The sequence below is a fragment of the Rattus rattus genome, chromosome 3 (assembly GCF_011064425.1).
Source record: "Rattus rattus isolate New Zealand chromosome 3, Rrattus_CSIRO_v1, whole genome shotgun sequence".
NCBI classification, from domain to species: Eukaryota; Metazoa; Chordata; class Mammalia; order Rodentia; family Muridae; genus Rattus; species Rattus rattus.
This window is the reverse complement of record NC_046156.1, coordinates 4953309-5097487: the sequence shown is the minus strand read 5'-3', so window position 1 is coordinate 5097487 and position 144179 is coordinate 4953309. Positions and strand designations below refer to the sequence as shown.

General features: G+C 39.1%; 1 long non-coding RNA gene across 5 annotated transcripts; it reads right to left on the bottom strand.

Moving 5' to 3' along the window:
- Positions 1-28429: 28429 nt before the first annotated feature.
- LOC116896134 lies at positions 28430-96603 on the bottom strand. 5 transcript variants are annotated; one of them, XR_004387312.1, is made up of 5 exons: positions 96326-96603; positions 85420-85490; positions 47324-47398; positions 29969-30095; positions 28430-28481 (listed from the first exon to the last, which is right to left on the bottom strand). It is a non-coding gene; the product is annotated as an uncharacterized LOC116896134 (long non-coding RNA). The 5 variants fall into 5 exon arrangements; XR_004387313.1 differs by having other exon boundaries at positions 96330-96603; XR_004387314.1 differs by lacking the exon at positions 85420-85490.
- Positions 96604-144179: the final 47576 nt, after the last annotated feature.

The following is a 144179-nucleotide window of genomic DNA, read 5'->3' as shown; positions in this document are numbered from 1 at the left end:
ATATATTCATTTAAAAATAAAATCATTGGAAATAAGTCAAGCAAATGTTCTTTGATCTAGTAAAATTAAACTCTGTCTTTCTGACTCTTTCTCTCCGTGTGTGTGTGTGTGTGTGTGTGTGTGTGTGTACACACAACATATAGGCCACCACAATCATCCTTTTTGTGTAAATGTACTATTCCCTTGAATCAGACTATGACCTTATTTTCAAGCAGAGACTTTTTACAACTAACATGTTAAAGACCCAGAAATGAACTTATGGTGGATCCTAGGATTTAGGAGATGCCAGCAAGAAGACCTGAGGTTTTTAGGAGACACCCAGAGAAAGACAAACAAAAGATTCTACATGATAAGAAGGAAAGAAAAGGATGCATGCATTCATAAGTCACCAGTTGAAGTAAGCTAGGAGCCATCTTTCCTCAGCCCTCTAAGGAAACATAACCCTGACAGTCCTTGGTCATGAGCCTCTATCTCCTTGCTGTGGTGAAACAGGATTATACTCCTTTAATCCAGCAATTTGACCACAAATTTGTGCATCTGCCTGGGGAGACTAAGGCACCATGTATCTGACTTCCCGTCTGTCTGGGTCTTGTGCTCTGTTTTATTTTTCTAGAATGTTCCTCTCACATGCACTATAGAAGTCTCAGGGAAAAGACACTTTAATAAAATTAACATAAATAACATTTAATGCAAAACAAGTATCTTTAGGCTCCTTCACATTTATAAATAAAAACCTTGTAAGTAAAGATGCATTGTGGTTCAGTTTGTTGGGGGTATGCCTGAAATCCCAACAGCCGGCATGTAGAGGCAGGAGGAATGCAAGCTCAACCTGTGAGCAGTCTATGTGAGTAGATTAGGAACCTGGGCAAGTTATCTGTAATAAAAAATGCTAAGAAGATATCTTACATACTGAGACAATTTTGGAGGCCTTGGAGATTTTTGATGCATGACACCTTGTTGTAAGCAATCCTGTCTCTCTGTGTGTAATGCAAATTCCTGCCACACCTTCTGTTTCCTTCAATGAGAAATCATTCCTGTGTTTCATAAACAGGGGTCTAAGAAGCTTACTTTCCAAAATGAGAGTTTGTCTATACAAAGCTCTCTCATCTGAATGCAGGTCACCCTGATTCTCATTAAAGTCAATGAAACCCAAGGAAGACAACTGTGCTCCCCAGGCAGTGTACAAACCCAGGTCCATTTATTTGTTTCTTAACTCTCGCCTCCCTCCTTTGTAGTTGAGAGGAAAGCAATGCCACATGGGAAGTTCCTCTGTATGGCTCTTTGGTTTCTGTCTTCTTGTAGCGATAGTGAAGCTTGTAAGGACATAGCATGCACCGGAACCCATGTGGGTGTTTCTACAAGTGACAAGGGGCAGGTAAGTTACCAATGCAAAGTGGGAGCTTTGTCTCCAAGCTTCTTCTGGGAAACAACCTGGGCATCAGCCATCACTGAGCTCATCCATGGAACATGACCCTGTCTAATAGTCAGAGCTCAGACGGAAATGAGGGTGTCTGGTATGCACTCCTGTGCTGCCACAACTTAGTAGACAGACTCTGGACACTTCCTACTAGGGACCTGTTGTGAAAGATGTTATGGGGAGAGCTGAACTTGTTTAAAGACTCCGCACTCAAGTTGTTTGCTATAAGTCTTAGGCTACATGAAGATATTCATGCCGATTTTGAAAGATGTTATATTTTAAATGGGAAAACATATCATCCTGACCTTGAGAGTTGGACATCTGCCTAAAATCTATCAGCTAAGAATACATTTCATTTACAATTGACAGTGCTGGAGTCTTGTGCCTAACAAATAAATTAATACTCTAATATTTTATAAAACTGTGTCATTCTTATTTACACACATACGAGAGAGAGAGAGAGAGAGAGAAAGAGAGAGAGAGAGAGAGAGAGAGAGAGAGAGAAATTAAAATTATTTAGTTATAAAGATACACAGTTCACCTAAGCCTGCCAACTTCCAGACTTGGCATAGTAACAACAATGAGGAAGATGGGTTAAATAAAAGTGCAGAAGTTTTAAATGATGTGAAGATAATTGCTCCACTACATAAATATTACTTTTAACAAGGAGCTGTTTTGCTATTCACATTTTATTGGCATGGTTAAGAAGTGTGTTTTCTTAGGGGGAAAGGAATTTGTGTATGCTGGTAAAGTGAGGTCTTTAGTACAGGAAAACGAGTTCCAAGCAGGAAAGGTCTCTGGTTGGTCGACTCTGCTCACCTCTATGCCCATACACCTGAGCAGAGTTTCTTTGCTCACCATCTCTCTGTTGACAGTTTCTCTTATTAGTACTTTGCCTGGCATAAAGCAATCTCAGCCTGTCCCTGCTGGCCCATGCTGAGGTCACAAATCATTCCTTTTTACAGAGTGTCTGTGATCAAACCAGATCAACTGCCATTCCTTCAAGTGTTCATGAAAACTCTACTTCACATTTAAAAATAAATGGCTCCAATTGCCACAGACAGCAATGACGGCTACCCAGATATGCCCACAAGGACCCACGGAGCTCTCATTTAAGGGAGAACATGAAAGTTGTCTACTTACTAAAGAAAGGACTGAACAAGGTGACTGAAACCTGTATTGACAACAGAGCAGGAGGAGGCAGGAGGATCAGGAGTTCAACGTCATCCTTGGCTACAGAACAAGTTCAAAGCCAGATTGAAATGTGCCTACCAGACAGTGTCTCACTAAAAAGGAGAAGCATAAAAAATGAGAAAGAAGTGGAAACCATACCTGATGAGTTTAATAAGATCTGTAATCAGTACAAATCTACTCATGAAATTATGAAGAGAAGAAGAAACTTAGGCAAACAGCATTTATAGGTAACTTCAGATAGCAGGAGGCTCAGTCATTCTGTATGATGAGGGTCTGGTTGAGAAAGACACTAAATTATAGGGTCAGGGTTGTATGTGGCTTGGGGTGTTGAGGTGTAATACTTGAAACTCAGAGAGGAAGCACTGCTTAGCTAATTTTGGTCAATATCTAGTAAAAATGGCCAAATTTTCATTTTTCTGCATGGTTCTCAAACACACTAATTTCCTTTGACAAATGTCTTTTACTAATCAAAACCATGTCTCAAAACATGCAGGATCTGTCTTTGAGGCTATTCTCATAACAGATATTCTCTAGCTTCTTTCTAGTCTTGAATGAATTTGCCACTTAGATGGAAGTATAGTGAAGATTCAACAAAGGACAGAATAATTGATGAATTAGAACTGCAAGGCATTAAATACAGGGACAGTGTAAGAGAGAAGGAGAAAAAGAAAGTTCTCTAATGGATCAATCGGAGTAAATTTTGATCTTTTATTGAATTGTTAGCTCATGCTACAAATGCAGATCAATAATTCCTTAGTGACATTTCTAGACATACATGTATCATACTTTAATTTTGACTCATCAATTTCTTTCTTGCTTGCTTGCTTTCTTCATGTTTCCCTTTTTCTTTTTCTTTTCTTTTCTTTCTTTTTTTTTTTTTTTTCTAGCACATATAAGTGAATATGTGGTAAATGTCTTTCTAAGGTTTAGCATATTTTCCTCAACAGGATGACCTATAATTCCATGTATTCACCAGAAAGTGATATTATTCCATTCTGTATGGCTGATAGTATGCCATCATGCTGCATGTGTATATTTATATACACACGTATTTTATAATTCATGGATCAGTTGACATCCCTCTAGAACACAGCATGTAGGCACCTATTTTCTATACATACTCTATTTTCTTTAGTTGTATACCCAAATGTTATAGATAGATCAGCCGGTACATTTATAGTCTGGGGTAGGTCATCAATACCCCTATTGTGATTACTGATTTTATTCTCAGCAATATTGTGCATGAGTTTCCTAAGGGGATGATGACTTTAGCAGCTGGGGTGTGAGCTGCAGGAAGATGTTGTGGGGTGTCAATTCCCAACACATAGTAGAGTTTGTTTTACTATCTCTCAAACCTTTGAAATCCAGAAACACAAGATTGTTCATCCTCCAGCATCTGCAGTCCCATCTCTTAAAATGAAAGTGACCTCCGTTATCTCACATCATACTGCTTTCTTCTAACACCAGAGACTCTGACACTTTCGTTTTAAAATCTCTCTCCAGGGCTGCAGGAGCTCTTTGAGCAGATAACTGCTGGCTCACTGATATTTAATTCACTGTTATTTGCTAAACATTCCTGAGACATAAAGTGCTGGGACCTTAGAGTTTAATGCCATCAATTCCAGACAAAACTACTCAAGATGTTCCCAAATCCCCACATACCTGCAACAGAGAATGTGGGGGCTTCCTGGTATATCAGTGAGCAGAACCCAGCTCTATATCCTGAACACAGTTCTGCACATGGTCCATGATCCTTGTAGTCACTGTATTTTTTTCCATTCACCTCTTTCTCCAACTGTTTTACCTCTGTTCTCTCAAGCTTCTCAAAAGGACCTTCAGCACTGCCCTGCAGTCACCCACCTCTGTGTGCTACTGATCTCAATTAACTGCAGTTCTTGATTGTGCCTGTGTCTGACAGTGATGTTTTTTATACGAACACCTGCAATTTCGAGCAGTCTGTCTTACTCTTGTTATTTGTAAAATGTGCTCGTGAGAAATGGTGGCACCGTAGACGTATTTGTCCAAGGCAAGGTGATGCTGAGTCTAACTTGCATTTCACCTTCCTAGGGCATTATTGTAATTATTTTTAAAATGATGTTCACCCTGGAGTCTAACTCTGACTCCATGTTGGAGAGTGCTGCAAGAACTGTGTCAAAAAAAAAAAAAAAAAATCCAGGCTCTCCCACAAGCTATGTGTGAAAGCACGATACTTCTATAAATGCCTGCCAGGAACGTAGTAAGCAAGCCTGGAACACAAACTTCACACAGTTGCTAAATTTATACCAGTGTCTAAAAGTACACACGGCCTGAAAACTCTGTGGTTCTATAATGAGCTCTACAGAACTTAAAAGGACAGCAGATACCACTGTTCGAGAGATACGGGGGGGGGGTGTCTCTGGGGGACACATCTCTAAGGTAACTGAAATTTGCTGAAGTAAAATAAAATTAATAAAGTTTAGAAAGTAAAGAAAAACACCTACCACAGGTTTCAATCTATAATAGGTGTGAGCATAGTGGGAGGCCTGATAGGTGAACTACAACAGAAGAAAGTGCTTGTGGGCCTGTGGAAACGTCTGCTCTTGAACCGGAGTGACAGTCACCTGTTTGAAAGTAAAGCTTGCTATGAGTTTGTCCACGTTCCATTCCGTCTCCAGACAGAAGAGGAAGCCGAATGCAGTGATTTGGGTCAACAAGATTTCAAGAGTTTGAGACCAACCAGTAATATCACGAGAAAAAACATCGTGCATATGGGAGGAGGGTGTTTGAAGAGAGGGAGAAATAAGAAAAAATAAATAATAGTATCATTGAATAAGCTTATCAACCCAGGCCAGAAAAAACTAGAAGTGCTGAAGGCCACTGCTGCTTCAGGCTGGAGCGTTATGCAGGTGAACAATGTGCACTGTTCTTCATATCTACAGATAAGTGTTGATATATTACAATTATAAGCATATAACATTTCGCAACATAAGTCAAAAATATTTTCCTGCATGATGGCTGATAGGAGTGCTTTCTACTCTGGTTCTTATCATAATGACCCTTTTACCTGTTTTGTTCTTTGTTTCGTTTTTTATTTTTTGTTTACGTACACACGCAGTTTGTTAAGGGAAAACTATGATGGATAACTAAAACCAATGGACAAATAGAATTAAAATTCAATTTTCAGTGCCACACTCTGTTGATCTATTCTGTCAATGCTACACCGGTTTGTAAAGGAACAGCATATGTCATGTGGCTCTACTGTCCCTTGAGCAGCAATCAGTAGACCCCGACCCAGGTCAGCCATGCTGCCTTTTGACAGTAATTCTAGACCACTCATCTTCTTAAATCACAAACTTTTTTCTAAGAGCACATTGTAGTTCAAGTGTGAAATGTTCGAACACTGGGCCTCTAGTGTACGGTACAGTCTGGAGAGATAAGGGGACCTGGAGCATCTCGAGCCCAGCCAGGGAGGGGCTCCTGGGAGTGAGTTTGAAGATTGTGTTCTCTTCTATCTGGAACGGGAGATCATTGTCACTGTCTCCAGGGACTCCTTCCATCATCTCCTCGCCATGAGTCAACATAAAGGCTACCTCCCTTAAGCTGCTACCATTTGGTGTTTTGTGGAAGTAACAAGAAAATTTTTAATATGGATCATGAATTCGTATGTGTCATACGTGTGTGTGTTTTGAACTTTAAATAAGCGTGTGTATCTGTGTCTGTGAGACAATACTCTCTAATCCTCATGGTCTTCCAGTTCAGGCACCTCTTTGGCTTGACTTTACTCCTTTGGGAATCTTTTATTTCATATCATCTAGACTGTCAGTATTTGTGCAATGTCAGTTCACCCCCCCCATTTGAAATTAATCAAATATTTTATTTAAATAAAGACAGATGACAAGCCACAGATTTGTTCTCAGATGTGCTGGGCCTCCTCTCCCCTTCTCAGCCAGTGCTGCTCCTGATTTTCCTCTGGTATCAGTACCAACTGTCCACCGCTTTCCTTTAGTTCGAACTTGAGAACATGGTAAATGTAAAATGATTGTCATGGTTTTCAGCTTGCCCTGAATCTTCTCCCGATGATAAACCTGCTGGACCTGATCACCATGCACATCCTAGACCACACACTCCTCTGCCAATCTATATTCTACTGGAGAGCTGGGATCCTGGATTTGTTGATCTTGCATTCAAAGTGTGCACTACAATGTCTCATAGTCAGGAAGTGTTCATTGGATAGGAGAATGATTGCTTTTTGCTTTTAAAGGGCCCCAGTGCTCTCATGTCTCGGTCAAGCTGAACATTGAGATAACTGCTGACAAGCAATGATCTTTCCTCTCTCTTCCTTCCAGGTTTGCTTTAAATTCTTGCTACTTGAAATATATTCTTCACAACAGTGTTTGCCTTGTTACAGATGAAGAGCATCCAGACTTCTTCAAGATGGGTGTCATCGTAGCACATGACTCACACACACGTTCATCACTAAAAAGAAATTATTGCTCAGGAAATATTGGAAAATTGAGTTCTTTTAGTGGGAAGGTTTTGATGGAGCCGAGTGAAAAATTCCAGAAGCACTGTTCTACAGCAGAATTCCTTAAATTATTTAGGCAACAAATATTTTTTTTCCAGAACCAACTATGTGCTGGAAAAATGTTCTGTTAATCAACACAAATTAGAGGAGAGTCAGCATGACTCTGCAGGAACCTGCAGTTGGGGACTGGGGATGTTTTCAATTGAAGTTCTCTGCCTGAACAAGACTATTCTATTATGGAAGTGGGAGATTTCATGGGTCCCAACCCTAGACAAAGCAGCTAAGGGATGCCAAGAATAGGAGAAATAACCTTCCACAGAGAAGGTAAATAATACCTACTGGGTAAACAATACCAAGTGGTCAGCACTGCATTCATAGACATATAATTAACAGTAATGGGTCTGAGCAGGCTGTGCTTATGTATTTAGACACACATAACAATAGCAATGAGGAAAAGAAGGCTACGGTTTAAAAAAGGAGCAAACAGGGAAGGTCCATGTGAAGGGATGGAGGTAGGAAAGGGAAGGGGTAAAATTAAGTATTTAGATTTTAATCCCAAAACAATTTAAGAAAAAAAAAGAATAGCAGAAGAGTGCTGGTGAAATTTAACTGTTTTAATAGAAGTTTAACTGGTTGAAATAGGATATTTTAGCTTGAATAGTAACCATAGTAGATGGCAGAGACAGTTATAAATGCATACATGTAACTGTGTGATGTCAGGTGAGCACTGTGTGGACTCGGTTATGAGGTATCCACATCTTCGGAAACATGCTTTCCTTTAGCCTGTGAGGCCGTTACCAGGTGACACACATCGACATGTCTCTGCGTTTCCATTCATCAAAGCCTTGAGAGTCTGATTAAAACAACAAAAGCTTAATGGGGAAGATGTGCTCTGCCTTTCCAGCCCTATTCTGCCTGGGACTTTGGTCTTCTCCCTCAGGACTCAGCATCAACCGGACATACACCCTTAGCAATCTTGTTTCTCAGGTCCACACATTTGACTGAGTCAGCAAACCATTGAGTAAAGTTGAAATTTGGGGGTCATTGCCTTGACTCCTTTCCAACAAGTCTTGAAGCATCGACACAAAGGAATCCTGAAGACCAGCTGGAAGTAGACACCATGCGGAAGACTTCACCTTGACCACAGGTCTGTAAACATCCTAAGTCTCCTCTACTTAATACTGGACCCATTGCATGTAGGAGACACTTAACATTCATGCTCATTTTTAATTTTTAAAAATTATCTTATGAATGGTATTTTGTACGCATGAATATCTTTGGACCCTATGTGTTCTTGGGGCCCATTAAGACAGGAAAGGACAACTTTGGAACTAGGGTTACAGATGGTTATGAGCTTCTGTGTAGGTGCTTGGAATCAAATCCAGGTTCTGTAAGAGCATCAAGTAATCTTAACCACTGAGCCATTGCTCCAGCCCAACATTCATATTTATACTAAATAAGATCAATAAAACTGAAGTCCACACCCTGGGCACCTACCACAAGTGCTCAGTAACTGTGGGCAGCCATTGTCACGGTGAAAATGCTGGACTCATCAACCATGAGGAAAGTCTGTGAGGTAGGGCTGCTCTCAAGCGTAACTGGGCATTCTGGGCACTGCGTTTTTAAGAGACTGTGACTGAAGATCGAGAATAAACAATAACAAACGTGTTCCTAAATAGTTACGGCTCTTTAGGAAAAAATGAAGTTTCTCCAGGCACTTCTTTTAAATTTGAAGTTTCAACCACAGCCCAAAGGTGTACTTTACGTCAGGTTGTTTTCTGATATGCACTTTTATGCACTTTCGGTGTGTTAATGTTTCCTCTAGCATAATTTTTAGGAAAGTTGGGATGACTTCATGGCTAAGAGCACTCCCTGCTCTTCCAGAGAACCCAGGTTCCGTTCTCAGCTTCTACCTGAGACAGCTCCCGACCACGGGTACCTCTAGGTCCAGGTGATCTTCCGCCCTCTTATGTCCACCAAGGGAAACTGCACACGCACACACAGGAAGTGAATAAAACGTAAACAACTGCTTTCGTCAGACTTGAAGAGACGTGTATTGAAGTGCGACTTCTTTCATCAATGGTCTTCGATAATTAGGAGCCTTTGTCGCAGTGACCAATGTATGATGCCTCTTCCTCTTCATCTCTTACTCTATCGGTGTAGGCGGCAGATGAGTATTGGCTGTAATATTAATGAACTGGAAGTAGATTATGTTACCAGACACACAAGACAACAAAAGCCGACTTCATAATTACTTCAGAATTCATACTACTTAATGAATTTGTAATTACTGAAGAACGGAGATTTCAGAAGGTTTTTCTAACCGTACTGTAACGTAAAACAACACACAGGGTACACGAGAAAAAAAAATCATATTTGCAGTACTAAAATAAGCCCCCCACACACAGTGATATTTTAGAACAAGTTTTGATTTCTATATTCAAAAGGACTAAATGGTAACAGGAGACAAAATGCTTTCAAATTGAAAGCTACTTTATTAGCGGGCACATTAAATTTTAAAAAGCATGCCATTAATTAAATAGAAATCCATTTCCCTCTTGATCTTGAGGAAGAATACTCAGAGAACAACTGTCAAATTCCTTACATTTCTGATACAGAATGCGTGCCATGCACTTGCTGAGTTTTCTTACCAGTTTCCTACTCTGCAGCCACGCTTCCTAATGCGGCTTATCAGAATTCTTCCCTGTCAATTTAAGAGAACAGGCTTTTGCTCTTATCTATTATGCAAAACACGGTTGTAATTCTTAAAAGCTGTTCATTATAGATTTATCACCACTGGCTTCTATTTGTCTAGACGACTATTTAAATACCCACTCCTTCCACTCCAGTTTTCAGGAACTCTTTATATTTATTTGTTTGGCACAGAGATTTTAGCTCTAGCTTCTCTTCCAGGCCTGACTTCAATGCCCAGTCTCAGGCAACCGTCGACAGCCACCATAAACAGCGTCTATGCAGTAGACAGGCACTTCTGGGGGTTCAGCTTTGGTAAAACGGCTCTGTATAGTATTTAATGAACCGCTGACGATGGAAGGCCAATTAAAAACTAAGTTTGGCTGTCCTTAGAGACAAGCAAGGTGATCATGCCTTCCATTAAAATTGTCGAAGAACCCACATGAACAGCCAGACCCGGAGAAACGGGTAGACTGGGTATAACCAGGCTCTTCATCCCCTCCCCCCTCACAGCGGAGCATCTGCTCTTTCCATACAGAACTCGCACAAGGCAAAGGTAAATCGCGTCATAAAGACCTGATTAGACAATGAATGTTTCATCGCAATACTAGAGGGAAAGTAGGCTAAGAAATTAGAGACAGCAAAACGATGGTAGCTGCCAGTCATCTAAATATTATTCACTAGTGCCACGAAAAGAGATAGGCAGCCTGCCTATGCCTGCCGTTAGGTTCCACACAATTTGGCAAGCAGCAGACAGACGCTCCTGTTTGGTTGGTAAACACGACCAAACCGCTGCATCGTACCTAGGTAATGATGAAACTTAACCTCTCCTCTTGATTTATTCTTCTTCTTAGGTCAGGCATTCAGAGTTTTAAAGAAAACATAAAATAATATTAAAAGAGTGGTCATGCTTGCTCCTGATCTACTAGATGCACCCTTACCCCGAGAGGCTTCGCTCCTCCGAATCTCTTCCGTTTTGTTCATCTCGTCTTAATGTCAACATAGAGTCTGGGAACTTTCTTACATAATAAATCAAATGAAGATTTGATATCTATTCCCTTTCCTAAGCACAGATGTTTAACTAGATAAACCGAGGATTTCGCAGTGTCCACAGTGCAGTAGAAATCGCCATTCTCGCTTAACGGAGAATCCAGTATAAACAATGGGTTTTCAGAAGCCAACTGGGAAAATTGTTACTTTTAGGTGCTGAAGCTCATTAGGTTAGCTGTTTTTACATCAGGATACTTGACAGAATTTGAATTTCTGTCAGAAAAGAATAGGAGAAATTTTTTTAAGAATGCAAATCTACTGAGGCTATTGAAGTAGGATGGAAGCCTGGTAACACTGGCTTTCAAGGAGAGGGCCTGGGAGCTGCATGCGTGACCCAAGTTACCCAAGCTAGACCTGCAGGCCTGGGGAAGGGGAAGGAGCCTGAGAGGTAGGTTCCATAGGGCCAGCACAGCCCCTGTGGACCTGATACCCACAGAATACGGGACACTCAGGCTACACCGGTCTCAGAAAACAGATATTCAAACTTGTTTCCAGCCCTCAGGGGTGGGGATATAAGTAGGAGGAACACTTGAGCAGACAGGAAGCCTTGTGGCATTAACTGTTTAAACTCTGTTGAGTGTGCCTCACAGCAGACTATGTGGGTACTGGTTCTTTCCCTGGGATGCTGTTTTTCCCCTACCGAGACAATTTTAAGAGCAGTTCAGCGCTCATTGGAATTCCCAAAGACAGAGTGCGTTATCTGAAGAGTATGCAAGACGCTCCTGTTTACAACGAGTTCTCAGAACGACTGCCTTCACGTCAATCACGCCTGTGAAAGATTTTAATTATCTTCTTTAGGAAGAAAGGTCCGTGAGTCTCCAGTGAAAAGCGTCTCTGTGTGCTGCATATCTGATATGTGCTAGGGACTTCTAAGATGGAGGGTCACTCATCACCTTAAAAATGAAAACTCTATATTGAATTTGCATCGCCAGATAGCTAGAGAGGTTGAACACTCTTTACCAATATTTATTGATGTTGCAAGCATTATTTACTGTTTTTTTTTTCTTTTGAAAACATCTACTCAGTTCTTCAACCTACTTGGGATTGGTGGTTTTCCTCTTTTTTTATGGTTAATTTTTACAGTTCTGTGGAGACTGCAGATTTTTTACCTCCTGCCATGGTACCCGCACTGACCTCCCCCCACCCCCACTCCGCGCATGCGCTGTCTCTTCTCTCTAGTCATACTTTCCCTGTTTGTGCTGAGAACTTTTATCTCGTGTGATCATGCTTGTAGATATTTGTGGTTAGTTTCTGTGCTTTGGGAACACTATTGCCTGTGCTTGTGTCTTGAACTGTTTCAAAAATTCAGGATGTACGTTTGGTCTTTGATCCATTTTGAACTGATTTTTGAGCTAGGTTAGAGATAAAGATTTAGTTTCTTTCTACTTGTGGATACAGAGTCTTTTTGGATTGTGGGTGATGCTGTCATTGTTTCCGTGTGTGTGTGTGTGTGTGTGTGTGTGTGTGTGTGTGTGTGTGTGTGTGTGTGTGTCACAGCCTGGAACGTCCATCTTACTTCAGGTAGACTCAATTCAAGAAAACAAAGGGTGAGAAATGCTGGTGAAGAGTTGGGCAGGGAGGATCCTTGTTTGCTGCTGGTGAAAATGTTAACTGAGCAGTCACTGAGGAAAGCCAATAAGGAGCTTCAGGAAATGCTACAAATAAAACTACAGTATGATTGTGGATGTAATGCACTAGATGCTGCTTAAAAACTGTAACTCTGTGGCCACGATCTTCATTTATACATTGAAGTCCATGGCTTCTGACAATAGCTAGGAAATACAGGTGGTCTGATATCTATCACTGAAACCGTGGTGTATAGAAAATGGAATTTTATACATCTGCAAAGAAAAATGAAATAACGGAATTTACGGTAATATGTGAGGAACTTGGGATCATTAAATTAAGTGGATTGGGCTGGATACGGAAAGACAACACTACATGGTTTCGCTTACATGAAGAGCCTCACTGAGTAATGTTTACATGCAAGTATATGAGTCAGGAGGTGTGGTCGCAGCACCACCAGAGTAAAGCACAGGTCTTACTTAAGGGTAAGGGATGAGATAGTTTGAATGAAGAGAAATAAACCCCACGGACTCTTGATTCTCGGTTATTAGTGATGTTTAGGGGACATCATGGAACCCTTGGTTGGTGGAGGCTGGCAGGGAGATGCATCACTGGTGTGGGAGGGAGGAAGTTCATCACTTAGGGGTGGTCTGTGAGGATTTGTAGCCTTCTTAACTTCCTGTTCAATGTTTGGTCACTGGATCCTGCTACCTACCAGTGCTGAATCCATCCCTCTGACACCTTAATGTAGAATAAAGCTTTCTTTTGGCCATGGCATTTTATCCTAGCACCAGAAGGTAAGTAACTCAAGGGAAAAAGGATGGTGGTTATTTGTGTAACAGGAACTACCAGGGTACGGATGGTAGCATAAGCAGACGGGGTTGGGGTATGGACAAAGTCATGAAGAGACAAATGAGCAAGAGCAGACTATGAGGAAATGAGACCAACTACTCTTTTGCTAATTTTAAAAAGTCAATTTAAAACTGAAAATAGAAGTACATTTTGTAGGATTATGGATCATGTCACTGACCTTTCAGATATATTTCCAGATATTTTTGTAGTTTGTGTTGTTTGTGGAAGAAGTCTATTAAAACAAAATGTCTATCTGACACTTAGAAAGAAGAATAATAGTAATAAAACGTGACCCAAAATCTACATGCCTGTTTAGATATGTACTGTCCTTAGAATATCCCCTTAGCTGTGGATTTGAATAACTAAAATATTTCGTTGGCCTCTAGCCATATATATGTAGTCAATATCATTTGCCTTTTAAAATTCTTAACAAGGAAGCAATTCATCTAATTTACACAGAAGCGTTCGACAACAGCTCCAGTGTATAATCACCCACTATCAGTACAGCAAAGAGCCACTATGTATTCATCAGACACCATTATTAATCATGACCGGCTTATAATGGCTATGCTTACATCTCCCTAACAGCTTCACTCTGTCAAAGAAGTCATTGTAGCCTGAGCTAAGAATTTCATTAAGTGCCTATTTTTCAGAGGCAACCCTTGTGAAGAACATGGAAATACATGCACGCAAGCAGTATATAATTGCTCGATTATTTCACCACCACCAATTCTGTTGAGAGCTGGCTTTAGCTATCCATCTTTACAGCCGGAAACACAGGAGAACTCTTCATATTTACTTCATTTTAAAGTGTATCAAAATATCATAAACTAGAAAGAGCTTTAAGAGAGGAGCACTAATCCAGTCTTAATGCGGGTCTAAACCTTCATCCCTTTAGAAGGATCCATCCAAGTAGCCAAATTGAAGTGACAATCATAACTATCAAGCAATGTATCTTAGTTGAGTGCATCTATAGATTTAATATAAATATGACATTTTTAATTTTAGGAGAATGGCTGATTCAAGTTGTAAGTTTGGGTTTAGAGTCCATCAGTTAATGTTATCTTCCAAACATTCCATTTGTGTACATGCACCTAGGAAAATATGTCTATATCCATCTAGCATATTCATTTGAATATGAACAACCCTGCCGAGAATACATCATCAGTTTGTCTTCATGGTAAGGATACAAGTATGGTACATCGATGATAGATGATAAATAGAAGATTGATATAGAGAAGATGGTAGAAGTAGATACAGAGATGATAAGGAAGTAGATTATAAAGGATAGACAGACAGACAGATAGACAGATGATAATGTGAAGATTGATATAGTAAGATGGTAAAAATAGAAACATGATGATAGATGATAGATAGATATTGATAGATGATAAATGTTGATGCATGATAGATAAGTAGAAGACAGATGATAAGTTAATGATAAATGGATAACATATTGGTGATAAATGGCAGAGAAATTGATAGGTAATGATTAAAATGGATTATAGACATAAATATATTGATGATAGACAATAGGTTATGGATATAAATAGATTGACAAATGACAGAGGTAGTAGATAGGATATAGTCATGGATAGATACAAATGACCCATAGTTTCTATAGGTATCTAAGTTTACTAAATAGATCCAATTTTTAAATGCTTAAAGAAGGAGTTGATTAATTCTGTCTAGAATTAAGAGGTGGGAAGCAAACTGAGCTGGACAGTGCCAAGATGTAGACCTAGAAGGTTGGTGTGGATCCGTGGATCGGTGCTATGAGTAATAAGAGTGTAACCAGCAACATTAGCTGACTATGGTTGGACCACACAGGAAAGGTGTGAGAAAGATGACAAGCCACACCATCCACATGTTCAGCCTGAACGGAACAATGCATTGCAATTCACAATACAATGAAGCCTTGCTGAAGAAATGTGAAGATTGTGGATGATTCAAAGAGTGCTCTCCTCCAGCACTGAGTGACTGCGCTCTTCTGTGAACTGACCCAGTGCTGGTGACTTAAGTTCCTGCTCAGCCTCTGCTGGACGCATGATTACATAAACAGGTCACCGTAAAGCACTGTCCCAGAGAAGTTATTGGTAGTGAACTGCTATTGAACACAAAATAGGATAACATGTTTAATTTAAAGTACTTACATCAGTGAAGTCCAATCGGTAACCCATGATAGACTTAGCCCTAACCCTAACAAGTATAACAAATCTTAATCCTAGATAAAACAGGTAAAACGCACACTGTTTTTAACAAATTTTTGTCACAAAAAATGTTTGTTTGTTTTTTTTAACTTTAGAGAAACACTTTTATGTTCAAATATTAGGGGACATGACACTAAATTCCCAGTTTCAAAATATAAAGGACCAAATCCTGTGACAACTAGGGATCACTTCAAGGTGGTTAAGTTGCAGCTTTAATTAATGTCAATAGTTAGTTTGCTTCCCCAAATCTGCTTTCCAATTTATGTGCTGTTTAACACCAAAACCTCCTGGTCTTAACTTTCATTCAAACGCTTTCACCCTACTTTCACTCTTTCTTAATTGTAATATTACAAATTATAACCTTTTATCAATAACATTTGCATTTTACTACCGTTTTCATGAGAGGAATTGCTTCTTTTATTATGATCAGTTATCTAAAATGTAATCAAAATGGAAGCACTTAGAAAAATAACGTATTAATAAATTTCATAAAAATAGTTTTGCATTTAAGAGGAAATAAAAAGCTTATAAATTTTCTTTCTCTCTGTTTTTTTGCTGTCAATAAATCCAAATAGATGATATCATTATAAAAAAAGCATTTTCTGTAGAGCTTAAAAGTGATAGAATTTTGTGGAAGTTCCTCAGAATTTGGAGAGATTTGAAGAAACAAAATGTGTTATAAGAGCTAAGTGTGGCATACACCTCTGAAGTTCTCAAAAGCAAGGCTATTGGTCTGTTTAATTCAAATGTATAATAATAATAAGAATAAAGCTTTCATTTTTCTCAAGGGAAAAGGTTGGAATGTTTGAAAAGAATACACTAACCTCAGAATGTGCTACTGTTGGGATTGTTTGTAAGATCAGAGGAGACATGTTAGGACAAAGAGTCGTGCTAACACCAACCACAGGTTTCCACAGTGACATGGTTCAGCCACACTGTGGAAGCAGGTGGCCTTTCCCGGGTCCCACATATCATTACGTTAGGAAAAGCAGGTTTACTTCACACATTAGCATGTAATTACCATGAGGTGCTGTGAGGAGATGTTGTTAGGAAAACCAATAAATCGACCACAGGAAATTTCAACCCTGATGAAATCTGCAAACTTCACAGCAAGATGGACGTGGAGAATAAAAGGTGTCATAAAAGGACTGCAGTCATACCAAACAAAACCATGGGTATCTAGTTGATGGGTTTGTTGAGTACTGTGTGTGTGTGTGTGTGTGTGTGTGTGTGTGTGTTGTGTGTGTGTTGTGTGTGTGTGTGTGTGTGTGTGTGTGTGTGTGTGTGTGTGTGTGTGTGTGTGTGTGTGTGTGTGTGTTGGGGGGGGTGAGTGTGTTCCAACAAAGCAACTGTGTGTATCCTTTCCAGATGAAACAGTAATTACCAGTCCGATGAAGCAAGGGTATAGGCATCAGACTCAGACTAAGGGAATATTTATTATTTTAAAAAGGTTTACCATTTACACACCATAAACATCTACCCATGTACAATGTGGTGAAAGAATGTAGCTTTTTGTTAATTCATTATTCTTTCAGTACTTTACATATTTTGATAGGAATGGAGCGTGCAGAATTTCCTTAGGTCACATGACATTTGCAGATCCACTGCCATAACGTATCTTACCGAATTTTGTATCTGCTCTTAGGTTTTGCACTTATGAGTAATCTGTCATATTATGTTCCCACAAATCTTAACATCTCAATCATAATGTTCTGTAGAAACAAACTATTAATTACTGGCAGCCAGAATAATTATTTTTTATCATTTTTCTTCCTGTCTTGCCCATGGCAGAGGAACACAGTGGTAAACTCTGTGTGTGTGTGTGTGTGTGTGTGTGTGTGTGTGTGTGTGTGTGTGTGTGTGTACAGATGCCGCCAGATGCCAGAAATTAGAGAGCTGAAGGTGAGGATAATAGCAGTTGTGAGCCACCCAGTAGATGCTGGAAACTGAACTCAGGTTGTCCTCTGCAAAAGCAAGAACACTTACCTACTGGGCCATCTCTTGAGACATAGCTTGTCTGTGTTACAGCACCTAGAATGACAGGTTATAAAACAAGCAAGTATTTAGGAAGCAATGTGTATGCAATACATCTATAATTAAACTATAATACAATATATTCTAGCTAACAGTACATGGAAATTAAAGTACAATACAGTATATTCCAGTAATATAGAACACTTGTTTGTATTTAATCAGGTATTTTAACTTATATGGGCATATGTGTTTGTCATAGTTTACTGCTGTGAGTAAAATTATGTGCAAAACTTGTTTTATAATTCTTAACTGACTCTCAGGTTTATAACCCAACCCTTTTCCTTTCTAATTTACAACTTTTTAATGATACTTTTATTGATTATATGGGAACTTCCTTCCTTGAACCCTAAGCACCTTTATTTTCCAGTCCTCCCAGGTCCACCTCCCCACCCTTTAGAGCACCCAAACCGGTTAAAAAGGAAGAGGAAAATAAATTCCAATTTGTGTTGTCCACATACTCACTCCGGTGGGTCAAACTCTCAGTGGCCAGACCCTTAAAGAAACCAAGTCTTTCCTCGCCTGCCCTCTGCCAGAAGCCGCCAGTTGTGAAGAGCTACACGTCAGCATCTTGTCACAATCATTAAGAATTTCCTTCAATGGCTTTCTGTCTAGGCTGTTGCTTTTGGAGAAGGGGGTTGTGGTTGTCATGAAGTCCCTCTGTCTCAACAGTGAGTCTGTAGTCATCAGCACCACAGCAGAAGTAGCTTCCTTGACCTTTACCATCTGTGGAAGGAGCATGCACATGGACTTACACATGGTTTCTGGTGACAGTTCGGGACCACATACATCTACATGGTCTCCAGGTATCAGCCCGTGCCACAGACCTCAGCACGGTCTCCAGGGGCAGTACAAACCATGGACATCAACCAACCCCTTCTGCCTCTGCATGGGCCATGGACACCATCACAGCATAGGCCAGAGACATCTCCGTGGCCTCAGGTGCCAAAACAGGCTACTCACATGAAACCAACCAACCAACCATCCCCAGTACTCCCAGCAGCATAGCCACAGACACTAGTTTTAAACTGCAACACAGACTACAGATATCAACATGACCTTCAACACAGGTCCCAAATGTCAACATAGATCCAGACATGCCCTTAGCAGCAGCAAGGACCTGGGCATCACCAAGACCACTCACATCAACATGGCCGCTGGTGGAAGCATGGTTTTCTACAGTCATCAGGATGGCCTCGGGTGGAAGAATAGACCAGGGTTATCCACATGGCCTTTAGAGGTAACTCTATCAACATGGCTCCTAGGGCTGAGACTAGGGATATCCACCAGTCCCTCCAGCTTCAACATGGCCTGGAACAGCTGAACATGGAGAACAAAGTTGCCTTCAGAGCAACATGGATTAAGAGGTTTTTTTGAGGAGGTCCAATCCAGAACATAAGCTATTCTTCATCTTGCCCATCCTGTCATTGCTCAGAATGAGGGCGATCACACAGCCGGGAAGTATGTTCAGGGGCTGTGTCTGAGCATTAGCTCCAGGCTGCTGCACACCACCCTCTGTGTAAAGCGGATACTCCACCCCCATTCACTGCTCCATTCCTCTAGTTTCCCCGCCTCTCCGTCTCATATTTGTTCCTCACAGTGGCATTTGTAAACTTCAGATTGTCACTCAGCATATTTTTGTTGTCAGTGTTCAAAAAGCTTTACATGCAAATATTAATTACGAGTCTTTGGTCTAGTTCAAATTTTCTGGTTTCTGTCACACCATAAATTCTGGACCACTGTGGAGACTCCTCTCTCAGGTCTTCAGAATCAGGGTGATCCTGTGGCTAGGCAGGGCTTCTGGGGGTGAGCTCCAGGGGAGCCCCAGACTTCCCTCTCTGTCAGCCACCCAGACTGCCCTGTGCTCTCTGTCTCCCAACAGGGCAAATGGCTCAGGCTGCAGCCACAGTGGCTCCATGCTAGACCAGCCTGTGAGCCTTGGAGTGGCCCTATGCAGTAAAGACATCTGGTGCTCCAGGACCTCCTCCTCTACTACTCCAGCAGCTCTGAGATGAAGTGAATGTGTCAGATCTAAGCCTGGATGTCAACTGAGTCGGTCAGCGACAAGATGTCTTCCCGGCACTGTGCAAGGGTCTGTCTTCCCGGTATACACCTTTGATGACTTCTTTCCATTAAATGTTGTCAGTTTATTATCAAGAGCACTGGCACTACCACATTCAAATCTTAAAAGGTCAACTGCTAGATATGAGTTTCCGGTCATTAGAGAATTAGAAAAGATGTAGCTTTGCAAGATTTTCGTAGCATAGAAGAAGCCGATTCTCAAAAAGGAAAGAAGAAAGAAAAAAAAGAATGAAACGGAGGATAGTTAGAATGAGAGAACTCTCAAAGCCAGAACCAGAGGAGAGGTCAGTACCACCAAACCACTGTTGAGATTCTATAATAGAGGAAATACACAGGGAATGCAGTGGCTTTCCCATGACATCCTGTGACCAATATATAAACAAGATGCTGTACCTTCCCATGTAAGAAGTTGATGTGTGTTATTTTACATGAAACATGCCTTTGGGGGAAAAAAAATCTCTTCCTAAGTAGAAACACCTGAGCATTAAAATTTTCTCCTAATTTTCAGGAAATATATGTTATATAACTGATCAGTTACTCATGGGAACTGGATATTCAAAAATTTTAAGTGAAGTTAAATATCCTAAAGACTGTTATATACTCCATGTTCAAAGAGTAGAGAGGGATGATTAAATATTAAATGCAAGCCCTATTAATAGCAGATGTCAGTTTGCTTCAGTGTAGCCCTTCTTAATTACATCACTAAATTATTATTTTATGAGTTTCAGTTTGTAACCTGTTGACTTCGATAAACAGCCTGCACATCTACAGTGGACGTTGATTGCCATTGTGAACTTGACTCGATTTGTAATCACAAGAGAACTGACCTCTAGGTGGGTGTGTCTGAAGCTGTTTCTTTTCTTTTCTTTTTTTTCTCTCTTTTTTTTTTTAATTAACTTGAGTATTTCTTATATACATTTCGAGTGTTATTCCCTTTCCTGGTTTCCGGCAAACATCCCCCCCCCCCCTTCCTTATGGGTGTTCCCACCCCACCTCCCCCATTGCCGCCCTCCCCCAACAGTCTAGTTCACTGGGGTTCAGTCTTATGGACCCAGGGCTTCCTTCCACTGGTGATCTTACTAGATATTCTATTGTGAAGCTGATTCTATAGTGGTGTAAAGGACTGTAAATGACTGGGAAGACTCATTCTGAAGGCAGCTTTACCATCCCAAGGCCAGGGCCCTGGACTGAATCAAAATATGATTAGCACGATTAAGGAAAGACTTGACATCTGGGTCCTGGGAGAAGAGAAACCTTTCTGAGAAGAAGGTGTTTGGAGAGACCTGAGCTCTAAATTTATCTGATGAGTGACTCTGCTTGAAAACAGCTGCTAAGAATCATAGTTTTCCAGGTCCAGCAGGAAAAGCACAGAGGCTGCAGCATCTGTCCTAGTCGGGGAACAGGCCCTTGACTTGCAGTCAAGTTTGCAGCAGCAGCAAAGGAATTGCTTTGTAAAATGCTAGAGCAAAGAGGCCAGGGAATTTTGCACAGGTTCCTGAGTCTCCTAATGGCCATGTTAGGTTCCCTGCCAGGAGCCCTGAGGCCATCACATGATACTGGGAAAAGATCTAAAGCTAGACTTCCCTTAATTCTGTCAGTCAGAAGGCAAAGGCAGGAGGATCTCTGAGTGAGACAAGTGAGACTCTGTCTCAAAACCAAACAAAAATAAGGCACCCAACTGCCTTGAACACAATACTTTCTTAACAACTGATATAGGTAGTCAATTGTAAAAATACATCTGTAAATATATCTTGTCAATTATCAAAATTCCATTTTCTCAGAGACTGATATGGTTTGCTGACCTAAAATATTAAAAATGTTTTCCATTAAAACTGCATTGCTAGTCTTTTAAATTGCATAACCCAGGAAAGAAATTAGAATCATTTATGAATCTTAGTATGAATTTAAATTTTGGCATTTAAAAATGATAGTTATTAAATAGACATAAATATTCAAAATAAATTAAGTATGAGATAGTCTGGGATTTGTAAAAATAAAATAAGAGTATTCATGATATGGCTTATGCTAGGAATCATGAGTATCTAGGAACTAAAGAAGGAAAATTATACATTAGTTATGTAAATCTCACATGTAGTTACATATGAAATAATAAAATAGAGTTAAACATTAGTAAATTTAAATGAGTGTAAATTCAAGTGAAAATATTTGAAAACAAGTAAAATACATGATTTTTTTTTAGTTTTTTTAGTCTTGTGTTAAAAATAATTTAGAAGTAGCTATGCTTACTAAAAATACACTTCTGTTTATATGATAAAATAATTACATATTTAGAACTTAAAATATGAGAGTGCAATATTCATCCTTTAATGTAATATATGTTTAAATATTAAAATGTAAAATACATAAATACCCAAGTTTTTAATAGGTAAAAGAAAAGTTTTAGAAATACAGACTTTTAGGTTTGGCATCTAACAAACTAGGAAAAGCTAGGGCAATACGATGATTAAAAAAGAAAGATAACAGTAACCTTCTGAAACACAGAGGACAGTCGAAGCAACAGAGATAGGGTTGGGTCCCAACAGTTAGTCAATGTGACCACTATGTTCTCTCAAAAAGAGAATCAAAAGAGGCAGAATGTAAATTAATCATAATTCAATTAATTTCTGGAAAATGATTAAGGAATCTGAGTCCATATTTCACTTAAAGGATGAGATAAGACAAGTCAGCCTGGAGTTTTGTTTACTTATTTATTTTTCAAAATGATCCTGTAAGACTTATTCTTTATATCAATACTATTCCACAGTGTTCGGGCTTACAAAGGAATTGCATTGACTGGGTGCCTTAGGGTCTTGGGCTTAAGTTAGCTATCCTGACATACAGAAACAACACTCAACGGTACAACTGGAAACCGAATAACTGCTGTGGCTTTATACTCCTTGGAGTTGGACAACATGGAGAAAGGGCAATTGACCTTAGGAAAAACAAATTCTCTGTGCATCATCTGTAGAGGACATGGATGCTACTAAGATCAAGGCCACGAGACAATTAGATTTATGACTCGTTGGACATAGCATATGCTCTCTGCTTCATTTTATCTTCCAAACAAAGATGATAATGATATCTTTCCTACAAAGTCCCCCAAAATCTCTGAATTTACACTTGTAAAGTACATAGACTTGTACATGGTGAACAGTGAGGTTTTATAAAAGATAAGTTGGTGGCTATTGCCTCATATATAAATTACTACCTAATTTTAAGCTTAAAATTTTAATGAATATCTCGCTTAATGATAATTTCACATGGGCATACAATTTACCCTTCTTCCTTCTCACTTTGAAGAGTTTAATGATAAAGTTAACTATAAGTAATAAATATTTATATATAGTTTTTTCAATTTATTATTTGTAGAAAACTAGTTTGTATTCTCATTGTCTCTGTCTGTCTCTGTCTCTGTCTGTCTCTGTCTCTGTCTCTGTCTCTGTCTCTGTCTCTCTCTCTCTCTCTCTCTCTCTCTCTCTTACTTCTCTCTTTTTGCAATTGGAAATAGTTCACTATCTGGATCATGGAAACTATTTTCTTTCTGCAATCTTCTCAACCAAATCCTATTCTCAGCACACTTAAAAGGAAACATAGCCAGGGCATATTAATGATCTAAATTGTTGTGCTGTGGTACAAGTTGAGACTGCTTCCGTCATTTCTTCCATTTGAAACCAATCAATCATGCTCAGTATTATTTCCACTTGTAAAAAAAAAAAATAGAAGGGAACAGAGCAGTCACACTGTATTTAACTGGATTAAATGATATGTTATTTGGCAGATGTCAGCAGGTTAAATCTGAAGGATGGTAGGTTAGCTTTTCTCACTGCTGTGCTTGGCCATTTATAACTGATGCACATGACACATTAGATGAGCCTGTCGTCTCTGACACTAAAGACAGGCTTTCACCAGAGTGGCCAGCGAATGAACTCTTGTCAAAATTTGATGTAATCTGCAGTTTAACACTGTTACTCCAGGTCTGCTACTTGTGCCTTGTACTAGAGTGTTTTGCATCTATATTTATTAATATCAAATAATAAATAATTAATTCTGCTGATTGGAACTGATACCTCTGTATTTTCAGCATGTCAGTGTTGGGTAAATACTTCCTGAGTGATATCGGAGGCAGTGAGGTAATGCTCTTCTGGGCTGAACTTCTATGTTTTGAACTTGAAGGAAGAAAGGATATATTTAATTTCTGATCCCTATGCCTCATACACAGCGGGTGCACAGCAAGTACATTTTGCAGAATAAATAAATACCTCAAAATAAGAAAAAGTCAGGAACTATTGAAAATGTCATGCAAGATTAATTTTGTTAGAGTTTGTGCTTTCAGGGACTTTTTAAATGATGTCATATAACAAAAAGTATTAGAACCTTGGACTTTTATAAAGTAACTAATCCCTTGTTAAGTACTTTGTGTATATAATGAAATAACAACCTTTGGAGACACATCTGTTTCCATTAACATGAGGAAAAACAGTAACCTATCTGGCCCTTGGCCTCTGGTGTAAATGCAAGGAGTTGCTTCTTATCTGTTCTTCTACATGCTGACCTTCAGATGACCATTTCCTTGTTTGGGGCACTTGGCAGGAGCCAGCAATACCCTTAGCATGCACATCTTGACCTCCTGACTTGACTGATTTGATCCAGTGCGACCTATGTAAGGATAAAACAGTAAGGCACACATAGCATGAGAGCATGGCTGTCAACAGGTTTTGAACTCTTCTAAGTACGAGCTAGCACTGCTGTGAAAAGGGTGAAACCATAAGTAATGGCCAGGATGTGGCCTAAACGCAGTAAAAGAAAGCATTGCTAGGGACATGCTATGCCTTGCTCTTGTCAGACTAGGCAGAGAAACCAGCCCTCTGAGTCCATGTCTGTCATCATCAGAACACATGGGATATGCTAGAGTCACTTATTCAAGAGCTGAGCAGTCGAATCTGCATATTGGAAACAATATTCCTATTCATAGTGGGCCCCATAGTTTTCTTCCAAATTACCAATTCCTTTTCCCAAAACTCATTTTTTATTTACTAATAACTTACAAAGTACATTCTAGAAGTCCACCTCATGTCACTAAAATTCTTCTGATATTGCTAAACTTCAAAAACCCCCAGAAAATATTCCTGTCTTTCTTTTGTGTTTTCCCAAGCTTTTTGGGAGCGTGGAGAATAGTCTTTCCCTTGCTGTCTGTCAGAAAACTGGATCCACAGCCCAGCCATCTCTTTTCCATAGGCTGTGAGCAAACACGTTACCTTTGTCACTGAGCTCCCAGCTCACAGGTGTCAGCAAGGGACAGTCAGTTCTAGACAGTGCCAATATATCTAACACGAATCTAGAATCCACATTCTTATTGGATTAGCTGATCATGGCGATCTCTGCAGGAGGTCTGAGCTGGGGTGTTGGAGGAGATAGTAAAACAGGAGAAAAGGAAGCATGAGATCAGAGAACACCATCTGTTCTAAGGTGTGGTGTGTGTGTGTGTGTGTGTGTGTGTGTGTGTGTGTGTGTGTGTGTGCCTCCCAAGCTCTGTGTAGCTGAGTCTGCTCTTCCCTTTACCACTTCACAATGGGGCAGCACGGTGTACGTCCAATTTTATGGCTCAGTGGATCAGGTCACATACAATCCATGAGTCACAACACAAGGTGTACAGTTGTGATGTCCCAAAAAGGTGTTCACTGGGTTCCCCAACCCCCAGTAACAAGACATGTGACTACACTTCAAATGGCAAATGCTTATTCTCAAACTTTGTGACTACATTCTTTCTCCCTGTACCATGGAATCTCCTGGATTCTCTGCATTAATCATGGGCCCAGCCTCTGAGAGGAGTGGAGATAAGATCATTAAAAGAGCAGGGTACTTGTTAACTTGGGTGTTTATTTCTGTCATTCTCCCATCAGTCCATGGACAAAGAATTCTATCATCAAAGGTTCTACAAGTGATAGAGACTGCTTTAAAGACTCCTTGTTGGCTCTTTCTAGCATGAAAGTCCTCACACTTGTAGGAAACACATGTGCTTTCTTTCTCTGTCATATTCCTGATCTGAATACAGGGACTGAAGACATGACAAGGCTGATGTGCAGCACCAAGTCCGTGGCAGGGCTGATGTGAGCTGCATTTCTGATGATCTCCTGACTCCGCCGTTCACAGACTTCTCTTCATCTCTACAGAGAAATACGTAAATGTGACATTATTTAGTAAATTCTGAATGTTGTGAGTAGCAGTTGTCTATCATAGAATGACTGTTAAATGGCTACAGGCCTCTCAGAGAAACTACAGAGAAAATTCACAAGCTAATGTAGATGGGGTTATGTTTTTATTACATTTGCATTTTTCATACAAATGTAAAGTTGTCTTCCTGACTATAAGATTTTGATGGATTTTAATGGAACTCACATGTCTATACATGATATAACCTACTCTGTTTACAATCAATGGGATCTATAACGATGTCACCAATCTCATTTCTTTCCTTTCATGAATAGATTTTTTTTGTGAATAGTCTTGATAAAATTTATTTTGAATTAGTATATGAAACATAAAAATATCCACATGAGTTGGATCACACGTGACATGAACATTCTATAATATCTAAAGAGTATGCATCCTCAAATGTTTATGATTTCTTTATAGTGAGACATTCTAAATTCTTTCTCCATGTCATTCGGAATGCATGGTGCATAATTATAAAGTAAAGTTCTTCCATTGAGCAACCTCATTCCACAAACAGATGTCACCTCTGTTTGTAACTTAGAAAACAGTGCATAGTCATTCACCATTCTTTTGTTGGCCATTTGTTTCTTCTCACTTTTGATTCCTCTAGATGTTTATAAATTTAAGTATCACTTCAATAAAAGTGATTTTATCTTATAGATTTTTTGATTTATGTCTAATGTGTTTTAACTCATCATAACTTATCCTTCCTTCTCCTTTAGACAAGATTGAGCACATCCAAGGTAGTATGACCACTTTCCTTCTCCTTTATGTTAATATGATATTTTCTGTATTTTATTTGATTGCTTGTTGATTTTGTTCTGGTATGCTGAGGATTGTCTCATATTTCATTTTGCCCCATGTATAGTTATTTAAGGATACGATCTGTTCACTTTGTGAAACCGTGGCACCATACTGATTTTGACACAGTATTTTCATTTTCCTCTTGATCCTTTATTGATTCTTGATAGTCTAGAAGTGTACTTTCTAGTCCCTAAGTATGTGGAAACTTCTCACAGATGTTTATTTGTATTATTGCTTTTTCCCTTTCAGTAACATGATGGAGGACCAGGAAACAGAATGAGTGGATCTAGGAATAATTTTTAAAGCCTGGCCCTAAATCCTGCTTCTATAGACAGTACTCACATCTTCTGAAAGACATCACTGCCATAACCTGAGAAAACAGGGTGATATGTGGTCAATAAAGATGGCAACTGCAACTGAGGAAGGAGGCAATGAAAAAGTTCTATGTGTAGTTCAATGTTGACTTAAAAAATTCTAAACTCTAAGCAGGTCCTGTCATCTCAGCTCATTGCTAAGGGTCATGTGTATGAAAGCTGTGCAACATACCCCCTTGTTCTAAAGATGATATTCGGTTCTCCGATGTGCTCTACAAAGTCCTTCATTTGATGATTTTCTCTTCATTTACTCTATTCTCTTCAAATTGTGCCTTTCCTCTACCGGAAATTGTTGTAATTCCATTAACACAGCACAACTGATCACATATTTCTTTGCTTAGATTGTTCCACATCTGACTTTGCTGGTATTTATCCTCATCCTTTAGCAAAGAGAACTTCCTTACTTTTAGTTCTGTGAGACTTCCCCATTGGCTGTTCTCATTGACAATCCTACCTTTTGACTACATCCTCACCAGCACTCAACTACCTACTTCTCCTTCTCCTTCTCCTTCTCCTTCTCCTTCTCCTTCTCCTTCTCCTTCTCCTTCTCCTTCTCCTTCTCCTTCTCCTTCTCCTTCTCCTTCTCCTCCTCCTCCTTCCTCCTCCTCCTTCCTCCTCCTCCTCCTCTCTCCTCCTCCTTCCTCCTCCTCCTTCTCCTCCTCCTCCTTCTCCTCCTCCTCCTTCCTCCTCCTCCTCCTCCTCCTTCTTCTCCTCCTCCTCCTTCCTTTCTCCTCTCCTTCCTTCTTTTTGATTTGTTGATGGTAACAACTTTGATTCTCAGAACACTTTGGATTTCCTTTCTGATGAATCCTGATGGATCCTGATTAAGAATGCTCATCTAAGCTATAATATTAGAAGTTTATATCAGCCCAGAAATGAGACACCCATACAACACAGTAGAATACAGCACACTCCAGGACAGGCAGATGATGGGGTCAACCTAGGTGTCTATCAAAATGAATAGATAAAGGAAGCTTGGCTTAGATACATAATTCAGCCATTAACAATCAATACCAGGAAAGTGGATGTAAATAAAGATCATCATGATAAGTGAAATAAGCCAGGCTGATATATGAAATCTATACTTAAGGGAAAAGCAATATTTGAGAAGAGAGCATGGAGGAGTGTTTGAAATGAAAATGCAGAATAGTGGGAGGGCAGAATGATATAGCAAAGAGTCACTGTAATATAAATAAATAGACTTCAAGCACTTGATATGCATGCAATGAGGCACCGTAAAATCTACCATGGTTCACAATGAAATCTTTTCTGAGAAACCATTGCTCCCTGATCATCAGTATCCACAAGTGATGCAGTCTATCAACTTATAGGTTATGTCATATAAAAGTACAATGCTATTATCATCTACGTCTAGAGAGTTCAGGGCAACTTACCATGGTGTGAAGCAAATAGTTCAAGTTTGTCTTGAACTGCTTGTCATCACTCTTAGTTTGCTTTCTACTGCTATGCTACAGACCATAGCCAAAAGCAACCTGGGGAGGAAAAGGTCTTTTTCAGCTTATACATCTTTCTGCAGAGAAGTCAGGGAAGTGCTCCAGGTGGGAACCTGGAGGAAGATACTGAAATAAAAACTAGGGTGGGGTGGAATGCTGCTTACTGGCTTGTTTACTGTGGCATGCTGAACTTGCTTTCTTATATGTCCCAGAACTACCAACCCAAGGATGGCAATGCCAATGTGAAGCCATCCCATATCAATCATCAATCAATCACATGCCCTACAGACTTCTCTATAGGTCAACCTCATGAGGATAATACCTCTTCCCATACATATCTAGGTGTGTGGTTCAAATTGGTTAAACTAACCAGCACACTATCCTCCTTACCTCTGATGTTAGTCTGAGAAGTTTCACCCAACATATCAATATTACAGTGTTTGAATTACATTCCATCATTACTTACGCTCCTATCACTAACTAAACAAAATAAAATAAAGGTCTAGAAACAAATAAAAGAATCTACAAACAGTTAACTTGTTAAGGGAATGAAATAGTTCCTGATATTTTAATTAGTGTGTCTTCTTCAGATAAAAGGTGATGTACTAAAATACAAAGTATAGATTATAACAAGACAGCATTTAATGAAACCAGTGAGGACCTCCCATTTGGCTTCTTCTTATTGGGTTAATCAGTGTCCCAGAAAGCAGCATGCATCTCAGGCATCATTGCTGTCACTCAGGCCCAGAGGTTTGTAACACTAATGAGCATGGATAACATGGATGTGTGACACACAAAGAAGCTGTTAATATAAACCCTAAATCTAGGAAGAAGAAATCAATGTGATTAGCAAAGATAAAATTAACTTGTCAATGTCTCTGCCATCTTAAATGCCCTCCTGCCCAAGTCTGAAAAAGCCCCAAGATTTTATACACCTTTAATTCTTTGTTACTATTACTAAGAAGTAATGGAGGTCTTAGGCAACCTTAGGAGTGAATGGTGTGTGTGTGGAGGGGGAGGGGTTCATGAAAATGCTACTGGTCTCCAAGAATCCCTAAACCATGTACTTGGAATAAATGACAATATTGCCCACCTACATTTGACTAGGGTCCCAGCACTACAAAGACACTGATGTATGGAAGTCAACTCAATGGAAAATCTCATTGAAAACAGATCTTCAATTCATTGTTTGGGGGATACAAGACTGATGGAGATTAAAATGATTATTTTAAATCAGTTTGTAGGTATGCTTTTCCTAAATTAAAAAAAAAAGATTTATAAACTAACAGCCATACTGAGAAAATCCTAGGCCCAGCCTTGCATACTCCAGCCATTCAAGTTTCCTTCCTCTTTTGGTCTGACCTTCCTCCTCTCTCATCCCTCCTTTCTCTCTTACTTCTCACTTTCCTTTCCTCTTTCTTCCCATTTTGTTCTCCCTTTCCCTTCCTCCCTCTATCCGTCCCCCTCTTCTATCCTTTCACCTCTCTCTTTCCCTCTGCCCCAGGCCCTCGAGCCTAATATCTTACCTGAAGTTTTCTGGGTTTCTCCAGCATCTCCAAAACAAAATATTTTCAAAATGAAGATAATGAGTATTGACCTCTAAACATCAAACTTCAGTTTTATGATTGTGTCAAAATGGCTGAGTTCCAGCATCTGGAAAATAAAAGCAGTTTGCTAGATCCTGAAGGCTTACAAACTATTTTTATTATGATATTTCTGGAAGTACATGCTGCATGCATATTCATGGCTTTGAAAATGCTTCCTATTTCTATAGATTCCCTCCTCATTTGCAGGTGTTATTATGGATTCATGAATACAGCTAATCACTCCTAATGTATCCCATACTCTAGCCACTGCATGGAAATTTTACTTAATTTTTTGTGATAAAATGGAGTCCTGAATGAAGCTCACAGCCTTATGTAATCTAGAATAGCCTGCAGAAATAGTGGGGGCTGTAAAGAAAGTTAGAGTGGTTTGACATTCATACTTAAGGAGGATTGGGGGGAACCTTCATGTCTATTCTCATGATCCCAATATACACAGTATCCTGCATGACACGTGAGCAGTGAAGTTTTCAGCTACACTCTCACATTTCCTCTTAATATTTTTTAAAAGATGCAGTCCTATGCTCATAGTCTGAAATTAATATTATTGGTGTTAATACATAGAACATGTTTAACTTTACTGGGCATAATAAGATTCTTACACCTTTTCTATGAATTTCAATCAAAGACATTGTGCAAAATTTCTACCCTTTTCATATATCAGGAGTTTGTTATTGAGTTTTTTTTCAAGGAGAAAAGAAATTTACTATTCTTGTCATTTGTTGGTTGTATGTATCTCAGCTAAGAGATAGATCATAGATCAAAGCTCCTCCCTGTTCGTGTCTCACAATAAGTCTCAAAATCTTCAGTACCCTAGAAATGTCCCAAAGTATAGAAATTGGTCTATCAATTGGAAAGGAAAATGAAAAGAATTTCTGTGATTTTTGTGACTTTCTCTAAATCTAAGATTTTGGCACACTGTCTTTGTATGGTGCAAGAGATCACCTGTAGTAGGGTCCTGACAAAGAATTCAAAGCCCTAGTCTCCAGGCTTATTAAACAGAGCTCTAGTCAAAGCTGTCAGCCAGCATCAGCAGTGGCTCCAACTATCCCTTACTCAGCTTGCCTGCTTTTGGTAACTGAACTTCCAACTCTGCCCCTTTTGCTAACAAATATCTTTATCACATCACAGTTATCCACATTTTCCCTCTCATTGCTCTTTTACTTCCAACATCCACTGCCCTCTTCTCTGTCTTGTGTGATTGAACATCTTTTTGGATCCTGGATCAGCCTGACAAGGAACCACTGTTGCCAGATCTCAACACCCCCTGACACACACACAGAGAACATGTGTGCATATGTAGAACATCTGAACCTTTATAAGATCATATATCTGCCTCGTATAGAACCCTGATTTCCTTATTCTCCTCTTGTTAGTATATTGTTATTGTTGTATTCATACAGATGAACAAACTGGAACACAAGTTTAATAACTGTCTGTGCCACACAGCTCACAAACCATGAGTCAACACTTGTCTCCAGAGAGAGCAATTGCTGTCACTTTACTCAGTGAATCTTGGTTGCATTGAATTCAGTTGTACTTGTCAGAGGATGAACAAACACTTCTAAGTGCAAGGGTTGTGTTGTGGAATATCTCATGGCTTCAGAAGCGTTTCTACATCTTGGTATATACCAAAGCTTTGGAGTAGATTTCTTTTTTATTTTCCCATTCAGATCTAGGAGGAACTAGTAAGAATGAGACCTTAGTTTGAAAAACCAAGGGTTGGAACTAATTACTATCAACAAATCATGCTATGAAGAGATTCTCATCATAGCAGACTTGCAGGCATGGATCCTCCTTCCAGAAGAAGAAAAACCAAAGGGAGTCCCTCCTTTACTGTTAACAATTCAGCTCTGAGACCTTGGGTAGACTACAACAGCTATGGTCTTGGCATATGGTGTTGCCATATTTACTTTAAAATTTGGGAAACTTCTAGGTACATCTTAATCTCTTAGTACCTCTGTGTTGAGAAGTGATCATTTCAGAGTTTGAGAATTAGATAGTCTGGTGAGGTATGTCACTGTGATGTCCAACTGACAGAACAGAAGAAGGAAAGTTCAAGTATGGCCATTGATAAAGAGAGAGTTACAGAGCAGATGTGAGTTTGGATGTGAAAAACTGGCTCCACACCACCCTTCTATAATTATAGGAGAGTAATGTGATTTTTAAGAAAGTTTCTTGAGTTATATTACCCTGACTTTCTAAAAATTTAAAGAGAGGGAAGGAAAAGTCTATCTTGTGTGTTTTCTTTGAAGCTTGAAAGGAAAGAGCTTTCTAAATATTATGGTCTGACATGTAGAGAGAACTTTTTTGCCTCATGTCATTGACAAAATAGCTGTCTGCTTATTTGCTCTGTTTTTTTTTATGTAGAGATGTGATGTATACACAGTCTATGTATTTGGAAAATGCAACTATACATAGTTGAACATTGTCTTGTATCACTCATCACCCAGCATAATTGTCATTGTTTGTACTGTGGGCAGAACATGATAGAAGTGAAGTATAAAATTTTAATCATCATTGAGGTTGATAAAGACTCACGTTTGTCTGCTTTATGAGGAACAAAGCAATCCCTATGTTAAACTAACTGTGCATGGTTGTAGACCAACAACACATCCAAGTGGGTGAAAACTCTCTCCTTCATAAAAAGTCATGGCCTGTGCCCAGAGTTGACCCTAGGACACAGCTCTCTGTACCCAGATCCCACAGGTAGAGAGCTGGATTCTCAGAAGTGCAGACAATCCTGAGACCATCTCTTCTGTTCACATTCCTGGACTAAGAGGAATCCCTTAAGAGCCCTCTGGACACAGGAACCAAGGACAGGTATGGGACAGGATGCTTCCGGTTTCTGCCTGCATCCAGAGCTGACCCTGTGACACAACTCTCTGTGGCCAGATCCAGCTGGGAGAAAGCCAGTCTCCAGAGATGCTGACACACAGGCTTACAGGACAGTCAAGCCACTGTCAGAGAGAGCAATACCAGCTAACACCAGAGATAAAAGATGGTGAGACACAAGGGAAGAACCTGAGAAACAGAAACCAAGGCCTCTTGGCATCATTAGAACCCAATTCCCCATGACAGCAGGCCATGGATACCCCAACACACCAAAAAAGCAAGATTTTGATCAAAAATCACAACTCACAAAGAAGTTAGAGTAATTTAAGAAGGACATAAATAACTCCCTTAAAGAAATACAGGACAACCCAGGTAAACAGGTAGAAGACCTTAAAGAGAAAATACAAAAATACCTTAAAGAATTATAGGAAAACACAACAAAAAAAGGTGAACAAATTGAGTAAAACCACCCAGGATCTAAAAATGGAAATAGAAAAAATAAAGAAATCACAAAAGGAGAGAAGCTTAGAGATAGAAAACCAAGGAAAGGGATCAGGAATCATACACAGAAGCATTACCAATAGAATGTAAAAGATAGAAAATAGAATCTTGGCCAGAAGATTCCATAGAAAACACTGACATGGGGGCTGGACAGATGGCTCAGTGCTTAAGAGCACTGACTGCTCTTCCAGAGGTACTGAGTTCAAATCCCAGCAACCACATGGTGGCTCACAACCATCTGTAATAACATCTTATGCCCTCTTATGGTGTGTCTGAAGACAGCTACAGTGTACTCACATACATAAAATAAATAAATCTTAAAAAAAAAGAAAACACTGACACAACAGTCAAAGAAAACGTAAAAGAAAAGGAAAAAAAAAAACTCCTAACATAAAACATCCAGAAAATCCAGGACACAATGACAATATCAAACCTAAGGATAATAGATATGGAAGAGAAAGAAGATTCCCAACTTAAAGGTTCAGTAAATATCTTCAACAAAATTATAGAAGAAAACTTCCCTATCTGAAAGAAAGAGATGCCCATAAACACACAGGAAGCCTACAGAACTCCAAATAGATTGGACCAGAAAAGAAATTCCTCCCATAGCATAATAGTCAAAACACTAAATGCACAAAACAAAGAAAGAATATTAAAAGCAGTAAGGGAAATAGGTCAAGTATCAGAATCACACAAGACTTCTCACCAGAGACTATAAAAGCCAGAAGATCCTAGACAGATGTCATACAGACACTAAGAAAACACAAATGCCAACCCAGGCTATTATATCCAGCAAAACTCTCAATTAACTAAGATAGAGAAAACAAGATATTCCATAACAAAACCAAATTTACACAATATCTTTCCACAAATCCAGCCCTATGAAGGATAATAGATGGGCAACTCTAACACAAGGAGGGAAACTAGACCCTGGGAAAAGGAAGAAAGTAATCAAATTTCAACTAAATCAAAAGAAGATAGCACACAAACATAATTTCACCTCTAACAGCAAAAATAACAGGAAACAACAGTCATTGGTTCCTAATACATTGGTTCTAAACACCAATGGACTCAATTCCCCAATAAAAAGATGTAAACTAGCAAACTGTATATGTAAAGAGGACTCAGCATGTAAGAAACACACCTCAGTGACAATGACAGGTGCTACTGCAGAGTAAAAGTTTGGAAAAGAATTTCCAAGAAAATGGTCCAAAGAAACAAGGCAAAGTAGGCTATTCTAATATCAAAGAAAAAACTTTCAACCAAAAGTTATCAAAAAAGATTAAAAAGGACATTTCATATTCATCAAAGTAAAAATCCACCAAGATGAATTCTCAATGCTGAATATCTATGCTTCAAATGCAAGGGCACCTATATTCATAAAAGAAACCTTACTAAAGCTTAAAGCAAACATTGTACCTCACACAATAGTAGTGGGAGACATCAACCCCAATTTCATCAATGGACATATCATGGAAAGAAAAACTAAACAGAGACACAGAGAAACTAACAAAAATTAAACCAAAATGATTTAACAGATATCTATAGAACATTTTATCCTAAAACAAACAAAAAATCTTCTTCTCAGCACCTCATGGTACCTTCTCAAAAACTGACCATATAATCTATCACAAAATAGGCCTCAACAGATACAAGAATATTAAAATAATCCCATGCATCCTATCAGATCACCATGGACTAAGGCTGGTCTTCAATAACAACAAAAACTACAGAAAGCTGACATACATGTGGAAGGTGAACAACACTCTACACCAATGATAACCTCATCAAGTAAGAAATAAAGAAAGAAATTAAAGAGTTTTTAGGATTTAATGAAAATGAAGGCATACCTAAACGTATGGGACACAATGAAAGCAGTGCTAAGAGCTCTGAGTACCTCCAAAAAGAAACCCGACAGAGCATACACTAACAGATTTATAGCACACCTGAAAGTTCTAGAACAAAAAGAAGCACATACACCCAAGAGGAGCACAAAGCAGGAAATAATCAAAATCAGGTCTAAAATCAACCAAGTAGAAACAAAAAGTACTATACCAAGAATCAACAAAACCAAGAACTGATTCTTTGAGAAAATCAACAAGATAGATAAACCCTTAGGCAGACTAACCAGAGGCAACAGAGAGAGTAACCAAATTAACAACATCAGAAATGAAAAGGGAGCTATAACAACAAAATCTGAGGAAATTTTTTAAAAAATCATCAGATCCTACTAAGCCTATATTCAACAAAATGGGAAAATCTGGGTGAAATGGCCAATTTTCTAGACAAATACCAGGTACTAGAGAAAAATCAGGACCATACAAACCATTTAAACAGTCCCATAACTCCTGAAGAAATAGAAGCAGTCATTAAAAGTCTCCCAACCAAAAAAAAAAAAAAATTCCAGGACCAGATGAGTTTAGTGCAGATGTCTATTAAACCTTTATATAATACCTAATGCCAATACTGTTCAAACTGTTCCACAAAATAGAAACAGAAGGAACACTACCCAATTCCTTCTATTAAGCCATAATTATGCTTATACCTAAACCACACAAGGACCAACAAAGAAAGAGAACTTCTGACCAAGTTCCTTTATGAATTTTGATGCAAAAATACTCAAAAATTCTTCCAAACCGAATCCAAGAACATAGCAAACCAATCATCCATCCTAATGAAGTACGCTTCTTTCTAGGGATGCAGGGATGGTTAAATATGCAGAAATCCATCAATGTAATCCAATGAATAAACAAACTCAAAGAAAAGAAACCTCATGATGTAGGAGTTCAAACAGGTGAAGGCAGGTACAAGATAGAACGAGGCTTGCCATTGGCTGAGAAGGAAGGATAGGCAGGAAAAAATTGTTTTAGAGGGGGGAGAAGACTGGAGCAAGGCAGAAGAGGCAGTAGAGAGAACATGGAGGCTAATATTAAGATTTCACTCTGCACATTTGCAGGTTGTTATGAATATTCTTAAGGTATGGATGTATACAGGGCTTTGTATGTCTAGGTGGGCAATTATATCTTATCAATTGGATCAGAGTTTATTGTGTTGTGTGTCCTTTCATGTGGTGATTTAAGTTCAAGAGAATATGTGGTGGCTGGAGACATGAGGCCACCATAGAATATAGATGTATATTTCTGGCATGGTGGCAACCTGCCTTGGAACTAGATGGGTAGAGAGATGTTGCCAGGCTCAGAGAGAAGCCATTGACAGTATGATATTGGATGAAGCAGAGCAGGTGAGATGCTTTACTGACTGAGATGAAGATATCTACCAGATATCTTGGGGCACTAACAAACCTAGTGAAGGTAAAAGACAGAATTTTTCTTATAATTTTACAGCAACAACATGATCATTTCATTAGATGCTGAGAAAGCATTTGAAAAAAATTCAACACCTCTTCATGTTAAAAGTCTTGGAAAGGTCAGGAATTCAAGGCCCATACCTAAACACAGGAAAGCAATGTATAGCAAACCAGTAGCCAACATCAAACTAAATGGAGAAAAACTTGAAGCAATCCCACTAAAATCAGGGACTAGACAAGACTGCCTACTCTCTCTCTACTTATTCAATATAGTACTTGAAGTCCCAGCCAAAGCAATCAGACAACAAAAGGAGGTCAAAGGGAAATAAATTGGAAAGGAAGAAGTAAAAATATCTCTACTGGCAGATGATATGATAATACATTTAAGTGATCCCAAAAATTACTCCCAAGAACTCCTAAACTTGACAAACAACTTCAGAAATGTGGCTGGATGTAACACTAACTCAAACAAATCAGTAGCCTTCCTCTACTCAAAGGATAAATGGGCTGAGAAAAACATTAGTGAAATGACACCCTTTACAACAGTCACAAATAATATAAAATATCTTGGTGTGACTCTTACCAAGCAAGTGAAAGATCTATATGACAAGAACTTCAAGTCTCTGAAGAAAGAAATTGAAGATTTCAGAAGATGGAAGGATCTCCCATGCTCATGGATTGGCAGGATTAATATTGTAAAAATGGCCATCTTGCCAAAAGCAATCTATAGAGTCAACGCAATTCCCATCAAAATTTCTAACCCAATTCTTCATAGAGTTAGAAAGAGCAATTTGCAAATTCATTTGAAATAACAAAAAACCCAGGATAGCAAAAACTATCCTCAACAATAAAAGAACTTCTGGGGAAATCACCATCCCTGACCTCAAGTTGTATTACAGAGCAATAGTGATACTGTATGGTATTAGTACAGAGACAGGTAGATAGACCAGTGGAATAGAATTGAAGACCCAGAAATTAAACCACACACCTATGGTTACTAGATCTTTGACAAAGGAGCTAAAACCATCCAGCAGAAAAAAGATAGTATTTTCAACAAATGGTGCTGGTTCAACTGGAGATCAGCATGTAGAAGAATGCAAGTCAGTCTATTCTTATTGTCCTGTACAAAGCTTAGTCCGAGTGGATCAAGGATTTCCATATAAAACCAGATACACTGATACACTGAAACTAATAGAAGAAAAATTGGGGAAGAACCTTGAACACATGGGTACAGGGGAAAATTCATGAACAGAACAACAATGGCTTATGCTCTAAGATCAACAATCAACAAATGGGACTTCATAAAATTGCAAAGATTCTGTAAGGAAAAGGAAACTGTGATTAGCACAAAACAGTTACCAACAGATTGGGAAAAGATCTTTACCAATCCTACAACAGATAGAGGACTTATATCCAAAATATACAAAGAACTCAAGAAGTTAGACCACAAGGAGACAAATAACCCTATTAAAAATGGGGTTCAGAGTTAAACAAATAATTCACAGCTGAGGAATGCCAAATGGCTGAGAAACACCTAAAGAAATGTTCAACATCTTTAGTCATAAGGGAAATGCAAATCAAAACAACCCTGAGATTTCACCTCACACCAGTGAGAATGGCTAAGATCAAAAACTCAGGTGACAGCAAATGCTGGTGAGGATGTCCACTGCTCCATTGTTGGTGGGATTGCAGACTGGAACAACCATTCTGGAAATCAGTCTGGAGGTTCCTCTGAAAATTGGACACAGTATTACCTGAGGATCTAGCTATACCACTGCTGGGCATATACCCAAAAGATGCTCCAACATGTAATAAGGACACATGCTCCACCATGTTCATAGCAGCCTTATTTATAATAGCCAGAAGCTGGAAAGAACCCAGATATCCCTCAACAGAGAAATGGATACAGAAAATATGGTACATGTACACAGTGGAATATTACTCAACTACTAAACACAATGACTTCATGAAATTCATAGGCAAATGGATAGAACTAGAAAATATCATCCTAAGTGAAGTAACTCAATCGCAAAATGCAACATATGGTATGTGCTCACAAGTGAATGGATATTAGTCCAAAACTCAGATTACACAAGATATAATCCACAGACTTCATTAAGCTCAAGAAACAGGAAGACCAAAATATGGGTGCTTCAGTCCTTCTTATAAGGGTGAACAAAAATATTCATAGGAGGAGATATTTGAGACAAAGTTTGGAGCAGACTTAAGGAATGGCCATTGAGAGACTTCCCACCTCCCTGGGATGCAGCATATACATACATCCTCCAATCCCAGTCACTACTGAAGATGCTAAGAGGTGCATGCTGATAGGAGCTTGATATAGCTGTCCTCTGAGAGGCTTTGCTCAGAGCATGAAAAATACAGAGGCAGATGCTCACAGCCAACCAGTGAACTGTCAATGGGGTCCCAATTGGAAGAGTTAGAGAAAGGATTGAAGGATTGAAGGAGCTGAAATGGTTTGTAACCTCATAAGAACAATACCAAGCCAACCAGAGATCCTAGGCACTAAACCACCATACAAAGAATACACATGGACAGACCCATGGCTCCAGCTGCATATGTAGCAGAGGATGGACTTTTTGGGCACCAGTGGGAGGAGAAGCCCCTGGTTCTGCCAAGGCTTGACACCCCAGTGTAGAGGAATGTCAGGGTGGCAGGTAGGCAGGAAGGGGTGGGTGGATGGAAACACTCTTGTAGAAAAAGGGGGAGGAAAGAGATAGGGAGTTTATGGATGGGAAACCAGAAAGGGCATAACATTTGAAATGTAAATAAATAAAAAAATCCAATAAAAAATAACTAAAAACAAAACAAAAACAAAAAAATAAAACCAGGAGTTCTGCCTAGTTTCCAGTCTTGGAACCGGCCTGGGGTGAATTTGTAGCTGTCTGTGTGGAGCTGAAAAAAAGCCATGACTTTAAAAACAAGAGTTTATCACCTCAAAGAAATTTATAATAAAATATGTGAAAGCTCCATGATTAGCATTTCCTATACAAGTTTTCCAAAGACTGTGAAAATGAAGTGGAATAGTGTTAATCTCCAAAATGTTCATAGTTAACTTTTATCTAAATCTTTTATACTTCTTACTAAATTTGTTGTGCCCTTCCACCAAACATCAACAAATGTCAAGTTGTTGAGAAAATCAACAAAAATAAGAAAGAAAGAAATGTATGAAATATAAGAACAAGATTGTGAGCCACGAAACGGAAACATTTCAAAATTCATACTATAATCTTCTTTATATAGTGGAAATACAGATCTATATATCAACTCATGAGCTGTTGACTTCTTTCATTAGGGCCTTATCTCAGCACCTAACTTTCTGGATTAGGTACAATAATGGATCCAATAGATGTAGACATCCTGTTGAAACCTGCATATAACTTAGCTTCTTAGCTATGGGAGTCTGCTTATGTGATTCATTGGAGGCTCTCCTGGCTCTCAACTGTAAGCTGTGTGGGCCTAGAGTAACTACAGAAGAGTCAGGAGAGCCAGTGAGGAGAGCTGTGACCAGAAAAGGAAAAAGCCTGAGTGACAATGGCTGGATGGTTCAAGAACAGACACAAGATCTGCAAATCACTGATCAATCTGATTATCTTTGCTGCCTCCAGAAAAGGTAACCTGAAGACTGGGAAGCAGTGAACATTGGGTCTTCTATTTCATATTACAGCATTTAGCAAGGAGGTGATTTAAACCATAATAGAATAAGGAAATCTAAAGGTAATTAAGAATAAATGTGTAGATATAAGAGAATGTCTATCAGAGAGTCTCTTGTAAACTAGAAATTTCTATACCATCCAGGGTCAGCAGCATGAAATGAGTTCCAACCTTCCCAAAAAGATCTTATCAGACCATAATGATTAGTAACTGTGATGTTAATATTTTCACAAAACAGTCCTGATGAACAAGCATCATATTTTTATGATGATGTTTTTATTATTTATGTGGGTGTGTGTCTATGCAAGTATATAGACAATATATATTCAATGCTGAGAAGGTAAAAGCAGGTGCATCAGAAGTTCAAGATCGATCTTGATTATATAGCAGTGTTGAACCCCATCTATAAATTAATTAGCTATAATCAAGCCATACTCCCTATATAAACTGCAAGGATATTTGAGGTATACAAAGTAGAAGACACAGACTAATTCACATGAAGCCTCTATGCCGTATACATACATTGTAATTATGTCTTTCTGAACCACGATAAGCTTCCTAAACTGCTAAGTTGTCTGTCAGTGTATTCATTGTCAAAGTGCACAGCAAACAGGTCCAGAAGACAGTACAGACCCAGCCCCAAAGTTAAAAGAACTAAATTTCAAGCAAAGGACTTAGAGTCACAAAATCCCCAAGACACTTTCTGAGTCTCCTATGTGTGACTTTGGATGATTTTACCTGTACCGAAGGGCTGTTAAGATTTCCAGGGCCACTTACTTCTCTAGGAGTATATGAATGGATGAGGGTTTCAATGATTTCAACCCACAGGCACATGCCATTTGGGCTTTGCTTGGAATTGAACTCAAGTCTTCCTGCACAGGAATTAGGCACTCTGTTAGAGCTACAGCCCAACACTTGTTACTGTTTTCCAACTTGCTGTAAAATCTCGGCTATTCTCAAAACAGAAAATTCTCCTGCCTCGAGTCCTGAATGAAGAGATTGTGTGTGTATACACACATCCACCAGGTTTTGGCTTTCAAATAATTCTTCACAGACATTTGTGGATTTCAAACGCTCTGTAAATATCTGGAGTGCATTTGGAAAGACCTTCACCATGCTTCAATGATTTTGGTGTTTTAATATCCTGTGCCCTGGAGAGGAGCATGATAAACACACGGATTGTGAACTATTTGCATGACATTTATCATGTTCCACTTATTTCAATATATGAGGGCACAAAATTGGTAGAAAAATATATCATATTTATGTAGACAAGAATGCAATTTAACATGTGAACGCAAGAAATACAAATTAAGATTTGAGTTCCAAGATTCCCTGAATACATTACATTGTCCTTTTTTAATTATTTATTAGAGATATTTCTTTACTTACATTTCAAATGTTATTCCCCTTCCCAGTTTCCTGTCCATAAGCCTCCATCCCCTCCCCTCTCCCATATGGGTATTCCCCCCATACATCCCCCTGTTACTGCCCCCCCATATTCCCCTGCACGGGGGTCCAACCTTGGCAGGACTAAGAGCTTCCCCTACCACTGGTGCCCCAACAAGGCTATTCTCTGCTACATATGCAGTTGGAGCCCTGGGTCAGTCCATGTATAGTCTTTAAGGCAAACACATTAACGCAGCCCATTCAAAGGGAAGAGGATGGGTCATTAAGGCCCTCCAGATCTGCACATTCATAGACAGTTGTCTGCTCTAATTCATTCAGCTTGGTGTTTCCCCTCCTTGTGTAAATACAGAGGGCTTACATTGTTCTCAACAATGAAATACATTTTGTTTTGGTTTCCTGATTGTACATTATACTCCGAAATTTTCTGTTTGGTCCTTTGGGTGATAATTGGCATTCATCCTCTCTGTGCTGTCTGTTTGTGTCCCTTTCTCTCTTGTACTACATTTGGTTATGCAAAGCACAATTGGCTTAGTAATCAATATTCATAGTTTTGGTTGATAAATATGGAGGACCATTAATTTGCACATAATATGTAGATCTGTTATTAAAAATAACAATTCTTTCTTTTTTTTTTTTTTTTTGTCTCAAGTACGAGCACAAATGTCTTTCCAACATTTCCTGGAATAAAATGTGGTAACTGTGGCTACAGTAACAGGAAAGGCAGGTGCCATCTAAATCTGGAAAAAGAACAGAATGAAATCTTTATCTTTAGCTGCTGTAGAATTTGCCAACAAGACCATTTTCTCCTTGCCCAGATGGCATACCTCCGCACTGGAAATCAGCAGACTTTAGTTACGAGATTAGAAGTATGTATTTTACTGTATTGAAGATGGCAATTATAGTATCCAGTAGAAACCATTAGTAAGAGTCTAATTGTCAAGTAAGATACATTATACATGATATATTTTAAAACTGAAATAATTATTTCTCAGAATTTAGTGTTTTTCTATATGTAAGGCTGAAGATACAAGGGACAATAGTAAGCATTCAAAAAACCACAATAATAACAGAAATGCAAGTTATAACTGAAAGTATTGACTTATTAGAGATTATCAAACTGTACACAATATTATCAGCAGGGGTTTCAGCAAAATCCAAATTACACAGAGAAACATAGTTGCATAATCAAAATTTAAAACTCCCTGTTTCACAGGCTTAAATCAGTTATATTCAATTTTTTTGTTATATAAAACTTAAGACATATAAATTTGAAATTTTGAATTGCATATGTGTGAGAGACTTAGTACAGTCCTCATTAAAATTTTTACACAATTTTTCACTGAAGTTGAACAGCAATTTTCACTTCCTATGGATACACAAGAAAACCAGTATAAGTAAAACAGTCCTGAATAGCAAACCAGGATAACTAAAACAGTCCTCCGGAACTGCTGGGGGTCTAACCACATTGTACTAATTTCAAGTTGTACTACAGAGCTATAAAGAAACAAACAGCATGGTATTGGCATACAATGATGCATATTGATCCAGGGAATGGAAATGATGAGGCAGACATAAATCCAAATACCTTTGAACACCTGATAAAAAGCCAGAATTACATACTGGGGAAAAAAAAGACAGCAGCATCAAAAATGGTGCTTTTCAAACTGGGCGGCTATTTGGACAAAATAGAAAAAGGAAAATAGATCTATACTTACTGCCCTGCACAAATCTCTTGGTCTATTCTATGCCATGTCAAGTTTGATGTAAACATAAAGAAGAAATATTCATGAGGCTTGGGGGGGTGTCTCAGTGCTGATTCTATGAATCATGAAGACCTGAGCCCATAACTCCAGTGCCTGTGTAAAACCTGTGCATGGTGGCAAGCATCTGTAAGACCAGCAGTGGCATATACATATATGCATAAAACACAGGATCATACTTCCAGTATGTACAATGTAATGTTAACTATGGTATGTGATTGCTGTGTCTCCAAGATGTGTTATTATATTAATTACTATGTGGTAAAGAAGAGGTAAGTTCCTTGGTTCCTCCTAACACTTCCCAACTAGCCTACTGCCAATCAATCTTTAAAAGAGGTGCTGCAGGGGGCAGGTGAGCAAGGCCAGGGTAATTGCTTGTAAAAGATGCTGCGCCCTCCACATAGCCATTTGGATGAAATGGTTTCACAGCGAAATAAAGGAGAAAGTTTATGTCAGAATATAGAGAAAATCCAGTTGTAGGTTTAAAAGGTGTTTGACAAAACAGGAGTGCCTCTTTGATACTTGATTTAGTCCGATGGCTAGAGTTACACTTTTTAAAAAACCATTTTGCCCTACTGTTATTTAATAACCAAATATTGTAAGCGATAGGGGAGAACTATTCAGATACAAATTGGTTTGCTTCATATTTCCCACAGTTTGCCCGGATTTAGATTATACTCGGCACTCCAAATTTTATCATTTTCTTGTTTAACGACGTGTATGTCTGGGGTGATGTTCATACTCTCTCCATTTACAGCATGTGCTTCGGGAGTGGTACAGCCATTAACAATCCATCTCGGGAGACAGAAAAAACAGGGTAAGAAGAACTCAGATGCCGAATCTGCCAGGGTTCACCTTCCAATCTACTAACACAGGAAACGTACCGAACTTTGACCTGCGGCTCTGTATATCTGGCTGGCATATTTGGAATAGCTTGTGAGTGTAATTGCAAACTATAAGGTCATACTTTTAAAAAATCCATCTCGATCATAAAACTACTTTTTAAACTTCCTTTGAGAAGTAAAGTTTATTCAAAAGCTTGGCAGGATCCTCCTGGCGTTTTAAATTAACAGATGCGAGGGCACCTTACAAAGTATTTCCTGCCCAAATAGGCTACACGATGTTATGTGTTGTATAAATACTTTATAAAACGCGAACGCTTGGGAATGGTAGCTTTTTAAATGAAGGCCGTGCGATAATTTCCAAGGAAATTTTTATTTTACTTTTATATAAAATGTTGCATTTGTTAGGCAAAATTAACTGAATTCGCAGTGACTTAGACTGTGAAATGTTTCAGAGTCTGATTATAATAATTAGGTGACAGTTAATTAAAACACCTCTCAGGAAGTTTCACTGCTTCACAGTGACTGGCTCCTTTGTACTGCATATCGTCCCAGCTATGACCTCGGGCACAGGAGCAGCAGCTCTGGGTTCTGAATTTTAATATAGACCGCATAGCTTCCCATTCCCACCTGTTAACTGATGAAGTCACAGTAGCTAACATGTTTCTACATACAATACTAGGCTCCAGTCCCGAGTTTTCTTTTCCAAAATTGTATGAACTCAAGCTTTGAAGTCCCCTCAAATGCACTAAACGTTACAACGAAAGTGTATTTCTGTTATGAGTTTCTTTGTGGACTGGCATATCTACAGTTACTGTTGCATTTCTTTTCCTTGGTGCAATCATTCTGTATCAAAAGTAAAGTCTGGAAAGTGTTTGGTTCATTGTTTTTCTAGAGACATGGGTCTTTCTTCTTTTGTGACCTCTGAATTTCTATATATGTATATATACATATATATATATGTATATATACATATATATGTGTGTGTGTGTGTCTGTGTGTCTGTGTGTCTGTGTGTCTGTGTGTGTATACACATACATATATACATGCACAAACTTCTGACAAAGTAGTTTACACTGATTGTATCTATCATTGTGGATAATTAGTGAAAAAATCTTTTTAGATGTGGGACAAAGTCCCTCACATCTTCCTCCTATCGAGTACAAACAAATGTCATCAAATCTATTTATGGCACATATACCCCCCAAGTATGAGTTTTTTTAAGAAAACCAGGGAAGGTTCTTTGTACAAAATATCACTCTGTGTCAAATATCTAATTACAGAGATAGGAGATCACCAAATGATATAAGGCATATGGGGAGAGAAAGAAGAAAGGCAGAAACAGCAGTTTCCCAATGCAAGAGTATAATAGAATCCATCTGTTTGCAAAGACTTCTTTGACATAATGTGAAGAGAAAGGGAAAAGGAGAAGGAGAAGAATGTGCTGGTCATCACCCAGGGCAAAATAATGACAAGAGAAGCCATATGGGATTATGCTTGAGGTCACATTCACATGTTTTCTCTGGTGACCTCAACAAGACTGGTCGAAACAGAATACTACTGGGCATGCTGGAGCAGCTGAGAGAAACGGCAGCACAGTGGAGTCACTTGTAACTGTAGATGAAATCAAGAAGCCAGTGCACTTCACAGACAGTGGTGTGGTTAGGTTCAGGACAGACTACCACCATGTTGTTGGTTTCACTTTATGTTTTATATTTGAGTCTATTTATTTAATCTTCCCTCTGCATTTGCCTTTGGTTAAAGGTTTTCAGCCTAAGTTAAAAAAAATCTCAGTGATTACTTCTAATGTACATCACCGAAAAATACTGATAAGAAGGAACAAATATTATTTATTAACTTCCAGCAGTCAAACAAATAATTAAAATTTCAATACTTTTACTCTATAGTATGGATTTATGCATAGCTAAGTATAGATTGGTATACTCGGTTCATAAAATTTGAGTGCGAAACAAGAGTATACTTTTTCAATTGCGTTAACTGAAATCATAAGTGAAGAAAGAAGTTTGCAAAATCCTCCCAGCAACTGACACTGCTTTATGGATAGAACCTCAAGAAGAGACTGAGAAGATTTCAAACATAACTTAAAATAGTGGCATATATTATAGTTATTCCTCTTAACCTAATTTCTCACAGATACATGTCATCATCTTTCCATATCAAATACCTTGTCATTTTTATTTTATTAATATTATTAAACTCATCAAGTACATGTTCCCTACATACTTTTTGATATGGAGCCTTCCACTGAAGTTTGGTAGAATTACTAGCACCCATATTCTTTAAAATAACTGACTCTTCATCTCCCAGAAGCTGTCAGTGACCAATAGTTCTTCTGCTGGAGGTGTAACTTTATACCCCAGTCCCCTTTTCATGCTAGTATTTGTCTGTTTTGAGCTCACGCAGGTCTTGTCCATGGTGTCACTACCACTGTGGATTAATATGTAATCCTGCTGTGTCTAGAAAGTTCTGTTTCATTGTGGTCATCTACAGCTTTTTGCTCTTATAATAAACTTTTAACCTCCTCTTCTTCATTGATGTTTGAGATTTGAAATGATGGTTTATACAAACTCATAATGGGCCAAAGGATATTCTTATTCAACTAATTTTAAATCAGTGACTGAAGACTTATTCAAAATAATGCCATTAACCATGTTACATTCTAAATAGATAAATACAAAGGAAAATGCATGTGGGATAGCAACACCAAAAAACTCTGGATTTGATAAACATTATTTGTTCATATATAATGTACTCAAAAGATTTAAGAAGAATTTTTATTCAAGAAAACCATATTTCTGTGGAAAATACTACAGCAAATGATCAATTTATTTTAAAGATCCAAAACGAAAATTTCCCTATTACTTGGTTCCATTGGCAATTTCCTTATTGGCAATCTCATCCATTTGATTAACTGTAAATACTTAACCTTCTCTTGAAGACACTGCTTAAAGACAGGATGCAAAGACAGCAGTGTAGGGAGTTAATGGCTGTCACGGTGTATCTGCAGAATAATTACAACATGCTAAGTGCTCTAAAGATGGAGCATCAGTTGATGCTGGCATAAGCCCAGACTGAAGCTGAATGGTGCCTAACATTCTGGGCTGGGTGCTATGTTTAAGACAAGAGAGCACTCATGGGGGGTGGGTGGATGGGGAATGCTGCTGCAATAGAGATTGCACAGGACAAGTTTCTATGCTAGAGTTTCAGGAACCATGACTGTAACTGAACACAGAAGAGTCCAGGCACATTCTTTGAAAGAAAAGCAAGACACAATTTAAAAATGTATGATGTAATAAATATGGAGAGTAGTCAGATGCGATAGAAGAGATGAATGATACCAGCGGAGAGGAGAAAGCATTTCTAGAAGACGGGCTATTAGTTTTCACTGGTCTAGACACCCAGAAGGCAAGGAATGTTTCTTATTTTCTTACCAATAAACCTTACAAAAATAAAATTGTTACGAAGTACTGGTTTGCGTTTTGTACTTTAGTACGCGACACCTAACTCATATTGTTGTTTGAATTATCAACATAATGATAATGGTCTTAATTAGCCCTGATTTATAATGGTTGGAGCAGCTAATGGATAGATGGAGTTCGAAGGAGAATAGAAAGAAACAATGGAGAAGCTGCACTAAGAGCAAGGCCACTGAGAAGAGTAAGACAGGAAGAGGCAATGGGTAGAAAGGCCTTGATTCTGAAGGCTGAGTCCAAACACAGTGAGGAGACTAAGTGTAGAGCACTGGGGATGATGGAGAGGTGTTCTAAGGAAGTATCACCAATTCTAACCAAGTATATTTTGGAGCCCATGTAAACAACTTGAGAGGGAAGACCGTTGGTAGGTAAAAGCAGGAAGTGAATATTCATTGGGTGAGAATAGACATCTAGGAAAATTTAATTGGAAATTAAAAAGTTCTGACAGTCTAATTTTCTTGCATGTTGTAGATGATACTGTCAGTCAAGGTAGGGTAAGATATGGAAACACAGAAATCATTTGAAATTCATTTTGGGAAGGAAAACCAGGAATTTAATCAGAAGCGATCTCTACACAGATACATGATGCAGAAAAGCAGGAAGCATAAAAATCCAAGATGGGATCAACTCTTCGAAATTTTCTAGTGCACTAATGTTGATGAGTGACAAAGAATGATATCTAGATGAAATCCCAGATAAAGAATTCAAAATAATGATCACAAGAAAGCTAAACAAAATTGAAGTAGGCACAAACTCCTGAATGAACTCAAAAGAAATAGATACAAACATCTAAGTGAAAAAAGGAAGCTGATATAGGGTATAGGAAAGGAATTTTAAAAATAATAATAATGTAAAATTTTTTTAAAATTGAATGTTCATTCTCATTTTGTCAAATAAAAAAAAACACCTTCACTGAAAAACATCACCCATTATACTAATCAAGCAGAATTTATAAAGCCAAGGTCTGTTGATAGGCTAAATGAATTATTATTTTAGAGAAATCTTATCTAATTTTTAAAAATAAACCTTGCTCTAAAATTCTTGCAAATAAAAATAGCACACATTGAAATTCACTAGACCCAAAATTTATGCTTCTCCATGAACTTATATACAGTTACAATGCCTGGTATGACACTGTATACTGTACACTTTCACTATCAAGTACATATTTTTATGTTTGATACACATTTTTATTTATATATTTGATATATTTGAAATACATAACATATTACATATCTTTTATATTTTAAAATTATATTTATATATTATGTTACATATATTTATCCACCACCAAAAATGATAAATGTATCACAGAGATAAACAGTTACCTTTTTTGTACATTAGCTGCATTTTGTTCTCTCCATAGCATTTAGCCATTCTTGATTGCTTATCTACATGTTATATCAAGTCCACATGTTTAACTGTTTGCAGATGTACATGTATCAGTGGTTAGGTGTTTCCTATAATGAAGGTCATTTTCCTTTCTTTCTGAGTTTGTATAACTTCTCTTAATTTTACGCATCCTAAATCCATCAATATTCTGCAAATTTTGTATTCATGAATATCAATGTTCATATACATTATCATTATCTATTCATTATTAATATATAATGTGCATTATTATATGCATATTTTCATTATTCATTTATCTGCTGATGAATACTACATTGATTCTAATTCTCTGATACAATGAATTCAGCAGGCCTATACATTGGGATACAAATATCTCTGTGGTAGTGTGGGGAGTTCTCTAAGTGTATGCTCAGCAGTGGAACAGCTTGGCCATTGATACTTGTATCTTGCTAATTTTAAAGAAATATCCAAATTGATTTTAATAAGCATAAATATAAAATACTACTACTACTACTACCAAAATGTGCAAGATCTATGAGGATTTATTTAGGATGTAAGTTTATGAATATGGGCAGAGAGGTCAACCAGTACTTGATGTACATACAGTAAGGGGAGCTTTCAAAATCCTAATCTGGGTTCTGCATTGTGTGTCAAGCTATGCTCTGTTATTAAACTGGAGGTCATACACACTTTCTTTAGAATTATTTCACTACCTGCCTATAAACAATCATAGCTACTAATGGGCCACAATATCACAATCATCTTTACAGAAATTGATATAACAATCTAACAATTAGATACATTCATTGAAGTGACAAATTAATTTCTTCCATGGTAAACTCAGTACCACAGTAGAAGAAATCACGCACAGTGCACATACTATTCTTAGTAAACTCTCACTCTGTTTTAGAATTAGTTATTTTATGTATATAAGTACACTGCAGCTGTCTTCAGACACCAGAGGAGGACATGGGATCCCATTACAGATGGTTGTGAGCCACTGTGTGTTTGATGGGAAAACTCAGGACCTTTGGAAGAGCAGTCAGTGCTCTTAACCACTGAGCTATCTCTCCAGCCCCAACTCTCACTCTTTCAGTGTCCACAATTATTTAAAACTATGACAAGTGAGGTCTCCTTTACTTACCATCCTGTTTTGTGTATTTAATAGTTTGTGACGCTCTCCACATTTTCCCCAGCCATGTTAAATTCAGGAATCTTGCTTTCTGTCAGAATCTCATGAGCCATATGTAAGCTATTCTCTACTGATGATCTAATGAGACTTCAGTGATGAAATTAGTTAAGAGGCCATAGGTAACAACAATGGAGTCAGGAGTAATAGTTGAAATTGATTTTGTTTTGCTAAACAGATATATTTCCAAACTGTTTCTTAAATATTTAATTTTTTTATTTTTTTATCTTTATTAACTTGAGTATTTCTTATTTACATTTCAATTGTTATTCCCCTTCCCGGTTTCCGGGCCAACATCCTCCTAACCCCTTCCCCTCCCCTTCTACATGGGTTTCCCATCCCCATCCTCCCTCCATTACCACCCTCTCCCCAACAATCACATTCACTGGGGGTTCAGTCTTGGCAGGATCAAGGGCTTCCCCTTCCACTGGTGCTCTTACTAGGCTATTCATTGCTACATATGAGGTAGGAGCCCAGGGTCAGTCCATGTATAGTCTTTGGGTAGTGGCTTAGTCCCTGGAAGCTCTGGTTGGTTGGCATTGTTGTTCTATGGGGTCTCAAGCCCCTTCAAGCTCTTCCAGTCTTTTCTCTGATTCCTTCAACAGGGATTCAGTTCTCAGTTCAGTGGATTGCTGCTGGCATTCGCCTATGTATTTGCTGTATTCTGGGTGTGTCTCTCAGGAGAGATCTACATCCAGTTCCTGTCGGCCTGCACTTCTTTGCTTCATCCATCTTATCTAGTTTGGTGGCTGTATATGCATGGGCCACATGTGGGGCAGGCTCTGAATGGGTGTCCTAAACTTTGCCTCCCTATTCCCTGCCAAGGGTATTCTTGTTCCCCTTTTAAAGAAGGAGAGAAGCATCTTTAGTCATAAGGGAAATGCAAATCAAAACAACCCTGAGATTTCACCTCACACCAGTGAGAATGGCTAAGATCAAAAACTCAGGTGACAGCAAATGCTGGCAAGGATGTGGAGAAAGAGGAACACTCCTCCATTGTTGGTGGGATTGCAGACTGGTACAACCATTCTGGAAATCAGTCTGGAGGTTCCTCAGAAAGTTGGACATTGAACTACCTGAGGACCCAGCTATACCTCTCTTGGGCATATACCCAAAAGATGCCCCAACATATAACAAAGACACGTGCTCCTCTATGTTCATAGCAGCCTAATTTATAATAGCCAGAAGCTGGAAAGAACCCAGATGGCCTTCAACAGAGAAATGGATACAGAAAATGTGGTACATCTACACAATGGAATATTACTCAGCTATCAAAAACAATGACTTTATGAAATTCATAGGCGAATGGATGGAACTGGAAAATATCTTCCTGAGTGAGGTAACCCAGTCACAGAAAAACACACATGGTATGCACTCATTGATAAGTGGCTATTAGCCCAAATGCTTGAATTACCCTAGATGCACAGAACACATGAAACTCAAGAATGATGACCAAAATATTTATGTTTTTATACACACACTATCATTGCCCTCTGCCTTGATCAAGGAAATTTCTTTTCGAAGTGATCAGGGATTGCCACAGAGACTCATGACTGGCTAAGGTGCTGAGAGAAAGTGACTGTTGAATGATTAACTCCACAAAGGTCAGAGAACTCTATAGACGATAAAATTAAAAAAAATATATGTATATGCACACACACACACACACACACACACACACACACACACATACACACAATGGGGAAAAGGGCCGTAAAACTCTGTCTTTTGTATGTAGCATGCCTATGACAGTCGTGTTCTCACCCGTGTGCAGCGTGCTGCAATATGGCACTGTATAAGACTGGATCCAAAAGATTTAGTCATAGATGGAGAAGGCTTCATAAAGCTTCATTCTTCCTGGAGCAGAGTAGATATAAGAAAAAAGGCTGCCATCCTCAGTAACCCCACATTCATGTCCCTGTTCTAACTGGGCAGCCCTGGTTAAACCATGGCCACAAAACAAATACAGAACAAAACAAAATAAGTGAGAATGGGATTCTCTCTTTTTGGGAGGAAATGGAAGGGAACTGGGGTGAGAAGGGAATGAGAGAAGATGGGGGAATGATTGTGACCACAAAGTATTACATACGTGCATTAACCCTCACAGAACACATACATTCGCAAACCATCACTGAATAAATACATGCGTGAGCCATCACATTATAAATCGTTGCAGAATAAATCATGATATCAAAGAGACTGCACCAGGAATGATTGAGGATGAGGTCACTCATTTCTTAGCCCATGCACTTTGCACTGCTTTCCTTCCAGAGATTGCGATGCAAAGCCAGGCGAACGGTGCCTCACTGTCCCCACGTGGCTGATGAAGGCCATACTGAAGGGGCCCTGCCCCTGAGGTGTTAGCTACTCTAGTTCAGGCCTAGGAAGAGCCTGGAAACCTTTTATTCTGTCTACTCTCTCATTTCCTGCTTAATTCTCCCATTTTAAAGTCTTCACTTCTGCATCCATGTTTATGAAATGTTGTCACCTACTTGGCCACAAAACTAAGTTTGCTAAGGACTTCAGAACAGACTCAAAATCAAGACTTAATGTCCTATGGATGTCACACTGTGGAGCTTACTTGATAAAATGTCTGTTTCTTCATAAACATTGGTGACCCACCAACACACGCCTCTAGTTAATTATAACTCATACTTTATATGGCCTTTCCTTCCATTGTCTGTTTCACCCTGGGATTAAGTTTAAGGGGATTTTTTTGAAGGCCAAAATATAACCTTTAAAAATCATATGTAATTCAACCCCCTAAGTATAAAACCCTAAAAACACAACCTTAATAATACAGTAAAATATAACATCAAAGTCTCCTCAGGGGCAGATCGACACACTGTAATGTTGTATTTTCTCCATTGTATCACACTGATCTCAGTAGATAATCATTTCCTAGCTATTTAATAATACCATGCAACTGGTAATTTGGTGTTAAACATATCAGCAGGGATACTTGATGTCATATACAGCTAGGAGGGCGGCCCTTTGAGTGAACCTACTGCCTTCTGTATCCAGGAATAAGAATGTTCATTGTGTTCCTCAGTCATGCTGAGGCCCGCTGTTTACTGAGAGAAGTTTAATTTGTGATCCCAAAGCCTGTTGATAAATTAAATTTGTAAGTGAATGGGTTTCTACACAATGGATCTTTTTTTCCGTTCCTCTTGTTTTCATAGCAACAAATCTGAAATAACTGATGAGTGCTGACTGAGGAAATTATGGTACAAGGTGCCTAGAAAACAGTGCAATGGTTGCTGATGGTGACTGTCTTGTCTGCTCCTCTGCTGCGTTGATAAAAGACAGAGCAACCGCAACTTGTGGAGGAAGAGGTTCTTACTTTACACTTTAGTAGATGTGTTTATCCTTATATTTAATTCTACTTCACTCATGGTTATATATATTCATTCATGTTCACATGCATAACTTTAGTTGAAATCATTTATGCTAATCTTCTTTAATGAACACAGGGAAAATAGTACTTCAAAAATACTTCAACTATTCAATGTTTGAAAAATCAATTACATAATATAGATTCTATGCAGTGATGTTGTTATTAAATTAAATATTTGTATTGAGGGTCAATGCTGGAGAAACAGTGAAAAATTAAGTGGCCATCTCTGATACCATTTCTGTCCTTTGGGAGGACACTGAAAATTATTTTTGTTTTCCTATATGAAGTTTGAGGTTGCTTGTTATGTAACAATAAATGACAAATATGAAGATAAAAATTTTCAGTACAAGTATTTCCACAACAAGAAGGTACTCTAACAAGGATTTAGAATCCTTCAGGATCTTGAGAAAGAGGGAATGTAGATTATAGAATTTAAAGCATTTTGGCACGTATACAATTGATTTCAGATGTTTAGTATAGAGGACATAAGAAATTCAGAAAATATACAAATGGATTGGTTTTAACTTTAAATTTGGACAATATTACTAAATAACAGGGAAGTTTAAGATGTGATGGTTGCACTAGATGAGCTTCCTTGGCATTCAAAGAGTAAACAGTTCCTGTGTCTGATTTCTACATTGGTTCATATTGGTGCTTGTTCTTTTGCTAGCGTTTATTCTTTGGCTTGTTTATTTGATTGGGTGTGTGTGTGTGTGTGTGTGTGTGTGTGTGTGTGTGTGTGTGTGTGTGTTGAGACAGCGCTTAATTCTGCCTCTTTCCACCCATCTTGCGCTCTTCCTCTGGAGTGATGGGATTGCAGGATGGATTCATTCTCTTTCAATGCCGTGAATCACTTCTGTAGCAATGGAGGCTGCAGTGTCTGTCAGCACATACCAAATGTTCTATATTGGGTTGTTTTTCTGATGCTGTGATGAAATAATACCAAAAATAACAAGGGGAGGAAGGGGTTTAGTTTGGTTTGCATCGCCCATCACAGTCCACCGTGGAAGAAAATCAGGCAGGAACTCAAGGCTGGAACCTAGAGACGGAAACGGAAGCAGAGGCGACGGAAGAACATTGCATCTGCCTGCGCTGATACTGTGCTTTACAGCCCGTGACTAACTCAGGGCTGGCACAGCAATTCTTCAGTTGAGGTTCTATCTTCCCAAGTGACTCTGGCTTGTGTCAAATTGGCTAGCCTAGAACCCACGGCAGTTGCTTTAAGAAATCTTTTGACAGATTTTATGTTTGACAGACTCACGGACGGTCTATTCTGTTTGTGGAGAAGCTTGATTCTATCATCTTTTCTATATGATAACTGACTTCAGTTGTTAGAGAAATAGCTTCCATCATATTCCTGATTTCTATCGGGGGAATTAAAGGCGAAATAATATCAAGTAAAATAAGTATGAAAAATTTTATTAACGGCTTCCTTTACCCTCTTTCTTTTTCTAATACGGACGCTCATAATGGATAAGTTGTCTGTTCTACGTGGAATGCTATTGTTTCATTTCTGCTGACTTCTAAACAAAACACTGCACCAAAAGGATAAATAACGGGCTCTGACCTGGCTACTTGTTCCCAACATGTTATTAAGCTGCAATATATTTCCTCTGAGAAACAAACACCCCACCATATGTGTGTATGTATGTTTGTGTGTGTGTGTGTGTGTGTGTGTGTGTGTGTGTGTGTGTGTGTGTATACACTTCAGCCATGGCAGAAAGCTGAGGAAATATAACTTGACAAAACTGGGTTCAGCTAATGAGAGATGAGGGAGCTGAGAGCTTTTCCCAGGAATGAGGGTTTTCATTACAGCTTTTGGGAGGCAGGAAGCATTGAAGAGAGGGATTAAATAGCAGGGGAAAGAGAGGGCATGATTAGATTTCGCCTTTGAAGAGATATATTAGAAAATACGCTGTCAGAGTCTGACAGTTACCTTCAGCTTTCTCGGCTACAGCAATATTGTTCTCCCAAATAAGACCGTTTGGGGAAGCATTTTTCACTTCGGGCTTTCCGGTTTGAGCAAAGTAATGGAGCAAAGTTGTTGGCATTATTTGTTAATAAAAATGAGACACGAATGTGATATTTTTATTAGAATGGTCATTCTCATATTTTGCTACTGTGATGTCAGTTCTTACCTCTCTAAATGTGACACTGTATTACTGCAGGCAGCAACGAAGGGTGCACATATCACTCTGACTACAGCTAGCAGATGGATCTCTGAGCTGAATCATGCTGTGAGCAGGAAATTCGGGCACACATCTACAATGCTAACTGTCAACACTTGACAAAGTCCTGTTACCTGTTGCCAAGGACTTGAAAGGGAAGTCTTTACTCGCTGAATTTTTCTGCGTGTATTAAAACTACTCGTTAATAATATAAAAATTTACCATATAAAAGCAAGCTTAACAAAGATAGCTAAGTGGAAAGCATTTTTGAAATTGCTGTTTATGAATTTTGTTCTCCTTTTTGTGTCGATGAGGTTTTAGTAAAGATAAAGCTCCTATGTATTTCTTATAGCACAGATACTCTTACTTCTAACATCTCCATAATGCTGGTTATTGCTCTAAAATTGGCTGCATTGTATAAAATTATCACACTAACAATATTTAAGTGAGGATAAACAAAAAAATATCAAAACAAAATTTCATACCAACATTTAATTTAATAATGTCAATAGCAACATTTGATTTGGATATAAGTCCACTTAATAGCAACATTGGACATAACGTCATTTAAACCCTTTAGTAATTATGTGATTTGAATATTGAAAACACTTCACAGGATGGCTGTGTTGAAGTGTTTTAGAGGAATTTGAATCTAGCAACATGGTTGCCCCGATCTCATCCAGAGATTTTCTAGGCCTGTGTGATCTGTCAGGAACACAGGTAAGCTCTTGGTGCACAAAACCAATCCTTAACAATGGAAGTAAAGTTAGTTTATAGAAGGAGACACCCATGTTTGAAAGTAACAGCAAAATGGGGAGTGGACAAAGTAATGAGTCAGAGAAAAATTTGACAGAATAAGTCAGATGACATACACCCAACTCTCAAGAGGACGGCACAGGGAAGAGAATGTATTGAAAGAGCAGGGCAGGGGGAGAGCCAGTCAGCGGGAAGTCAGTGCAGTGACTGCAGTGCAGTGGAGTGGAGTCCATGCCTTTCTGTACAGGTCAGCAGAGGTAGGTGAAGCCAGATAACAAGAAAGAGTCAGAAGATGAGAACAGATGGCAAGAGTCAGTTTGTGGCCAATCGAAGCAACTCTGTGAGAAGCCGAGAGGAGCCAGACTGAACTGGCCATCTTAGAGAGGAATTTGAGCCAGGACAGTTGAGTTGAACCGGCCAGGGTTCAGAGTTAACCAGCAAGGGTGAGCTTGTTCATCAGTAAGCCTGAGATGACAATTGCACCAAGCAAATAAAAGTGACTATTACAAAATGTGAGTAAGATTTACATGCTTCTGTTTCTTTGTTTATTCTTCTAGGTAAGCCTTCTTAATCAGATATAGAGCTTCAAATATAAGATCTGTACAATAAGAACTTCAAGACACTGAAGAAATAAATTGAAGAAGACCTCAGAAGGTGGAAAGATCTCCCATGCTCATGGATTGGCAGGATTAATATAGTAAAATGGCCATTTTACCAAAAGCGATCTACAGATTCAATGCAATCCCCATCAAAATACCAATCCAATTCTTCAAAGAGTTAGACAGAATAATTTCCAAATTCATCTGAATAACAAAAAACCCAGGATAGCTAAAACTATCCTCAACAATAAAAGGACTTAGGGGGAATCACTATCCCTGAACTCAAGCAGTATTACAGAGCAATAGTGATAAAAGCTGCATGGTATTAGTACAGAGACAGACAGATAGACCAATGGAACAGAATTGAAGACCCAGAAATGAACCCACACACCTATGGTCACTTGATTTTTGACAAAGGAGCCAAATCCATCCAATGGAAAAAAGATAGCATTTTCAGCAAATGGTGCTGGTTCAACTGGAGGTCAACATGTAGAAGAATGCAGATCGATCCATGCTTATCACCCTGTACAAAGCTTAAGTCCAAGTGGATCAAGGACCTCCACATCAAACCAGACACACTCAAACCAATAGAAGAAAAACTAGGGAAGCATCTGAACACATGGGCACTGGAAAAAATTTCCTGAACAAAACACCAATGGCTTATGCTCTAAGATCAAGAATCGACAAATGGGATCTCATAAAACTGCAAAGCTTTGTAAGGCAAAGGACACTGTGGTTAAGACAAAACGGCAACCAACAGATTGGGAAAAGATCTTTACCAATCCTACAACAGATAGAGGGCTTATATCCAAAATATACAAAGAACTGAAGAAGTTAGACAGCAAGGAGACAAATAACCCTATTAAAAAATGGGGTTCAGAGCTAAACAGAGAATTCACAGCTGAGGAATGCCGAATGGCTGAGAAACACCTAAAGAAATGTTCAACATCGTTAGTCATAAGGGAAATGCAAATCAAAACAACCCTGAGATTTCACCTCACACCAGTGAGAATGGCTAAGATCAAAAACTCAGGTGACAGCAAATGCTGGCGAGGATGTGGAGAAAGGGGAACACTCCTCCATTGTTGGTGGGGTTGCAGACTGCTACAACCATTCTGGAAATCAGTCTGGAGGTTCCTCAGAAAATTGGACATTGAACTGCCTGAGGATCCAGCTATACCTCTCTTGGGCATATACCCAAAAGATGCCCCAACATATAAAAAAGACACGTGCTCCACTATGTTCATCGAGCCTTATTTATAATAGCCAGAAGCTGGAAAGAACCCAGATGCCCTTCAACAGAGGAATGGATACAGAAAATGTGGTACATCTACACACAATGGAATATTACTCAGCTATCAAAAACAATGACTTTATGGAATTAGTAGGCAAATGGTTGGAACTGGAAAATATCATCCTGAGTGAGCTAACCCAATCACAGAAAGACATACATGGTATGTACTCATTGATAAGTGGCTATTAGCCCAAATGCTTGAGTTACCCTAGATGCCTAGAACAAATGAAACTCAAGACGGATGATCAAAATGTGAGTGCAGAGCGCTCATGAGAGACACAGCCAGAATACAGCAAATACAGAGGCGTATGCCAGCAGGAAACCACTGAACTGAGAACGGGACCCCTGTTGAAGGAATCAGAGAAAGAACTGGAAGAGCTTGAAGGAGCTCGTGACCCCATATGTACAGCAATGCCAACCAACCAGAGCTTCCAGGGACTAAGCCACTACCCAAAGACTATACATGGACTGACCCTGGACTCTGACCTAGTAGGTTGCAATGAATATCCTAGTAAGAGCACCAGTGGAAGGGGGCCCTGGGTCCCTAAGACTGAACCCTAGTGAACTAGACTGTTGGGGAGAGGGCAGCAATGGGGGAGGGGTTGGGAGGAACACCCATAAGGAAGGGGAGGGGGGGATGTTTGCCCGAAACCGAAAGGGAATAACATTCAAATGTATATAAGAAATACTCAAGTTAATAATAATAAAACAAAAAGTTAAAAACCTTTGAGTTTAAATTTTATGAATAAATGATCATTTTAAGTATGATATAGAATTTTGTTTCTAAACAAGATGAATTAGCAATACCCCGATTTACCTACCTGCTGAAAAAATACCAGGTAAAGTACACTTAATTTTCAAAAGGCTATAAATGAAGAAAAAGGCCAAAAATCATCTTAGAGATGGGAAATTATGTAATATATTTAAAATTATAAATATATTTTCATTTACTATTGATGAAAAAAAAAGCATCAGAGGAGGCATGAGGCAATGAGGGCCAGCCAACTACAAAGTGTTCACCAGTCTTAGACTAAGCATTCCGCTGAATGAATCATAAAAACAAGTTTGGAAAAGATTCAACTGTATTCAAGTTACTAAACTGAGTCCTGCACAAGAGCTCGAAACCAATTCTAGGAATATAAAATCAGCCCGCACCCTAACAGGAGAGGGAACAGTTACAAAGCCTGCAGAAAGTAGGGGGAAAAAAATCCACCCAGGACCAACACAGGTGTTAGCATGAGAAAACACCATAGAATCATCATTGTTATCCACCTGCTCAAGAGGTTTTTAAAAATGGAAAATACTTTAAACCTCACAGTAAATTTTAAAGTAAAAACAAAAGGAGTATAAAAGAGAGGAAGTAAGATGAATTCAAACAACACTGAAAATTCTGAAGTCTGTTTTGAAATGATTAAATTAATAAAACGTGAAGCCTTATTTATTAGTAGGAAGGAATATGTACAACATGCGTTCAAATCAAAATGGTGCACCTAAGAGTGATCACCGTGATATTAGTTTGAAAGTGTATGTGAGATGATAATGCAGTACTTAAAATACTACACTATTCTAGAGGAATGGGATGGAAATCTGGGTACCCACTGAAGGTGTGGGTGAGAACCTTCTGCCTAAGAGACTGTCCACATAGATATGCTCACCAATGGATTATACCAAGTGGGTAAAGAACTTACAAGTGAGAATGTACATGGACATTTACCAATTAACGACTTTTTAATTGTTTCACAACAATGAGATTATTCTGATATCAAAAGATAAATTTGTATCACATAAAAATAACACAAAATGTTTAAAATGTGTTGCACTGTGAGAATCTCTATCTACATTTTGTTGCTATGTTTTTTTTAAGTTAGTGTAGAGGGTTATTTTTTTTAAATCACTAATCTCTTAACTGCTCTAGGTGAGCCAAATACGTCCTTGTTCCCATAAGTAGCAGTCTACACAACAGACCCCAGGGCTGAAATTCTGACTAGCACCTATTGCCCCTCTCCACACACACAAATTCTGTAGATATTGTAAGTCTGACTGCGTTAGCAAAGAGTCAACACAGTTTGTTGACAGGTCTTCCTCCCATGCTACAGTTCTACCCAACCAGGAGCATCATGAAGGCTCTGTAAACTCTCTGTAGGCAGAGAATCAAAGTGCATCTTCTTCCCTGAAGATGAATGAAGTTGTTGCCTCTACATGACAACTCCCATTCTTTCATGGGTTCATGGTGGTACGCATGGATGGTTGTTGTCACACATGACAACAAAGAGAACAACCTCACCTGTACATTTGAATTTATTAAAGATAGATTTTGCCATTAGCTAGAAACACTTTTTCTTGATTAGTGCTTTTAGATTTGATATTTGTGTAAAACGATCAATTAAAAACTTCAGTCCCAAGAACAAAGATTTCATAGCTATGATTTCGAGTCAGAGAAATGAGCTGGGGAAACCACTACCATCTATCTAGTTTCTCCTGAGTTCTGCAGTGAGCTCACATTCATTTGTATGGGCAATGCTTTAAGATGTTGTGTATGTGAATGGAGCGTATGGTAGTGTTTTAACTGCTTGCATTTCAGAGACTGTGATAGGATAGATTTGAAGAGGTTAATTCGTAGAAGGAGACCTTGCAAAGCTGCATGGAAAAACCAGGAAAGTACCATGACAGGACTCTCTGATGAGGAAGCAGAAGTTCTGGGGTATCCAGCCATCCTCACCCCTAGCCATCTCAGCACTCACTTCTATAACAGTTGCCTCTCCATAGCATTGCAAACCAGAGTTATCACTTCTTTCTTGCTGTTCTTAAATGGGTTCCCAAAATGTTAGGCATTAGAAACAACCCCTCCAAATGTGTATGCTGCTGGTTCCTGGAGATGGGGTCTTAGGATGTTTAGGATTAACTGGATCCTGAGAGTAGAATGGTAATTATAGGATTAGAGCTGTATAGGAAAGCAGAAGAGAGTAGACACAACCTATGGAATCCTCTACATACTATTTCCTTGATTTTAATCTAAAGTCCCACATTCACTTGGCCTTTTGATCTTGGACTTCTTGGCTTCTAAAATTGTAAGAAATAACTCTATTTTCATTATAAGTGACCCAATCTTAAGGATTATACTATAGCAACAGGCTGCATGGCTTCTGTTTCCTTTTAATACTTCCTAGTATGATCTCCAGAGTCTTTCAGTTTCCCACTTAAGCATCCAGGACAGACAAATTAGTCATATCAGTAGTCTCCAGTCGAAACATTTTTAGAAAATGGTCTTGTTCTAGGCTAGCTTAGTGATAGTGCTCATTGCTAGGATGTGGAGTCCTACCTTATGTCTTATTCCAGGGTCCTTTAATGACATGAAATGTGCCAGCACTGGAGATAACTCTTCTATTCATGTTGTTCAGGGGTCGTGTGTAAATCAGAATTCCAGGAATGTAACAGTACCTTGAAGGTGAAAGCATTAGTTATGTCCCCAAGAAACCTTGTGAAAAGGGTAAATGAGGGCTCTAAAATAGGCTAATGGTTTGGATGAGAAGCTCTTAGATGATGTTAATGCTTGTTATCACTTGGCTGAAAGAAAGGGGCTCTGAAGAAAGCTAATACCCAAAAGTGAAGTTCAGTACTGACATGGTGTCTTGCATGAGGATAGGACACAGGTATCAAGGTCAGAGCAAGAATGTTTCTGAGTAGAACGAATAACTGCTCTTGTCATGGCAGCAAAACCATCTGAATGTTTGATGTGCTCACAAATTCGCTTCAACAGGAACATGAACAGACAATAATGTAAATTCACATTAATGTATTTGATATTCATAATGTGGCTGTCATTCTTTTAAAAATTAAAATAATAAAACAGTATTACCAAAATATACCTCCTCATAGAAATTGATGATGCTGGTTTAGAGCAAGTATTTCCTAAAGTACTTACCGATTTATTTGTCAGTTATACATGAAACAAACTAACTAATAACATTTTGTTGACATTATTGCTAGGAGTTTAACTGCCTCACCGTAATTGAAACATCACAAAATGTGAACATATCATAATGAATACATTTTAGAAGCTGAATCATCCCAGAACCTATCACTAAGTTCTATGATAAACCTTCAAGTAGAGATTGTGACAATATAACAAAGTTTTTTTTTTTTAAGACGTAGCTTCACCCATGGGTTAGTGTCTCTCCCAACTCAGAGCAGAGAAGCATTTTCTGAAAATTAACAAAAGACCTTACACTGGTCAGCTGCAGAAAATAAAGAATCATTGAGTCCTTGGCCCTAAATAGGACATCTAAAGCAAACCACTATTACCAAGGCTCATGGATCTTCATGGAAGACAAGGAGGACAGACTTTAAGAGTCAGGTACCTATATGAACACACAACTATTGTGAGAGTGTGTATAAGACCTGCTTGCTCCAGATCACACAAGACAAAACTGTGGCCTGAAGGGGATGGGGAAGCGAGTATGAAATCCCACCAGTTCTGAAGCTATTGAGATAAGATAGCTGCTGGGAAATGTAGAGTCAGTTTTCTTTAGTGGTAGGACCCCTGGTAGGTTGAAAATATTCCAAGCAGGTCCCACTTCCAAGAGTAGTTGAATAACAAACTAGACTCACTGGAAGGAAAAAGAAAACTCAAAGTTGCATGACTAGGAAGATAAAAGTGGAGTGGATGGGTATGGGAGCAATTTGGGGAAATGAGCAAATTGGTCTACTGTGTGTGAAGAAGGAAATGGCAGGGAACATAAGTGGTCAGAGAGCTTTGGTTTTAACTTCATTGACTTCCAGTCTAACCTGTGAGATTCTCTACCCCGTTGTTTGGAGGCTGCCTTTCCTGTGGTGACCATGGGCATTGTTCATTACAGACACCAGAACTCAGCTTCTCTGTATCCCAGTGTGGCCTGAAGACAAAGAACAGCAGTTCTCCCAGAATCACCCAGGTGTTTAGTCCCTGATCAGGAAGGTGACATCTACCATCTTGGACTGAGTTCCTACTGGAATCCTGGTTTCTCCAGTGTAAAGCCTGTCATTGTTGACTACTCAGACGAGGTGTGTAACGCAACACAATCACTCCTCTATTAATGTCTAATTTCACTGCATCTGCTGTGTTCATCTACAGACACCAGTCTTAAAGGATGCAAACTGTTCTAAGTACAGACTAAGGAACTGTCCACTGCAGCACTGCTGGAGAAGAACTGAACACAGAGCAACATTTTGAAAAGGAAAATTATCGTTAAGTTCAGTAAGTATTCCAAAATAATTTTCTTAATATCAGTGAAGCAGCCCATATTTGTGCTCATTTCAGAGTTCTAGAAACCATAATGCAAATTAGAACTCTATCGAACTATTGGAAATCACTGTGCTTCATCCTTGTTATCACAAAACCAGTAATCATCACGCAGAGATTATTCAGCCAAAATATTTGTGCAGGTTTTTTACTGCATCTAATCAAAAGATGAGGTTGTGAAGAAATGGCCATAAACATTATTTACGATCATTAAATCATGATCACAGCCATAAGACACTCATTACATAATCTCAAAGCTTGCTAACTGTATGTATTTGCATGTCACTTGCTGGGAGGAAAGATTGACAGGAAGACATATAATCTTGAAAACTGATCTAACGTGACATGCAAATCAGTGAACATTTCAAACGGAACAAGATTTTGTAACATCGGTAGGGTCATTTTGAAGGCAGAAACAGAAAGAGGTTAAGAGTGGGGATGGTGGAAGAGGAGAGAGTGGCAGCAAAGTAAAATGGACACCACGAAGAAAGGAGGAAGGTAGGAACGGAAGGAGAGAGGGACAACGACAGAGATGAAGAAAGTGTGGGAAGAGATGTGGGAGAGAGGAGGGTAGGCCTGTTGGAGGGAGGATGGAGGGAGAGAGGTTTCCAATTCCAAGTTATCTTCTTACTTATAAAATGATCTTGGGTAAAGGTGTTTAAGCCCATTAAAGCTGTTTACTTGTCTGGAGGTTAGAATACAAATAGTACTTTTATAAATATCAGATGCTACAGCATTTGTGCTTTAAAAATTCATTTTTGAATGCAACCGTTTAATGTACTAAATCATGACCGACTGTGGCCAATTTATTCAGGCCAAGTTTGCCATCTGTGTTGCTCTTCATGCAGTTCTAAACAAGGGCTGCCGAGTCTGTAGAGGAAAGCTCATTAAAGGCACCGCATTAATAAAATGCTGCGTACAGAAACCAAGTCTTTAATAACATTTTTTAGTCTTCTCATCCCACCTTAGAGAATCCCTTTTTAATTTTCCCTCGGTCACCACGGAAATCACAAATCTTTAAGATGCCCTGCCTGGGGGCTTCATCCTAGTGACATCTCCCTGGCAATTGTGACAGATTCTGTTCATTGGTTGTTAGATGAGTGTCTCTGCTTTGTTGACCAGGAAGCCAGAAAACACATAGCAATTAAAAAGATGTACAGTCTAATATATTCCAATTAGAGAGGGTCGCGCACATCCACCAGTGGGTATTCACAAATCACCAACTAACCCTTTCAGATCTAGGACTGTCTTGTGTGGTTCCTTCTGCTTCTGAAGACCATAGTGAAAAAAGGAGATTACAGGGACACAAAGGGCTGGCTTTCAATTTAGCTTCCTTTGCTTTTTTTCTTAATAACTTGGCTATTTTCATATTAAAATTATAATGCTCATTAAAACATAATTTGAAGCAGTCTCTTTGAGGTTGGGAAGTATTTTTATTTTACAGATGGCAAAGCAATGGATGAAATTATAACTATCAACTAAATGGTATTAGAATGAAGTTAGCAATAAGGAAAAATAAATAAAATGTAATTTTTAAATACACTTCTTTTTGTCTAGAAAAGGGAAGGGAATAAGGAATGGATATGGCTGAGACATATTGTATACATATATAAAATTTCAAGGAATAAATTAAAAATAATTTTAAAAATTAAACATAGAAGGTCCATTAAAATGGTGCAGTGATTTGAAATCACATGCTCTTCAGTGAAGAGGAAGCAAGGAACAGCGCCAGTGGCAACATGAAGCTGGCAGAGCCGGCACACAACATGAAGATATCTTCCTGACAGATTGAAGTTGATGCAGCCAAATCAGAATCTTTGTTCTTTTGTTTCAATCAAATATTTTATCTCAGAAACTTCGTGACTACTACTACTTTCCTATTCAGCAAGAAATTAAGTTGTCAATTCCCTAGCATCACCCCCACCCTAAGGCAGAGTTGCAACTGAAGCCTCCCTGCCCTCTGTGACCCCATCTTCAGTAGACAGTGCAGATCTTCTCTTTGAACCTTCCTCCCCACAGAGACCTTTATTTTAGGGTTCAACTCCAGCAGGAACTCCCTGGGAACCTGCCTGCCCAGCCAGCCAGAGAAACAAGTAGGCCAGGCAAGCAGGAAGGCCAGCTTTGGGTCATCACTCTCCCCCTTACCTTAACTCAGCAGCAGATCACTAGCTGTGGCCTCTCCTCACTCAGTGCCCCCAAACCCAGGGACTAAGCAGATCCTTCTGGCATACCTGCTTTTATCCTTTTTATTGACACCCTCGGCCTCCTCCTAAGAGACCTTTCAGCCCTCACTCATTTCTAAATATCAGATCCCAACACCTAGAAATATATTGTACTAAGAATCCCCAGTGGGAATACCTTGTAATATCCCAGAAGCATTCCCTACCATGCGATACACAGCTTCCACACACTCCTAAGAACCAGTGAAGGAGAAAACAACAACAACAGCAGCAGCAACAACAACAACAACAATGGAACAAAAAACCAATCCAACAAAAACAAGAGTAGATATGGGCATCTAGAATTATAGTCATCTCAAACCTAGATGTTAAATAGAACAGTAGAAGAATAAAATCAGCCAGCACAATATGTACTCACTGGAGTCCAGTAACCCAAGTAAAATAGCCTCTGGGAAATGCTGCACGGCTGAGACTCAAGACAAGGACCTTGGCATGGACTACATGAAAGTGATAAAGGCTGGTAAAGATAAAATGAACAAGTCCATAAAGGAAATCTATGAAAACATGAACAGCTGGAAGGAAATGAAAAAATAATTTAATACCCAAAAGTAGAAGTAGAAATAATAAAGAAAACTTAAACTACGGGAAATCTGGAAATGAAAAATATAGGAACTCAAGCAGGAATCTCAGAGACAAACATTATCAACAGAATAAAATTAATGAAACAGAGAATCTAAGGCAGTAAACATAAGACAGAGGTAATGGATACACCAGTCAAAGAAAATAAGAAAGAAAGAAAGAAAGAAAGAAAGAAAGAAAGAGAGAGAGAAAGAAAGAAAAAAAGAAAGAAATCAATCAATCAATCAATCAATCAATCAGGAACAAAGCTTCCAGGGAATCTGGGACACTGAAAAGATCAAATATATAAACAAATAATTTCCAACAAAACCATACAACAAAAATTTCATAACCTAAAGAAGGAGGTACCTATCAAATCAGAAGAGACATACAAAAGACCAAATAAACTGTACCAGAAAAATCTCCTTGACACATAGTAATAAAAAATCTATACAGAAAAAAAATGTTAAAAGCTGGGAAGAAAAAAAGACAAAGTAACATATAAAGACAGACTAATTAAATAACAACTAATTCTTAGTGAAGACTCTAAAAACTAACATCTGGACAGATGTTTTACAAACTCTAAGAGACCACGGATCTTAGACCATTGTACTATACCCAACAAAATGTTCAATCATACTAGATGGGGAAACAGAGACATTCCATGATAAAACCAAATTCAAGGTTTTATCTACCTATAAATCCACTAATATAGAAGACACTATCTACATACAAATCCACCTATACAGAAGGAAAACTCCAATGTGAAAAAATTAACCAACCATATTCAAGAAAATAATTCCAGGGTATATTGGGGGAAGAAATAATCCCAGGCCAGGAAATTAAAAGACGTGGTGATAGAGGACCTACCACAGAAACAAAATAAAAGGAATTAACAAAAACTGTTCATTGATGACTTTCAACATCAATGGTATACATTCTCCTGATAAAAAAGACAAAAACTAACAGAATGATTGTGAAAATAAGATCCATTCTACTATTTCTAAGAAATGTACCCTGTATCAAAGATAGACATCTCCTCAGGGTGAAAGGAAGAAAAAAGATATTCTAAGAAAACGGACCTAAGAAGGAAGGTGCTATAGCCATTTTGATATCTGATAAAATAGACTTCAAACCAAAACTAATCAGAGGAGACAAAGAAGGTCACTACATACTCATCAAAGGAGAAACCCAAAAAGAGTAGATTGAAAATTTTAACAGCTATACAGCAAACCCAAAGAAGCCCAAGACCATAAAAAATAAAATAAAATAAAACAAAAATACTGACACACACACAAAGTGGAAGACTTCAAGACATTGCCACCAATAGATAGGGCATAAAGACAAAAATTTAAACAGAGTTGACTGACATTATAAACCAAATGGGCCTATATATTACATCCAAACAAAATAGAATGCTTCTTCTTAGCAGCTTGTGGAACTTTCTGCAAAAATGACCACATAGTCACTATACGAAGGAAGTCTTAACTGATACAAGAACATTGAAATAAAACTTTGCATCTTGGGCTGGAGAGATGGCTCAGTGGTTAAGAGCACCGACTGCTCTTCCAGAGGTCCTGAGTTCAAGTCCCAGCAACCACATGGTGGCTCACAGCCATCTGTAATGGGATCCGATGTCCTCTTCGGGTGTCTGAAGACAGCTACAGGGTACTTACATATAATAAATAAATCTTTAAAAAAAAAAACTTTGCATCTTAACAGACCTCCAGGAATTAAAGCTGGACTTTAATAACAACAGAGACAAAAAAAAGAGCCTAAAAATGCATGGAAACTGAACAACTTTCTAATCAATAAAAGAAATAAAATAAAGACTTTCTAGAATCGATTGAAAATGAAAACCTAGCATACCCATACTTCTGGGACATGGTGAAGGCAGCACTAAGTGCTTACACTGAGAGAGAGAGAGAGAGAGAGAGAGAGAGAGAGAGAGAGAGAGAGAGAGAGAGAGAGAGAGAGAACGCCTTATACTAGCAACTCAACAGCACACTCGAAAGCTGTAGGACAAAAAGAAGAAAGGACAATCAAAAAGGAGTACATGGCACGAAATAAAATCAGAATTAAAACCAATGAGATAGAAACAAAAAAATGCAAAGAATTACTGAAATAAAGTTTTGTTTCTTTGAGAAATATTGAGAAATTCATAGCCAAAGTAACTAAAATGCAAACAGAGAAGATCCAAGTTAACAAAATTGTAGATGAAAATGGAGACTTAACAAAAGGCACCAAGGAAATTCAAAGGATTATAAGGGCATACTTTAAAAATTCTGTCCTCCACCAAATTAGAAAATCTAAAAGAACAGATAATTTTTCCAATACATACCACCAACCAAAGTTAAATCAAGGTCATACAGGCAATTGAAACAGACCAATAATGCCCAGTGAAATAGAAGAAGAGATTAAATGTCTCCCAACCACAAAGTACCAGGGCCAAATAGTTTTAGCACAGAATTTTACCAGACTTTCAATAAAGAACTAATCCCAATACTCTTTATGTTACAGAAGGAATATTGGCAAATTGATTTTATGGGGCCACAGTTACCCTGATAGCAAAACCCCACAAATATGCAAAACAGGAAAAGAATTACAGGCAAATTTCTCTTATGAACATAGACGCAAAAGAAAATACTCAGTAAAATACCTGTAAACCGAATCCAATAACATATTCAAAAGATCATCCACCATGATCAAGTAGGCACAAAAAGGGAAAAAATGATCAATGAAACCAAACTGAAAACACAAGACAGAAATCTACATACCTAAAGTCAACTGATTTTTGAAAAATAATCCAGACATATACACTGAGAGAAAAACTAACTAACTAACTAACTAACTAACTAACTAACTAACTAACTAACCAACTACAACAACAACAACAAAAACAAAAACAGCATCTTTAGCAAATGGTTTGGTCAAATGGATGGCTAAATGTAGAAGAATCCAAATAGGTCATTACATAGTATCTTGCACAAAATTCAAACTTGAATGACCAAATATATCAATATAAAACCAGATACACTGGTTAGATTGTAGGGAATAGCCTTGAACTCACTGACACAAGAAAATACTTTCTGAACAGAACTCATTCAGCACAGGCTCTCTGAGAAAGAATCAATAAATGGGACCTCGTGAAGCTGAAAATCTGAGAAGCAGTGGTCACTATTATGAGAAGAAAGTACAACCTTGAGTGAATAGATTTACATATTATACATCTGATAAAAAGATAATATCTAATCTCTAATACACACACACACACACACACACACACACACACACACACACACACCCATACATATATATCTCAAAAGTTAAGTATTAAGGAAACAAATAACCCAATTTTTAAAATGGGGTCCGGATAAAATTAGAGAATTCTTAAAGAGGAAACTCAAACAGCTGAGAAACACTCAAGGAAATCTTCAATATCTGTAGTCATCAGGAAATTCAATCTAAAACTTCTTCAATACTTCATTTAACAGTTGTCAGAATGGCCAGGATATAGATACAACAAACAATTAACAGGTCATGCTGGTGAGAATAGGGAGTGGGGTAGCGCCCTCTCCATTGCTGGTGGGAGTGCAAACTGCTACGGCCACCCTGGAAACACGTGTGGCTGTTTGTCCGGAAGATGGGAGCTATACCACTCATGGGCATATACCCAAAGGATATCTCATCCTACTACGGTTGCTCATTCATTCATCTTCATTGCTGTTATATTCATAATAGCCAGAAACTGAAAACATCAACATATGAATTAAAAAATGTGGCACATTTACAAAGTGGAATATTACTCCATTGATGAAGAAATAAAATCAGAAAATTTGGAGGTCCATTTAGGATGAAACTCTGAAAAAAATCATTCAAGGAGAGGTTATTTAGACCCAGAGAAACAAATAGGAATTCACTTATGTGGATGTCAGCTGTTAAGTCAGTGACTACTGTACTGGCTGTTTATGTCAACTTGACACCATCTAGGGTTATCTGAAGAAAGGGAGGAAGAGTCAGCAAGGTAGTTTTAAAGGCATGAAGAGGTCCTAGAGAGAAGGAGAAGAGAAGAGAGTTCAGGAGAGGCTATTGGTGAAAGTGTAACCCAGTTGTAGCATTTTTGAGATGCAACCCCAGCATTTTGGAGACGGCAATATAGTAGGATGACCATCAAGGATATCAGAAGGTATGGAGTGGAGCCTGACAGAGCTTAGGAGACAACCTGTGTCTGCTGCAGAGCCCAGAGCCGGAGAAGAGATCTAAGTCCTTTGGAGGATCCCAGCATGTCATGAGTAGATCCCAGACATTGGTTACTGAGATATTTACAGTTGGAGTTTGGTTTTGCTTTGATATGATTGTGACTGTGCCCTGTGCCCTGATTTTTCCCTCTTGAAGCAAAAAATATTATTTATTTTTTTACTTTATAGAAGCCCACAGTTGAGATACTTTGAATGTTAAAAGGCTTTTTATTTTAAGAGACTGGTTTAAAGAGACTGAATTTTTAAAGACTGTGACTTTTAAGTATTGGAACGTTAATATTGTAATGTTTATAGTATGTGTAAGTGATCTTGGGGAAAAACAAAAAAGGAAAGGTTACAGCTTAAGAGTGATGTGTTCCTGTGACAAGTTGACAAGGGGTCAATTGTTCTGGTTGGTCTTATGTCAACTTCACACAAGCTAGATATATTTGAAAAATGGGAGCCTTAGTTATGAATGCCTTCATAAGATTTGGCTGTAGGTTATTTTCTTAAGTAGTGATGAATAGAAAAAGGTCCAGCCCATTGTAGATGGCACCACCCTGGGGATGATTTATTGAGTTCTATAATAAAGCAGGCAAGCAGTCAGTGGAGAATAATACTTGTAAGCAGCACCCCTCTACGACCTCTGCATTAGGTCTTGCCTTGTGGTTTCTGTTCTGTTTGAGTTCCTATTCTGACTGACCTCCTTTGATAATGAACAGTGATGTGGAAGTGTAAGACAAACCCTTTCTTCCCTATGTTCCTTTGGTCACAGTACTTATCACATATTTACCCTAGGTATGTTCTTTTTCCCACAGACCCTAATGATTAGGAGAGGCTGGTTCTCCCTCAAGCATTTGGCAGTCAGCGAATTACAACCTTCACAGACCACAATCAAGGTCATGTAACTTCCTGAGTTAAAATAATTTGTAGCAAGACTTAAATGGGTACTTTAAACTTGTTTCATAGCTGACTCTGTAAAGCAAGGGATGGCAAACAGAAGGCGTCCCCTGAGAGTTCCGTGCATCTCTTGCAGTAGTTGATGCTTCTTCTGATCCTTCCAGCTTTCTGTTCTTTTTTAAAAATTGCATATTTTCTTTACTTACATTTCAAATGTTATTCCCTTTCCTGGTTTCCCCTCCAGAAACCCCTATCCCATCCTCCCTTCCTCTGCTTCTATGAGGGAGCTCACTCACCCATCCACTCCTTCCTGCATTCCCACTCTGATATTCCCCACACCGGGGCATCACATTGAGCATTCACAAGATCAAGGGCCTCTCCTCCCATTGATGCTCAACAAGGCCATCCTCTGCTACATATGCACCTGGAGCCATGGGTCCCTCCATGTATACTCTTGGTTGGTGGTTTAGTCCCTGGCAGCTCTGGGAAGGGGGGTGTCTTGTTGGTGGATTTTGTTCTTCTTCCTGTGGATTGCAAACCTCTTCAGCTCCTTCAGTCCTTTCTCTAACTCAGGCTCTGCTAGAGTCTGACAAATACAGAGGCAGATGCTCACAGCCAGTCATTGGACTAAGCATGGGGTCTCCAATGGAGGAGATTTGGACACTGGATCTACAGGCTAAGGGTTCCAGGATAACACAACTAGTGCTTTCCTCCTCCTCTTTTCCTAGAGTTAGTAGGGAGGAACTCTGTTTCCTGACAACATGAGGAAGATCCAAGAGAACCACTTACATAGATCCAATTCCACTGTAATCCCCGGTCTCAGCAGTGTGGACAAAGTTTGGGTTCAAAGTCAACTTTAACAAGGACAGTTTGGGCTACTTGAGACCCTATCTCAAAAATAAACAGAAAAAAGTCAGAAGTGCCACAGTACACACAAAACAAAAACAAAAAAAAATTGTTATTATTAGTAGCATAGGGCAAAGACAAAGGGAAAAAAGGGTGAAAATCTTTCAAGAGTTCTTGACAAATTCACAGCACCTGCAGCAGCTGTGAATGTGATGGCAACTTCTCATTTGGAGAGGTAATAATGAAATTTTCATTTTAAAACTAAAGAAACACTACTCAGCAGAACGAAGTAGCAGCTTGCTTTCCCTGTCATTTGGAGGCATATAGACCTAGTTCCATTTTATAATAATCCATTTAGCTTCTTGATTCTCTTTTCTTTTCCCTTAGCCTACTACTGAAAGTCAAGAGTAATATGCTCCAGAGAAGTCATAAAGTTCAAGGTTGCTCCAAAGCGAAAGCTGCAGGCTATCAGCTTGTTTGTGTAGCCTCAACAGTGATGCCTGTGTGCAGCTCAATGGAATCTGACATAAACTAGGATTTGTTCTCTGGTTTCTTCATTACAAGATAGAAATCCAGGATCTGAACAACTAACTTACTAAAAAGCTTTTGGTGATTGTGGTGGTGCAGTTTTTTTGTTTTATTTTTCCTGGCTGCAGTTATTGTAGGTAAAATATGTTCCCCTTTGGTTGTTCAGCAAAGGCTGCTCCCTGGTTGACTGTCGACTGTTGGTAACTCCTAAATTTTTCAGTCTTCCTTCAAGTCTATATTCAAACAACAGGGGAGTTCTGAGACCTTTTATGATCCAAAACTCTTTATTTCTGCAACCAGCCAACAGTCTTATCTCTTGATAAAGACTGAGCTCATAGACTGGGCACAGCCCTCTGAGGTAATCTGAAACTATACAGAGCAACGGCTGTAACAACCCTTGCTAGGTCTCTTCATAGGAGCATCTGGATTGATGTTTTAATGACAAGCAGGGCCTAGGACTCTTAATGGGCCATATTAGAATGCTGCCTCCCATGCTTCTTGCAGTATAAGTCCTCAAGGAGCCCAAACTATGTTAAGAATGAGGGGGAGAGCAGAGCAGGCAGCAGTAGGTTTAGGAATTTGTGCTTCCAGAGAGTGAAACTGAAGTCCATGTGTGAGCTGAGAGAATTTGCTATTGCTGATGGGTGAGAAATGAACTCCCAAGAGCATACAATATGACGTCACTCAAAGGCTCCATCACTCTGGCCTTGGTAGAGGCTGCCACTCAGGTCTCAATACAACCATTTCCCTCCTCAAGCTCTTTTCTCTAGTGTCTGCTGTGAACAGGGCATCTGCCTCCTGATGGATGACTAAGCAGCCAGAGGGTAGGCAGATTTCCACAAAACGACTCTCAGGCTGGAATTTCCTGACCATGCTTCCTTATCTGATACCTTGACAGTGTACAGTACAGACTCCCCATCCATATCCCAACCACACTGTGCCTTTCAGTCTATATTTATGTCTGCACTTGACTGTCTACTAACATGTTGTCTGTCGCAGCTGGACCTGAGGTTTACACTTACATTGACAATATTGGTCTTTGAGTCTTTTATGCTTGCTATCTCACTCAGAGCCAAACACGTAGTGACTACAGATAATTACATATAGAAAGATCAGCCATAGTTGGCTATTATAACCTAGTTATCTTTCAGTCCATTGAGCAAAACATGATATGTCTAAAAATAAGATAAAGTCACAAACAGTTAAGCCTGGAGTCTCCACAAATGAACACACAACACACATTTAGATAAAGGATAGATACTCCTTGTGCACCTACGGATCATCCATTGGAAACTGAGTCTCAGTGGCTAGTCAGGTTACACCATTCTGTCCTTTATACCCTGTGTATCTCTCTGCTCCACTCACTACTGGACTCCAGACTACCAATCATACAGAGAGAAGGGAGAAAGTTAAATTTTAAGGAGAATGAAAAGGAACTCAAGAGTTTGTGTTGGTTTTGTTTAAATACCCATGCCTGATCCTCACTCTTTACCTCCTGAGGTTGATACATGTTACTGTTTATTAATCAGACACCAAAACTCAGACCGTTAAGTCTTTGCAACCCTTTACTGACAAGGCAACACCAGATGCCACGAATACTGCCAGTCCTACCGAAATCGTCTGAGGGACACGCAGTACAAATATTTTAATGGCATTGCTGAGATTGCTCAGAGAGTAATGTACTTACCTCACAAGCACAAATACCTGAGTTTGACCCCCAGAATCCATGTAAAAGCTGTGCATTGAAGTATGTACTTGAAATCTCAGTGGTATGGGGGTACAGACCATGGGATGCCCATCAACTTAGCCCGAGCCACAAAACTCCACATCCAGGTGAGAGAGTCTGTCTCAGAAAATAAGGAAGATAGACTTCAAGGTATGGCAGCTAAAATTTGCCTCTGGACTCTACACATACCCCCTCCACATGCACGCATGAGCATGTGCACACGCGCTCACAAAGACACACACACACACACACACATATTTTAAGTATTTCATTTGTGTGTGTGTGTGTGTGTGTGTGTGTGTGTGTGTGTGTACTCATGTTTAACAAGTGTCCTGAGTAGAATCCAAAACTGAGTTTTGATGACTAGGAAGGCATTAATTGTTGCAATTTTCAAGGCTCAGACAGACATTTTTCTAGGGATTAACTGACTCAGATTTAGAATCATGAGAGGAAGGCCTTATTTCTGGGTTCATTTTTGAGCGTATGTTGCTTCCTTGATTGCAGTTCAAATACACTTAAGCTTCACAGAGATTTATAAAGCAACTAACATTTTTATGCCGAGCACAGATTTCACCCATCATTATTTTTATATGTCTACCAGATGAATTTTTGTCTCAGAAAGTGTCATGCAGTAACTATGGTATATGCTCTTCACTGCACATCTATAAATTAATATTTCATGCTTTGATTAGGAAGACTCAAGCTTCTATTTCTCTGCTACCTTTTTTCAGGTAAGTCAGTTGGAGTGACATTTGCAAAAACTGGAAGAGCCTTCGCCTTGATGGTTAAATCTTACGGATTTTGAGAAAAATTAAATCCCCCAAGCTGAAACCAACTGGAGGCAGCAACTTCCCAGGTCTTCTTTTCTCTTCCACAGTAACATTGGTATATTTTGTGTGATACATGATTAATCAAGGTCTCGATGTTGCACTGTGCTGCCTCTAACAAACCCTGCCTCAGTTTCTCTAAAGTTTAGACTTTGTTCAGCTTCCTTTCCTTACCATGACCTTACTGGATTATCCTCCAGTATTTCCTTCTTATTGAAAGGAAAGGTCATTCCAGCAGAGACAAGATATCATGCTTCCCCATACCTCTAAATATATTTCCATTTCTTAATCCTTCCCTTAATTTTGTTAAGATTCTTTAGAACTAATGATTTTTTCTCTTATCAAATGCCCCCCTTTTTAAGCTTGCAATAAATAGCACCTCACATGGCTTGAATCCTTCCATTTTCCCAAGGGCAGTTATAATACAGAGTCATTAAAGACACCGTCCAAAACACATATTCCTTTTTTTTTTACAGAGAAATCTACATATTTTGGAGATTTCTCTTATCTCCAATTCTGTTTACTGTGGATAATGGATTGAAACATACCCATTCCCTTCCTGCAGAAACATGAAGCTAATTTGCTTGCCTGCTTTTCTCGGTAAATAATCCCCAAAACAATTATGTGCCTCGAAAGTGCTCTTAGAGAAAAGACCTCTAGCATCCTCAAACTTTATCCAGAGCTTCTTAGAGAGGTTTTAGGAAGAATTCCTACTCTTGTTATTTGATGTAGCATGAGCAAAAGCGATCAGAGCTTCATGTGCAGTAATCAGTCTATCTCAGAGCTCTGTACTGAATGTGGTTAAGCCAATAAAGGTAATTCTATAGTCTGACTAGTCAGAAAAGCACCCTACCTGGCTGTGTGTCTGTATGTCTGTGCATTGTGTACTCCATTCACCTGGTTCACCCTGTGTGGTAGAAGACGGGAGTTCACTGGCATGGTCAAAAACAACCATCAGGTCACTTCCAAGTATCAACATCATATTGGGAGCAAGCAGGGCTGGACATAACCTTTCTAGGTTCAATGTAAATGGCCGGTATGAGGCACAGTGGCTCTTGAAGCTAATACAGTCTGTTTCATAGGTTTTGAGAGCAAACAAGAGAGCAATGACCCTGTCTCTAGACTGACAGCTGAAATAGAGGTCATCTGCATTGTGTTCTGTTTTCCAAAACTTCATTTATTTTGATATTTGCATTTGCTGGGTGAGAGTGGAATACTTCTAGCTAAATTAGGAACTGACAATGTAATTACTGGTGATTGATATGCTTTGTTTGTAGAAGTCAGGGCTGGAACAGGAAGAGCTCACCTCTACTCTGATTTGCATTTGTCATAATCAAAATAACACATATAGAGAGTGGAGGTAAATTAGTATCAGTGGATTAGGTAATAGTCATTGGAAAAATCCTAAGACAGGCAAAATTCTATATAGGAAGTGCTAAACCACCCCATTCTTCATTGTAGGGTTGGGCCCCATATGCTATACTGTTCATCTGAAATTTCTATGCAGATGTAAATATGACGCATTCTCTTTTAATGAGCAACCCTTTAAAATACAATAATATGTGTGTCTGTGCTTAATACTCAGTGTAAAAACAAAGGGAAACTGTCCCATCCTCCATCTTGGCCAAATTATTCAACATGGTCTGTGAAGATACAGTATTCTAGACATCAGTATTTTTAAGTATCTCTATACTTGCAAACATCCTTCACAAGGGCTGCTGTTTTCAAGATTAATCTGCCTCTCCTATCAGAAGTGCAGGTCAACAGGAATGGTATTGCCATGGTAATTGCTGCATTGGTTGGTATTTTCTCTATGTCACTAGCCGGGCAATCATATCAAAGATTCATAGGTCTGAGGTTCAAATCTACTACTAAAATGTTCATAATTGTTCAAATGTACTTGCTTGCAGACCCCACTGTAAGTGTTAAATTAAATAGGGGTATGTAGAAGTCATTATAATATCTACTGTGCAGGGGACACCCTAATTGTTATAGTAAATAATATTTTAAATGGCTTCCCTAACCCCTGACTCTATGGCTTATGACTTCTTTTAAAGGAATTGTATCTTATTAGACACAAAAAATATATTTGAAAAATGCCAAGTTGAATTTTAAAGATCTGTCTATATGTGTGTATACACATGAACGTGTATGCTAACCCACAGAGCCCAGAACAGTCAAAGAGCCCACAAGGATCCCAAAGTTATTGTAGTTCCAGGTAGTTTTAAGCCTACCAGGATGAGTCTTGGAAACAAATTCAGGTCCTATGAAAAAGCAGTATACATTCTTAACCGCTGAGCCAATCCTGTCCCTGACAAGGAATTGAAGTGTATATGAGAAACTAGCCTGGCAAAACAGACTGGATGTAATCCAACCTTAGGAGGATATATCTGGGAAGCATAGATACTTGAAGTTCTACATACAACAAATTCTCAAGCCAATATGCCTCAGGATTGAGGAGAACTCAGTGACTTCTTAACTCATACATTCAGAGGGTCAGAGTTCATGACCATCATGGTGGGAAGCATGGCATGGTGTTGGACCAGAATCTGAGAGATCACTTGGTAATTCACAAGCATCAGTCAGAAAGAGCTAACTGGGAATGGCATGGGCTTTTGAAACCTCCAGCTCATGACTGACATCACCTCCAACAAGGCCGTACCTTCTGATCCTTCTGAAAAAGTTCCACCAACTGGGAACCAAGCATTTAAGCCTATGAGCCTGTGAAGTCATACCCCTGCAAACCACCACACAAGTCAAGTAGAAAGAATTTACTAATGAATCATAAACTGTCTTTACTATTTTCTGTGTGCCAGGGGGACTTTTCTCTATAGTGAGAAATTTCTCAGGAAGGCGTTCAAATGCAGATAGCCACACACACACATGAGAGCTAAATTTAATACAGTTTCTATAATCATAATTGCAAGGTCTCTCTCCATGTCTAAATTGGCCCTTGGCAAGGGGATGAGAATAGGTCCAACTGGGGTCACATAGGAGAATTAAACCAGTATGTACAATGGTGCTCAGGGACAGTGAGTTTTTGTTCCTCATGCATAGCAAAGTGTATTCTAAGGTGGGAAAAGAAACTCCACCAAATTCAGGGGAAACAGGTAAAACAGGAAAGAGGTCCAGAATGTAATTTTACCATTTTTTTTCAGTTATGTGTAAATTTTCTGGTAATTTTCAGTATACGTTTGGAGTTGATTCTTTAAATTCCTTCACATGTTTGCTAATTTGCATATTAATGTTCAAATTTCCTAAATATCTCTAAATATTGAACAGCTGAGCTTCCTAACCTTATTCTTTTTCCTTTGTGTACCACACGAGTATGGCAAGGCTTCTTGCTTTCAAATCAGTTCATCTATATCTGTAGATTAAGTCATGAAGATATGACATATCAAAATTTTCCATTTGTGAAGATCAACATTTTCCCATTCTTTTTAAAATAGTTATAACGTTTCAGGGTTTTGCTCAATAGCTGGTCTACATGATTCGTTAGACCGAGCCTACATATTTCCCTTTGGAAGGTACAAATTCAAATCGCATTGAATCTTGAACTTCTACATAATTCATTGCCAGGAAATGGTAAAATAGTTAATTTTTCTGGCCTGCAATTTTACAGTGTTTTTGTTGACGTTATTCAGATTTTCTATGTTGACTGTCATACCATAACCAAATGAAAATTTCATTTTTTCTTTCCCAATCAGTTATATAATCATATGTAGCAGCAGAGGTCTTCAAACTCTTCAACGTGATTTCTTTTTCATTCGTTTTGTCTTGTTATGAAGTGAAATATCTGAAGCTGGTTGATTTATCAAAACATCATTTATCCTGGTCTTTGGAGGATCCATTTGGGTGTGTTGTGGGATACTGTGTGGGTGTTTGTGGGTGTTGTCTTCAGTCAGAAATCTCTAGCTCATGGCAGGAGGAATTTAAGAGGGAGAAGAGCCAGCCGCTTGCTGCTCTCCCACCCTCCTCTTTTTCAACACAGGCTACTCCCGAGACATCATGGCCTTCTTCCTGCTTCCCAACAGTAGTCATAACAGTCACTCTCTACTCATCCCATTCCTTAAAGGACCCCGTGATTTAGTTCCTTTTCTGTTAATATACAATGAATGGCAGCTTAGAGAAGAGTGTATGCTAACTGACAGCCCCAGAGCCTAGAGTTCATAGTGGTGGGAACAGCTTTGCAGCCGGAGGCCCATGGTAGTAAGAGGAGGAACCTGAGAGCTCACATCCTTTATGGTGAGGAGGAAGCAGAATGAGTGAGCCACAAGTAGGTGAGGATTTTCACCCTCACAACCCAGGCACCAGTGACTTCTTCCTTTAAAGCCTCAACACTTAAATCACCCCACACAGCACATCCAACTTGAATCAAGTATTCAAGCGCTGGAGACGATGTAGGCCTTTCCCATTCAAACCCCCACACGCATCAACCTGAGACATTCCTGAGAGATGAAGCGTTGGATGTATGGAAGTTAACCTGTTCACGGTTTAATGACAGTAATTTATGAATGGATTCCGAGTTAGTCAAAATTTATATTCTGAATCCATTTGCACCAAGTTACTTTCTTTGTATTAAGATTGATTTGAGTATTGTTGATTTTATTTTAGCTGCTTCGCTTACTTACCAGGAGAGTTTGAGTGTTACATGTCGGGGTAAACTTAAATGTGACTTAGATCCATCCAGTACCTGTGTATTTGTGTCGAGAGGTCTGATTGTCTCTTTGAGAGGATTTCTCTACAATTCATGCTGTTCAGTCCTTCTTGCACACCATAGAGGCACAGGCTTGATTTCTTGTGCTGTGCTGTGAACATGTAAGTAGTTCCTTATTTTTCCCATGAATTTTGCTTAGTGCAGCTTTCAACTCAATAACTTTTGGTTGGTACTTTTTAAAATTCCCTTACTTGTCTTGAAAAAATTCTGAACTGAGTAATTCCTCTTTTGTTTTAGTGTACATTGTTTTCTTTTAAAAGGGTTTGACTTTTTTCATCTAACAGTCTTCCAGTATTGCTTATGATATAATCACTTTCTGACATCTGATGTTGGTGGGTTTTGAAGCTGATGTGTCTCACTTCCATGAGAGAATTAGGCCTACCAGTCCTTATCATGGAGTTTGTGTGTGTCTCAAGTCTTAAAGGGCTGTGATCACTTCTATTTAAATACCAGAGGGGTCACAAGTCTGATTTTCTCAAGATGTTTTTGTCAATGTCTCAGTAGGGAGTAATATAAGCCTGGGATTTGCCTTAAATCTACTTGTGCCTATGGTTCCCCATAACCAGATTGAGCTAGTCTGTCTCCCCATGGGGCTAGGTTTAATCACTGATAGGGAGGGGTCCAGTTCTTCTAGAGTCTACCAGCTCGGACAGACTCAGCAGGGAGAGATCAACCCTACTGGCCAGAACATGTCTAACACCAGCATCACGGCAATGCTGCATTATACCCCAAGTCTATATCTTGACAATATGGATGTTGCATCCATGTGCACATTGCTAGGTATACTTGTGCACTGAGCTTGAACCTTGACCCTCAGCTATTCTGTGCCCATATTGCTTTCATGGCATATCCATTGATGGTTTCTGTTGTTGTAACTTTATTAGTGAATGAGTGGATTAACTAGTGTGTGTGTGTCCGTGCGTGTGTGCGTGCACGTACAAATGCAGACCCCAAGGGCTGTGTGAAAGCCACAAGAGGTCTTATGGAAATTTGTCCTCTCCTCAACCATGCAGGTCTAGGGGATACAGCTCTGGTAGTTTGGTGGTTGGGAGGTCCTTTCCCTGCTGAGTTCCCAACTTGTTTTTAATGTAGAGAACATCTGTTAGACTCTTTCTTGTTTGGGTCAGATTTTAATTAAATTCTGTGTTATTCATCATCTAGGGACTAGGGTTACAGATGATATCTAAGAGTCAACCATAATTCTAAAATTAATAAACAGTTTTGAATTTTGATGTATATATTTTCTCCTTATGTGTGGCTGTTATCACATTTCTCCAAAGAAATAGGATCGATAGGGTGGACAAGGATTGAGGATGATTGATGATAGATAAGTGAGAGACAGGCATACAATAAAGAAGGGATTTATTATAAAGTTGGCACCATTCTTTCAGTGTCTGAAAAGTCCATGTTACTATCTGCAAGCCGGTGAGCCAGAGAAACCAGCAACAGAAAGCAGTCAACGTCTGAAGCTCTGAGTCCCCACAAGTCAGTGATTTGACCCACATTTTGAGCTCAAAGGTTTGAAAGCCTGGTGGAAGGAGAACAGAGGCGGGGGGATCCCTGGTACGAGTTCCTGAGTCAGAAGATGAGACACACCAGAAGAGGAGCAAATCCTTCCCCAATCCTCCTTCTTGCCCCTTGGGGATTTTCACAAATTGCATGGTGAGCTAGTGCTCACCTAAGCTGGCAAGGCTACTTCTCTTCATTCACCCCACTGACTGAGGTGGTAGCCTTTCCTCGAGCAACTGGAGGAACACACTCAGAATCCACGTTTTACCAGATGCCTGGTATCCTTCAGGACAGTCAAGTCAATGAATACATCGCCACAACCAATTACTGACAGAATCTTTAATTGTCTGACCCTGAAACTCTGTTAATTTACTGTTGCTTTCATAGAGGAGTCAGTTGCTAAAATACATATTGCGATGATTCAGTCATTTCTGACTCATGCTGTCCTGTCCTTTTACAGAAAAATAATTATTATATGCCTAGGACAATCTTTACTTTCTTCTTTCAATAAAAGTAAGCAGATATTTTCTTCTACATAAGAAGTTGAATTTCAAAATGACCTATTCTCATGTGCAAGTCAAACTATGAACTCTATTCCTGGGTTTAAAAATGCTTATGCTTACAAGAAATCAATTCAGTGTCTTGTTTTTATGACTCTAATTTCACTAAACATCTTTAGGATGAATGGGATGTTTCTAAAACAACTTTCTTGTTGTTGCTGTTTATTCAAACTACAAGGATTCCTAATTTATAAAAGATAGATATCCTTATTTCGGATTCTAGTTCTGTTCATTAGTAAAATAATTAGTTGAATCTTGAAATGACAGCTAGGCAATGAGGTGTATGTAGAAATGAATACATTAGCCAGAGGACTACTGCTCTCTAAAATATGTTATTTCTTTCTGCTTACTTTATTATTGGTTGTGTTGTCAACTTATCACCAATTATTGGTGAATACCATCCCCAATACTACATTTTGAATATGATCATTCTTAACTACATTAGTGACAGGAAACAACACATATCGTGTGTGAAATGTTCACCATGTTCATCTATTGTCAGGTATGTGCTAAAACTTTTCATTCTTTCTAAATATATGTCATTTAACAGCTGGAAAAACCTTTTCAGAGACTATTAGTATGACTGATAAGGAAAAATTACAATTTTATTCTACAATCTAAAGCCTGTTACAAGTTGTTACGTCTACAGCATCCTAGTAATTTTGTGTATATGCTTAAATATCTACATTACCTTATTACCAAAAATAAATAAGAAATATACCACCTACCTACTTAGGATCTATGTTAAATTTTCATACATATATATGAATTATATATATATTCCAAAAATATAAATAAAAAATCTAGAATCTATTTATGATATAAACTAAATTTTCATGTATCTATGTAAATTATATGTATATACATATATATAAACATATATGTGAATTTTATGATTGGATATAATTAATATTATGCAGAGCAGAACATTATGCTCCTAAAATTAATCTTGCCCTTGTGATAAATGTAGCAGGCTTTTCTTAAGTAATTTTTTTAAGATTCATTTATTTTTTGTGTATTGGTATTTAAGCTGCATTTATGCCTGTGGGAGGATGTCAGGTCCCTTAGAACTGGAATTACAAACAGTCGTGAACTGCCATCTGGGTGCCAGGAATTGAACCTGGGTCTTCTGGAAGATCAACCAGTGCTCTTAACGAGTGAGTCATATCCAGCTCCCAGCCATTTTAGGTTTGACTAGGAAAAGTAGTTTACTTTTTGGTAACAGGATTTTTGACTTAAAAGGTCTAGAATAATTGCATAAAATAAAAAAAATGTATTGATTTGGGAAAAAACATTTCAAGGAATTTGTTTTCTAAAAAAATATATATTTAACAGTTCCTTCTTATCTAACCGTAGTATGGGAAATCATGTATAAGCACTATGGTGGAAATAGATTGATTAGAATTCAACAGATTGAACCAAACTGAAGTCTTCAGTCTTTGTAGGGCAGCACTGCAAATGGCAGTCAGGAAGCTGAGAGCATAACGCAAGTACCACTGCTTGCTTCCATTGGAAGGCCTTGCTACCAATCTCACTCAGCGTCTCTGGTACCTAACCCCCTCAAAGCTTACAGCGTGCGTTCATGTGCTCACCACAGAAAAACAGGGTGGGGTCCTCTTTAAATGAATTGCAGTTTTGTTGACTGCCGAGCCCCATGTGCAGAGACAACACAACCGTGGACACAGGTACATTCCAGTGGGCAAATGGTCTGCCCACTTTTATTTATAGAAACATAGCCCATCTTTGCAAATTGAAGCAAAATTATAGGGGGGTATAGTATTGGTAATAGATACTGAAGTGTAGAATTGAAGTTTTAAATTGATTTTAGATCTGAACATATAAGTACTTAGTAATCTCCTTGAAATTATAGTACATAAAGCACAACGTACAGACATAGGGTGCAGACAACTTTCATCCTGGGCAATTCCCCTTTCATTGTGTGAGATACCCACTAGAGAAGACTACTTGGACACAAGTTTAACCCAATAGAAGGTCAGAGCAGGCTGGAGGGTAGTAAATTCTTTGTGTGTTCAGGATCTCGTAGCTGTGAGCCTTTCTCAGGGTGAGGTTTTAAGAATGAAAACTATATTCTGAGTTGACCCACTTCAATTTTTAAGAACAATTAGCTGGAAATGGAAATACAGAAGCTAAATGCAAAATTAGTAAATTTAGAAACTTTCTCAGAACTATGGTCTTTGATGGTTTAGATCTTTGTTTTAATTTTGGCAGGTGATGCTATATATGTGTTGGAGTTTATAGCATGAATGGTACATCTGTCAAGGAGTCAACTATGTTAAAGGTCTGAGGGTCTGTTACAACAGGAGAAAAATCCCACTGCCCGAAGCTCTCATCCCTCATATGTTTTTACTTTACCTGATCTCATAGGGATGATCAAATGAACATTAGTGTAAACTAGTGTTGCTTATCCTCTTTGATTATTTAGAATTAGTATCTGGATTTTAATGGGTGGCTTTGAAAGCTTTATTAATTACAAAATACAACAGAAACATTTATGTTCCTTTAGACCACCATACCTCAGGAGAAGTGGAGAAAGGCATTTGACAAAATCAATACCAGAAGAGAAAGCAAGCAGAGTATCTGCTGACTGTGTCCCATATTCTAATCGAGTGTCTCTGGCTGAGGCCTAGCTTTGTTCCTGTGCTTGAGTTCTGCAATACCCCCAATATATAATTAACAAAGTCATCAGGATTTATTCTGCACTTGGAAAGCTTCAGTTATAGATAAAGGGACATAAAATATGTATTGTTTTAAAAGGGCTTTGTGTGAGAGTGTATTGTTCTGATCCTGTAGAGCTACTATCAAAACTCTGGGTAGATCTTGCTCTGGTTTTGAGATAGTACATTACCCAGCCCACTAGGCTGTGCCTGGAAAGCCGCTGCTGTAGTCTTACAGAATGCACCATAGCTCTTGCTTTCCCTAGAGAGAAAAGGAAATGTACTATTAAAAATAATGCATGCTTTTAACATAAGCTATTAAAACACACTAACTCACTGACAGAACAAGCAGGACTTGGAGAATTAGACTGTGTATAACTCTTACCTCGTGTAATTTCCTTGTCTTTGGTTTCTAACATTGTTCTCACTTATTCCCAATACTGTAGTCAGATTTTGCAGGAACCAAGCAAGAGATGTGAATCAATCCAAGCTGCTCAGCCTCCCTCTCATCAGAAAAGATAGGAAATATCCTTCACAGTGAGGCAGTCTCAGAGTCCTACACCAGAAGCCCTGCTTTTTTTCTGCAGGATCTTGAGTTCGTTCTTCTGTCACCTTTTTTGAAGATTTATTTATATTTTATATGAGTACACTGTAGCTGTCTTCAGACACACCAGAAGAGGGCTTCTGATCCCACTACAGATGGTTGTGAGCTACCATGTTGTTGCTAGGAATTGAACTCAGGACCTTTGAAAAAGCAGTCAGTGCTCTTAACCACTGAGCCATCTCTCCAGCCCCCCCCAAAAAACTAAGGTGTTCCTGAGTGGGCTGAAACCACCAATCTTTTGCGCACTAACCAGTTTATGACAGAGACTCTGGTTCTTCTATCACTTGTAACTAACATTTTCATCCTTTAATGGCAAGACAAGGGAGTAAATACAAGAGTTCAATGACATACCTCCACAGAGCTATAGTGGTGCCCAGTACACAGTAAATACACAGCTCTGGTCGGTTCCATCCCAGGTGTCCTCCAAGACTTTTCACTATGTATTTGACTAGAATATTCCTCATACTAATAATTATGATACATGGTGGTCATTGACCACTAGCTAGGTCACAATCAGCCACATGTGTTATGATTTACCACAATAAACCTTCAAGGGAAATACTGGAGTTGCTGGAATTCATGAGTTATTGAATATGGATTCTGTGAACTGAACTCTAATATTCTGTAAAAGCAGCACATCCTCTCACAGAGCCATTTTGCCAGTCCCTTAATACAAAAACAAACAAAGCAACAGCATAGTGCATACACACATGCACATGCAAACACACACACACACACATACACACACACACACACACACACAGGTGCATTGCACTTTTTAATATCCCGACAATATGCTGCCCACAAGAAACTCACCTCAGGAAACATGTCTGAGGCATACAATGACAGACAGTGAAGGGATAACAAATGCTGTACCAAACAATGGAACCTAAAGCAAGATGGGGGCAGCTATTCTAATATTCAGTAAGAGAGAACTCAAGCCAAGTTGACTGAGAAGAGAACATGTCACTTCATTTCAATAAGAGGAGAAATCATCCATGGTATATTCAGATCTATATGTGTAATGAGCCATTGCCTACACGTTTTTCTGTACACCTGCAATCTAAGTTCCCTCAGCAATGAACGCATGAGGATCATGCACTGCACAGGCATGGCACAGTAGCATTCTGAAATACAGAAAGAAAAAAAAAAAGAGAAGCTATGTATGAAGGCAGTTATGTTCATCAAATTATAGAGTGGATAAACAAACAAACAAACAAAACAAACAAAACAAAAACCAAAAAGATGGAAAGAGAATGTAGACTTTTAAGTTAGGAATGAGGAACTGGGATGAAAAGATGGGAAGTAGAAGAGTGAAATATGAAGAGTGATGGTAAGAAAACGTGTGTGTGTGTGTGTGTGTGTGTGTGTGTGTGAGTGTGTGTGTGTGTGTGTGAGAGAGAGAGAGAGAGAGAGAGAGAGAAATAAGAGCTGTGTCTTCTCAAATTCTAAATTTTTCTAAATGATATATATGAGACGTGATTACATTCATGATTTCAGTGAGTATTTCTAGCCCCTCTGCTGTGTGTGTTTGTTGTGTGGAAGGTGGTACCCGTGCACATGACAACATAGGTCTTAAGAAATGAAGATTATTATGACCAGAAAGTTGTCCTCCTGAAATCCCTACATTGAAGCCTCATCCCAATGTCTGTATTTTTCCACAGAGTCACAAAAGGGCTCCAAACCATTACGAATCCTTAAGCAATGTGTACTGTCCCTATGATAGGTTGTGGAGGGCAGCTATCTTCCAGAAAATGAAGGAAGACACAGGAGAAATTCAGTCTGTAAGATCTATCTCTTTGACTGTCAGCCTCCAAACTATGAACACCTACATTTCTTTACTTCTTAAAGTTTGTTACACTCATGTTAAAAATTAATTCTTTAGCCATGATTGAGGAGCTATATGGGTGACAGAATTTGAATCCCAAATTCTGAGATATGTTGAGGGTTTGGATCATTCCTCCCAGTATAATGTGGGGCTGGATATACATGTGGCAGAACAATTTTGTGTGTTGAAAAGATTGCTCTGAAGTATTAGCTACATGTGGATTATGAGTACAAAGATATGGATGTCTAGTTAGATGCTGAATTTTAAATTTCTTCCTTGCCAAAGGGATGTAAAATGTTTAAAAATTACATGCAAAGATTTATTGTTTTCTTCCTAAAGTAGAAAACTTAGGATATGGACCACTTACATAGACAGCTCAGTGGCTAAAGGCACCTGCCACCACATTTGATGATGTGTGTTTGATTTTCCAATACCCACGTGGTGGAAGGAGAAAGCTGACTCTGTAAAGTAGTTCTCTGAAGTCCACACGTGCACATGCACAAATTAAAACAAACAAATAAGTAAATGAAAGAATGAATAAATAAATAAATAAATAAATAAATAAATGTGATTTTAAAATCTTAGGGTGTAATATATTATCAATAAACTATTTTGAGATTGGTGTTAGGGATAAGCCTGGTTCTAGACTGTTTACAAGACACATCCATGGTTTTGATCTCTTGTATACCCTGTGCTTTCAACATTCCTTTGGAGGGGGAAGTAAGTTCAAGGTCATCTTCACTTACACAGCTACTTTGGGGTTAGCCTGGTATACATGACTCAATTGCAACACAACTACCCCCAATAATTTCAAACAATGTTTTAAAATATGTTTGTTATTGATAGGTAATTCAGATAGTGATGATTTCCTGTTTGTTTTAAACAGGAAGAAATAAGTGGTTGTGTACAAAATGATATTAAAGCAAACAAATGTTTCTTAATTAGCTCTATGATATTTTATATCACCAATGTGACTAGCAAATGTGCATTTATGCATTTGTCCCTTATGATTACCATATGTAAACACATACTTAATATGAGTTAAGTATATTAGGATTTGCAGAGTTTGCCTCATAAGCTGTCAGTGCAGGCTATGGTTTTGCAGGGATTTTTTTCCCCACAAATGTGTATCTGCTTTGCCTTAAACCCTCATGTTTCGGCACCTGGTTTTAATACTTTTAATTGCTTCTACAATTAGATGGTGGTAATGATTCTGTAGCTCCTAAGTTCATTGAGAGAATTTGCTGGTCACCTATGTCAAATCTTTTCAGAGTAAGTACATAGGAGATATTGAATCATAATAACATAAGTATTGATTGTGTTAGGTGTGAATATGGTGCTCCTTGGTCATTTCCCACTCCCCAGCTCTCTGTTCAAGCGTTTGTGGAAAAGACTCATCTGAAAATTTAGTTGTAGCCTTTAAAAGCCAAATGAGGCCACACTGAAAACTAACACAATTATGTACAAATTTTCCAAATAAGTGAGTCATTTGAGATAGCCAAGATTGCTTTTTATAACGTGGGAACAGAAAAGCATTTGGTAAAATGAGATGTTCTCTGCTTTCTCTGGGGAGATTGGGCAGAAGAGCATCAAGAGATTGTGAGGGTGTCAGTGTTTGCTCTCTGGATAGCAGCAAATTGTACTACCCTCAGGAAATCTAAGATCATGAAAATCAGTGATAAGTCATAAATCCAATTAAAACCAGCGGGCCAGAATGAGTGTGACTTTATGGTGATGGTTAACAAAAAAAGCACATCACTTTTTGTTCAAAATCATGATTTATATGTCTTACCCAGAAATCATGGCTTCTCTGCAAATACTACCGAAAGTTAGAACCTGTGTCTAATAAGAAGTTGTTTCAATGAGCATAATGACAGTGTTTGTTGAGCCCAATAACAATGTCTAAATATTACACATTATAAATAGGGTGTGTGAATGAAAACGTTGTTCATAGTCTACCAAATATAAACAGAATAAAGTTGTTTATTTCTTACCAAAGTTAAAATTGTAGGTGGATTGTAAATATTTTCATCTTGAAAATCTTTTCTGACACTTTTATTTTTTTATTTTATAATATATACAAACCCACATTTCACAAACCCACATATCTGATAAAATCCTTCGTTGGCAGGAAATACATAAATTTTGGGCTGCACAAAGACGTAAAATATTTTACAGTAATGAAACAATAAATCAATTATCATGATTGCCTCTGTTTAGCAGCACTATCCAGAAGAACTGAAAGCTAGAGTTGCTGTTGCCTGCCCAGGAATGAGCTTTCTCTGCTAGTGAGTCCTGTACTGACCATGATCTGTAGCAGCAAGCCAAGCATTCGGCAATTCAACATAGGGTGCACCGATATCCTGGAAGGAGCCCTAGAGATTGTACAGTCTCCTATCTTTGCCTTGCCACAGATGAAAGGGAGCTCAGAGGCATAGTTGTCACTGTCACTTCAACATGGAGCGTCTGTGGGCTGTTGAGAACAGAGGCTCAGTCCACTCGTCCTCTGGTTCACACTCGGACATGGAGACCATTCATCGTGGGAGTACTGGTGTGTAATACTTTGTTTGTCAGACGGAATTTGTACTTTTTCAATTTCTCCTCCGCTGTAGGCCTTCTTTACCTGAAGCAGCCGTAGGCGTACCTGAGTCGTAGTGAGCGAGAGGTATTGGGATGGACACAAAACAAGCAAGAACAACAGAAACAAAGAGTAGCCCTAGTGGATCGTGGTGGAGGTGATTATGGTTGTGGTGGTGGTGATGAGGATGGCGATGATATCTACTGGACATCATATGTTTTCTTTGGAGAAAGGTCTGGGTCTGCTCACGCTGAGTCCAGTTTCATGTAATTATTTTCTTTGCTGCCAGTGAATTGTTAAGTGTTCCTTATAAATTTTGAGTGTCACATCATCACCAAAAATGCAACCCGAAAACGCCTTCCTTATTCTGAAGACTCCTCTTCCATTTTGATACTTTTAAGTTTGAAAGCTATTTATATTTTTCATGCTGTGTACTGTTGATTTTGTCCCAAGGCTTTGATATGGTATCTCAATCACTTTCAAAGTGAGTACCAAGGACATCTCCCTCCAAGTTGTTTACAAGGGAGAAAGATGGGCTCGGGTCCTGTTTAAATATTTCATCTGTTTGAATTTATTTTATTTTTATTCTATTTTTTTACGTACTGTCAAAGACCAACTGCCGCATGTGGAAATCTGATGCTCTGCACATTATCAGTTTAATTTTCAGCTACCATTGTTGAAACTTAGCTTGGTGTATTTGTTTAGCTTTGTTTTCCAGACCCCGTATTGTTACATCATTTAATGTCCACAACTGTGCCATAACTCTCTTTAGGGAGACAGGCTTTTGCTGACTTGGTTTCCATGCCCAGTATTTATCAGTTATGATGCTTTATTCTTGTTGTCAGCTGATTTGGTGTACAATCATGGTGGACTGAGAATTGTTTACCTGAGGGTGTTTCAGAGACGACCTGCTGATGGGGAAAGACCCATCCTGAACACAGGGGCCAGGATCCAGAGGCTGGAGACCTGGATGCTGTAGAAGAGGAAAGGGTAAAGATACCAGCAGTAGCATGAACGCCTTCAGCACCAGGCGCTGAGAAGCTCCGCCCCTTTCCAGGGCTGATGACCACTTGCTCTCTTGAGTAAACCTATGAAGGTGATACAGATAGCGATCTCGGGGTGTGTTTGGTTGGGAGCAGATGACCCTGTCTTCAATCTGTATAGAAGCAGATACACAGCCCAGTGCTTTATCAAAGTTTCCTTTAGTGTGTATCTAAAAGTGATTGCTTTCAGAACAAGAGGAAACAAGGGAACGAACCTGGGAGGTTATTGTAAATTTTGAAAGGTTTTCATATAGTTCGTTAAACTTTATCCACTTCAAACATGGGTCCTTTCCTCTGGTCTTTACTTCCTTATGAGTATCATAATCCACAGTGAGGAGGTTTCTAGAATTCCTTTTGACTTTTGAACCTATTTAAAATATCCATAGTTTACATGCTCCTCCTTTACAAAATTAGGAGTAATAATTATTCCAAATGAAAGCTGCCAATTCCAGTCAAAATGCCTTAAGCTTACACAGTAAGCAGTCCTATTCACATGCACAAAAGACAGAGAAATTGCCAAAGAACAAAGAAAGAAGGAGGTAGTTATAGAGACAGTAAATGCGGAAAATAAACACATCTATATTGAGTAAGAACTTTTGACGCATTATGAAAAGGAATAACAAAATGGCATACTTATTTGGAAAAATGACATTTTATTTTATTTTTTTGCCAAACAATTAAAAACATCAAATTTGATGTTTTTGTTATAATTCATATACCAGATGCTCCTATGGGCGTTTTGGAAGTGAAAAGGATCATTAAGATTATTAAATGAAAGTTATTGCTTTTTGTAGAATCCATGAAAATATGTAATGAAATGTACTTAAATCTCATCTTACAAGCAAAAAAAAAAAAAGATTTTAGTGCTTGAGAATTTTTTTTTCTCTCATACTTAGAAGATTCCTGTTGAAGCACTTAGGTGACTCTTGTGGCATCTCTCTGGGGAATGTAGGGAACTTTGGGACACAACTTGGGCACCATCCCCACCCACCCTAGCAGCTCACAGACCTCTGTGCTGTGACTCACTGCTTAGATGGAATGACTCCACTGGTCAATAATTCCCCTCCTCTTTATTCAACATTTATTTCTCAGGCTGCCTACCCTGTAGGTCTAATGTAAGAAACACAGAGGCACAAAGGCCAGAGGCAGCTCTTCCTGGAAGGCAGTTAATCACTGAAAGCTGAGACTTGTCATTTCAACTCTGACCTAAATCTAAGAGGACCTTCCCCTGCACCTACCTCACAGCAGCCTTTACCAAAGACCTGCATATGGGGGAAGGACACACTCCAGGCACCAAGAGAGCTGTATATGGCCACAGCACAGTACATGTAGGACACGGGAAAGAATTGAATTGGGGCTAATTATTACATCCTCCCCAATTTGTCTAACCAGATCTCTTCAATGAATCAGAGTTCAGTGTAGCCTGACTTATGAGGAGCATGTCTGTCTTGGTAAACTTCAAGGCAGTATGGGTGTGGGCCACAGCCCTGCCTCATCAATGCGTGTGTATGTGTCTGTGTATGTGTGTGTGTGTGTGTGTGTGTGTGTGTATGTGTATATATGTGTCTGAGTGTGTGTATATGTGTGTGTATGTGTGAATGTGTGTGTATGTGTGTCTGTGTGTGTATGTGTGTTTGTGTGTGTCTGTGTGTGTGTGTCTGTGTGTATGTACGTGTCTGTGTGCATCTTTGTATACGTGTGAGTTGGGGGGGAGGTTAACTACACAGATGTTTATACTTGTGACCTCTGATCGAATGTTCAGTTCTTAACTTGGAATGGTTCTGTAAGGCAAGATACTTAGTGATGATGGAGAATGATAGGGCAGTCACCCTGTCCTGGTGCTGATAACTTTTATCTGCTGAGGCTACAGAGCTACTGAGCATTTGCCAAGACCATCCTAGTTACCTGGTTCCAAACTTCTAAGGGGCTCGGCTGAGAATCTCTAACAATTCCCTAAGGGTGTTGTTGTTGGTGGTTTGTTTTTAATGTTTTACAGTGGATGAAAAATGCCTCAAACTTATGCCTGTTTTTTTTTTTAACTCAAAATGAATCACTGGGCAAGTGATCGAGCAGTTAGCCTGGCTTTCACATAGATGCTAGGTCCTGCCCTGCCTAAAATTCTCCATGCACAGAGACTAGTGAGCTGGGAGTTGAAGCTGGCTTCACTCACCATCAACAAAAAACAAATAGAGCAGTTACTTTCTGCCCTGTGTTTTATAATAGTGATCTCATTTGCACTACTGAATCTTAAAACAAAACCTTTTATAACAGTCTCCTTTCCAGGACCATTGAGTGTTTAAAAACATAGGTCATGAGGAGAAATACATGCAGACCAATGGACAAGTTCTGGTTATCACCACTTGGCTCCACATGGCTGTTCCAAATCAACTCCATATCGGTCATTTGATTTCTTTAGAAATAGCGAGACGCATGCTTACAAAGTAAGACACAGCATCTCTGTCAGCTTCTATAACATCTGACCAGGGTTCCATCCCATGAAACCCCATCAGGTCACCAGACATTTGAAGATAGTGTGGCCTTTTATTCTACCTGTTTCATTTTCTTACTTGGTTTTGCTCTAGAACCAAGAATTCCAGAATTTATATCTCTACTGGGATGGATTCTGAGACCTCAGAAGCAATGCTGGAAACCTAAAAAAAAAAAAAAAAAAAAAAAATCCCCTCAGATATGAACCCTCAGAAGGGTCAAAAGGCAAGCCACAGTCACATGAGGTTAAACTTACTTCCCATTTCCCCGTTTAATCAGAGGACAGCATAAACGTGCTGGGATAGAGCAACTGCCCTGCATGCATTCCTTAACTGTGCCACACTTACAAAAAAAATTCTAATATCCCAACATTGATCACCCTGGTTTCCCCTTCACTTTTACCTGGATTGGCTCTGTAAGAGTTAAGTGTTTTCTGATCATTGACTAGAAGCCCAGATAGAAACTAGAAACAGGAAGGGAAACTCATTGCCTTTAAATAGAAGTGGCTCCAGTTTCGGTTTACAAGCCTGAAGGGTTGTTGTACATATTAAAATTGCTGCAGAGCTCACTCCTTGGCCACAGAATCCCCCCCCCCAATCCCATCCAACGCCGTCCCCTCCCTCCCATCACCGCTGAAGATGTTAGTCTCTGGGGAAAGCAGTTAGGAAAGAACGTCTTTCAGTGGCTTGTACTCGAAGGCACTGGCTCTTCGATCACTGCATACAATATCATTAAACTTTGGCTCAATGCCAGAAGCTGAGCCTTCTGCCTCTTTTCATTGGCGTCTAGTTTATCGATAGCGAAATAATACCGCATGGAACTAGTTGGCCACGTAGTGGGAAGTCAAGTCTTCTAATACCTCGTTTGTCCTAGATAATTTTAAGCTTTATCCAGAGTGCGCTGCCAAGAATGTTAAATGAAGTACACAAGAGGAGAGCTTTAGGTATCTGGCACCAATATTAGTGGGAGGCTGTCATTTGACAATAATTTCCCTAGCACAGCAGACGGTAAAGAAAAATGTTTTCATTCATCCGCAAATGACTAACATTTTATTGATGTTTCGAAATGCGGCTGAATACTACCGCACTTTCAATTCCCGAGCGGGTTCTGAGAATTAAGCCTGAATACTAATCAGATCAGTAGCTCCTGCAAAAAACCTCTTGGTTAATTGCTGTGCCTCACAGGGAATCTTCTGCAGGGTAGTGATGTTGTTTAGAGGCTCCTGGATAAGTCGGTTTGGGTGGTCTCCGGTGATGTGAGTTGTTGGCCCTACCCCATCTATCCTTAAGACACTGTGATAAATAAAAATAAAAAACAAAAAGCCACCCTGGGTACCACCAACAACTACGACTCCTGCCTGCCTCATCAAGAACTCAGTCTGGGGAGGAAGCCGGATGCTGACCCCTGCAGAGATCCTTGCTTCAGTGCGCTCTACTGCGGCGCCCTGCAGGCGTTGAGAAATAAGGAGTTCAAATGAGCATCAGTGAAAGACGAATGTGTTTTGTAAATACCACTACTGGCAGGAGTGTGGGGGGACCAAGTGGGGAGGGTAAGTTATTTCTAACCACCAGCTTCCCAAACTCTTCACGGGCACTGGAACCGCTGTTCTGGATTCAGATTCTCTCATTGATTTGCAAATCGCCTGGAAGAGCTCTAGGATCTTAATGCTAAAAATGAGTGCCAGAAGGGGGCGGAGTGGGGGGGTGTGTGGAGAGTGGACGATGGGATGACCCTGTGCCTTGTACCCAGTTTTGCCTTGACCTGGGCGTCGGCTAGCAGACCGCCGGGGCACTGCTTGCAGCTTGAGGGGTTGAGGTTACTGCTCAAAGGATGCAGGTTCACCCCAGCTGGTAGTCGGTGAAAAAAATAATACAACAGGGACTCCTTAAAGCCGAGGAATGCCTTGGCTTCAACCTAATGCGCGAGTCTTCCGCCCAATAGGCTCAAATGGGTTAAACTGCCTCTTACATAACAGGACCGCCTAGCTCCACACAATTAAAACACTGATTGCAGCCTCCTCCAACTCTGCATCCCAGCAAGGCCCGCCCATCCCTCCCATTGCGCCTGCGTGTCGCGCGCTCCCGGGCCCTGCACGCGCCCTGCACACTGTCTCCCTCTCACAAGTGCACACTCCGTGCTGACACCACACGCTCACACACACTCATGCGCAAGTTAGAATCAAGACGCACAGAGAAGGGCAGGCGTTCTCCAGTTCGCACAGGCGGACTCACACATGCACTAGCATTCGGTCCGCAGGCCTGAATAGTGTTCCCGCAGAGCGGCAGTGCCGCCACAATCCCCGCTCATCTCCAAAGAGGGTGAAAAGACATAAGCACTGTAAAGAAAAATAAGGAAGGGAGGGAAGGAAAAGGGAAGGAGAGAGAGAGGGGAGAGAGAGAGAGAGAGAGAGAGAGAGAGGAGAGAGAGAGAGAGAGAGAGAGAGAGAGAGAGAGAGAGAGAGAAGCTAGCTGGCAGTTTCTTAACAGCGCTATTAGCTAGTAAGGATTAAAAAAAAAAAAAACATACAACAAGACAACAACAAAAAAAGCCAACTCACTCACAGTCTTGGGCGTCATGATGGCGCCGACCCCAACTTGAGCACTTTAAAGTCGGGGGCCCGGGGAGCTGAAAGAACCGGAGGGCCGGCCTGGCCCCCATGCCCTGACTTCCCAGCCCCGCGGCTCGCAAAGCTCTCTAGCTCCTGCTGTCAAGCCGGACTAGACCTCGGAGTATCCTCAGTCGCCCTAGCTTCCCTGTCCCTCTCCTTCCCTCTTTTTGATGTATCTCTTTCGCTTCTCAGCCCCCCTCCCAGCTTGGTCCTCCATCCCCGGGCGGGGTTGCTACGGAAACGGCCGCTTGGCAACGCGCGCGAGCCCGGGGGCCGCCGGCCGCTGCTGCGCCCCGCGCTGCCTGCGCCGCCTCCCGCGCTCTGCTCGCCGCCTCGCAGGACGGTGTGCGGCCGCCAGGGATTAGCTACGCTCCGGACGCGGCCGGGCGCCCCGAAGGAGGTGGAGCGCGGTGCCAGGGGGCGGGAGGGGAGGGAGGGAAGGCAAGCTGCAGAGGAGCAGAAAGGAGGCGAGGCCGGGGAAAGAGGGAAACTACGCCCGACAACTAGGGAGGGGGCGAGAAAGAGAAGAAACCCACCCACCCACTCAGAAAAAGGAAAAGAGGAAAAAAAAATCTCGTGTGGCGCGCCGCCTGGTTATCGGGCAGCCTCGCCAGCAGCAGGGGGTGGGAGCCGACGCTGCCGGAGAGCGAGCAGCCTGGCAGGCACGGACATGGTGCTCCTGGCGCAGGGCGCTTGTTGCTCGAACCAGTGGCTGGCGGCGGTGCTTCTGAGCCTGTGCTCTTGCCTCCCGGCTGGGCAGAGCGTGGACTTCCCCTGGGCGGCCGTGGACAACATGCTGGTGAGGAAAGGTGACACGGCGGTGCTCAGGTAGGGACCGCGCGCCCTCTCCACACTTGCCTCAGTCTGTCTTTCCGTCCCTTTCCCTCTCTGCACCTTGCTTTACTGCGAGCGTGAATCCTGCTGTTGCTCACGAGCAAAAACACCACACCTCAGGCTAGCCACGCATGACCCTTCCCGGGCTCCCGGACCCCGGGGCAGGGGACTGGTTGGGTTAGGGAGAGAGGGAAAGCTTTCTAGGCTGCCGGGGGTTAGGGAGTATGGGGTTTGAAGGAGGGGCAGGTGCCACTTTGTAGCTGGGTCTCCGCTCTGCTGCCAGCAGTACTCCAGGAGTCTGACAAGTTTACAGGGCTTGTTTCTGCTTCACTCCGTAAGCGACTTTTCCCAACTGCTGGCTCTGTGCCCCATTTATTTTCCCTCACTTGAACAGTAAGATCCAAATGTTCCATTCAGCTTTCTCCCCTCTTGTAGCTATTCTCCTTCCTTGTTTTTCTCTTCCTCTTTCCCCTATCCCGTTCGTCCAACTCCCTCTTCAGTCACCCCATTGCCTCCTGTCTCCTGTTTACCCCTATTCTATTCCTTTTCCACTGTTTTGCCCTCACCTTGGGTCCTGTCATTCCTTATCCTCCCTGTTTCTCCAGATTTCCCTTTCCACTAATTTTTGTTCCTCACCATAGCCCCGGTCTTCCCCTCCCAGACCCTCATCTGTCTTTAGCTTTGCCTCCCATGCACTTTTCTGTCACACCCACACTGAAGGTCCAGTACCATTTTCAGATCCCATAAATCTCGATTTTATGAGCACACTCCCTCTCAGCTCTTCTACCCTCTCACACACTGGCACTTCCCTCCTGTAAGGAACACTTCACACTCAGGTTCTCCCTCAGTGTTTAAAGGGTGAACTCCACACTCACCACACACGTGAACACCCCCCCCACACACACTTCCCTTCCTCTTCTCTCTTTAGTTTCCCTCTTGTTTTCCTCTATTTTCACTGAGCTGAGCGTGTGAACAGAGTGTTTGTCGTGAAAGGACCCCCCCTAACCTGTTTTCCCAGAAAGCACACTGCTAAGTGTGCCCAGGGAAGATTTCCTTTCCAATTAGATATAAATCGATGACCAGTAATACTTAAGAGCTAAACAGGGTTCCCTGCCCTGCCTTACTCCTTCACTTCCCATAGAACCACCTACCCCTCCCAACCTGGTTTGCTTTGCCAATCTCCCTGAAAGATCTTCGCTCTCTCCACTGGGTGGTAGTTTGCTTATGAGTACAGATTACATGAAGCCAGTATAATACATGCATGTCTAAGGTGGGGAAGAATGCTTATTTATGATTGAAGCAGGCAACGTTTTAAATTTAAAGATGTAGGTTTGAGGTATGACTTAAAGCTTTTTAATTGTTCTCGAGGCCAGTTACACAGATCAGTTCTAATACATGTTAATACCTTGTTTTAAGAACATATTATTTTTTGTTAATTGTCTTGAGAACACAAAAGTAATGGATTTTGCTACAGTATGGTAGAATAACTTTTCATTTTTGACAAAGGCGAGGTGTGCTTTGTCACGGAGCAGATGTGAATTAAACTCCCCTTTATTCACATTATTAGTTTCTTGGTAAGTTTGAACATCAGCTTTAGATGCAAGCTCGAATTGAAGAAACAGAAATCTGTGTGCATTTGAAGTAGCAAATGGCTAGAGTATGACAAGCGGCACCATTTTCAGCCTGAAGGATTTGATCCCTCACTCACATCCTGGTGAAATACCTTGGCAATTCCTTTCCTAATGATCAGTTTAATAAGTGTTATGGCCAATTGAAGTATCCGGAGCATGTTCCTACTGTGGTGTGTTTCTTGCTTGCTTATAGACTTCAGACCTCATCCTTGTATGGCACACTTGAGCTTTATAGCATTTTAGGGAACTCTTGACTCTTGAAACTTCTCAGTGATATTAAGCAATTGTCAACATTTTAAATACCGTTTTTGTCACTGGAAGCAAATTTTATCTGCTTTACTGTTTTCATCAATTTCATAATTCTATATAAATTCTCTAATTATTGAACTTTTTGATCACCCAGGTTTTAGGGACGATTTATGATTTATTTATAGGAGATTGCATGTTCATTAAAACATTGAACATTGCTCTCAGTTCTCTGTGACTTCCTTAGCATCTGGTATTGACTTTGCCCATGGGCTGGTACAGGTGGGCTTGGGAAAGAGCAGATGGTGGCCAACTCAGGGGACATGCTCTCATTAGAAGATATATATATATATATATATATATATATATATATATATGCTATTTTGTTACTCACTAGAAAAACAAAACTCTACCCTACAAACATGTGCCCCATTCTTATCAAAGAGTATGAAATGAACACCTAAGAAAACACTTAACAGTTCAATATGACAATTTATTGTCGCTTTTTTTAAAAAAAAATATTACAGCACATTCCTTAAAGCATCTTATGGAGAGTAGTGATATAACTGTGGGCAGGCCTCTCGGAGTGCTAAAGCCTGGGAAGTCCAAACACGGCAGTTAGTGATGTAGATGCTCCTGATTGTTAATGAAGGGCAAAGTCAAAGGTCAGCTGATACACTCCTGTCTCCAAAGTTCCAGGGAGTCGGTTTTTTAAAGAAAAGAATAACAAGCAACCAAAACCTTCCCTTGAGTGGAGCTGTAACACAAAGGAAACCCTGCCATTTTCCACTGTCTGCCACCTTGTGAATGGTCACCACTGTTTAGCTCACCTAGAGGAAGTACATTGAGTTACAGATAATCACCAAGGTTTCAGCTCTTACCCTCCATCTTTTCAGGCTGCCAGAAAGACACACCCTTCTGAGCCACTCAGTAGACCTGTGTGGACATTCCAGGCAAAGCATTTAATGATACATGTATTCAACAGAGTAACTCTTACACAAACTTTTTATTTCAAAAAATACATGAGTTTCCAGAATACATCCTAGTTTTAAAAACATCATTTCCCCCATTTGTATCAATATAGAATTTGATGTTCACTAAATTCAACTGCATTATTCTATTTCTAACAAAATGTGTTGATTGGTAAATGGGGAGGTGTACTTTTTCTCCAGTCTTCACTTTGCATTTTGTTGTATGTAGCAGATCTGAGTCATTGTGTCATTTGGTGACAAAGCAGAGGACAATCAAAGCAAGGACTTCTTTAGGACCCAGGGCTGCTAGCCCTGAGGAGCAGAAGCACAGAAATTTACATATAACTCAGATGAATTTTTGGTGATAACTAAAACATCAATCAGTTTCTTTGTTCCCACTTTACTGTCAAATACTGTTGGGCAAACAGGTTGAAGATGCCTGTAGTCTTTGTAAACAGTTACAAACATTTGTATCTTCCCCACACCTGCACAGTTCTTTGTTTTGCTCATTCTTTTTCCAGACAGGGTTTCTCTGTCTGTCTTGGAAACTGCTGGTCCTGGAACTCACTTTGTAGACCTGGCTAGCCTCAAACTCAAAGAGATCTGCCTGCCTCGGACTCCTGAGTGCTGGGATGAAAGGAGTATGCCACCATGCCCAGCATCTGTGCAATTCTTAAACATTTCATTTTCAAATCCTTTTTACGATGTTTATTCATTCAGCCATTCTGCATGGATTTTGTAAATTTCCAGCCACTTCCCTGATATTAATTCAAGATAACTTACTCTGTGCTTGTTGTGCTTTTAATCAAAGGAAGGAAGGAGGGAAGGGAGGGAGAGAAAGAAAGTCTTCCTTACAAGTGATACATTCTGTTACTTTAGCAAAAGAACACAGTTATGCATTCTATGGACTGGACTTGAGTATCAGTTACTGGGTTACATGCTGTGTGACTTTTGGGGAGAAGGGCAGGTGATGCACATTCAGGAGAGTACATGTTTCCACAGAGGATGTTTCTGCTGGAACCATAATCTTGGCAATAGATTTAGAAATGGTACCTTGAGTATTCATTCCTGTAGGCCAACACATTTGCTGTTTTCATTCTACATTAAGTAATCTGGATTGAAATGCATACTGTTGGTTACAACAAATGATTTATGTATGAGGAAGTGGAATCACCAATAAATAGAAGTCAATTAGATATCCTTAGGGAAGACCATTGGGATGTCTCCTTGTAAGCTGAGTCCCTCCTGTACAGCAAAGTACCATATTCTCCCAGTAAACTGTTCATCAGCACGAAGATCTTCAATTTGTAACATTAAGGTATTATTTAAATGTTCATGTGCTGATTTGATAGACTTCATAAAAGCATAATCCAAAGTTCTTAAGGAAGGAAGGTGCCATCCTTGATTTTAATTGTTGACTTGAGCTATCTGGGATATGTCATGTGTGGTGATGTGTCATATGTGCTGTCATGTGTGGCAATGTGTCATGTGTGGCAATGTGCCATATGTGGCAATGTGTCATGTGTGGAAGTATGTCATGTATGATGCCATGTATGGTGGTATGTCATGTGTGGGAACATATATGTGGCAACGTGTCATATGTGGTGATGTGTCATGTATGATGTCATGTGTGGCAGTATGTCATGTGTGGTGATGTGTCATGTGTAGTGTCACGTGTGGCAATGTGTCATGTGTAGCAATGTGTCATGTGTGGCAAGGTATCACGTATGGTGTCATGTGTGGTGATGTGTCATGTGTAGCAATGTGTCATGTGTGGCAAGGTATCATGTATGGTGTCATGTGTGATGATATGTCATGTGTGGCAATGTGTCATAGTGGTGATGTGTCATGTATGATGTCATGTGTGGTGATATGTCATGTGTGGTGATATGTCATATGTGGCAGTATGTCATGTGTGGTGATGTGCCATGTATGGTGATGTGTCATGTGTGACGTCATGTGTGGCAATGCTGAGAACTATTCTATTGCCAGGTATGCTACATGGCATATCAGCTAATAACAATTTATTAATTATAGAACAACAGAGTGCTTTTAAATATGTCTAGATAATTGTTTTGGCCAATCTAATTATATCAGAATAATTCAATGATTCAAAATTTCTTTTGGTTGTGTGATTATTTTGCATATAAGCCTACTAATGAACTTACTTTAAATGTATTTTTCATAATTAAAAATATGCTCTTTGGAATAAAAATTAATACTTTATTTTTTAAAAGTTTATCAAAAGTAGTGACAGTGTGGTGTGTGTCAGTGGTCTGTGGCCCTGTATCCCCTCTGGTTCTTTGTGTGTGGGAAGAAGAGGGGGTGCAATTCCCCAGACTTTGTCCCTTTGCATTCCTTGTTTACTATCAGTGGGAAGATGAGATTGAGTGACCAGGATATTTCTCCATTTTCCCTCCCCTACGACTCGAGGCTGTCAGAAGAAGTATTTCTGCCTCCTTCTGACCACAACCACCTATTCCTCCAGTTGGGTCATTAGTACTTCCCCCTAGAACTATACACTAGGATGCACCAATCTCCCTAGTGTCTGGAGAGTTCCTGTTCCTTTATAATAAATTCCTACTTTACACCACCTCTGCTTTAAATACCTAGGAAGCTAAATTTTGTTTCTAAAACCCTGGCTGGCTTACAATAAACTAACGATTTTCTGGGCTTTATTTTTTATATTTCACAACAATAGTAATAATACTAATAATAAACTAATGCAATGCTAGGGCTAGGGATTGGAACTAGGGCCTCTTCCATGATGAAATCACTCTGTATAACATGTCCTCAGCTAGTTTCATGTCAATTATATTTAAATAAACGATTCTTTCGCCCATGGTGTGTGTGTGTGTGTGTGTGTGTGTGTGTGTGTGTGTGTGTGTGTGTTCTTGAGGGCAACATGCTAAGTCTTTTCCTCTCTCATGAAACTTTGGTATTGGATTACACGTGGTTTCATAGATATACCACATGTTATACATCAACCAATGATAACAAGAACTTGCTTCCAACAAACTGGTAAAATCTAGAATTTTTCCAGCAATGATCACTATCAAACAGGATGTTTATCTTTCTCTGGTTGTTGTTTTGGTGAAATTAACATGACTGACAAAATTAGGTGATAGATTTTAATATTTAAATTAAGTGATAGATTTTAATATTTTGAGGAGATGAACTTTTTGTTCTTCTTTGCTGTATTTATTTTGGAAAATCATGGAGTTTTAAGCCTTCGGGCTGCTGTTCAGCAGACCCTGGGATCTGGATTTTATGAGGGTAACACAGAGAAAGTAAATTAATGAGTCAGTGAAGGAGAAAGTGAGGGACAAGCCCACTCACAATAGTTTGTTAGGGAGGCCTTTCAGGATTTAGTAACACGCTTTCTTTAATGCTTCTGGATTTTTATGGTGATGGAGAGCCAATTCCACCCATTGAATCTGCGGATCAACAGAATTCGTTGTCTTTGCTAATGTCTGCAAAAATTCTTTGTAGTTTGTCATATCCTTATTGGAAAAACTAATTTTTATTTTCTTTTTTATTTTCATTTTTTCTTTGTGTATTTTTATTAAATTCCTTTTCTTCCTTCAACGCTTCCTATATTCTTCTCACCTTTCTAACTCCACATAACTTCATGTTTCTTCTCTCTTTGTATTTAAAATAAGAAAATCCAAACAAAGAAAATCAATGAGACAAAAAAGTTGCAGAAATAAAATAAAACCAAAGCACACCCAAATCCACGCAGTCCTTTCTGTATGATTAGCTAGTCCTTGGCATGTGTGGGACCTGTCCTGGTGAGTGGGTGATACACCCATTGCCACTCAACAGAAGAAAACCCATTGTCCCTTATCCATCCGGTATGAGTTGCAAATGGCTTCTTGGTGGTGGGACTTTGTGTCTAGCTTCTCTTCTCAGAGCTGGGAGTGTTCTAGAATTTGTGCACGCCATGACTGTGCTACCGTAGTCTGTGAGTTCCTATGTGCATCAGGCTTATTGTGTCTGGAAGGCGCTGTTTCCTAGGAGTCATCCATCACCTCTTAGAGTATTTCTGCCTCCTCTTCTCAATAGGTCTCTGAACCTTGAGGAATGGGCTTTGATGAAGACATTCATTTAGGATTGAGTACTCCAAAGTCTCCCACACTCACCCAACTCACCAGTTGTGGGTCTCTGTGTTAGTATCATCTACTAAAAGAAGGTTTTCTGATGAGGGCTGAGTGAGGCTCTGACTTACAGGTAGAGCAGAATGTCATTAGGAATCCTTTTATTTATTCATTCAGCTGAATATTAGTGTTAGGTTTCCCCCTAGGCCCATGACTTACTCAGGGTCAAGTTCTTGGCCTTGTCAGAAGTTTCAGGTATGAGTTCCATCTGAAGGACTGGGTATTAAGTATAAAGAGTGGTTGGTTATTCTCATAACATCTGCAGTACTTTCGTAACAGACTGTCTTGCAGGATTCTCACTCCAGATCTCAAGGTTTGTAGCTGAGTGATATGATTATTTTTCTCCTCCAGTGACATACATAGTACCTTGCAGTACCATGAACACGAGTAAGAGTGATGGAAGCTTCAATAGTGGTGTGGTTTTCCACAAGACCTTTATCATTAGTTATCCCTCCCTACATTCCTTTTTTTTTACCTGGTCTTCCCATCCCCTCTCCGTTTAATCCTCCATTCTGGTTCATGCTTTCTCTATTTATAATGTAAATTTCACTGTCCCTTTCCTTAGAATATCTGTCATCCTCACTGTTTCTTTATTAGCTATCTAAACTATGCGGTTATTCAGATTGAAACACTCATATCTAAATCTTAAATGCTAAAACAATTCTGAGTCATAAAAGTGTCCTTGATACTGAGTTGTACTCCAGAGCTGTAACAATAAAGACATCATGGTGTTGGCATAAATCAGAGCTGTTGGTCAATGGAACAGATATAAAGAAACAGATATAAATCTACACACACATAAAGATACCTGATTTTTCAATAAAGAAGCCAGAAATACACTGGGAAAAGGAGAGCATCATCAACAAATGATGCTGGCCAAACTAGGTGGCAGAATATAGAAGAATGCAAATATATCCACACTTATTACCCTGCACAAATCTCAACTCCAACTGGATCGAGGACATCAACACGAATCTGAATACCTCCTGAATTTTACAGAAGAGAAAATTAGGAAAAGTCTGGAACTCGTTGGCACAGGGAAGGGGCTCTCTGAGCAGAAGACCAAGAGCACAGGCACAAAGAAACAACAAATAACAAATGTGACCTTGTGAAATTGAGCAACATCAGCATGGCAAAGGATGACATTAGTGAAACATTATTTAGCAACTACCCATCAGAGAGAGGATTAGTATCTAGGATATATAAAGAACTAAGAAACTGAACATCCAAATATGAAGTACCCAATTAAAAAGCAAGGTATAAAACTAAGCAGAGTTTAAGAAACAAAGAAAGAATGAATGAAAGAAAGAAAGAAAGAAAGAAAGAAAGAAAGTAAGAAAAAGAAAGGAAAAAAGAAAGAAAGAGAAATTCAAGTGGCAGAGAAGCATTAAAGAAACTTCAACATCCTTAACCATTAGGGAAATGCAAATCAAAACTACTTTGAGATTTCATTTTACACCCATCAGAATGCCCAAGATCAATAAATCAAGCTCATGCAGGTGAAGATGTAGAATAAAGGGAAGGGGGGCATGCATCCATTGCTGGAAGGAGAGCATACATGAACAACCACTATGGAAAACATGTGTGGTTCATCAGAAAGATAAGAATTAGTCTACTTCAACATCCAGCTATACCACCCTTAGATCTATACCCAAAGGATGCTTTGCCCCAACCCACAGACATTTCATTTCCCATGTTCATTGATGATGTATTTATGATAGCCAGAAACTGGGAAAAGACTAGATGTCCATCAAATGAAGAATTGGTAATGAAAACATGGTTCATTTACAAAATGGAATATTTTCTAGCTGTTAAGAAACATGAAATTTGGGGCTAGAGAGATGGCTCCGTGGCTAAGAGGACCGACTGCTTTTTCAGGGGTTCTGAATTCAATTCCCAGCAACCACATGGTGGCTCCCAACAATCTGTAATGGAATCTGATGCCCTTTTCTGGTGTGTCTAAAGACAGCATGTATGCATAGTGTACTCACATACATAAAATAAATAAATCTTTAAAACAAAACAAAACAAAAAAACCCAAAACCAAAATAAAAAATGAAATTCACAGCTAAATGGATGAAACTAGAAAAAATGATCCTGAATGAGGTAAGCCAGGCCCAGAAAAACAAATTTTGCAATTTTCTCTTATAAGCTGATTTAGCTCAGAATCCTTAAAATAATCTATTGTTATCAGTTATTAGAGTTTGTACATGTTTTGGTCATATTCACTTCTATTCTACATCTCTTCTTAAATCCACTCTTCTTCCAGAGACACCCAACTTTGCGTCTTTTGTCCTTTTTCTCAAACCATCAAGAGCAGTTTATGCTGCCAAAATGTTCCTATCTTACTATTCTTGTTATCTTCCACCGGGGCATGGTTAGCTTACTAGGGGCTGCACTCTTAGAGAGCACTGACTCCCTTTCCCCTGAATGCTAAGAAGTCCCAATGACTCTCAGGGGTGGCACCGTGTGCTCAATCAGACTTGGTCTGATTAAGGCTTGCACTGCATTCTGTGTAAGCAATATGAGATCATACATGCAGTTGCCTTGCCGTCATTTCTTTTTCTTACATTTTCCCCCCTTTTACTGCCATGATCTCCGACCCTTTTGGAGGAGGATTATATATGTTCCACATACATACAAAACTGTACATTTTATAACATCTTATTCTTGGTCAGTTGTTGGTTAGCCTGTTGCAAATGGAAACTTCTCTGATGAGAGTTGAGATGTGCACTGGTCTGTGAGTGTAATAATTTCCGGTTAGGAGTTGGTTTGATACTATGCCCGTTAAGCAAATTAATAGTAGCAGATTCTCCCCTAAGACCTAGGACCTGTCTAGTCACAGGTTCTTGCCTTAGTAATGATCACAGGTATAGGTTTCACGTTGAGGAGTGAGCCTTAAATCATTCAATAAGAAAGTGACTGGTGTCGTCCAATGTCTTGTGCCTCTGCTGCTCCAATGGCAAGTCTTTCTGTGCCAGTCATGACTAGAGAGGCCGGCTTCACAGCCAGGTGACAGATAATTCTTTGTCTCTCCTGTAGCATATAGACCACCTTCCAGAAATAGCTTCAAATTACAAGGAAAAAAATGTGCTAGTGGTCTGTGAAGAAAAGTGAGTGAAATTGCTTGCCATATATTTCAGATTGAATGGCCAGTGTAAGATACATAAGACATTCTACATAATAACAAAATCATTTTATTAAACTTGACCGTCTTAGTTTTGTATTGACATATGTATGTGCTGCCAAGAATTAACATGTGTTTTCTAAGGTGCGGCAGAAAAAAAAATCTTAAATTATAAAGTTCTGATTTCTTACATTTTAAGCTGAGGCTCTAATCTTGAAGAAGACCCATGGTTTCAAGTGACCAAGGAGGCATCGCTATCCTCAGATATCTTATCCGCAGAGATAAGAACTCTCTTGACACACGCACCACACAGCCAGCCAGAAATCTTCACAGTCGTGCCTTAATTTTTTTTTTAAGTTTACAGTTACTTTATTATTACCACCATCATCGACAACTATTATGTTATTTTTTAATTCAGCGCCTACTCTTCCTTCTCCGAAAGGCAACAGTGAAATGAAATTAGTGGATGTAGCATGAAATAAAAATAGGAATCCCATGCTACCGCTGGCAAGGCACCTGTGGGCAGACTGGCTGACCTGTTCTCATCTCAGCAGACTCTCTGCCCCCTAGCTCTGAAAGCTCTCCGCCTGGCTCGCTAAGTCCCCACGGTGGGTCGCTCTACCAACCCCACGCTCCCAAATTCCCTTGGCTTTTGGGGGTGCACTTCTCGAAAACCCGCTATTTCTCTCTGGAACCCGGTTGAGTCACCGCGTGAAGGAAAGCACCACACAAACTTAGTTTAGGATAAACAGGTAACACAATCTCTGGGCACAGCAACTAGCGTCCTAATTTGCAAGCCATTCTAAGTTATAAGTCCTTCGGAAGCAGATCCCAACAGATCCGCCACCTGAACGGGGGCCTCTGCGTCCTACATTTTGGTTACCACGATGTCTCCCATCCAAAAGGAAGTCACTTTCTCCTGCCTCCCTTCTTCCTCTCTCCGACCAGGAAGTCCCGCCTAGTGATTGTTCCCCTGAAACCTTTATTCATTGTTCTGCCACACGTGGACACAACAGAAATAGAGAAAATTGGCTATTGCAATAGATGACTAGTTCTCAGTTATGAAAAGTAGCTGTGCACTAGTCCCCCAACCCCCGGGCCCCAAGACCAGCATTTGTACTACCCTAGCTATTTCCCAAAGGCAGTGATAGGCGATGATAGGGCTTTAGTGTGGTCCACAAGCTTTGAATATGATGCCAAGGGGTTATCTATCAGCATTGGGCTTTCCAGTCCACGTCAAGTTCTGCATCCTGACAGAGAACCTTTGATGTTCTCCAGCATCCAGCTGGCAAGGGAATTGGTCTTAATCACTTTCTCTGAAAGCCGGAGAGAGTGAAGAAGGGACTTGGCAGTGTTGGTAACATTAAGTGTTGTGCTTTTGAACGGATGCCAACGCATTGTACTTTCCAAATAGCTAGTAAATTTGCTCAATTTAGGGGAGGTTTTTTTTAACCCCTTTCAGTCCAGAACTAAATTGATCTTTATGGAATTTCACTAAGTCTTCATATATATGTTCCGTTCCCAAAGTTGAGATGTGGGTTTTTATGTTTTTCAACTTTGTATATTGGGTTTTAAGAAAACATTTAGTTGTAGACACTGCTTTGAACCGTTTATAGATTCTGGTTCACTACAACTTCATGGGAAAGGTCCCTGTCTCAGAAAACCCTTTATATTTGTGCTGCAGTGTTGAATTTAATCATAGTGAAAAGGCTTAAAAGATATTATTTAGAACTCTATAAATAGCTTATTTTCCAAAGAACTGTCATAGTAATTGAAGGCTAGCCTGGTCCTCATGTACATATTATCTCCTTTAACCAATTTTCTCTCTTGGCAGCCGCCTCAGCAAAGTGAAAATAGAAAAACTCTCTTCAATCTGTGTCTTCCTTCTTGTTCCACTGTGAACTCTAATCCAAGAACTGTTAGGACAAGTCAAGTGGTCTTGGTGGAATAGTGTGAGGTCTTGAATTTGCTTCAAAGCACTAGGGCTAGAGAAAGGACCTGGGGTACTGGAGGAGGTAAAATGAATTTGACCTTGAATTGCAACACCTGAGCTGGTGTTGACTTCACATATGTCTGTCAGGACAGTTTTCTGATTTCTGTAAATGTTTAAGGCTTTCTAGTTCATCTTTTTAAAGCAAGGTCATACATGATGCTTATTATAAATAAAAGGGATCCATAAAATAGCATGCTTGCATTGCCTGTCAGAGAATACTCCTCCTGGGGGATATTAGGAACACAGCTCTTTGATTTCATAGACACAAAAATCTTAACAGGGAAACATATTTGATTTGTGTAGACTCTTGTTAGAAATTAATTTGAATAATTGATCATTTGTTTAAAGTTGGTAGCCACTGCTGCTAAACACAGTTTTTGTTCGATTGCACATATCTGAGGTATGTGAACAGTGTGAGGAAATGGGAGAAATAAATGAAATGGAAAAATGAAAATACAGTTTGTATTGTAATTGACTTAAAATCATACCAATTAAAACTTAGGTCATTTGGAATGACATAAAAGGAATGAATTCAGCAAATACTGGAAATTGTCCTGTCTCCATCTTCCAACTTTGATAAAGTGGGGTTTGTGTTACAAATTACATTTACCGATTCATGTGTTTGATTAGGCACATGTCTTTCTTTTGAGGTGTACATCTGCTTACATTTATTTTAAACATATTTTGCTTTTGGATTGTGATCAGTCACTACTTTGCATAGGTATGTAATTACAAAGGGGACAATGTACATTAATATTTTTAAATTTTTGAGATTTATTTATTTGGGTATTTTGTGTGCATGTGTGTCTGTGCACTGTGTGCAGTGACCACAGTGTCCAGAAGAGGGCACCAGATTTCTTTGGAAGTGGAGTTATTGATAGTTGTGAACCTGGGAATCAAACCTGGGTCCTCTGCAAGAGGAGTCAGCGCTCTTAACCAGTGATCTACTTCTCCACACCTGTGTATGAATATTTAAATAATAGGACATTTCTTTACAGATTCCGTTAACCAATTTTGCATATTAGCTACTGTTTAGAAAACTTGAACACATCCTCACAAAAGCATCCACTCTTGACAGTGTGGAGAAATACCATGGAGATGCTGGTATCTTTTCTTGACTTATTCAGTGGGAAGCGATTGCTCAAGCCTGGGCTTCACGTTTAGCCTGTGCATCTTCAGAATCTGTGTTCAGCTTTTGAGGGAGAAACAGCCACTCTTGATGTAGGTGCCAGCAAAGTTCTAATTCTGGTAGAAGTCACAACTGCATCATTGTGAAAGGCATCTCATCGGGTGAAACACTGGGGCTTTACAACATACGAGAAGGTAAAACAACATCTGGGATCTGAAAACCTGACATGTACCATGTGAATACTAGTTTGCAAAGTTCTATGTCCAGCTGCGGTCAATGAATAACATCATCAAACAGACAGGCCTTTTCTAGGAGCCAGTGAAAGAAACATTTAAACTGATGACTGAAACTTGGTATGTCTGATTGTATTACATTGGAGACATGTATCACATACTGTGTTTCCATGACAACCTACTCCAGACCACGTGGCATCCAAGAGGTGCACAATGTGGTGATGTTTGCTACCTTGCACGGCCAAGGTGCTGTGGGTTCAAAGTCCTGTTCTAAAAAAATCTCCAATTACTTGAGAACATTATCAGTCTACTCAAGTTCAACCCTAGACCATTTTTTTTCCTGCATTCGTAAATTCCTCCATTTTATGTTGATCCTCTCATTTGCACATGGTGGTGGATGGGTATGCAGAGCTAAAAAGTTGGAAACCCTCATCAGAATCACAAATCACTATATCTCATATATATGTGTACACATATACATATGCATGTGTGTATATATATATATATATATATATATGAGAAATGTATATGTGGTATATATTATATAATGTATATAATATATTACATATATGTATACATACATCATATATATCATACACACATATATACATATATATTCACACTCATCCGGGAATCATTTTGCACCCATTTAATGCTTCTTTCGTTGGTCAAATGTTCTTTTAGGCCTTCATTCCCCCATACCCAACATTTCTGTGAATTGACCCTAGAATCTGCAGAGAGAATAATCAGCCATTTTATCTCAGGTGTGATGAATTTGCTTTGTGATAATTCATGAGGCTCTTCTTTGCTTGTGAGAAGGACAGAGGTCTTTGAGCATGTGACCTCACACAATCCTATTTCATTTAGGGCTCAATTTGTTCTGTACCTGGGAGGTTATAGCTCCTCATGCCCTGTTGTTAACTCTTCTCCGCAAACTCCACACACATTTGTCTTCAGTCTGTGAACTTCTCTGAATGTCCGTGAAGAGTTTATTTTCATCCTCATTATTTCTTCGGTTGGCACCGACGCCTTCTGCCAGTGCGACATGCTTCTTCTAAAACCCCGTGCTTACCCAGTCCACATAGGTCATCTTCCCTCTTGGTTGTGATAATAATTCGTGTGAGTCAGATTTCATAGATTTCACCCCATACTTCCTTGAACTATCAAGCAAATGCATTTGCAGTTCTTGGGTAAGCAGTAGATCACTGAACTAGCAAGCACCTCTGTAGTTGGTGAGGTGAGTTTCTAACTTTTCTGAGAAGTCTCTTCATATTTAGGGCCCGTGCTCACATGGTTTCTGGTACACAGTGCTAAGCTTTCTTATCTATGTACTTTTAAACAACAGTGGACGTTTAATTCCGATAGCGTTATTCAGCAGTGTCAGTTCCTGTTCCTGTTTTCATGTTACTACATCCACTTTCTTCCTTTGTTTCAAATCACTGATTCAGTGAATTCATTTTGTTCTTAAAAACAGCTACCTCTGTTGTTTTAAACAAAATCCCCCTTTTTTCATTTTTATTGGGTAATTTATTTGTTTACATTTCAAATGTTATCCCCCTTTCCAGTTTCCCCTTCACAAGCCTCCTATCCCCTCTCCGCTGCCTCTATGAGGGTGCTTTTCCACTCCACACCCACTCCTGCTTCAGTGCTCTAGCATTCCCCTACCCTGGGTCATCGAGCCTCCACATGGCCATGGGGATCCCCTTCCAGTGATGTCAGATAAGGCAATCCTCTGCTACACATCCAGCTGGAACCATGGGTCCCCCCATGTATACTCTTTTCTTGATGGTTTGGGAGCTTTGGGGGGTGTCTGGTTGGTTGATATTGTTGTTCTTCCTATGGGGTTGCAAACTCCTTCAGCTCCTTCAGTCCTTGCCCTAACTTCTCCATTGGGGTCCCTGCTCTCAGTCTGATGGTTGGCTGCCTGAATCTGCATCTGTATTGCTCAGGCTCTGGCAGAGCCTCTCAGGGGATAGCAATACCAGGCTCCTGTTAGTAAGCACTTGGCATCAGCAATAGTGTCTGGGATTGGTGTCTGCAAATGGGACAGTCTCTGGATGGCCTTTATTTCAGTCTCTCAAATGTTTATTTTACTAATAAATACTCCAGAACCAGATATGGGGTGAAAGTCTGCTAGCTCAGAGAGGCAGAGAAAGCACCCAGCTGACCCTCGTCCTCAGCTGACTTCCAAAGAGGAAGCTCTCCTTTATGCTATCTCAAAAAAACCCTCTAAAGGACTGCCCTTCCCTCCTTCTCTGTGTGTCTCTCTGTGCTCCTGACTCCCTCTCACTGTTTTTGTTCCATATTCACTCCCTGTGTACTGCTTGCTTGCCTCACCTCTTGACTTACGGTGGACTTAACAATAAACAAAACCTCTTGGATTAAAGGTCTGTGCTAGGACTGAGCCACACTATAACTGAAAACAGGTTTTTTTTCCCTAGTAAGTAGCACAATTTCTGGGTTTACAGTGTGATCAAATAATCCTCCAACCTCTTCATGCACTGTTGAGATAGGACCCTTAACAACATTTCTTTGAGTTGCATCTTTAATGTCTCGAAAAATGGTTTTCGTTTCCTTTCCCCCTTACTTCACTGTCAAGTGGGTTAATGATAGTCTCTCACCTACATATTATGAAAATTAAAATCTTAAACATTTACAAATGCCCCAGCATCATACCTGGCTCCAAATAAGCAATACATACATGTTGACCATCGTAATTTTAAGAAATAAACCCTTAATGGTATTAATGTAACTGACAGCAATCAGAACTCAGATTTGGGTCCTGTCATCCTTCTGTGCTCTGCACAGTGGTAAAGAAGGCCATACATTGATAACCTCTACCCCACAATTAGTCTGTAAGTGGTTTTAGATACAGGTGGTCAATGGCAGTGCAATAGAATTAAATGGTTAGTTCTAGAAGTCACGGGTCTTAAACTGCACTCTTCTGTCCAGTGACAGTTCTACGCCTATGGTTCAGTGGGTTCCCACGGTATACGGCACCATCCGGTTGGTAGTCTGATGACAGCTCTTAAACGCATGGCTTAGCTTTATCTGCAGAGGTTGCAGGCACGCACCGCAGGCCCTGACCCACTGCAAACAAAGCTAAGCAGACTTGCGACACATACTCGTGTTCCATAAGGACATTTTAAATGTGTCGTTATCGATTCTCATTGTTTTTACGCAGAATGAACGCGCGCCCACATCTCTGGATAATTCTGGTATTCTGCTGGTCACACACCATCCCTTTGAAGGGATGGGGGCATACCTTCTTTTTAAATTTCCTTCCAATGTAAAGAAATTGTGAGTGACAATGTCATTACAGGGACACAGAAACAGGGATCACAGTTGTCCTTGTCAAAGATGACCTCAAGAACTAGCAGTGCACTGCCTACATATATTACATGTGAGCCTTCTCAGCGTTTGATAAAATTACATCTTTTGTTTTGGTTTGTTTCATTGGTTTTGAAGTTATATCTGTCTATATAACCCAGGCCAGCCTTACTTTTGATACTCTGGCTTCAGCCTTCCAAGTGTTGGAATTGCTTATTTGTGTGTGTGCCATTATTTCTGGCTAGTTCAGTAATAAATCGCATATACACACACACACACATATATATGTGTGTGTGTGTGTGTGTATATATATATATATATAATTTTTGAGTAAAGGGTCTTAAAATGTAACCTATAGGACCTGTAGGGAGGGACATGTAAGTTCATATATGAGAGGACTGATCAAATGCATTTTATAAGGAAGAATTAGCATGAATAATGTGGAATAGCAGTGGTCTTACTATGTGTAATTTCTTTTTTTTCTTTTTTTCGGAGCTGGAGACCGAACCCAGGGCCTTGTGCTTGCTAGGCAAGTGCTCTACCACTGAGCTAAATCCCCAACCCTACTATGTGTAATTTCTATAGCCTAATAAAATTACTTTCAAATTCACAATATTCAAAAGACATCTCATTGTAAGTTTTCCAAAAATTTTGTGAGTTTCTGATTGGCATCTTAATCCTAAGTGTTTTAGCAGTTTGAGAAACAAAAATGTCTCTAGTTTGGGTTCAAAGACAAAGACCACTTTCGCTTGGGGCCTGCAGTATGCACTGCTCTTCCCTGAGACAGTCAGCAAACAGTCCTGTGATTGATTGCTTTGAATTTCCTTGAACGTTTGAACCACCTTAACCCCTGACTTCTTGTTGAACAGCAAGCGGTAACATGCTGCAGGATGGAAATTAATTCTTAGTTGTCCAATTAAAACTGGCATTTGCATCTCAAGCAATTCCCTTAGAGGAAAATACAAGGGAGGAAGTTGGATGTGTTCGAAGATTAAGTGGAAATGCACATTATAACCACAAAACTAATAAAAATTAAAGAATGACAAAACTCTCTTCTTAATGAAAGATCCAATTTGTTATCTATTTAAAATTATCTTCATTTGGTATCAGTAAGTATGCTGGTGGTCAAACAGGCATGCAGCTCCTCAAAGTCCTGCATAATTAGATCAAATGATTGTGAGCGATTCTAGAGGGAGTAGAGTCGGGAAAAAAAAAACAACAACATACAAATACATATTAATTTATGGCACTAATATAAATATTTCATTTATAAGGAAGTGGTGGTATGTGGGCATACATGTGTACATGTTTGTTGGGCCATGATGTAATGAAGAAGTAAAAACTGAATAATCACTTAAAATTGTTCAGCATGGTAGTTTATAATAAACTCTACATTTTGGTGTCATGATTTATTTTTATTTACAGTTTTGATAATTGCACACCTTACTTCCATACTTGCTTCATTTCTCCCTCCAAATACTCCCACTCTTTCTCCACTTCCTCTCACGTTACTCACCTCTTGTTTAATTGGTATTGGTGCACAGATATGTCTCTGTGTTCACATATCAAGGTTCCACCTCTAAGTGCAACAGGCAGTTAATGGTCGCCGAGAGATGGAGATACAGTTTCCTTGTATTATTTAAAATTACGTGTTTATTTGTTTGTGTGTGAGTATAGACACGTGATTTGAGTTTTCCAGCGAGGTCAAAAGAAGGTGTCAGTTCCTCTGCAGCTGGAGTTGCAGGGCATTGTGGGTAGTAGACGTCAGTGCTGGGAACCAAACCCTTCTTTTTGGGAAGCGCAGGAAGCACTCTTAACTGCTAAACTATATTCCCAACCCTAACTTTACATTCAATGTACAAACCTTATGAAGAGCAGACATGTATACAATGCTGTTCCCCGGCTGCAGGAAAACTGACCTTTTGACAATTCGACAATATTTTTTTGTGAGAGAATTTTGTTAAGAAATAAAATATTGAAATTTAAATGATTATAATTGAGAAAGCATTATAATTGTCAAAGTTTTGTATGAGTAGGACCCAAGTTATAATTAAAATAAATTGGTGTAAGCGTGTTCTGCACACTCGTAATGATACCACTGTGAAATTCAGTAGAGTATCCAATTAATGCATGCTATGTAAATTGTGATGACTAGTTCATCTATATATTTTACTCTGAAAAATTAACATATAGTTTAGGATAATGACTGGCGAAAGGAGCACAATCGTTAAAATATTCTTGGTCCCTCTCAGCTTTAGTTTTCTTCTTGATGGCCTTTCAGATGAAGACGTCAGTACATGATCTGGCATGTGCCTCATTGTGAATTTGAAACCCTAGCAGGTCCTTCATGCTTTTCCACTTTTAAGGTTATATGTTTATGCTGTCTTAGTTAAGTATCATGGGAGGCTCACAGTAAAGCGCAACAAGGTTTTCCCAAAGAGGAAATGCACAGTTCGATGGTCAAAGCCCTTCTTGCTTATTAACAACAGAGTGTCTGTCTGTGTGTGACAGACTCAGGAACTTCACCCATTGCTTCCATTTGTCGCCTCCTTCTTCTCACTGTTCCTCCATCCTCCCTTCAACCACAGTCTTCTGTTTCCACACCATACATATTTATGTGTGTGAGATGTTGTGAGTGTGTGTATACGTGAATGTGTATATACGTGAGTTTGTATCTACATGTGGGTGTGTGTATGTGTGTGTAAAAGTGTGTGTGAGTGTGTATATTTGGGTGAAAGTGTGTGAGTGTGTATATACGTATGTGTGAGTATTGTGCGTACGTGACTGTATGTGGATATGCGTGTGTGAAAGTGTGTGTATTTGAATGTGTGTTTATGAGTGTGTGAAAGTGTGTGAGTATGTGTGAATGTGTGTGATTGTGTGTGAAAGTGTGAGTGTGTTTAAGTGTGGACGTGAGCACGTGGTTGTGTATGTGCAGTTATTCTGCAGGTGAGTGAAAGCGATGTAACCCTCACACATTTTTCTTCCTGATTTTCCTCTCTTTCTCCATTTAGACCCCAATTCCTTCCCTCATACCATTCGACTTTCATGGTGCATGTAGACATAAGTAGGTAGATAGATAGGTGTGCAGACAGTGACCTACAAGTTATACATATAACACAGGATCTCTCAGAATTTCAGTTACCTTTGTTATGCTGATTTCCATCTCTGTCCATTTCTTGCAAATAACAGATTTATTATTCTTTACAGCTAGATAGAACTCCATTTTAGGTATGGGACCATTCTTCAGTTGAAGGATGCTTAGAATATTTTCTATCTGCATGGCACTAATCTTTCTGTATGATATCAATATGAAACAACAAAGCAAACAAGACAAACAAGAACCGATGATGTCTTGAGAACCACCCGGTTTGATCCACTCTTTTCTGTCTTCTATTAATAATTTGGATGATGCCTACAGCATCCAAGTAACCCTCGACTTAGTGGGCCCTTGACCACCTGCTTCTGTGCTTCAAATGCTAAAACTGGCAAAACCCATAGACATTAGAGTATGGTGAAAAAGACGTGTCTGCAAAAATAAGGCATAATGCCTTGAAGGTGTTCAGCGAAAGCATTTAATACAGATGTCTGAGTAGACTGGATGTAGTGACCAGAACATTCCAGGGAATAATTACAGTCTAGTTGCCTTCTGAACTTGGGACTTTTAAAACCCCACTTGTCAGTTCATTTTGCAGAATAGAAGTTGAAATCCTGTTTCTTTCATTAATATCATTTAATTTTTTGAGAACTTCATATTTGAGTATTAGATTTGCACCATTCCAATGCCTGCTTTTCTTCCTTCTTTCCTTCCTTCCTTCCTTCCTTCCTTCCTTCCTTCCTTCCTTCCTTCCTTCCTTCTCTCTCTCTCTCTCTCTCTCTCTCTCTCTCTCTTTCTTTCTTTCCTCCACTAACTATTTCTGTGTTATTTTACTAACCTACTAATCTAGAATTGTTGATCTCTCACAAACACACACGCACACACTGAATTCATTCAATGTTGCAAATCTGTACTACCTGTGTTTAAAGTTAATGATTCAGGATTGGATGGCCCAGCAAGTCCTGAACCCTCTCCATGGCCATTATCAACCTGTAAAGCATGGAGGAAAGTGTCCACAGTGAAAGGACGAATGTCATGTGGGATTTTCCACAGTGCAAGGAAGACAGTGCAGGATTTCACCCAGTCTTATTTACTAATAGAAGATACTGCTAAGTCTTTTACACCTGGCATGTGAATATGCATTTACACATTTATGTCAAAATTATATATTTATAGTCTGGGCTATTGACTTCTGACTATTTTCAATAACTGTCCTACTAGATCATCTAATCTTTCAAAATGTACATTAGGAGCATATGTTGTGGTGATAACTTTAGATATTGTTATATTCAAATGATTCTCCCTAAATAAATATCACATTCATGAAGAGTAATTAAAATGTCCTTTTATAATTGAGAGTGACAATGAATAAGGGAGACTGCATGCTCTTTGGGGAAGGTGATAGTCAGAGTTTATTAATTGTAATAATTAATGTTCTTGAGCACAAAGCATATAGATGAGTTATAGAGGATCACTGGAAATCAAGAAGAGGCAAGCATGTTAAAAGTCTTGTCCTCAGAGAGTGCATGTGGTATTGGGTGAACTGACAGGGACAGGAACAAAAGATTTACTGGATACAAGGCTGATAACAAGGATTCAGAGAACACAAGGCTGATAGGAAAGAAGACAGGAGTGATTAGCCTCTTGTTTAGCCTCACACTCGATGCTGCAAAAGAACCCAGTAAGACCAAACACAGGAGAGGCTGAGTCACACATGTGACACAGCACTGGCAGGAGGGTCAACATTTCTAGGCCAGCCTGGGTCATGAGATGACCCTGGCTTAGTAACATCAGTGGCTTTACTATGTAGTCCAGCCAGTCTCAGCCAGGTAGGTTACAGCAATGACCCACTGCTTGCCTCTTCCTGCTGCTTAGATCACTACAGAGACAAACATGCCTTACAAAGGCATGATTTGATGCCTGTTGCATTGTTGGTGACTAGTGAAGTTTTGTTGGGAGAAAAAAATAAATAAATTTCAAAAAAGAAAATGTTTAATTAAATGTAGGACTTTCCCACATTTAATATGATATTGAATATTCATTTTTGCCAAATATAACTGAATTAACACATAGTTTTAGCAAACACATTTTGTGTTGGATTTTTATCTTAGAATTATATCTTCAATAGTCTTAAAATAAATATGATTGTATATTTGAACACTTGTGTATAATTTTTGAATGTAAAACCATGAAATTGAAATTTTTATAATCCATATTCTAGGATTCTCAGTGTGTGTGCTCTGAAGTTCATAGTACATTTTATTGAACATGGATGCAAATGCCTAGAAGGGTATGAATTTCCTTGTTCTAACCTGAGGCTAGCCAATTCTTTTTGTCTTCTCTTTATTTGCAGATTATAAACACTCCTGTTGATTTTTCACATTGGTAATATAAATGAACTGTATCTTTATACATAATGTATACTAATATAAATTATATAACCTATATAATTTAAATTATGTAACGTCATCTTATGGTTCTTAAGTCTGTCAGAAGGTTTATATCAACATGCCCATACATTTTATGTTTAAACTCTACTTATACTTTTCATTTTCTAAATAACATGAGGCATGATTTCTTCCAGGCTGTTTATAATTTTTTTCTTTTTACTTTTTGGAGCAGGCAGGGACTACTCAGTGTTCACAAATGACATTTTTTAGGGACTTCCCCAGTTCCTTCTCCTTATGGTGGGGCACTCACGAAAGTGTGAAGTTCTATTGAATCCGATCAGAACTCATTCAGCCTAACATCCTTTAACTCTGCCAGTTGCTTTGTACCAGTCCTGGCTGCAGACTCAGTGCCGCTCAGCTTAAAAAGAACCTCACAGAGGTGAAGGGACAGTCATGTATGCTGTGTCTCTGCTATGAAATGCTTCAGATTCGGTCTCTTTGCTACCACACAAATGGGATTCAGTCCAACTGCCTCTCCTCTCCTTCGCTGCTGCTGCATGGCTGGGTCATTACCACATATTTTAAGTTTAGGCTCACTTTAGTAAGTGAACAGAAAGTAAGTATGAAAAATCATCTTTCAGACAAGTCGAAGAGTTGGGTGGAAGACAGCCGTTCATCACATGAACACCCTTTGTGGGATGCAGGTTTTCAGCCTGTGTAGAAGGACAAAGACTGTTACTTCTTACACATTCTGACCTTAGGCCAATCACAATCAGTTTTCCACAAAGCAAGAGTGAGGCAAGGGGGAATCCCTGGGGATCAATGTTGTCTGAATACTTGGCTCATTAAGCAGTACAGGGAAAACCATAGCCATGTTATTTCAGAACTTACCATTGTAACTATTTTATAAATAATTTGCTTTAAAACGGAAACACATGTACCAAGAAAATTTATATGGCTAAAATTAAAATAATTATTTAAAAGGATTGAGAATGAATAAAATAGGTGAATGTATTAAGCTCGGGATAGACAGCATTTCAGGATTCCTGAGACAGACTCACACTGCAGGAACAGAAATGTTGAGCTTCATTATTGTCAAAAATGTTTACTAGGCTGCTCATTGGTCACACTCTCACAATGTTTGATTAATGGAAATGTGGGTTTTTCCTTAGAAGGAATGGTTAAGCATGGGAGTATGACTCAGTGGGTTGACTGATTAATCAGCATACAGAAAATACACGGACAAGGTATCATGATGTAGAGGTAGAGGCAGGGGGATTAAAAGTGCAAAGTCATTCTCAGCTACAAAGCAAGTCTAAGCCAGATTACTGAACATGTGACCTCATCTCAAGAACAATCCAGTCAACCAACTATCAGACAAACACAAAAACAAGGAAGGACTTAACTTATGAAGAAGAAGCACAGAGGCTCCCTTTTCATGGTGGTTTAATGCTGTGGAAGACTTTAGATCTTTCTAGATGGTCAAAAATAAGTGACTGGGTAGTAAACAGTCTCAGTCTTATCATGGATGAAACTAGTTTTGAGAGGCATTGTTTAAATATAGATAGAACTATAGTTATGATGGCAGCTTAACAGTTTCCAAACCATGTCTTCAGATGTCACACAGATACATTATGACATCATTTCAAGCTTTTCCCCCACCCAGAATGCGCATTAGGGGAGATAAATTGGATCCCACCCTGCTCCATGGTCATTCTGATAGTCATTACTTGGTAAACACAAACAGACTATATGTCATAGTGTGGCATGATGGGGCCTCAGAGTCTTTTATTTCATCTTGTTGGTTCAGGTTCCATGATACAAAGAAAAGTAAAAAGAAATTAATGGGTTAGAGTGAAAAGCTAAGCCTCAGAGTCAGCAGAAACATACCCCATGTTGAGGTGACTGTTAGGGACCTTCCGGAACGGCCCCTGAGATAGTGCTTTTTTTCATGAAACCCAAAATATGACAACTGAATGTGTGTCTAATGTATACACCAATACATTTATATAGTAGATTATTATTAGTTTTGTATTTAGAGTAGATGCTTTAGAATTTGAAAGGGATGTGTGTGTGTGTGTGTGTGTGTGTGTGTGTGTGTGTGTGTGTGTGTGTGTATGTGTGTTGGGATATTTATTTTAAAAGGTTTAAGGTAAACTCCAGAGTTGAAATGTGACTTTTATTCATTGGAAACCATGACTGATGATGGCTTCAAAGTCTTGGTCCCGGCTAACTTGGCTTTGTAGGCAGCATCACGTTCATGTGAACCTCCTTCCTTCCTGCTGATCTTTAACTTTAAGCCATTTGAAAGGCATAACCTTGTCTTGATAATCTTAATGCATGTTGGGGAATCTTCAAGTACACAGAACGGCTTCCAAAGCTTCTCAGTCTCCATTGGGGGATTTCCTGCTTCTCGACAGTGTTCATAGTCTTTATCCGTGGGATCTCAGAAGCACCATGCCCTCAAGTTTCACATACCAAGCAGAGGTCAGTCATTGCCCAAAGGCTCCTTTCTAGATTGAATGACCACTCCAAGAGCTCCTGGTATGTAAAGCTCAGATCTCAGCTTCTCACCACATGGAGGAATGGGAATTTAGTGAAGTTTAATATTCCTGGAGTCTATCTGTTTGTGTCCCACTGGTATCCTCATTTACAATGCTTCCGGAATTTTACTTCAGGCAACAGAGACAGTTCAACTGCTACAGACACTCTCTGCCAAGCTAGGGATCTGATGTAGATCCTTGGGACCCACATGGTAGATGGAGAACATGAAAACTGTTCCATGGCATCTACATGTGCATGCATGTGGGTGCACACACACACACACACAAAATATATAAATACATGTACCAAAAATACTTTAAAAATTCCAAGTGAATATTTTACCTCAGCTTCAACATGAAAAAGAAACAAAATCTTGACAGGGTGCAAGGAGCAACCTTTGGGATGCAAAGGGAAAGTTGGGGGATGGGGTGAAGAACTCTTGGAGTCGGGACCAGGAAGGCAGACAATACTTGGAATGTAAATAAATAAACGTGTCTTTTAAAGAAAGGTTTTTAAATAATTCTCAAGAGAAACAATATTTAAATGTGTGACATCTAGATTTCTGTTCTTTGACTCTCAGATATCTGGGCTCTTTCAGGTTGGTTGACTTGGGCTGGACAACTAGAAAGAGATACAGAAGAAACGTGAATAGCCAGGGAGCTGGAAGGGAATGTTTCAGTAGAGTTAACCTTTTAGTCCCCTTCCACTCCATCCCTTCTATTCATTCTTGAAAGGAAACTCTACAATGCATCCAGCAGGATGGAAATAAGCCAATGGGTGAATACCTAGAAGGCAGCAGAAGCATTAATCTTGGTTATAAATGCTCCTGTTTCCCATTCTACATCATTTTGTTCTTCGGTCTTCACTCACTCCCGTGAGGGCCGTATGCACAGTTCCCAGCTGAAGAATGCGCAGAAGGGGCTGAGCCACAGAGATCTCACTGGGACATTGGGTTACTGTTCGACTTATCCTGCACACTGCTCTGTCAATCACTCTCTTACACCAATTTAACTTTCATTTTACATTTGATCCTTTAAGGTAAATCCAAACTGTAATGCCTCTTTAATCACGTAAACAAAATTTGGTGCATGGCAGTGAAAAACTAAAATTTTTTGCGTTTGCTCAGAATATATATTCTAGATTTTTACATAAATTACAGATCATTATTTTCTCCTCCTTCTGTGAGCTATAACAATGAAATAAATGTTGTGAAACATCATGTTTGTTGTGTATAATGTAATGACTCCATAGTTGGAGTCATTACAATTCATAATTTGATTTAAATTCCGAGTTTGTTATTTTCTAACTCATCATCAATTTAAGCAAGATAAACTAGATGAAGAATCCAGCAAGTGAATAATCTTGCTTCAAAGTGGTGAGTTGAGTAGGGGAAAGGATCTGCCAGTCGTCGTGTAGGTAGAGTTCTCCATGAAGAGCAGTGGGAGTAGTCTTGTTGGGACCTCAGCTGGACGAACATCATGTCAACATGTGGCGTATCTTCATGATCGCATGCTAGTTGAAGAGCCCTCAGCAGATACTAATTGCCATCTGGTAAAAAAAATAAAGTGTAAATGTATTCAGTGTGTGCCATGTGTGCGTTATTGTTAACCTAATCAGCAAACTACCAAGTCTGAGTGGTTCTGGTGATTGATGGGGCAGCTGTAAACAAACCCTGTGGCACATCGCTCTATAAACCAATGAACCAGTGGTGGGGTTCCAATGTCTGTTGTTTTCATTGAGTTGTACAGTTCATCTCCCTTCCATACAGTTCATGTAATTTCATGACTTCATATGAAATGCAGCATATGTGTTTCTAGGGGCTTTGCCTTTTTTAAGGTAACTTTTGGCCCTGACTTTAGAGGAAATATAATGCATATTGGCGACTGTTCTGTGGAAGTTTCCGTGCTTAAACTTGAGATGTACTTTTGATGAGTGATGGAAGGCATGCTTAAATAAGCAAATTGTGTGTGCTGCACAGAGAACACGTTTGCTCTCACCAAACATAACACCTAATGAGTGAGAGGAGAGCTCATTTTCCAAGATGTCTTTTATGCAAAGTGTGCTTGCCAGCATCAAATCAAATCTCAGTTTTGGATGAAACCAAAGACAGAGGCTGTCTCTGCACCCCATCAACACCTTTGGTTGAGCAGTACATGTTTCTCAGCTTTGTCATTCAGACAGAGTGACATTGATCGTTCCATTTCCTAGCTGTTGTCATGTCAGCAATATTGTTAGTATCCAGGGCATGTTAAGATGTCCTGGTTTCCTTGCTCTTCAAACACCTGTTTATTTATTCTTCTATTCACTATCTATCCAGCACCTATTGTTTTAAGACATTTCAACTTTCCTTTCATGTTGCTAGAAGTAAAGTAACAGGTGTTCATGAATTTGATCCAAATCACCACTAATGTTCTTGCACCAGTTAGATTTCTATTGCTGTAATAAATATCAAAGCAACCTGGGGAGGAAAGAGTTTGTTCATCTAACAGTGTACAATCCACAGTCAAGGGAACCCACGAGGGGAACCCAGAAGCAGTAACTGAAGCAGAACCCATGGATGAGTGCTGTTGGCTACCTTGCTCAGCTCTCTTTCTTACAAAGCTGGGACCCCTCTCTCTAGGGGTGGCATCACCCATAATGGGCAAGACTGTTTCCCATTAGCAATGGGAAACATTAGCAATCGAGACATGCCCAGAGACCAGCCTGATAGAAGAACACTTCAGTTGAGTTTTCCTGTTTCCAGGTGACTCTAGGTTTGTGTCACGTTGACAGGCAAAGCTCACTATGATGGTTCTTTGTTATGACTGACATTTACCCTACACAGTGAATAAGGGCTTCATAAGGGCTGCATTATTGGACCAAGGGGGTTTTAACTTTCTTCCTTGTCAGAAGGGTTCTGCTCTCAAACCGGTTTTCCTTAACGAGAAATCTTACAAAGGGCACACTACTGTAATGAGCCTCATGCAGTGTTGGCAAGTGGCATATTGGCAGGTTATTAGAGGACTGTATAGACAAGAAATTAATATGGATACTGGGGTTAAGCTTTTTTTAAGAGACATCAGTTGTTTTACTTCTGCAGAATTGGATTAACAACTCCTCAAAAATGAGGTGTTTGGAGGATTCAAAAATAAGAGATACATCATTAAAGAGGAAAGGATATTTTCTTGACCACAGCACATCTGTGAAATTTACTAATATTCTATTTGTTAATAAATGGTTTATCATGCTCTGCATAAAAGGGGAAGTAAGATATTATTCTGAAAACTTCAGCAGCTTTCAAGCCTTCTGCTTGGTAAGTGGGATGGAAGCAAGATTTGCCACTCATTTTATCCAGTTCTCAAATTTTATTTGACTCCTAAACCATTCATTTCCTCTATGTGATGAGGGGAAATTATAAAGATTTTGTTATTAGAAGACAACATGTTTGTAGCATCAACAAATACTGCCTGAAAATGTCACGAATGTACTATGTATCAAATATATTTTAAAGGCAGAATACAGTGCTTGAATCCAGATAACTAAGAGTGTACAGGACACTCTTTGGGGATTTAAATTCATGAGGAGGAACTCTGACAATTCAGGGATGTTCATGTGTCATTTTCTAAGTTACATATAGTTCTACTAATGATGGTGAAGAGATCCACTAGAACATAATACAATTTCATACCCACCAAGTCGCACTTATGAGCTCAGCTTTTCTTAGTCAAGGCAAAGCAGTATTTACAAGAACTAGGAGACACACACACACACACACACACACACACACACACACACAAAAGCAAATTGTATCTGCTGCACAAAGAACACACACACACATACATACACAATGTGCAAGTGTGTGTGTGTGTGTGTGTGTTTAAGTGTATGTGTGTATATATGTATATGTTTCTAAGTCATATGAACTGGTGTTAGCTACCTAAGAGGTGTTCATGTTTTCAGTTTGTTTTGGTGTTACTTTACAGAGTACAGAATTGTTGAAGGGTTTAAGTGAAATGTGGGTTTTGTAAAGACTTCGGGTTAGGGTGGAAGGTATAGCAATTAGAAATTTTATAAAATGTTATCTAAGTCTGTTTGGGACACTTGCCTTGCTGAGCCGTTTTCTCCAGCCCCCCAAAATAATGAGATTTCTTCAAGGATACACAGTATTTCATATGTCCAATCATTTCTTAAACACCAATCAGAGTATTTCTATCTCTCACACCTGAGAATTCATTTACATGGATTTTACGTTTTTCAGATTTTTTCCATTTTTATGAGGAAAACATAGTGCTTATGAATGAAGTTGTCGAAAATTAAATACAAGTTTAAAATAGTACATAATGAGGTAGTAAAGATTTTTTTTTCAAATTCACTTGTTGAATTGATCTTGAGTGTCACTTTGGTCTTTGATGATGTGTCCCTGATGTGGTTCCAGTTGGCTGAAGATCCCATGTTACTCTCAAGGAGCCAACTCTGTTGTTCTCTGAAATCAACACTACACTGTTTGCAGCTGAAGACACACACAGCTCAGCGTTTCCTGAGACCCATTTCTCTCAGTGAACAGAGGGTATGGACTCTGACAGTTTCCCAAGTCTTGTTCCTCCTCTTCACAAGAGGAGTGGCATCCTGTTTCATCTCCTGCAACTTCCTTCAAATCCCCTGCTACCTTAGCTAAATGGAAAAGATCCAGTCCTGGCTCTGGTTCAGGAGATGGCAGAAAGATTAATATACTGAGGTAGATGATGAGTGTTGGTTTATCAGGAAGCCCCTCGGCAGGCTCATTGCCACTCTATAAAAATACCCTAATTCCGTAGCTTGATCGCAAATTCATTGTCTGACTTTCCTTCCTGAACATCTGGGAATCTTGCCTAATGAGATGAAACTATTTCCTAAAAGTCCCCAAATGTCTTAACAAAAATACTCTCAATCCTTCAAGTGTTTCCCAATGGGAGAGAATGAATGCGGATGAAAGATGGAATTGCATTGCTCAATATCTTAAGAGAAAATCACTGCTGTCAGGTTCAGTGCAAATTCTGAAGCTAGAGTGCCAATTAAGTGAATTTAATAAATTGAACTATTCTCACATTTTTCATGTTCTCTATTGCCAGGGCTTCTACTCTGAGAAACTGCAGTACGTATGGTTGATGGTTTGTTTGAGGTAGAAATTTCTTTAAGCAACAACCAAATCAAACGAAAATAAACACCTCTTAGGTAGGTAACACCAACTGATTGCTCTATAGCAACATAAATATTTCCTATTCGTGGAAACAGTCCCTTTTCTTGACTTCCACCATTCATACTCAGCCAGATGTGGTAGATGAGAACATGTATTATCTTCTTCCAGATCTGTGGATCAGGCATGGGTAAAATTACACATTACTTCCAGGAAATAGCACACGAAGACCCCTAAATGGGCATCCATCTCAAAAGGTTAAATCCCCAGAGAAGTTTTAAGTTAAAGCCACCCCCACTCACCTTCCCACCTCTTCTCATCTTGCTCCTCCTCTGACTCAGCTCCCTTCAGCTCACCTTCCTCTCTCTCTGAATCACCTCAGACCCACTCACCCTTCCCTCTATCATTTTTCTTCTTTCGCTGCACAGGAAAACTTTCTTTTAAAACAAACAAACAAAAAGAAATCAATTCATTAATTGTAGAGTAAATTTAAAGCCACAAAATTTAACTTTTAGGGAATAGAAATCCACAGCTGTGTTTGAGGTAGGCTAGAACGGTTCCTATCTGTACATGGCACATAGCTGTGTACCTCACTATGCTAACGTTGATGTCCTTTTGAATTTTGAGAGTGACCTGAAACCAAAGTAGTATGATGTATAAATTATTGAATAAACTAAATCTATGCCAGCCAACCCTGTAAGATATTAAGTAGCTAGTTTCTATAAAAAGGAAATCAGAGATTGCTAATCTAAAAGGACTAAAAAAAAAAACATGGATCTTCTAGGAAAACACACTTTTATAGTTGTATAATTTATTATTGCAGACAAACCACCATGATGTCCATACAATAAAAATGAATTATTGAAAGTTTTCTAAATTAAGTATCTTCTTTTTTACTAAATTTGTCTAAACTGTATAATTTAGAATGAAGGAAATTTAAGTCGTAGAACTAATCTGATGAAAATAATTTACTGGATAGGTATAATGAACTCAAAGGAGTGTGAATTTTGTCTTTGTGTTCTTTTGAATATATATATATATATATTTATAGTGTATTTTCTGATTGTTTAACATTATACTGTACTAACATACATGGAAAAGGTGGTTGCTTAGTAAAATTCTATAGAGTGCATAAGGCATATTTTGTCTAAAATGAGCCCTTGCTTAAAAACACAATCATAAATTACTATAGAGTGTGCAGTGCAGCTACATAAAATGCCCCTGTGAGGTATAGTCTGACCTCACACGGTGTAATGTGCTCCCAAGTTTCAGCTTTTATACCCATTTGCAGGAGTTTTTATGGGAAATAAGGATTGGTTTTAATGCCCCATTACTCCATACACATTCTCTATTTTTGCAGAAGGATCCTCACGTAGGCATAAGACAATCCAGTACTTCAGCCAGGGCACACCACAATGGAGGAATTCATGAGTTCATAAATCTTTTGGTTCTTTCGATTTATCTGCAGAGTCCCAGCCAACATGCTAGAGAGCAGTACAAGGAGTGGGTCATCCTAGGAGAGATAATGGCATCTCCATATCTGGGCAGTGGCGATTTCCCAGTGGGAGAGCTCTTCAGACAGTAGATAATGGCCTGTTACGGCTCGCTGCTGGCACAGAAAATCATACTCTTTTTGGTTTCTGTATCATTTGAATGTGTTTCAATGGCTATGATTTTATTAATTATGTCAAGAGAGCACATGTGATCACTATTAAGTTTCTAATAAAAATGGACAAAGGGAAGGGATTTCATAGACTGATGTAGACCATGCCTATGAAAGCCCTTTAGCGTCTGGTGTCACAGGGTCCTGAGACTTTTCAGCAGCCGCTTGTGCTAAGTGCACTGTATTTCTAAGCAAACAAGAATAGAGAAGGGAAGTCTTCCCTGACTCATCTTACATAGTCCTATTACACTGGATGATTTATTATGTAACGGGAATGTTCTGTATTTCCTTGTCTCTAGTTTAAAATGCAGCTACATTGAGTTATTTCTACAATAATTTATCGTTACTTTTTCAATGTGCATGTACTTGGGAAGCTTTAAGAAATATTTTTTTTCTTAGGAGCTAGGCAAAAAATAATTAGGTAGGAATGTAAAGGAGACACATTCATTAGAATTCTTTAGGAAAGCTGAATAAATAGGATAAACACACACACACTTGCACACACACGCACACACACATATACACACACATACACAATACACAAACACACATACACATACATACACATACATACACACATACACTCATACACACATATACACACATACATGCACACATACACACATACATATACACATACATAGATATACACACATACATACAAACATATACACATACACACTCACATGCACATACATACACACATACATACATACACATACACACATACACTCACACACATACATATACACATATACACACATACATACACTCATACATACACATATACACACATAACACACATACATACGCACATACATACATACATATACACACATGCACACACATACATACATATACATACACACATATACACACATACACACATATACACACATACATGCACACATACACATACACACATATACATACACACATATACACACATGCACACATACATGCACACACATGCACATACATGCACACATACACACATACATCTATATACATACATACATACATGCACACACATGCGTACACATGCGCACACATGCGCACACATGTACACACATACATGTACATATACATACACACACACACACACACACACACACGGGATGACAGAAATGGAGAGCTTTGCTGAGGGATTGTGTTTGTTGTGGCTGACCAGTTGATAGTGTGTTTTATGGCAAGCAGGCTGAACACTCAACAGAGTTTCTCTCTACAATGCTGAGGAAGAATCTCTCCTGAATACTTCTGTTTTAGCTCCTAAGGCCTTAAACTGGAGGTGACCAAGATGATGTTCCTCATACTTGTGCCGTGTATGTGCTTTATTGAGTCCAGTGGTAAAAGGAGGATAATCTGAGAAACCATTGCAGTGGACCAGACTGCTGCTTAGGTGGATGCCTGGGAGGTACTGGCAGTACTACCAGTGAAACACGCGTGGAGTTAACCATAACTTATTAATAAAAGCCAAGTTAACATCATTGTGGCTGTCACTACAGATCCCAGGCATGGAAGTAAGACCTGTTGTGAGACCTTTGGTGAGGATGACATTGGAGTTCCCTTCCTCAGGCGATGTGTGCTTCTAGCTCTTTTGTCTTCTGTTCTCAGCCTGGAAGGACATCACTGTTTCTTTCTGTAGTTCAAGTTCTTTAAGCTCAATCTAGTTTACCTCTCAGTTTTAATGTTGACTTTCAGTTGATACAGTTTACTTACATCCATATCCTTTGGAAGTCTCCTAACAACTGTACTCTTTGCCACAGAGATCAGCCTTCAATTCTCTATTCTTAAAAGCCTTACCTATGATTTGGTACGGTATAACCAATTGGTATGCTCATCTGTGAGGAAGACATTTTCTCCCACTCTCAGCTCTTAGCACTTGAATAGTTGTCACAGTTTTAGTTCTGTATGGGGTTGAGCACACAGGCTCCCCACAACGTGTTACTGTGTTGAGTGGCGTGCTTTCTTCAGGCCATGTTAGTATGTCCATTTTTGCGATTCTTGTTCAGCTCAGGTTTCTGAAGATGTGTTGCTAATACTTTATGGATGTAGCTTCTGACATTCCAGGAAACATAGTCTCACATCAAGTTCTTGATCCTCTGCTTTTTACCTTTGTCTTTCCAAATGGTCTGCCCTGAAAAAAACATATATGAATATAGAGGTGAAAATATCTATAATATATATATATACATATATATATAAAACTATGCATATTTATATGACATATATACAAACACAATAAATTTTAACATAATTTCATCTATAATATATTATATATAGTTATACATTATGTATGTCATATATAAGTATATGATACATTTAAGTATAATAATTTCATATGATATGTGAATATATAATGGAATATATACTTATTTTATTATATATAATGGTTACAATATATAATGTTATATTACATTATTTTATTTATATATAATTATATTTATTATATATAATCTAATATGTTGAATATACTGTTATATAGATAATTTTGTACATTAGTTTATTTGTTGTACCTTACCTGGTTGTACTTATACTTTTAGGAACATACACACACACACACACACACACACACACACACACACACACACACACACACCAAGAACTAATGAATAACCAAGGAAAGATCTATAAGAGAAATAGAAGGGAGTAAAGAGAAGGATAAATGATGTCATTATATTATAATCAATGAAAGAAATAAAATACCATATTATCTACCTGGTGGCCTGGGAAGCACTTCATGTTAGCACTTGTTTTTATACTTTCTCTAGCACTTTATAGTCTATGTTTACTCAGTTTCCTAGCCGACCGTCAGGAAATATGTGTTTGTAGTTATGTTAGACTTTTACCCACCAATTAGAGATACTAAAACTGATAACAGGGAAATGTCATTACTCTGCCCACATAGGTGACATTGGAAATACCATGAAATTAGTAGGCAAACCAACCAATCAAGCAAGCAAACTCAACAGAAATATACTTGTCATGGGTAAGACGAGCAAGACGTTCCACGTCAGGTGCCAGGCATTTGGTTCCTGGCATTGTAGTTCCTACAGGGAGGGAGTCTATTCTGTAGAAGAATGATATGATATACAGAGAGGGGTTCTGCCAGGCCTATTACATGGACAGACCACACTGTGCACTGGTGGGGGGGTTCTGTTGGAAGGAGACACAGATATCCCTCTGCTAGTTCCCTTTCAGCCTCCCACTTTGTAATATCATGTCCTTGGTCATTTGTTTTCAAAATGAGAAATTTCGGATATGCTAACATTCAGATCTTAGTGGATTATGCTATATCTGAAAGTTTAAAATTAATTCATGAGGAAGCAACCCAGGATAATTGTACAGAAAATATAGTTTTTAAATGTTTATCCTTTTACCTCCGTAAGCTCACTATCCCTAATAGAATGTGTAGATAAGTCTCCGTTGTTCTCCTCATGAGTATCAAAGGATCAAGGAAATCACCCAGTAAGTTAGGGTGAGAGAAAGGAAAGTGTCTTGTAAAATGTCTCCCACATAAAAAGCCTGTTCGTAGCTCATTGCAGTCACAAGATGATGGTATCCTTAGTGTTACCGGGAGGGTCTGTAATGTGCTGTTTCTGGAACGTTTCGAGTATGCTCATAACTTGACTTCTGATCCTTTCAATACCCTGTGTATTGAAGTAGCTCCTACCCCTTTTAGAAGCAGGGTTTCTACTGAGGTGGGTACAGTTACAGTGACACTGTTGCTGTGGGTTCTCCAGTGGAAGATGAAATATGAATGAGGGTAGAGAGGTGGACTAGAGGAACAGACCATGTCTGTGATATATGAAGAAGCCGGGCAGATCTTTACATGGAAGCTTTACATCTGGATGTCCTAGACTGAAAGAATCAAATTAGATATTCTAATTGATCATTCACTTAGTGGACTCAGAGTTTGGTTCAGTATGGATTTACTGATTGTTTTGTTGATATTGCTGCTGGAGGACTTTTCATGTTCTGAGTTAAAATCGGGCACTAGCATACATTTCTTTAGTTGCTTTTTAAAGTGCACATGCTGTCCTGAAAACTATGGATGGGAAGATATACCCCGCCCACACACCTTCCCATATAACCCACAGGAGCAGACTCTGGATGGCACTGGAACCCTCCAAAAGAGTTCAAGGCCAGCAATCCAAACTTCAGTGCACCACTCAGAGTTGATGTGGACCATACTAGGTGGGAACATTGAACAATGCCTCTCACAGCTGGGCATGTGCATCCTGGTCTACCATTTCTCCATTTGTGAGGTCATCTAGGGTGATCTACTTCCCTATGGACAGAGATTTTCCTAGATCTCATCCTACCCACAATTCCATCTGTTGCAAGTAGGTGCATTAGATGCAAGAATATGTGTAAAGATGAAATTCTCAACAAGGCTGAGGAGATTACTATAGGAAAGAGTGGGGGTGCCAAGAAATCCAGGGACTTATTTCTGGGAGCAAGGCAGAACTGGACATGCCTGACTTTGTTATTTTTCTCAATCTCCTTCCTCTGTGGTCTCAACACTGCTGCTCCTGTCTGACTGAAAGCTTTATTATCTCCTCCCAATGCTCTGGACTGCTGGCTTCTAAGCCTAACATTCATTTTAATCAGAATATGAGAGATTAAAGATATATTATTTTGTCTTAAAATAGAGGGTTATTTCTCAAGCATTTCCTATATTTAAAATCCACATTTAATAATTACACTTTTTTGAGATCTTTTAAGAAGTATTTTTTCTCAAATGTTAAGAAAAAGTGCCCAAAATATTGGAGGCTAATCTCTTGAAGCCCCTCTGTTTAGTTTTTATAAGCAGTACAGATGGTTTAAAAAAAAAACTTTGTACAAAATCATGATTAACCTTGAAACTGTTCAAGAGTTCTGTCATCCCAGATCTGAGTACATGTTCTTCTGATACATGATGGATTTGTAACAATGAATTATGTCATTTAAATCTTTTAAGATTAAATTAGGGTGTTCTCAGAAAATAAGCAAAGTATGTCATATTGTTAATAAGCTAACCTTCATATTTTGTTCCACAAAGTCAATCTATGTCTCTACGTATCCATCTACTATCTACCTATCCACCTGTCCATCTCATCTATCATCCACCACGTCTGTTATCCATCTCATCTAACTCTGATCTTTTTCAAAGATTCATGGGAAAGTCATCACGATGTATTAATCCAAAAACATAATCAGAAAATCATCAACAAGAAAATGATATATTTATTTGGTGACTATGCAGATTAAAAAGGGTATGTCTGTAAATTATAACTTCTGTAGATTTAAGAAAAATTAATATACAGAACTCTAATGTCCAAGATTCTGGGGATGTATTTTGAACAAGCAAGATAGAAAGCAGTTGAATCAAACACAGGTAAAGTGCCATTTTATGCTCAAATCTATTGGATGTTTCATAAGAGTCTGCTGATATGTTATCGCCTGAGCTCAGGAGAGTATGGATACTAGCCTTGGGCGTTGGGCTACTCCATGCTGTGGAGTAATTTTGAACAAGTGTTCTATTGTCTATCTTTTTAACATCTTGTCTTTAATATATTTATTTTTAGTATCTGTAGATGTAATAGCACTGATCTGTTTTTATGCCAGGAGAAATAAAGTTATACAGCTCAAGGACTTAGGTTCTCCAGCTAATAAAAACAGTCACCCATGGCAGTGTCGGTCTTATACTGAATGACATATAACTTATTGTGGAACAATGTCTAAGAGTTCTGAAAGCAGAAGGCTGAGAAACCCAAAATAAAATATACATATTGTTTCAGTTCTTTTATTGCAAGTCGCTGAAACACATAACGAAATGAAGTGTTGTTTCCAGTATTATCATTGAGCTTAAGATTGTAGAATTTGCAAATGACCATATGTTTTATATTAAGTGAAATGGACAATGAATACAGACTGAGCAAATGGTCCTTTTAATTTTGTTTTATCTCCTAGCACAAAATTAATAGTCATGAGCTTAGAGTTAAGGACTGTGCTGGCTATTGGAGTTTTTAAATACATAATACAGAATGAAAGATATTAATGATGAATGGAGCTGTGAGTTGTTCGCAACCATATTCCAAAACAATGAGGGAGATGACAAATGGATGCTAAATGTTTTAAAGTAGAAACAATCAATGGAGTTCCCAAGACAGTCAACGCTCCCTAAAGGAGAAAGCACCCAGGAGATGGTAGTGTAAGTGGCAGTGCTCTTTGTAGAGAGTAATGGAGTGGGGGAATTAAAAGCATGGGGCAGGGCATGGAGGTAATGCAAGTGTTTCAAGGTAGAGAGAATAATTAGAACAGCTATCTGAATGTTGGTTTGTAGGAGGAATAGGAGGTAGGGTTGGAAAGCAGAGAAGGGGTAGTGAGCTGATAGCTACACAAGCAGAATACATTTCAATCCACTGTTTGGTAAGGCTTGACTCCAACATCAAGGTGGTTGAACCAAGTATATTTTATAAAGGTGATGCCTGGGAAGCCTGAGCAGAAGACAGGATGCACAGCTGATAATTCCTGCAGATTATTTCAAGTAGACAATCGCCAGGCCAATATAACCCAGCTCTACAGAAGGAAGAGAAACAAGTTCTGTAGCAGGGAATGCAAGTGTTTCAAGGTAGAGAGAATACTTTGAAATCTCGGAGTGACAGAATGGTTACAGAGGGAGATAATTGTGTTCTCACTTTCATGTTAAACCTGTGTTCCACATCAAGTAGACATACACCTGGAAATCAATGTCCACTGGGCTTCATTAACAAGATCCAAGAAATCGAGACAGCCTGTGTATCCACCTGCCGAGCAACGGATGATGAAAACACACATTTCCACAATAGAACGCTCGTATTCGGCTGTTAAAAATGGAATCTGGGAAGTGCAGGTAAACATATGGAGCTGAAGTTATCATCCAGAGGGAGGTAGCCTGGACCCTTAGAGGCAAATGCTGCATCATCGTCTGTGATCACGTGGATGCTAGATTTGGATCTGCAGATGAGTTTCAATTGGATTCAGCCATAGAAGTCAGGAAATCAGTGACAACTGGGGAGGCAGAGAGGATCAGATGTAGGTGGCATGAATGGAACAGAGCAAGAACTGTCAAGTGGGTGGGGAATGGAGGTCACGGAGGAGAGAGGGAGAATAAGGATGGAGAACTGGGGAGGAATTATCGCATTAAAAACCTTTGAAAATGCCATATGGAGACCTATTGTAGTAGGTTCCTAAAAAAATCACATATTTTACATTATATACTATTTCATATATACACATATAAATAAGAAATTTAAATAGACTTACTCCCAGGAAATAAATCTATCAAATACAAACCCCAATGCCAGGAATGAGTAATCCGTGAAATTGTTTGAAATTGTTGATAAGTATTACCTCACAACCCCCTAAATAATATGGGGCTATTTCTATATCTCTTATTTATCCTCTAGAATGTGATGTGAAAACTCTGTTGTTGAAGACATCACAGACTTGGGTCATAGAACACGGAGAAATTAAGGTGGTACTGACACTGAAACTTCATTCATAGTGGCTAGCTTTTGTTTTTTTTTTTATTAACTTGAGTATTTCTTATATACATTTCGAGTGTTATTCCCTTTCCCGGTTTCCGGGCAAATATCCTCCTCCCCCCTCCCCTTCCTTATGGGTGTTCCCCTCCCAACCCTCCCCCCATTGCCACCCTCCCCCCAACAGTCTAGTTCACTGGGGGTTCAGTCTTAGCAGGACCCAGGGCTTCCCCTTCCACTGGTGCTCTTTGTTTGTAAACAAAAAGGACCATAGAAAGAATCAACAGAATCAAAAGTTGGTTCTTTGAGAAAGTCAACAAGATAGATAAACCCTTAGCCAGACTAATGAGAGGACACAGAGAGTGTGTCCAAATTAACAAAATCAGAAATGAAAAGGGAGACATAACTACAGATTCAGAGGAAATTCAAAAAAATCATCAGATCTTATTACAAAAACCTATATTCAACAAAACTTGAAAATCTGCAGGAAATGGACAATTTCCTAGACAGATACCAGGTACCGAAGTTAAATCAGGAACAGATAAACCAGTTAAACAACCCCATAACTCCTAAGGAACTAGAAGCAGTCATTAAAGGTCTCCCAACCAAAAAGAGCCCAGGTCCAGACGGGTTTAGTGCAGAATTCTATCAGACCTTCATAGAAGACCTCATACCAATATTATCCAAACTATTCCACAAAATTGAAACAGGTGGCTAGCTTTTATAGAGTTGGATGGTGCTGTGCACACTACTGGGAAAATATATCAGTTTCATGTAGCTGTAAACCTCATGAACTGAAATATGACATGCCTAGGAAGGTATACCTATTGGTACAATAGTGGCACAGATGTTGTGAAAGTAATTGATCCCTTTCTGATACAACATCAGGTCCCATTCCACAGGGTAGAACTTTTTTGTTGTATTGCGAGTGACCAGAGACAGGAAGGTGTGGCCAGGCAGGTCATAGACACTAGGGGAAAACTTGCTGCAACTATTCTACTAAATGGTTAGAGTATTAACCAATTCCCAAGGACTTATCATTATGCTTATAGGTTAATATATCTCTCAACCCTTATTAAACAAAAGCTTCTTTTTGTAGCAGATGACAAGATAGAAGTCTACTTCTTTTCAATATACAGAGGATAAAAGACTATAAAGCACGCAGCCCTAGACTTAATATCTCTCCCACACAAACTCTTTCCAAGCTCCTGGGTCATCACCGAATGGGAAGGGCTGACGTAGTGGAGCAATCTAAAGAACTAGTATTGTTGACATCCAATGGAGCAGTTGGATGTATGAACCCATTGTGGCTGTTACAACATGAACAAGACCTGTCCAAAGTCACGGAAGACAAAACTCCAGTGTCAAGGGGGAAGGTGTCCACAAAGGAAGAGTATAGGCATTTTTTAAATATATACATTTGTGTTCCTAAGAGACTATGTAACAATAAATCAAAATGACCCAGTCATAGTAGCCTAGATAAATGGAACTGGTGACGTCCCCACTTGCTGATTTATTATGTTACAACTATTAACCCATTTCTTTATACATTTTGTATTATTTATAGTGCTGGTTTGAAGTTAAATCAAATGATCTCAAAACTATACATACTGATGTATCTTTGGCATGTACAGTTTGTATAAATAGAAGTTATCCACTAGAATATATTTGAGTAAGGTTTTAAATTTCAATTTGAATTGGAAATGAAATACTCTTTGTTTTGGGTTAATAGGTGATTTATAGAGAAAGCCAGATTTATCCTTTCAGATTTATCTAAGAATAGCATCCTAATCAGATTTTCCAGTTCACCAAGTTCAGCCCTTGATCCTCAGGAAATTCTGCCTCAATTATTTGTTTTCTGTCTTTTTAACCTGTGCAGTTTGATGTTGACATCATTCTGTGGCAAGGATGTCTCTCCACCTTCACGGTGTGCTGTTCTTGTTCTGAATGTATATTTTGTAAGCCATTTGAGATTGATGCACGGGTATTCTGGTCTTAGGTCTTTGGTTTTTCTTCACCCAGTGCAGACTGTGTACAGGGTCACCACTTCCTAGACAAGAACACAAGGATTCCATTCTGTTAGACTTGACTTAAAGTCAGTGGTAAAATAGATGGATTAAATATGCACAAATTCAATGTTATCCTCTCTTTAAACGTCAAAACAGTCTTACAAGATAGGTAGAATTTTAATCTCTTACAGAAGGAGAAATACATTTCATCGTACTTGCGAGGGTTACCTTCCAAGATGATAAGTTATCCCGTTAAGTTTAGAACTGTGGGATACAGTGATTTCAAATCGACGTGTGCACATTTAGTCTGCACAGGTCATGATTTAAATTAACGTATGCTGATTAACAAACCTCAACAATTAAATATTATCAGAATCACAAAGATGTAGAGCATGGTTTTGAAATATTTTCATAAATATGAGACATATACAGTATTTTATTTTTATTACTTTTTCTTTAAAGTTCATAGGTGAATTAAGATGATCTCTTATAAATCATGCTTACTGTGAGAGGCATACCTGCCATTTTGTTTGTTTGTTTGTTTGTTTGTTTATTTTGAGGCAGAATATCACTCTGTAGCCCAGGCTAATCAGGATCTCATTGCAAATCCACGTGCCACAGTTTTCCCACTGCTGGGCTTTCAGCCATGAACCATCATCCCATATATGGAAACATGACTTATAGGAGTCCTATTACATGATGATTTTCAAATTTATTACTAGAAGACAAACTTCCATTTGTATCAAAAATTATATTTTAATTTATAGAACATAATATCTTACCCAGGAAGTAAAATATTAACATACATATCTCATGGTATCCCTGCAGGAAGAGGTAATGTCCCTTTTCTGTCTGTTGTGCTACTTTTGAAAGAGAAAGTGGCAAATTCTTGGCTTCGTCGTTAATCAACTAATATGAAGAATTTTCCTGTACCTGTTGCTCGTGTTCCATAATTCTTCATTGCGATTAAAGGGTGCACAGAAAACGTGAATACAGAGCAAAGTACTCATGTCAGCACGTTTGTGTGGTAGCACATGTAAACCGTGAGTGGCAGAGATGAGCAGAGCTACCAGCAGAGAATTAGGGAATGAGGAGTTAAATTAAGAGCAGAGCTGTGAGCATCACTGGGTCCACGCGAGACAGACCTAGCCTCTCTTGTTCACACATAGAACTTAAGTTCTGAGTGAAAGAAATAGATGAAGTATCTCCCCTCCCCCTCCCACACCGTTTCCTGTCCTCTTTGGTTTAAAACCCATCAACTTTATTTTGTGCCGCCATCTTGACATCTGGCATCTTAGGCTATACTTCAAGGTTTTAAAAAGCTAAGGTTTTTGCCAATACTGTTCTGGCACCATCTACTTTATTTTTTTATACTGGCCAAACACACAGGGTAATTGGGTTTGACTTTGACAGTGTGAATCTCTGGCTTTAAAACAAATGCCACTTTTCAAAAATTTCATCAGATAATTCTTTGAAATTACAAAAAAATGTTTAAGCAAAGTTATAGTCCTTAATTCTAACTGCTCCAAAATATGAATTTATGTATCCAACTATCAACTATACCTTTAATTGATTTCTTTTGATTCTTTTTTTCTTTTTCGGAGTTGAGAACCGAACCCAGAGCCTTGTGCTTTCTAGGCAAGCGCTCTACCACTGAGCTAAATCCCCAACCCCCCTTCTTTTGATTCTTAATGGTAACTATGAAAAACAATAAAAACAGCTCTTGTGAACACACTGAAACTAAGTAGTAAATGTTGTCTAGTTTGGAAGTAACTAGCCTGAGTTGTTCTTATTTCTGAATAACATTATCATGCTATTCATTATAAAAAATCCCAAAGGCAGACTACAGACATTGGATTTGTTTGTGGTCATCTATAGAAGGCATTTCCAGTAGCACAAACCAAGGGAGTCACACAATTTTAATGTTTATGTTAATAATCACATGATAATAAAACAAATTATATAATATAATCATATTCATGAAACTTAGTAGTATCACTCCAAATAAACATAAACCTATGAAAACCATACAGAGAGCAAGCTGAAGGTAGCCAAGAGTGTAATACACACTTCTCAAAAGCAGGCGTCCGCTGGCCAAGCCAGGGAATCCAGGAAGCATTTTCTGTAGGTTTTGTTTGGGGATTTGTAGATTCTTCTGCCATTGATAGTAAAGGACCAATTCAGTGAACCAAAAGTTTATATTAGTCTGCTTTAGATGGGTTTCAGGTTGTCTTTTTTTACAGGTAAATTTCGTTCATTGACAATTCCATATATGTTGAAATTCCATTTTGATCACTGTAAACTCCCTTCCTATTCTCCCTTCCACCCCTGTGACCACACCTCCTCCCTCATTCACGCATGTATTGTTTTTTTAAACACTGATTTAGTCTCATGTTTCAAAATAGAATTTGGCATTTAATGAAATAAATGTGTAAGTGAAATTAAATTGTATAATAAAACTACTTTTATTAATAAGAAACTTTTCACTGGGTGCTGATTTATCTATGCCCGTGGTTCTCAACCTCCCTAGTGCTGTGACCTTTTAATATGATTCCTCATGTTCTGATGATTCCCCCACCGTCATATTATAATAGTGGCTACTTCATACTGGTAATTTTGCCACTGAATCATAATGTAAGTATTTTGGAGATAGGGGTTTGCCAAACAATCGAGACCCACAGGTTGAAAACTGGTGATCTATAAAAAACAGAAAGTCTTCAAATTTGAGAGAATTAGTTCATCTGAGAATGCATGAATTCCATAGTGAATGATAAAGGCATATCTTTCTTAAAAAATAGAGCATTTGTAATTGTGAAATTAACTTTGAATCCCATCAGCAATCTTCCCCAGGAGAAAGTAATGCAAACTGTAGAACACGGTTTATCATCCTTCAGCTTTCTTCAACCCATCATATATGGCTTTAATGCCAGCAGTTCTTTGTTTCTGAAGAACAGAATACCATGAAACACATATGTTAACTGTAGTCATTCCCTACTTTAACACGTATAATGTGTGAAAATACAAAGAATTTTATGAAAGTTGAGACATTAACTAAGAAAATGTGAATAACAAAGAAAAGCATTCTTTCACTTTCTAAAGTCAGTAATGTATTTTTATGTGAGAAATCCTATATTATAGAGAATATTTTCTGACTACTCTGAGCAAACAGAAGAAGAAAACTGTAATAAAATATTTCAGCCCAGGCTAAGTGTTCTAGCACACAATGTTGCTTGAATCTTAATAGCTTTCTTCATAACATTATTTAATATATTTAGTGTGCTCTGAAATATTACAAAGTGAATACTGTCGCTTCACAGAAGACCCAGGCTACTGTGACAGACTGCTTTAGAGTTCTTATCTCAGAGAAAAACAAACACAAAGATGCATTTATTAATGCCTTTTCCCCTCCAGCCTCTTCTACAGCATCTATGGCAGTTTTGAGGCAAAAAATGGTTGACACTGAAATGCCTTTATCTATACATACTTGAAACATATAGAAAACAAATAAGATTATTTTCATGTATGCACAGGCTACCCATCCCACATCAACATTGTCCTCATGACTTCATGACCGGCCTTTGAGTCTCTACTCAAGTTTGTTTAAGAAGGCCATGCCTATGTAGATGTATGTTGTCTTAAATTTTCACACCCTGCTAACTGCAAATATTTTCTGCTCACTCTGGTTAATTTGTCTTTTAAACTTGCACTCAACTTTCCCAACATGCAACATTAATCACGTTATTTTTGCATGGGCTGCGATGGAGTTTTACTATGAATAAAATGATTCATGGTCTCAGAATTCACTTTATTTATGCCTCTGAGCATTCCTTGCTGCCATATTCATCCTCAGTAAGTAATTTACTGTTCTCTTTACCAAACCTCTTGCCTTTAGGTCACACTCACTATTTTCCCTTAACTGTAAAAATGAGCAAATTGTATGTGTGCATTGTATTTCACGTTTAACACAAATGTCTACAAATGCAGTTGCATTTTGTGTATTCTCCATCCATCTTCAAATTCATTCCAATTTCCCCTTCCAGAACTTTTTAAGAACGTTGTCTTATTGTTATTTTCCCATTCATAAAATATTAATAAGTTCCCATTGTCTGACAGGTTACAAGTTTCTTTAGGTTATGCATACAAAGGACTGCACCTCCACCACAGCTCCTCCAATCTTGTCTTCAAGCAGCAGCTCTCACATAATCTCTAGAATTCCAGCCAAGGCACATGATGTAAACTTCCCTTGTCAAATGCTTTTAATTGAAATAGAGTGACAAGAACTCATGTCAACCTTCCATCCTTCCTCCTTGTTCTCTCTTTCTGCTCTCCAGGCCCCTTCATGCTCCCCTATGCTCAAGTTGACAACCTCTTCTTCTTTGATCTTACTTGTTATACACAAAAGTATGTGTGCACATGTGCATGTACACAGACATGCAACACACACACACACACACACACACACACAAACACACACCACCACCACCACCACCACCACCACCACCACCACCACCACCCCGGTGAGTTCATTTGGTTGTTAGTTTGTGTATGTGCTCAAGACTGACAGCTATGCACTGAACATCAAGATAGGGGACTCTTCCCTGGGAAAGGCTAGTTCTTCCTCTTGTAACAGTGCCCTTGTCTGGCCACCCAACGTCCCCCTCGCACATTAATCTATCTATTGTCACCCTGTCATTGTCCTGGTCTTGTCTATATTAGCATTTCCAGGGGAGACTGTTTCACAGCAGACTCTCTCCCTGGTCCTCTTGCTTATATACTTCCCCTTTTCTCCTAAAATCTTTGCCTTTTGATTTCCATGCAAAAAGGCAGTGGTGCTTGCTCTCTCCATCCTCTCTCCGTTCTCTCTCTCTATTCAACAAATTCTTCCAGGTCAAGGGTAAAGGTGACTTGACAGCAGGCATCTTTGCACCATAGCTCTGTGACCTGCGAAGTGATATGGTAGCCAGAGGGCTAGTTTGCTGTACACTACTTTAATTCAACCTTATCTTCCCCATCTTCCTGGATACCTCATATTCTTTCAGCATTTTCTCTGGCAAGCATTAAGGGAGGTTGATTATATAAGTGCAATGCTGTCTGACAAAAATTGGAAACTTGCATGCATGGATTCACAATGGCCTGTCCTGCTTTAGTAGATTATATTCCCTGTGTTTCCTTTGCCTAGACTGACACAGTGCAGAGAATCTTACTTGTCTTTCCACACATAAAAACAGCACTTGATAAAAATGATAAATGAGACCCTATAATGCAATTGAAGCCACTTCCTATTGCATTACAGGAGAGGTATTATTGTCATCTCCTAGAGCCCATGTTTTCAGACATTGCCTGTCAGGGCCAGATCATAACACAGTTATGGTCATGGTAACACCGCTCAGAATAAGGCTAAAATGATTTTCCTGTCTCCTCTACAAATAATCAAAATGTATTTAACCAAAAGGGTTAACATGAGCAGCTCTGCAGTGTGTATGGCTGTGTGAGAGTCAGCAAGATAAGGCCAGGAGGTCTTGCTCTGCCGTGTTCTCAACCTGTCCACAGTTTTATCTTCTCATCTGTGAGTGAGAAGTATTTTGATGAGTTACCTGAGAACCTTTCTTAATCCACTGCAAAAACAATACTAAACTCAGCATTATTTTTATAAACTCCACCTTGTTTATTTCTTGTACTTTCCATTTTTTTTTTTACAAAATGTGAATTTAGCTGATTAAATAAGCATCATTGGCATTCAAAGGTCACTTCTCAAAGGTCACGTCATCAATGTAATATGGCTACTGTTC